Genomic DNA, 144179 nt, shown 5'->3' with positions numbered 1-144179 from the left:
GTACATTTTCACGCAAAAAGAGTTGAACATGAGGCAGCGAAGATGGTTGGAATTGATTAAAGACTACGACTGCACGATTAACTATCATCCCGGAAAGGCGAACGTAGTAGCAGATGCGTTAAGTCGCAAAGAAAGGTTGAATATGCTGACCATGGCTCAAGAGCTATCACAAGAATTTGAGAAGATGGGAATTGAAATTCGAGCTCCTAGTGCACCTACAGAAATGATTCATACTATGACCTTTCAGCCTGAATTGATGGAGAAGATAAAGAAGTGCCAAGAAGAAGTGATGAACGAAAAGATGAATGAGTTAACCGGAGAAGAAATCTGCACCCAGAAAGACAACCAAGGAATCTTGAGGTTTTCATCAAGAATTTGGATACCAAATGTGGAGGAATTGAAGAATGAGATTTTTAAGGATGCTCACAATTCAGAGTTTTCTATTCACCCCGGAAGCACAAAAATGTACCAAGATCTGAAGCAAAACTTTTGGTGGCCAGACATGAAGAAGGAAATTGCTCAATGGATCAGTAAATGCTACACTTGTCAAAGAGTAAAAGCTGAACATCAGAAGCCAAGTGGATTGATACAGCCGTTAGAGATACCAGAATGGAAGTGGGAGCACATTGCAATGGACTTTATAGTTGGATTGCCAAGGACGAAATCTAATCATGATGCTATTTGGGTAATAATTGATCGGTTGACCAAGTCGGCTCATTTTCTGCCAATTAACGAGAGATTCTCAATGGACAAGCTGATTCACATGTATTTGAAAGAGATTGTTACTCGTCATGGAGTTCCAGTATCTATTGTGTCAGATCGAGACCCTCGTTTTAATTCTAGATTTTGGAAGCAATTTCAAGAACATTTGGGAACCCGACTCAAGATGAGTACTGCCTATCATCCACAAACGGACGGACAAAGCGAGCGTACAATTCAAACTATCGAAGACATGTTGAGGTCTTGTGCTTTAGACTTCAAAGGAAATTGGGACGAGCATTTGCCTTTGGTTGAGTTTTCGTATAATAACAGTTATCATGCCAGCATTGGAATGCCCCCGTACGAAGCTCTTTATGGAAGGAAGTGTAGATCTCCGATATATTGGGATGAAGTTGGAGAAAGAAAAGTAATTGGTCCAGAATTGATCCAGCAAACAAAAGAAGCAGTAGATGTGATTCGAAGAAGATTGATTGCAGCTCAAGATAGACAACGAAAGTATGCTGACCCGCACAGAAAAGATGTAGAATATGAAGTAGGAGAAGCTGTTCTGTTGAAAGTGTCACCATGGAAAGGAATAGCAAGATTCGGAAAGAAAGGGAAACTGAGTCCAAGATTTATTGGTCCTTTTGAAATTCTAAGCAGAATTGGGAAAGTGGCGTATGAACTAGCCTTACCGCCTCAAATGCAACACGTTCACAATGTTTTCCATGTCTCATTGCTTAAGAAGTTCAACCCCGACACCAAGTGCACCATAGAGAATGAACCAGTTGAGATAGAACCCGATTTGTCTTATATCGAGCAACCGGTTAGCATTCTAGATAGGAAAGATAAGGTGTTAAGGAATAAGACAGTTCCTTTAGTTAAAGTTTTGTGGAGGAATCCCAAAGTTGAAGAATCAACGTGGGAATTAGAAAGTGATATGTTAGATAAGTATCCTCATTTGTTTACTTAGATTCTGGGGTCAGAATCCTTTTAAGGGGGGAAGGATGTAACGCCTGTAATATTTGACTTATATATATTACAGTATTTCATTTTGGTGATATATTAAATTTCGTGTTTTAATTGCCAAACTATGTGAATTTGATTCGTTTATTGTTATATGACTTTTGTATGTCGTTAAAATGTACTTATATGACTTTTGGTGAATAACTCTCGCTACGCGATTAAATAATATTACTAGTTGCGACGGTTTTGGCTTTATATTAATAAATGTGATCGTTGCCGTTACCCGATTAAATAATAGTTGAGATATATGCGATTTAGTGATATTTGATAAATTGCGAGTAGCCGATAAACTTTAACTTGTAAAATAGCGTTTCATTGTATATATTCTTCTCGAGATATTACGTGTATTATATTCGTGTTTTATATTTATGTGAAATGTGACTATTAGAGCTCTACTTGTAATATTTCTTTTAAAATTCATTTCTTGTCCAAAATTTGTGAAAACTATTTTATTAAACTTCTAAAATCTCATATTATTTGTGATATTAATTTCATGATTTATAGATTTGTACTTTATTTATTAAAACTCTTTCTTTTAATACTCTTTTAATCACACTTTTATTAATTATCAAAAGACTACATTACCCTTGCATGCATTTTACACTAACACTTGGAAGAAGGATAATCTAGTCATTCTACACCCCACTACCACTAGTTGGTCAAGTCAAAACACTAGAAAACAAACTAACACATGCTTCCACACTTCACATGATCATATACAACCACAACACACAAACTCACTTCTCTCACCTCTCTCTTTTCTCTCCCTCATTTCTCTCCCTCTCTTCATTCGGCCGAAGCTCACCCCTCCCCCATCTTCACCATTTCTTTCACTTCCTTTGAGATTTTTAAGCTTTGCAAGCCAAGTTCTTCACAACTCAAGCTTGATACTTCAAATTCTAGGTGAGATCTTACTTGCATGTGATGTTTGGAGCCGAAATGGGGCTTTGATCCTTATGGATTTAGAGTCACCATTTTGGAGGTTCCTAAATGATGATCTTGATGTGTTTTTGGTAAGGTTTCATACCTCATTTTGGCCAATACACACTTGAATCATCACATTCGGCAATGACTCCAATGAGGAGCCGAATGTATACATATATATATGTGAGATGATGATTTTGAAATTCATGATTTGAGGTTGGTTGCTTGTATATTCGAAAGGTGTGATGATTTGCTGAAGTTTTGGTGTGATTTCAGTCCTTGCATGTCTATTATTTTGATGATATAGCATGAATTAGAGCTTGTATAAATGTTTCTAGTGATGCATGTTGAAGCCGAATGAAATGCCATGACTTTGAGTTTTGGATGAGATTTTTGAGTAATGCATGCCATGTTCTAAGTGTTAAAATGATAGTTTATGGTGTGTATGATGATATCTAGTAATAATCAGTAGCTATTATGTGAACACCATGTTGATATATTCGAAATTTGCTCATATATGCTCCCTGAAAATTCTGCTCTGTTTTTGGTTCATTGTTTCACTTCGGCATTGAATTTTTCATGGTTATAAATTGTGGTATCTTGCTGGGTGAGGATAGACAGTAGATATATGTATATTGTAGAATAGGATTGTGGCTTGGTTTGTTGGTTTGAGGAGTTTTGAAGGGTGTTAAGGTGGAAGGAGACACACACACACCATGGCAGATTTTTGCACCTTAGAAACCATGAGAAATAGATGTGTCATGCTTAGGCCCTCATAGGCCCAAGTCTCCTGGAGTTGGGACTTGATGTATACAAGTCTCCAGTAGCCATAAAAGTCATAAAAACCATCATTTACATAGATGCACACACAAATTTTAGAGTACACCCCAGAACAGGGCACTTTAGGATTAATTGTATCCTTGAGTGGTTAACACCTTGTCAATGATGAGGCCCTCATGGGGCCTTGATTTATATGAGCTTAGGGAAGTATTAGGAATCTATTTGAGTCATTTTATTGGTGTAGTGAGTGAGTTTAGTGAGTCTCAAGTTGTTAAGTTCATGGCAGTCCCCACAGCAGGGCAGGGTGCTCTGTGCCAACTTTGTTTAGAGGCCCAAGGAGGCCTGAGCAAGGCCTTAGTGTCATTCCAAGTGCACAACTTAGATTTAAGTCTTAATTATCCAGTAGAGTCACAATTTCACCAAGGCACATAGTGGAAACACTTGTTTTTGCCAAAACCCCCAAGAGGTGCCAAACTGCCAAGGCAGAATGGTCATTTTGGTACACTAGTTTTTAAGGACCCATATAGGCAAGACCTTTGAGTCACACCACTTCATAATATTAGTTTAAGATTGTGTCAACCTTTAGAAATTGGTTTGGAGTCAATACCCTAAGTGGAGGTGCCTCATTTCCACTAAAGAGTACAAGTGTCACACATGGAGTCACATTCTAGTACCAACTTAGGGTGCATTGCATTTTAGTGTGTCATCAGTGAGGCCTTGACCTCATATTGAGTTCATGAGTTAGTGTTAAGTCATATTAGGGAGTGCAAGTTAGTTTAAGTCAATTCACTTAGTATAGATGCATTCTTTTACCAAGGCACCCAAGTGTTGCCAAGGTAAGCATACTAGTGGGTCACTTAGGTTGCACTTCACTTGTAAGTCTTGGGAGGTGGGGCACAAGTGTGCCTTACTATTAATTGATTAAGTTGAGGTCAGTAGAGTATAGTTAGGAGGTATTGATCTTAGACCTTATGTGTTACTTGATTAAATGCTTAATTGACTTAGGAATAATTAGAGATTATTAAGTGATATAAGTTAAGTAACAAAATGCCATGCTTTACTTGTTATGTGCATTACTTGATGATTATGTTACTTGTTTTAATTAAGTTTAAGTGTATATTTAATATATATGTATATATATTTATATATATGTATATATACATTTATACGCGAAAGGGTAGTTAGTGACGAGGATACTACTAATTATAGGTGCAAGTAGGAGGCCAGGCAAGGAACCCCTAGAAGCATCTATACAAGAGTGCAGTAAGCTTTATCCAGGCAAGTGAAACTCTTCCTTTATACTTGCTTTACAACTGTATATCCTGTGAACGTTGAATTACTGTTTATTTAGGATTGAATTACCTTGTCACCCCTTATGATCATGACTTTGGATTCCAATATTACCCTTAACACTTGAATTACCTTTTTCCTATGATATCACCTTACAACCACATGATTATACTCCAATAGTCCCTTGATGAATAAAGAGAACTTGATACCCCACATTAAACTGAATTATCTCATTTGGAACCCTGATCTTAATAACATCCTTTACTTTTGAAAGATCACTTGTATTTTGAAAACACCCTTGCTTACAACTTGTCTTTGATCAAGACCCCTTCTTTTGAAAATGATTTGATTTGAAATGACCTTAAAAGGAATTGGATAATAATTTATTAAGACTGAGGCGCCAGTCTATTATTGCAGCATCAGTAGCGGGGAGCCTGATGTCTGTTTATGGCCAATGTGTGCCGAGGATCCTCCCTGGTTGAATCACTTTATGTGGTTCGGAGCTTGGTGTGGGCTGATCACCCCCCAATGCTCGTAGCGCTGTGTGTTTCCAATTCCAATAAATTGATATCCCACATTGCACCTTTACTTGTGATTATACCTTGTGATATCTATTGTTGCTTTTGCACTTGATTATATTGCATATTGTGAACTGTGTTATTACTGCTGTCACTTGCTGAGCGTTATGCTCATATATATTGTTGTTGTTATAACCCTTCAGTGAAACCCGAGAATGGCCCGTTTCAAGCAGACCGCACGTAAATCCACCTCAGGCAACGGGATTGCTTTCCGCCGTATGATGGGACAGGTTGGGAACTCGTAGTTCCCTAGTTATTTTCTTTTGAACTTTTGGGATTTAAAACTTGTAGTAATGACTTAGTTTTAATTTGGATTTCTATTTGGGTTGTAATAACTTTAGTTGTTGTTCATACTCATTCCTGGTGATTCCGGGATTGTGGATTAGACTTGTAGATTAATCTTTATAACTCTGTAGTTTAATTATATTTATCGATATGCATGCTTTAGTCGATTATTTAAGTTGGGTCCGTCACAAGAATCCCATGTTTTATTCTCATAAGCAAATCTTTATTCTCTTAGTTTAATTATTCTTTGTTTCGTAATTCGAATTGAATTAGTTAATCAAACCCCAATTGTTATTTGTCCGAGCATTGAATAATAATCATACATTGTTGCATAAGCGCATATTCCTAAATACACCAGCCTCTGTGGGAACGAACTGAATTTGATTCTATATTACTTGTGACCACGTACGCTTGCGTGATTTTGTGCGAACAATCCCATCAAGAAACCTCTCTTCATGTTTGTGAAAGACAATTTGAGACTTCACAAATCTCATATGACTCAAATCAGACAAGAGATTTCTGATCTTCACAATGCTGTTTCTGATGTCAAGGAAGATAACAAGAAGAATCTTGAGGCCAGAATTTCTTATGACACCATGGCCAACATAAGATCTAAACTTCATCAAGAATCCCCCATCTCTGCCTCCATTGATGCTCTGGACAAGAGAGTTTCGACTATTGAAAATCAGCTCAATCATATTGTCCTCAATCAATTTCAACAACAGCAGTTGCTCATCACTCTACTCAAAGCCCAGAATATTCCGATTCCTGAGTTGCTTGATGCTCACTAAAAGGGGGAGAAGTCATCAAAAAGCTCAACTGATATAGCTACACCGTCCACAACAACCACATCTGCAATTGTCACCTCCACAGCTCCATCATCAAGCATTCCTGCAACTTCTACATCTCTTCCACCATTATCTACAGAACAAATGCCTACTTCTTAGGGGGAGCCACCAAGTAAGGGGGAGCAACCTGCTCAAGACTTAAAATCAAAAGCTCCTCCAGCTACAAAGAAGAGTAAGGTTGTCCCAGTAAAAAGCATTAGATGCCAGGGTGAGGCATCTTCTGTAAATGAATTCATGCCTATTCTTAATTCTCTTCCATCTCCTGTGAAACGTCATGGGAAGAACAAGTATATTGAAGATTTCCCAATGTCAAAATCTGATAAATCAAAGTTGCTTGGACTTGCCATTCACATGGGTAAATTTGGCAAGAAATGGGATGAAAGTGAAGAACAGAAAATTGAAAGGGAGAGGGCTGAGCAAGAAGCAAGAGATCTTGCAGAAGGGAAGGCTATAAAGCTAAAGCTGGTTGTTGGCAAACTAGATCAAGACTCTCTGTGGAGATCTGAGTTTGCCTACATTACAAGGAACAATGAAGTTATATGTGTGCCACCTGGACACCCCTTGTATGCTAAGGCTAAGGAAGAACAAGCAAGGAACAAGGGATTCTCTTTATCTGATGATGTTGAATTTGAGAGGTTTGCTTCTCAATTTCAAGATGAACTGGATGAAGAGCTAGTGGAAGAATCCAACATTGTTATTCAGCAACAAATTCTGGATGAAGCCAACAAAAACCTTGAGAAAAAGAAGAAAAAGCCTAGAAAGGCCAGAGCTGGTGTAAAGAACATACAGTCAAATCTGACTGTGGAACCCCAAGAGAAAATTGTGAAGGAACAGGCCCAAGATCATCATCCTCCTCCTGCTTCCACTAGTCAATCTGAAAACCTTGTCAATCTTGAGGAACTCAAAGAAGAACCAATAGAGTTTGACATGTCAACAATGAACTTTCCAAAAGTCTTCTTGACTAAGGAAGATTTTTTGGCTGACACTATAAGGTCAAAAAGAAGCAAGGGGGCTAGGAAAGTGAAGCACATGCCTGAGAACATCAAAAACAAAAGTGGAAATCCCAAGAGGTATGATCCAATTGGCCCAGTTCAAGTTAGATATCCAACAAGAGAAGTGGTAGTTCCTCTTGTGCTTGAAATTGTCAAGGTCCCCAAATCTACATATGCTTATGCATTTCATATTAGTGAACAACCTCCAATAGAGTTGTTCCTAGATGAATTAATATCTGTAAAGGCCTTGACAAGGACTAAAAGGTATCCAGAAAGGCTGGAGTTTCACTACACTTCACAAGCAAAGATTGCTTGGCCACTTGAAAAGATCTTGGATCAAGACTAAAAAATTCTGAAATATTTATACAGGAAGCTAGACACCAGGACATCATTTGCTCTTGGAATTAAAAGTGAAATTCTTAAAAAAAATTGAAGATATAAGGAAGAAATGGAATGAAACTTCTGATTTCCCATTAAGGTTGTCTCTTCCTGATACTGGTAGCTGCATTCACAATCAACCCTCATGATTAATGACCTTTAGAGATGATCAAGGCATTAAGAGATTTTTCAGACTAAAGGATCATGCTAGAAATGCATATGTGGATATCTTGAGGGCTATGCAGAAAAAGCTTGATACCAAGATCACAGAAGAAGCCAAGTTCATTGAAGATTTGCAAAGGGAGATAAACAGGAAACTAGCCAGGCAGAAGAAAAATTGATCATGAACATCTTCTCAGTCTAGAGGAGAAAAAATCCAATCTTTCACTACAAGAAACTGATCTATCAGCGACCAAAAGTATCAGCGACCGCAAGTTGCTTCGTCGCTAATAACCATTCAGCGACCGACGTTAGATACTTTTTCAGGCCTATTACCGATACCTAATCCGCTGAACAAAAATTTTCCTCCCCAAATATTTGGTGTGAAGATTGGCGCCAACTCTATTAGCTACCACTAATTTTTTGTGACCGATGTTGGTTGCTAACTGTGGTTGCTAAAAATTTCCGCCAAAAAACATTTTTTGACGCAACACATCTGCTACCAAAACTATTGGCGACCAAATGCCATAGCAGAAAGCTCCACGTCACTATTTAGCTACGGAAGTCGGTCGACAAATGTGGTTGCAGATGTAATTTTTAATTTTTTTAATTTATTTCGATTTAGATGTTTTTTTATAAATTATATGTTAATTAAATTCTTTTAAAATGATAAAAAATAATATTCTTTTTTTGCTATTACTAGTTAATTAATTTTTGAAATTCCATTTTTATAAATTGAATTAGGTATTGTGTATTATTTCAAATTAATTTATTTGATTATAAATCGAATATTTTTAGTAAATAAATTTTTTTATCAAAAAATAATTATTTTCTCGATATATCTCGCGTATGAATTTTTGGTAGTTATAGATGATTTATTATTTTCATTATACACTATAAATAGAAGATGCCCACGATTTAGGTTTTGCAAATTTAAGAATTTATAATATCTTTTTGATTAATTTTACCAAAATACTTTTATCAAATATATGTATACTTGTCCGTCTGTATTTGTGACAAAGATTCTACTACCCGTTATTATTTTTATTTTTGTGATATGAATTTATAAATGAAGCCTTGAATGTAAGAATTTTCCATATAACTAATAATATTTTAAGTTTTAACTAATAATATTTTATTTCATTCATTTTTACTTAAAATACATATTGAATAATATAAATTAATGATAATTTACCCAAAATTGTTATCTAATTGAATCGTCGTTATATAAGGAAGATGTTAATTCAAGAAAATCTTTCTGTTACTTCAAAATTGACTTTATGTGGTTCCGAAATATTAGAAATTATAGTTATTTTTAAAATTATATACCTTTCGAGTGTTAGTGATTAAATGAAAGAATATCATATGTCTTTAAAATTTATGTTATATCCATCATCTTACTTAATCCTCTTATTTTTTATTAACGTTATCATAATTTCAAAAATTAATTACTATTGGATATTTTATTCTAAACAAGTTATTTTGTAATTAGTTTTTTTTTTATTATTTAAGATATATCTATATAAGGAGTTGTATTATAAAATCCTCAGTATACTTTTAAAATATATGATTATATTTTTATAATAATACACAACAATCAAGCAAAACTGTTTCTAGTGGGTTACAACAGTAGTGCGGGGAATAAGCAGCGGGGGAATTAGTCGCGGGTGAAGTCCAGGGGTTCATCGTGCTTCAATTCGAGCGGTCAACAGGTATGTTCCTCTATCCCTGCTTGAAGCGACACTGTGTTGGATTTTGTGTGTATCGCGTGTTGTCTGATTGTTTGTGGGTTTGTGGGCGTCTGAAACTATCATCTACTTCAATTGTTGCTGTTGATTTCTTGCTGTTAGTATAATGTGGGGATTTTGTATACACACTTCAATTATGGTGTGTGTGATTGTGTTTATATCGGTTATATACTTGGTATGGACTGAGGACTGTTTTTGTGGGCTGTTGATTTCTTGGTATTATTACAATGTGGTGTTTGTGGGTTTGTGTTGATTTCTTATATTACTTGTTATTATAATACACTAATTATATGGCCATGTCCTTTCTTGGACACATATATATTTGGTAATTATGATCAAATTTAGGCAACAATATCTGTAGAATATCTAGTAACTGCAATTCAGAATTCAAAGAATTGAGCACAGTGCTGCTATAGTGCCATATTGCATTGTAGATTGTTAGGAAATATAGTTAATAGCTTGAACAGTGTCGAAAAAGTTGCACATGAACTAGACAGAGGATTAATAGTTGTAAATTTGTGATGGATTTTTGGCAGTACAGGTCATGGATGAGCTCCTGTGTATGGGCTTGGGCACAAACCAAGCCAGCATACTGGGTGATCTCAGGCCAATCGTGAGATGCAACCACCTAAAATTAAAGCAACATATCTCATAATCAACTTGTGGAGTAACATTCCTTTTAATATATTCAGGTTTATAGCTGTTATACTTGACCTCCGATTTTTTTTAGCTTTTTTTTAGCGTCTTATATTATTAATTTCTGGTATATATAAAAATTAAACTTACCTAAGAATTGCAGAGCCTGTGAATAATGGAACTTAATGGGAAGAGGAGATTTAAAAACAAGATTTTTAAGACAAAATCTAGAATAATATTAGATTGATGTATTTCCTATTTGTACTGTGATTGAAGTACAAAGCTAAATTCTATGTATAGAGGCAAATAAATTTTCCTTGTTGAACTCCAGAAGATAATTTCGATATCTCAAATCTAAATGATAATTATCTTAAAAACATAAACGGGATATCTCAACAATTTGAGAGGTTGAATAAAGTTTAGGTAGACATTCGAGAATGCGAATAAATCTCACGGAGATTCTTCACAAGGGGTCCTCTGTTACACTTTTGTAAGCAGGGCCGACTCAATAATTTAAGATGCCATGTGCAAAGTTAAATCATTAACCCTTTTTAGTATATAATTATTAATTTTAAATATATTAATATTATATAATATATATATATATATATAAAATAATTATAATATATAATCTGAAATAATAAATAAAATTTATATATTAATTATCTATTAAGAACACATAAAAAATTCTGTATTAAGTTTGTTTATGTGTCTCAATACTTGTATAGCTTATACAAAAAAGTGTCATCTAAGTAGTGTTTTTGAAGCTCAAATTTGTAGTAGTGATTTAAGTCTTGTGCTACATATGGATTATTTGTATATTTAGGCTTTTGCAATTAAGATGTATTTGTACATAGGTATATTGGTATCATGGACCTGTATTCGGACCGTAGTTGGATGGCACGACGAAAGTCAAGCACTCAGATAGGTGCTACGGCTGAATCTAGAGCCGGTTGCCTAGCATTTTTAGAGTATGCATACAGTCATCCAGAATGTGTGAATGATAGCAAGCAGATACGGTGTCCATGTTGGAAATGTGAGAATGCTAAATATCTGGATAGAGGCATGGTAAACTATCATTTACTAGTTTCTGGTTTCATGAGAAATTACGAAGAATGTTGGTGGGCACATGGGCAGAGAAGAGATGGTAGTTCTATAGCTCACACTCCAAGCGGTGGTAGTACTCCAAGGGTTGTGGTCGCTAAAGTTGGTCGCAAAAGTTAGCAACCGCTATCGGTCGCGGAATTAGTCGCGGACACGTGGCTTAGTGCAAGACGGTGCTGACTCAGCTTAGGGACCGATCTAGTCGCTGAAAGCCGTCGCTAAAAAGTCGGTCGCCAAAAGTCATCGCAAATATGCACATTTGCGACCAGATTATCTGCAACAACTATCAGCGACGGCAGTCGGTCGCAGATAACTTTTAGCGATTGGGTGCGGTCGCTGATATGCGGTCGCAGAAAGACCATTTTCTTGTAGTGTTTGTGAATTCTCTTGTCTTTCAGTATTTTAATTTCTTCTTTAATTGCAAGATTATTTATTTTATATCTTTTAATATTTTGTGATCATGAAGCACCCCAAATTTATATGTGGAATTCCTACAGATATAAATAGGGGGAGATTGTTAGGAATATGTGATGCTTGATGATACAAAATTATGTTATTTTTACTTCGAATAAATAAAATTGTAGCTGGGCAATTGGTAGCATGTCAAGACAGTATCGATTGATCAGATCCACCCATCAACGGCTGATGTGGTACTGTAACAAAGCTGGAGCATCTTAACGATTGATACAAATTAGGATAGGGTACTTTTAAATTAGCAATCGATATATCAATGGATGTATAGATAGGGTGACATAATTGTAAATATTTGAAGTCATGTAATCTATCCAAGTGAAGTGAAGATCGATCGCTAAGTTATGAAGTACCAATGGCTGATTTTTGAAGTTACCAATCGCTACATCAACTTGTCAACCGCTAATTTAAGAAGGCTGTCAATCGCTAATTCAAGAAGCCTATCAATCGCTAGTACTAATATCAGCAATATTAGCGATGGATGTTTAGCAATTGACAACTACAAGTCAAGTAAAGGACAAGAAGCTCATGGGCTGATGTGACAGATGCTGAGCCAGTTTTGGAAGCTAACTCAAAGCAGTTTAGTCAAATATTGAGAACCTTGAAGCTTATCATTTCTGGCAAAACAACAAGAATTTCAAGCTGCCAAATGCTGTATCAAGTCCAAGAAATTCTATATTTGTAATAACTACAAATTGAGTAGGACAATGCTTTTACAGACTAGTCTTGTTTGTAGGAGTATATATTCACTTTGTAATCTTTCATTTACAAGTATCCAAACATTGAGAATTGAAGAGCAAAGCAGTAGAGATAGTGAGCAAGAAAGTGTAAGCTTCTGCTCTTCATTCTTTTGTAAGCAGCCAAGTATTCTTACTTGGAAGGTTCTTGATATAAAAATCTCTCAGGTGGATCAAACAATCCACCTGAAATTTTTAAGATCCTTATTCTTTTAATTTCTGTTTAGATTTAATTTACTCTTGTTGCTTGAATATAATCTGTTAAAGCAAGAATTAGTTTAAATTTTTGTAGATTGTATTCAACCCCCCTTCTACAATCTAACTTATTGTTTGCATTGTCTGAATAACATATATTAATGTATATATTCCATCAGGAGGTCCAAATATGGCCGTCTAGGTTTTTTTTGAGGCCTTTGCTGACTTTAAAAATGAGGCCCTTCCAAATAACAAAAGAAAATTTTAATATATTTAAAATAACAAGATATCATAAACAAAATTAGACTACTACAACTGAATTTTTTTTTGTTTTCTGACTAGTTAGACTTAAATATGTAGGTGGCCATGTGAGATTTATTGCTTTTACAGTATACTAGTTTGTGGGGAGAGAGAAGGAATAAGAAGAGTCGTGCATGGCTGGGTGTTGGGAGTTGAGAATTGATTAGTGTTTAAACGAAATAATGATAAAAATGAAAAATATATTAATATTATATTATATTTATCATGAGTATACTAAAAGATAGAAAGAAGTAGTCATAAATTGGGGGCCCTAAATTTTCATGGGCCCTGTGCTGTTGCACTTGTTGCACTCCCTCAACACGGGCCCTGCGTCCCATTCCTATATCTATATCAAATATAGGATTCCTTCATCATCTTTCTGAATAGCATACATAATGCTATCTCTTGTTTCTGTAGTAAGATGCTTGCTCTAATAGTTCCAGTTAGGGGTGTACACGGGTTACCCAAACCGTTTAAACCGACCCAAACCGGCCCTATTTTCGGCCGAACCAAACCGAAAATTTTAAACCGTTCTTTAATTGGGTTGAATCACCTCCAACCCGGTTTTAATGGGTTGGGCATGGTTTTAGATTTAATTTGGCCAACCAAACCCAACCCGAGGGTATTTTAATAAAAATACATTATATATTTAATATATATACCTAACAAAACTTTATATATATAAACTATAGCTACCCAATTGAAATTATAACATTAGTGTGATAAAACTGAATTACAATATTGGTATCTTTCCTCTAGTTTCCTTTAAAATATCTTTCATGCACATTTGTCATTCGTTTGCTTTCCTTTTGAGAGTTTGATAGTGAAACTACTTTCCTTTAAAAGCCCGAGCTTGTTTTAATACTCTATAATTTGTAGGTTGTGTAGCAATTTTAAAACTGTAAAATATGTGATTTATTAGTTAGTAACCCGTCAAACCGACCCAAACCAACCCAACCCGAAGTATGACAATTGGGTTGGGTTATAAACTAATTTTAATGGGTTGGGTTCAAAAATTAGCAAACCGAATTTAATGGGTTGGGTCGTTAAAAAACTTAAACCGGGCCAACCCGGCCCGTGTACACCCCTAGTTCCGGTAAATCCTCCACCTAGGATCGCGATGATTTCTAGACGTCAAATAACTATTAGCTACCAGGAACATATGATTTTGTTTTATTAATAATTCGTGTTCGCTAAGGCCATCTATATTCCATTCGTAACTTTGACTAGATGAAACAGAAAATTGATTATATAAATTTCTTTCTTCAAACTGTAGATCGGGGGACTTGTTCTAGAGTACCAATATTTTGTTAAGCTAGTTGGATTAGGGTTCTTAAAACTTATTTTTTAAAATTGATTTTCAATATTACTGATAATAGACTCATCACTATCACTACTATCTTCTTTTCTTCCTAAAACCGCTATGGTTTTAGTTTCTGGTTTATCAAATTTTCTAATTAACCTGTCAATAGATTTTACCAGTTCTTGGTCCTTGTTGGGTAATCCCTTACCATATCTATTATTTGTTAAATTTAATAGAGTTTTTTCTAGTTTAATTTTTTGGTTTTGGATTAAAGTTTTATCTTCAAATATTTCTTCAATTTTATCTAATTGTTTTCCTATGATTACTAAATATTGATTAGTGTAATTATTTTGTTCAATGATTTTCTTTTCTTCACTATTATTCCCATTAGATATTTTAAAAGGGGAAGCAGTAACAAAGTCGTTTTTTACGAGAATAATTATGTTTTCTATTGGTGGATAGCTAGAAGTTACTTTTGATTTATCTTCTTTATTCCATTGAGTTTTAGTAATTACATTACACTTACCATAATATTTTTCATACCATATATAAAATGTAATATTTATTTTTTCTTTTCATATAAATTTTTTCCATTTATTAACTATTTTTTCTCTGTCTTTATGACTGTGGTTATTCCTAAATTGACTTCTTTTTTCTTTATTATTTTTTAAATTAAAATCTTCACCAAAATTTTTCCAATTAACTGTAAATTCTTTATACATATCAAGAACTTGGTGATTAGTTGGTTTTGGTTTAAAATCTGAATGTGTAGGAGATAAATTTTATTCATCTTCTTCTATTATTTGACTGTTGGTAGAATAAGAAGAACAAATTGTTTGACCTTCATTTATTATACCTTTTATTCTTATTTCTAGGATTAAAAATGGGGCGGGGAAAATGGGGAACCCGCCCCGAATGGGGCAGATCCGCCCTGCTAATATGGGGGATGGGGTAGTGACGCGGAATAATTTTCCGCCCCGCAAAAATATGGGGCAAGTATGGTATTTGTTGAATCCCCGCGTGAATTCCCCGCCCCGCCCCACATTTTTTAATTTAAATAAATAATTATATATAATATAATATATTTATATTGTATTATAATATATTTAATATAATTATAAATATTTATATTTAATATAATTATATTGCATGATTATATTGTTATTTTAATTTGACATGCATGCTGTTACATATTTGATGATGTCACAGGTATCTAACTTGTTTAGTGTGCAGAAGCAAATATCAGAGTTTAGCTGGAAATCAGAGTTTAACGACTGACAGCTGGATCAGAGTTTAAGCAATGATCAGAGTTTGCAGGCGGCTGATTTTCAGGAGCATATCTGACTAAGTAAGGAAGATAAAGATCAAGAGAGATTGTGCAGATCAGGACAGCAGAAGGATAGCTACTGATTAGATTATTTTAGAAAGCAGATAATTATAAATCAATCAGTAGATATCATGTAACTGTGTATATAAACACAGCTTAGGGTTTACTCTAGAGGAGTTATCAATTGAATATCATTCGTGTAACCTAGCAGCTCTTAGTGATAAGATATAAATCACTAAGAGATTATTTGTAAGCTACTGTGATTTGTGAATAAGAGTTTAGTTGAATTATTCTCTTATACTGGTGTTTTGTTTTTGATTGTGTTCACTATATTATCTTATATAGTGAGTTTATTCGGCCTAACAAGTGGTATCAGAGCCAGCTCTGTTGATATACCTACAGTGAGATCTTAATCACACAATCATGTCTGAGAAATCACAAAACAGTAGATATGAGTCTCTTAGGGTTCCGGTCCTCAGGGCATCTGAATATTCTGTCTGGAAAGTAAGAATGATCATGTTTCTGGAATCTACAGATCCAGAATATCTGGATAGAATTTATGATGGTCCACACATGCCAACAAAGCTCTCTGTTGCAGTGGGAGATGAACCCCAGAAGATGATCCCTAAAGAGAAGAAGGATTATACTCCAGAAGACATCTCATCTATCAGTAAGGATGCAAAGGTAAAGCATCTGTTGCATAGTGCTCTAGACAATGCTATGTCCAATAGAGTAATTGGGTGCAAAACTGCAAAGGAGATATGGGATGCTTTGGAAGTCAGATGTCAAGGAACCAAAGCCATCAAAAAGAACAGAAGAACCATACTCACTCAAGAGTATGAACACTTTGATTCAAAATCTGGTGAATCACTGACTGATCTTTATGACAGGTTTGTCAAGCTGCTGAATGACTTGTCTCTTGTGGACAAAGAATATGATTTGGAAGATTCAAATCTCAAATTTCTGCTTGCTCTTCCTGAAAAGTGGGATTTGAAAGTAACCACTATAAGAGACAATCATGATCTTGAAGAGATGTCTCTGGATGAAATCTTTGGAAGGTTGAAAACTCATGAACTTGAAATGGAGCAGAGGAGCAAACGACATGGTGGGAAACCCAAACCAGTTGCTCTAAAAGTTCAAGAAGAATCAACTGTGAAAAGCAAAGAAAAAGCTCATGTCAAAAAGTCTGATACTGAGTCATCAAACTCTGATGTTGACTCAGACTCTGATATGCCTTCAGACTCTGATGACAGTGATACTGAGATGATGCAGCTGGCAGCACTGATGGTAAAAAGCTTCAAGAAGATGGCTTACAAGAACTTCAACAAAGGGAAGAAGTTCTCAACCAAAGACAGAAACTCTGATAGAAAGGTCTTCAAAAAGAATGAAGGCAAAGAAGAAAAATCTGGAAAATCTGATAAGTCTAAGTACACCTGCTTCAATTGTGGAGAGAAAGGTCACTTTGCAACTGAGTGCAAGAAAGCTAAGAAAGAAAAGGAACAGGCCTTTATCACAAAGAAAGGAAGCTGGGCAGACACATCAGAATCAGAGGATGAAGTCAACTATGCCTTGATGGCAAACATGGACAACAGCACTGAGACTGTTGAAACTAAGGTACCTCATTCCACTCTTGCTTTTGATACTGAAGATATAACTGAGTTAAGACTATTCCTTAAAACTCTGCATGTTAGTTATAGAGATCAGACTCTAGAAAATGGAAGACTAAAATCTGAGATCTTAGATGTCAAGAAGAGAAATGATTATCTTGAAAAAGAACTAGTTCAGATGCTAGAGATTCAGAAGGAGAGAGATGACTGTATCTTTGTTAAAAATGAACTTTTAAAGAGAAATGCTTCTCTTGAATCAGAACTAATTAAGGAAAAAGAGATAATCAGAACTTGGACTAACTCAGGGAAGACTACTCAGAATATCTTGGAAAGTGGAAACTGGAAGAAAGGGTTAGGTTACTCTGATAAAAATGAAGCTGAGTCATATAAACAAGAAACCATTAAAATTGAAAAACCTAAGGCAGTTCCAGTAAGATTTGTTGCAGAATCAAAGACACAGAATAAATCAAATACTGATACTCCTAAACAGGTTAATATTGGTTTGATGACTCAGAAACAGCTTAAGCATAAACTCAAGGAGGTTAAGAAAGAAAACAGGATTAAGGAACCTAAGAAAAATAGGAATGGAAAGGTTGGAATAAACAAAAGCAACAATTACTTGCCTGTTCCAAATGCTCCTAGGAAAACTTGTCATAATTGTGGTAATCCTAATCATCTTGCTTCTTTTTGCAGGAAAAATAAGGACATAAATGCTATGTCTCCAAAATCAGAAGTTAAGACTAGGAATACTAGATTTAGACCAGAGAATCCTTGTTTTCATTGTGGTAGTTTATGGCATTCCATTTACACTTGTAAGGAATACCATAGTTTATATTATGATTATTATGAATTAAAACCTTCTTTGAGGAAAAAGATTGATTCTCCTAGTTCAGCATCTGTTAAAAAGTCTGTTAGCACAAACTCTGATATAAACTCTGATAAATCTTCCGCTGCTAGTGTTAACAAACTTAACAAGAACAAAGGATCCAAGCAAGTCTGGGTCCTTAAAACTAATCATTAATTGTGTATGTGATTGCAGGGCAACAGGAAAAACATCCTAGTTCTGGACAGTGGATGCTCAGGACATATGACAGGAAATAAAGCCCTGCTATCAGACTTTGTGGAGAAGGCTGGCCCAAATGTTTCTTATGAAGATGGCAACATAGGGAAAACTTTGGGATATGGCAATATCAATCTTGGAAATGTCATCATTCAATCTGTAGCTCTTGTCTCAGGACTTAAGCACAATCTGCTCAGCATAAGTCAAATCTGTGACAGAGGATATCATGTCAATTTCCTAGAAGAACACTGTGAGGTCATTAGCAAAAGAACTGGAAAAATTGTTCTGAAAGGATACAGACATGGAAACATCTATGAAGCTAAGCTATCTTTAAACTCTGAAAGCTCTGCAATCTGTCTACTTGGCAGAGCCAGTATTGAAGAAAGCTGGAACAGGCACAAGAAATTATCTCACCTGAACTTCAACAATATAAACGAGCTTGTGAAGAAAGATCTTGTGAAAGGACTTCCAAAAACAGTTTTTACTCCAGATGGACTCTGTGATTCCTGTCAGAAAGCAAAACAGAGGAAGTCTTCCTTCAAAAGTAAAACTGAGTCCTCAATTCTTGAGCCATATCATCTGCTGCATGTTGATCTTTTTGGACCAGTAAATATAATGTCCATAGCAAAGAAGAGATATACTCTGGTCATTGTTGATGAATTTACCAGATATACATGGGTATATTTTCTACACAGCAAGGATGAGACACCATCTTTATTGATTGAGCATGTCAGACAATTGAACAAAATCTCTAAAGATGCAGTAAAGATCATCAGAAGTGATAATGGAACTGAGTTCAAGAACTTTAAAATGGAGGAGTTCTGTAAAGAAAATGGCATTAAACAGGAATTTTCAGCACCTGGAACACCTCAACAAAATGGTGTTGTAGAAAGGAAGAACAGAACTCTGATTGAAGCTGCTAGAACCATGTTGGAAGAAGCAAAGTTACCAACCTACTTCTGGGCTGAGGCTGTGCAGTCTGCCTGTTTCACACAGAATGCAACTCTGATTAACAAACATGGGAAAACTCCATTTGAAATGGTTAAAGGCAGAAAACCAAATCTCAAATACTTCCATATTTTTGGATGTAAATGTTTTGTTCTGAAAAATCATCCTGAATAGCTAACCAAATTTGATTTAAAAGCTGATGAAGGAATTTTTGTTGGTTATCCTTTATCAACAAAAGCCTTCAGAGTTTACAATCTGAGAACAAGGGTAATCATGGAATCCATTCATGTGTCCTTTGATGATAAGAAAATTACTGGAATGGAAGATTTTGAAGATCATGAGCAACTAAGATTTGAAGATGAAGATGCATTCTCTGATTCCATAAACTCTGACTCTGAGACAATATCAGAGCATGTTACTTCTACTCACCAACCTCAAGCACATGTTGAGGGGGAGCACTTTCAAGATGAAAATCTGGATGAAAATGTTGCAGACTCGGCAGAAAACACAAACTCTGATTCTGACTCCTCAAACTCTGATCACTCTGCATCAGAAAATCAGGAGAACACATCTTCAGGGGGAGCATCAGAAACTCAGAATGCTCATGGAGATAGCATGAATAATGGGGGAGAGGCATCAGAGAACCACAATGATACTGGCATGGATTATGGGGGAGGATCTAGTTCCAGGAATCAACTGCCACATGAAAGAAAATGGACAAAGTCTCATACACCAGATCTGATTATTGGGGATCCAGATGCTGGAGTACAAACCAGAACTGCAACAGCAAATGAGTGTTTATTCCATTCATTTTTATCTCAGACAGAACCAAAGAAAGTGGAAGAAGCTTTAAAGGATGCAGACTGGGTAACAGCAATGCAAGAGGAGTTAAATGAATTTGAGAGAAATAAAGTCTGGACACTTGTACCAAGACCAAAGAACAGATCAATTGTTGGTACTAAGTGGGTTTTTAGGAACAAAACAGACAGTGATGGTGTAATTACAAGAAATAAAGCCAGACTGGTAGCTAAGGGATATTCTCAACAAGAAGGAATTGACTATGATGAGACCTTTGCCCCGGTTGCCAGATTGGAAGCAATCAGAATTTTCTTGGCTTATGCAGCACATAAGAAATTCAAAGTGTTTCAGATGGATGTAAAGAGTGCTTTTCTCAATGGGGAGCTGGAGGAAGAGGTATATGTTGAACAACCTCCAGGGTTTGTGGACACAAAATTTCCAGATCATGTCTACAGATTGGATAAAGCACTGTATGGACTAAAGCAAGCACCAAGAGCATGGTATGAAACTCTGGCTCAATTTCTTTTGGACAGTGATTTCAACAGAGGTACAATTGATAAAACTCTATTTTATCTCAACCATGGTAATGATCTGCTATTAGTTCAAGTCTATGTAGATGATATTATTTTTGGGTCTACTAATCCTAAACTCTGTGAGAGATTCTCAAAGCTTATGCAGTCTAGATATCAGATGAGCATGATGGGAGAAATGAGCTATTTTTTGGGACTTCAAGTTAAACAGACTGATGAGGGTATTTTCATTAATCAGTCTAAATATACCAGGAACCTGCTAAAGAAATTTGGCATGCAGGATAGCTCAGCTGCTACCACTCCAATGGCAACTGCCACTAAGTTAGATAAAGATACTGGTTCACCAGTAGAAATTACTAACTATAGAGGTATGATAGGCTCACTTCTATATCTAACTGCTAGTAGACCTGATATCATGTTTGCAACCTGTCTCTGTGCAAGATTTCAAGCAGATCCAAGAGAACCACACCTTGTAGCAGTCAAAAGGATTTTCAAATATCTCAAAGGAACAGTTGAGATGGGACTCTGGTATCCCAGAGAATCAGACTTTACACTGATTGGTTACTCTGATGCAGATTTTGCAGGATGCAAAATAGACAGAAAAAGTACAAGTGGGAGCTGTCAATTTCTAGGAGGAAGATTAGTTTCTTGGTTCAGTAAGAAACAAAAATCTATCTCCACATCCACTGCAGAAGCAGAGTATATTGCTGCAGGAAGCTGCTGTGCTCAGATTTTATGGATGAAGAATCAGCTACTGGACTATGGGTTAACTCTGACTCAAATTCCTATTTATTGTGATAACCAAAGTGCTATTGCTATGACAGGAAATCCAGTACAGCATTCTATGACCAAGCATATCAGCATAAGGTATCATTTCATCAGAGAACATGTGATGGAAGGAACAATAGAGCTTCACTTTGTTCCAACAGATCAGCAGTTGGCAGATATCTTCACCAAACCTCTGGCTGAAGCAATATTTACAAGGCTTGTAAACGAATTAGGGATGATCTCTGGTCCTCTCTAAACTCTGATACATTGCATGATATTTGTTCTTGTAAAACTGATCTACAACTGCATCTGTTATTCTCTAATCTAGACTCTGATGATTATACTCTGATTTGATAAACTCTGATATTTAAACTCTGACCCGACAAACTCTGATGACTTGAATTTTTCATGATGAAAGATATTCCTGTGAAGAATATGTTGCACTTAACTGAATTTAGTCATAAGCCTCTCTAAAGTCTGAATTTTGTGATATTACAGCTGTGGAAATCTTTAACACACAACACATGAGTTAATTTTGTTACCTAGATTGTCTTACTTCTTAAATATTAGATATGTACTCAGAAAAGAATCTGCTTTCCTCCTCTTATGAGCTAAGAGTTAATATATCTCAGTTATGGATCCTCAAGATATTTCTTCTCAGAAAAGAAAATCAAAAGAAAAGAAAAACAAAAGAAATTATCTCAGGTACTCCTTTGAGATCTTAGAAAATTTGTGAAAGGAAAGATCCAAGTGCACTGCTGGTATTAAGCAAATGCATCGAAAATTAAGTTAATTTTTGGGGACTTTTCACATTCTCTGATTACTGGAGAAATACTCTGAGCAAACAAAAGTCTGATAAAGGTTATGACTCACTTACCATGAGAAGTTCCCTTTCAAAAGACAAATGTTGTTCAAAAGAGAAGAAATGATATACTCTGATCCATTTGTGAGAAACTCGGCTTATGAGATGATTAAAACATTTTCTTATTATCTGATTCTTTCTAATATTATTTAAGAAATTTGACAATCTCTGTGACATTAGAATATTCATGTTAACACACACCTCACTCCACTTCTTTGATTAACAATTTTTCTTGGCTTCGAGTAATTTTTGACTAGAGTTCAATAAATATTTGCAAACTCTGAGGAGCAAGTGTCGTTTAGACCTTGAATATTTATCTCTCATCATTACAAGATTCTATGATCACTCCTTGATTTGTCAGATTATAAGTCATTTATTTAAACTCTGGTAAATGGTCAGCCTCTGATCGAAGTCCGAGTTAAAATAAATATTTTGGTCAAGATAATATTAGTTTTTATTATCAAACGGTAGAAAAACCATTTGAATTCCTGAGTGGAGAAAAACATGGTAAATAATTGTGTTTTATTGGTAAATGGTGCATGTTTGTTCAGATTCACACGCCACTCATTATTACTTCTCCACTACCAAGTTTTTTTACCGTTCAGTTTTTGCCACGTGCCCCACTAACGGAAAAATCAAAGTTTCGTATATACACTCGTATATATATCGATTTTGAATTTTTTCTCTTCGCTTTTCACACACGATTTTTACTCTCTCTCTCAAACCCTCTTCTCACTTTCTCTCAAACATTTTGTCAAACACCATACCTGCATAACCTCAAACTCTCATTTTCTTTTTAGAAATCATGTCGACAACTGCTTTCGAGTTCAATGGAGCAAAGTTTGTCACCAACAACTACTCAGCCATTCTAGATAACGATGAAGCACCCAAGGAGTTTCATCTTATTCAAGATTTCTTGGCTCACAGTGAGCTGATGTATGCTCTGACTCAGCCAGAGCTAATCTCTCCTTCTCAAGTCCTCACTCTCTGGAGATCAGCAAATTACGATGATGGAGGTGAAAATGGTTCTCCATCTCTTACCTGCAATTATGAAGGCCAAGAGTATGCTATCTCACCAGCAACCATCAGGAAGGCTCTTCATCTTCCTGAAGAAAAGAAATATGATGCTTCAGTACCAACTCAGACTTTGCGTGATATGATGATCTTTCTCGGGTATTCTGCAAGCACAGACAAAATGGGGGAACTTAAGCGTCCACACCTCTGCAAGGAGTGGAGCTTCTTCTATGACTGCATAACCAGAGCTTTTGGTAACAAATGCAGCAACTTTGATGCCATTCCCATCTTCAGCCAGCAAATTGGGTATTTTCTAATCCACAATCTCAAATTTGATATTGCCACATCTATCTTGAGATTTATTGGTGATAGGAGAAAAGAAAATATGAATATTGTCTATTATTCAAGATTTTGTCAGCTCATATTTTCTTACTGCTTCCCTGATGTGCCCCTTCCTGATGATGGAAATGAACTCCCATTTAAAATCACCAAAAGAGCTTTTACTGATCTGATTAAGAAGGATAGTAAAAAGAATACTGTACCTGTATTTGCTATTCCTGTGACTGTACAGGATAAACTGAAGATAGCTTTACCAGACAAGTATGAAGCCTTATTCTCTGATGAGAATATCCCACAGCCTCCATCTCCTGCTCATGACCCAATAGCAACTTCTGATCCCAAACCACCCTCTGGTTCTTCTCAACAAGGACCAGTTGAAAAATCTTCACCAAAAAGGATACTCAGATCCACCAAATCTCCAACTAAACCTTCTCCTCCTCCCAGAAAAAGAAGATTCCTTCAGAAAATTTCAGATTCTGAATCAGAAGAAGACATTCCTCCTCCTCCACCAGCAAAGAGGCTGAGAAAGAAAATACAGCCAACCTCTATTACTGATCTGACTGTGGAACCACCACAGTCAGAGGATCCTGAACAACCCTTGATTCCATTCTCTGATCACTCTGCAGAGCCACTTTTGATTGAACCCATTTCTGCAATGCCACTTGATATTGCTGCAGCTGACCAACAAATGTCAGAGTCAACCTCTGATCACAATGATCAGACTGAAGGGACAAAGTCTGTTGAAGAGAAAATTGCAGCTGATACTGAAATATCAGAAAAACCATCTGATGCACCTGGTAAATCAGAGGATGCACAAATAGAAATGGTCCTTCAGCTAATTCAAGATTCTTTAGTTCAACCTGATGATATTGTTGCAGCTCCTGCTCAGGAGATTCAAATGGCAGAAAACTCTGAGGCAGCTACTGAAGCTCTAGAGTCACATACTCTGAGTATTTTTCTTGCAGACATTGATGATGATGAAGGCACAGAAGTCACATCAACCCCTATAATCTCTGAGCCAGTCAGAGAAACTACACCAGAAAGGGTTGATTCCCCAGTTAAAACACTGTCACCAGTTAGGGAATCCACTCCCTTTATAGCTCCTGTAGTTCCAAGCTCTCCAATTCCGTTTTCTGAGCCTGCTAGAAGAACAATTTGTCACTTGTCCTATAATCACAGGATGTGCAGAACCACATCACCTTCTGTGGAAGATAGACTTATCTCTATTGAAGCTACTCAGGCTTCAATGAATTATATTCTGGCAGATTTGAGTGCTTCTGTGGCACAGCTGGTCCAGGTTCTCACCTCTGCTGATGTCAAAAAGGGGGAGAAAACATCCAAAGACAAATGCAAACCTGATCAGCAATTAAAAAGGAAAAAGCCAGATGATGATGAGGAAGAAAAAGGGGAAATGAACAAACAGCAAAAGCTGAAGCTGCTGCAGAGTAAAGAAACAAAGAAGAACAGTAGAGAAGCAGCAAGCTCTGAGAGACCACCCAGAGAAGCTCAAAAACACAAATCTATGGAATTGACTGTTGCTCAGAGCATAACCAAAGCAGTCAGAGATTCAGATGCTATATCTAAAGAGATAGATCTTGTGAACTCTGAAGTGGAGAAGAAGAAAGAAAAATTGGTTGCTGAAGCTGAAAAGCTGATTGAAGCTGGAGACCCTGAGTCTCAGAAATTTTGTCAAACTCTGAAGTTCAGAGGCAAAGAAACCACTCTCTTTTATAAATCTCCTTCCTTGCAAGCAATTGATGAAGCCATGGCAAGGAAAATCTTTGAAAAAGAAAATCCAGGAGTGGATATTGAGGCCATCAGACTTGAAGAAGAAAGATTGGCTGCTGAGAAGAAGAAGATCAGCAAAACAAAATCTGATGAGCAAAGACAGATTACTGATTCCTCTCAGAAACAGAAAATTCCAAAACAAAAGGGAATAGTAATCAGTGAAGTAAACTACACTGATATCAACAGACCAAGAACTAGATCTCAGACTCAATCTGAATCTGATATAGCAGATAAAGGAAAGAAACCTGTTGATGGAGTTCCTTCAGCTCCTCCTATGATAAAGAAGTCAATGATCAAGATAGCATCAGAGAATCCTTCTAAGAGGATGTTAGAGCTGAGCAGAAATGCAAATATAATCACTGATGTATCTGATCAAGCTATAGAAAGAGAAGCTGGGTTGATCAGAAGAAGAAAAGGTGAAAGCAAGCCAATATCTGATATAGCTTTAACCTCTGACAATGCTCAAGTTAAAGTTTCAGTTGAAGAAGAGAAAGTTGAAGACACTAAAGCCTCTTGGTTAAAGTTAAATTCTGAGAAGACTCAAGATCAGAAGAAGAAAAAGAGTTTATATGGGAGTCTTGGTACGAATTTATACAAGGAAAGCTCAATGCTCACCAGAGTAAGAACTCATGGTACCAGAGGGAAAGAAGCTTATGACACAACTGGTCTTGGTCACAGAAAAGAAAAGATTCAAACAGGCTCAGCAACTACTTTCAGAGATCCTTATCCTCTGACTGAAAAAGTAGGAGAAGCTGTTACACAGAAGGATCTTGACAAAGTTGAGTCAGTACAGATTCTGATGGACACTCATGATGGGCCAGAAGATAAAGAAAAGATTGCTATATTTCTAGAATCTGGCAGAGTGTATAGAATATCAGAAGCTGATTTATTGCTGAAATCTCTGAGAGAGCTGGAACATTTTCACTATATGTTGGAGATCAAGAATGAAGCAACTCAGAGGTGGTCAGATCTGATGAAGAAAACAATTAGTGAAAAGAGAAGATTCTATGGAATAAAGTCTGATGATGAATATATTCCACAAATAGCTCAAGATGATGGTTCTGAAATTAGCATGGAAAAGAATAGTTCTGTGATGGAGACTATTGCAAACACCAGAATCCTGGGTTATAATAATGAAGCAGACAGGCCTAGAGTCATTCAGTTGGGAGAAGCAATGAAGAGAAGCAAGACTAATGCTTTGAGATCAGCTATATACCAGACAGGAGATGAAGATGAAGAGTTAAAGACTGTCAAAGCTCAAATGATACAAACTCTGAAACAAATTGAAGAAGATCTGATTACCAAGTTTGTTAAGGAGAGCTATGGGTATAGACTGATTGGATAATTAGTTCTGCTATGATCTGTAAGTTGTAATTAGTTCTGCCTACTCTGTAAGTGTTAATTTATTTATGCAGATTAGTTACTTCATGCATTTGTCCTTGATTGTTTTTGACATCATCAGTAAATATATAGAACTTGTTCATTCTGTCTAATGTACAAGTTGGGGGAGATTGTTACATATTTGATGATGTCACAGGTATCTAACTTGTTTAGTGTGCAGAAGCAAATATCAGAGTTTAGCTGGAAATCAGAGTTTAACGACTGACAGCTGGATCAGAGTTTAAGCAATGATCAGAGTTTGCAGGCGGCTGATTTTCAGGAGCATATCTGACTAAGTAAGGAAGATAAAGATCAAGAGAGATTGTGCAGATCAGGACAGCAGAAGGATAGCTACTGATTAGATTATTTTAGGAAGCAGATAATTATAAATCAATCAGTAGATATCATGTAACTGTGTATATAAACACAGCTTAGGGTTTACTCTAGAGGAGTTATCAATTGAATATCATTCGTGTAACCTAGCAGCTCTTAGTGATAAGATATAAATCACTAAGAGATTATTTGTAAGCTACTGTGATTTGTGAATAAGAGTTTAGTTGAATTATTCTCTTATACTGGTGTTTTGTTTTTGATTGTGTTCACTATATTATCTTATATAGTGAGTTTATTCGGCCTAACACATGCATTATCTAGTTTTTTGCTTTTAATATACACGTCTCTTATATTTTTATTAAATTTCGAAGAAAAAAATACTAAATTTTTAAGTAAATATCTAAAATGTAATATTACATATAGTAGCGGGGCGGGGCGGGGCGGAGCGGGGCGGGGTGGAATTATATTAAATCCCGAGTGGGGCGGGGATGGGGATTGAAAATAAATCCCTGCGGGGAATAGGGCGAGGATGGGGCAAAAAAATATATATATGGGGTGGGGCTGGGAAATGAAGTCCCCGCACCGAATCCACCCCATTTTTAACCTTACTTATTTCTTTAAGTTTATGTTTACTTAATAGCTCTGAATCTTTCCTGGAAGCTGTTAATGGATCAACTAACTCTTCTAAGATTAGAGGTCTATTTGGATTATCAAAACTTATTCTAACTGTACCATCTAAATATTGTCTAACATTTTCTAAATTCATTATATCATTATTTATTGGTCTTTGGGGTGTTGCATTTTCTAAAATCCATTGACTGGGGAGATTAATATCTTTCCAAAGGATTGTTTTTAGAACTTCAATATTAGCTTCACTGGTACTTCCAACAGTTTTATCTTTAGGACTTTTGTTTAAAGAATAAATATTTAAATCTGTATACATAGTTTTGTAATGAATTCTATATATTAAAGCTAAATGTTGTGACCCTTCAATCATTTGGGTTATCTCTCCTGCAGTTTTAATATTTAGTGTTAAAGCTTTTAATAAATGAGGATCATTAAGACTTAAAGTAAAGCCACGAAAGCAATTAAAATGGATTGGTCCATTATGAAGGCTAGATTCCATTATTCCTAATATACTAGGAACATAGTTTAAAAATCTTGCATCTCTCAGGCATAATAATATACTAGAATTAATACCTTTTTATAGTTAATGGTTTTACTGCAACCTGAATTAATCCTATGTGAATATAATTGTAACCTTTTTTTCTATATTTTTTAATTACTTCTTTATCTAAAAGTGAACAGTTTTCCTGTTCTTTGTTAATAGCATAAATTCTTTCAACAGTTTTAACATTATAGTTTGTTTTAAATTTATCTGTAAACGTTGACTCATAAATTTGTTTTGGATTAACACTAGGAATATTCCAATTTCCTAATTCTTGACTAATGTTTTCATAACTGTGTTCTTCTTGATTAATAAAATCTAGGATAGGAGGGATCGAAGACATATAGATGACCTTGAGCTTACTGAAGAGCTAGATCTAAAAGTTTATTCATTAAAATCTAGACTAAACTTATTATCTTCTAATTTCAGTTTTTAAATAAATACCCTCTTAAATGCCCATCCCTAAACTGCTGACTCTCTTGAGACTTACAAAGGCTCCTGACTATGACAAACAATGTGGACTACAGCAAGAAAGGTGACTAAAAACTGGATTATAAATATAATTAGATAGATCTGAGAAATTCAACAAATAACTGGATAGATTACTAGATCAACAAAAGCACATCGTACATACATACGTACGTACGTACGTACGTACGTACATATATATGTAGGCTTTTGTTCTATGGAGAACCATCTTATATGGAGTCTCGTGGAGAACCCCCTCCATTAATCTGGACCATTAGATCACGAATACATCTGACGGTTAGCAATAACAAATAATAAAAATTAAAATATTATTAGTAACTATGCATCTGTCACGTCCGTACATACGAACATACGTACATACGTACATACGTACATACGTACGTACATACATACGTACGTACATACATATATATGTAGGCTTTAGTTCTATGGAGAACCATCTTATATGGAGTCTCGTGGAGAACCCCCTCCATTAATCTGGACCATTAGATCACGAATACATTTGATGGTTAGCAATAACAAATAATAAAAATTAAAATATTATAAGTAACTATGCATCTGTCACGTCTTTCTCTCTCCTCTTCCTCTTCTCTCTCGCCAGCGGCTCTCTCTCGTCTATTCCTCGAGTGTTAACCCTCTGGAAGCCATTGTTTTGATCTCTCCTTACTTTAAACCACTACGACATGGCGTCTTTAACTAATCAAGCTCATTTATCCACAAATCAAGCTCAGATCTGTGATAGTGTTGATTAACAAATTCATCAGGTTCATTATCTCCCTTGATTTTGATTTTGTTACACTTACAATCTCTCTATCTTTCTGTTGATTTTGATTTGTTATATGTTAAATTTTAAGTTTTATTATTCGTATGATATGTATTAATTTCAATTCATATTAATTTCGCCTCGCTCTGTTGTAGAATCAAATTAATTTGATTTACTTTTAAGTCTATAGCTATACAGTTCCTTATCTATCTCAGTTGATTTTGAATTGTTAAATGTTGAATTCATCAAATATGTTTTATTTTAATTTGTATCAATTTTTACTGGTCTTGTTCTTGAAACAAATCAGTTTGTTTTATTATTTAGTTTTTATCAGTAATGTTGCTTTGTTTCTAGTGTGGAATCTTTTTTTATATAAATAATGCAGTTTGAAATTTTTTGAACTATGGTTCTGTTGGAGAATCAAAACACTAAATTTATTAAAATTTTAAATTTTGCATAGTTCTGAATAATAGGTTTGGTTCTATAGTAGAATTTTTTGTAACAAAGTTTTAATTAGAACTAATATGTCTGGTTGGTAACTATTTATGCTTCTGTTGTAGAATCAAGACATTGTCCTTGATCATGATTTGGTAATTTAAGAAAGTAGGAATGGCCCGGAAATGAGGTTATTTATTATACGGGACTTCAAGGATGAGGAAATCAAGTTTGATAGCTTCCATGGCTGCTTATCTAAAGTTTGATATATACGACTTGCAGCTAATGAATGTGAAGCATGACACCAGGCTCAAGAAACTATTGCTGGGCCTGCAAATCGATCCATCCTTCTAATTAAAGATATTGATTGTAGTGTAGAGTTGCCAGATAGAAACACTTTGAATTTCTTTGGGTTAAATATCAAAGTGGTCACTGAACTGGAGGTCATATATCATTTCACTCACTGATCTTAACGGGGTCTCATTTCAATCATTAAAGTCACTATAAATATCAATCAAGCACCTGCAAATTTTAGTTTGAGGAGTAAAAGTATTATTTATAGAGTTTGACACATTATTTTTCAATACTACCACAACCAAGTAAAAAGTTATGACTTCTAGTATTTATGACAATATATTTAGAATTTATCAAATTTGTTTACTATTTATTTTTAATTAAAACAAAAATAATAATTATATAATAAAAAATAAATATTAAATAAACTTTATAAAATCTAAATATATTATCATAAATACTTGAAGTCATAACCTTTTACTTGGTTGTGGTAGTATTCAAAAATAATGTGTCAAACTCTATAAAAAATACTTTTACTCTTGAAACTAAAATTTGTAGGTACTTGATTGATATTTATAGTGACTTTAGTGATTGAAATGAGACCCCGTTAAGATCAGTGAGTGAAGTGATACATGACCTCCACTTCTGTGACCCTTTGATATTTAACCCGAATTTCTTTAGAGCTCTTTATTTACTCTGTTCTCTGTAGAGGATAATGGGGGCTTTTAAAAAAAGCATTTAGTTTGATATTATTAATTGAGGAGTGACCAAGTGATTTCATATGCACGATCCCTGTGCTTTGTCACTTGCATCACTGTTTTACACATATATTTCAATGTACATCTCCTTGCTGTGTTATTAATATGTGGTGATTTTTACCAATCTCACTTCATAACCTGTAGCCTACTTGTTGTAATCTGGACTTGCCATTAATTTTACATCGGGTGAATAGATGTAAATAGTTCCTTTAAAAATTAAAGCACTATTGAGTTTTTAATATAGGAACATGTTAAATTACTATTTCAGTTAATATGCTAATTTTGCCAGTATTGTCATGCTTGTGTTTCTGTATACTTGTTTAGGTACTAGTAGACTGATTTTAGTGTGGATTTTTATTAAAATATATATATATATATATGACAAATTAGCATGATGCTATTGCAGGGTCCTTTGCAGGTTTAGGGTTTCTATCTGCGTACTTGGCCGGAAAGATAAGAGCATTTGATCGCAGGGGACATGTGGCAAAACTTTGTATTGTCTTTCTTCCTCTCGTTGTTGCTGCCCTTGTTGGTGTATCTCGAGTGGATGACTATTGGCACCAATGGCAGGATGTGTTTGCACGGGGTCTCCTGGGTATGTTCACCATTTTTGCTTGCCATATTATTATATATACTTGCATTTTATTGTTAGGTAGTGTCTATCACTCAAACTCTTTGTTCTTAAACTCCAGGGCTCTTCATGGAAACAATCTGTCATCTTCAATTCTTCCAACCACCATATCACACTGATGGCAGGCCCTTTAGTTCCTTACTTTATTGTTCTTAAGCTTACATTCTGGCAATTGATTTTCAACAACATTTTTACCCTTCCCTCCAGGAGATTTTGAGCATTTGTTTTGAGATTTGGATGAGTCAAGTGTGATGATCTTTTGTGTGGCTTGGCAAGATGCTTCTTGTTAAGGTCCTTGCTTCGTCATTTCATATGAGCACATTTTTTGATCAAATTCAGTTTTTTGATCAGATTTAGGACTCTTTGTTTAATCAGTACTGTCAGGGCAGCCATTGATAGAGATCCAACAAGAGAAGAAAGAGGAGAAAGTCATGGTTGAGGAATTTTTGCTGGTCTTGTATTTTGAATCATATCAGCTTGTTTTAATTTTTAGTTTTTAGTTGTATCATTGCTTTGGTTGTATTGTGGAATCTTGTTTTGTAAAAATGCAGTTTGAAATTATTCCTTGAATTTTGGTTATGTTGTAGAATGAAGACATTGAATTTATTAAAATTAAAATTTTAATGTTTGCTTAGTTCTATATTGTAGATTTGGTTCTATAGTAGAATCTTTTGTAACAGAGATCTAATTGAAATCAGGACGTCTGGTTGATAACTATTTATGCTTCTATTACAGAATTAAGACATTGCCTTGATTAATATTTAAATTATAATTCTAATATATCATTAAAAAATGATTATTATGCTAATTTGTTATTTGTAGAATCAAGACATTCCTTTAAGTCTGCCTGATTTTTAATGATCAGGACGCTGGATGAGAAAATAATTTTGCTTTGTTCCTTTATTACGTGACGGTTAATTTTAAGGGTTATTTTTTAATCAATTCTAGTGTAGATACAAACTAGTATAGAACCATATTAGTTCTACAATCAGGGTTTAGGTTTGAGTTTTAGAATAATTAAATCGTACTGTATATTAGATTGGCCGACGGTTAGGGTTTAGGATTGAGGGTGTAGGGCCGTTAGGCCCTACTCCCTCGAGCCTAAACCCTAATTAAGGAGAGGCTGAAGGGCCGAAGGCCTTGAAGCCGAGACGTAGGCGGAATAAATAAACTTACAATCGTTAACATTTGGGGTTTATGGTTTGGGTTTTAGAATAATTAATTCGTACTGTATATTAAATTGGCCGACGGTTAGGGTTTAGGATCGACGGCGTAGGGCCGGTAGGCCCTACTCCTTCGAGCCTAAACCCTAATTAAGGCGAGGCTGAAGCCCTGAAGCCGTGACGTAGGTGGAATAAATAAACATACAATCATTAACATTTAGGGTTTAGGTTTGGGTTTTAGAATAATTAATTCGTACTGTATATTAAATTGGCCGACGGTTAGGGTTTAGGATTGAGCGTGTAGTGATAAGTGGATTTTATATCCACTTGGAATACCTTCGTTTCGACTTAAAGTGATGATTTGGCCTCAAGTATGTCGTGTTTTTGATGTATTTTCTTTGTGTGTTATGTAGGTGGCTTAGAAGGAGGATAAAGGGTGTTTTCGAAGCTAAAGGATGGAAGAAACGGTGTAGGAATCGGGCGAACGAGGAGGGAGAAAAAGAAAAAACAATGTCAGAAAATATCGGGCCTGCCCATATGGGGTCTAGACCCTGCTGACGGGGTCTAGACCCTGTTGACGGGGTCTCCACCCCACTGATGGGGTCTAGACCCCATTCTTTCGGAAATTTAAGCCCAAATTGTGTATTTGTGATCCGTTTGAAGGCCCGATTGCTGTGATATATAAAGAAAAGCCCAAGGGAGAAGTCAAGTACCCTAGAAACATTCGAAGGAGCATGTGACGGCTACGGAGAAGATCTAGATTCATTGTTTTCACTTTTGTAATTCTTCGAAGTAGGCGTAGCTTTGGATGCTCGTTGAGATTTGTTTCGCTACTCTTGTTTTATTACTTTGATATTGTTTAGACTTAATTCTACGATGTTTACTCTTATTCCCATGATGATGAGAAGTTCGATTATGAACTAATCATCATCGTGGGATTCTAGCGGATTTATATATGGATTTTAATAGTTGAATTGCCTTAAATAATTGTGTAATGGTTTGATTTCCTCGTATTGGATGTGCTTATTCGTCTTGGATGCGTAGCTAACATCTTAGATTATTTGTTAATCTTTATTGAAGCGACAGTGGATATAATGATTTAGAACTTGCCATGCGAGCATAGGTTTCATGTTCGATAACATGACTTGTGATGTGATTTTACCCATCTTGCATCGCCCTATGTAATCTTGATAGATAACTTGCTTTTCAACCGTTATGTTTTCAAATTCTATAGACATATAGGGTCTAAGCATAATTGGTGTCTGTTCTCCTTCTATCTTAATTGTGGATGTGAAACAGTATGGTGCACGTATAACGACAGTTAGCGTGTATCAGTCTCGTGTTATCTGATTACATATCGATAAGGCATAACTCTAAATGATGTATATGATGAAGTCAGAATCCCATGTTTTATTCTCATAAGTAATTCGATTTTAATTCTCTTAGTTATAACTCGGCTTTAATTAGTTAATTTAAATAAAACCCATCAAATTGTTAATTGTCCAAGCATTGAATAATAACCATACATTATTGCATAAGTACATATTCTTAAATACACCAGTCTCTGTTGGAACGAACTTAATTTTATTCTATATTACTTGTGACCACGTACGCTTGCGTGAATTTGTACGAACAAGTTTTTGGCGCCGCTGCTGGGAACTCGGTGTTATATTTAGTTTATGTGCTTGTCATCAGTGGTCGTTAAAGTTCACTGACTTGGATTCTTTTCTCACTTTTATTTCGTTTGTGTGTGTTTCAGGTACTTGAGTTACGTGTATGCGAACACGTTCTCAGGCCCGTAAAGAAGCATTGGCAAAAGCAGAAACGATAGTGAGTAATACTATGGATGAACAAGAAGCAGGTGTTGCTAAGGCTCTTAAGGCTTACTCTGAGCCGAAAATTAATGACATTCAGTCGAGCATTTTCAGGCCAGCACTTTCGAAATAAAACCGAGCACTATTCAGATGGTTCAGAACTCAGTGCAGTTTGGGGGTTCTCCGACAGAGGATCCTAATATGCATATCCGGGACTTCATTGAGATCTACGACACTTTCAAGTTCAATGGTGTGACTGAAGATGCCATCAAATTGAGGCTGTTCCCATTCTCTCTGAGGGATAAAGCTAAGGGATGGTTGCATTCTCTTCCTGCAGGATCTATTACAACATGGGAGGATCTGGCTCAGAAATTTCTTACCAAGTTCTTCCCTATGGCTAAAACTGCTGCAATCAGGAATGCGATCACTCAATTCTCTCAGCAATCTGGTGAAACTTTATGTGAAGCTTGGGAACGCTACAAAGAGATGCTTCGGAAGTGCCCACATCATGGGATGCCTGATTGGATGATTATTAATTGTTTCTATAATGGCTTGGGACCTCAATCGAGGCCGATGCTTGATGCAGCATCAGGTGGAGCTCTTTGGGCTAAGAGCTATGATGAGGCTTATGAGTTGATCGAAATGATGGCTGCGGATGAATATCATAATCCTACTCAGCGTCTTCATCAAGGCAAGGTAGCAGGAGTTCTTGATGTTGATGCTACTGCAGCCTTAACTGCTCAAATTAAATCTCTTACTTTGAAGATGGATTCCTTAGCTAACTTGGGAGTTCAACCACCACCTTCTGCTTGCGAGCTTTGTGCAGGTGCACATTCTTCTGACCAATGTGCCATATCTAGCGAGTCAGCTCAGTTTGTGAGCAATTTTCAGAGATCTCAGCAGCCAGCTCCGGCTACTTATCACCCGAATAATCGGAATCATCCGAATTTCAGCTGGAGCAACAATCAGAACTTCGTGCCACAACAGCAGCAACAGTTTCAGCAGCAAGGAGCTAGACCTTTCAACCCGTCTGGTTTTCAACAACAGTTTGCACCGAAGCAGCAATTCCATCCACCCGGATTCCAGCAACAAAATCATGGGGTGGCTGGACAGTCTTCCAACGAGAGATCTGAATGGGAAGAGATGAAATTAATGATTAAAAGCCAAGCGGTGTCAATCAAGACCTTGGAGAACCAGATTGGGCAGATTGCTAACGCGTTGATAAACAGACCACAAGGAAATCTTCCTAGTGATACCGAGGCCAATCCGGGAAAGAAAGAGGTGAAAGAACAGGTACAGGCAGTCATTTTAAGGTCCGGAAAGGTTACGAAGGATAAAGATTCAGCAACAGAGCATGATAAGGATGAGAGTGAACAACAGGATGAAACACCCGTACTCTCATCTAAGTCTGATGGTGGAAAAACTGTTGTTGACACTGACAAGAAAGAAATCAACGAAGAAGCAAGTAAGGAATCGGTTGAGAAATCTAGGCCGAAGTCTGATACTGGGGTCAAGCAAGTGTATCCACCTCCACCATTTCCGAAAAGACTTCAGAAGCATAAGCTCGACAAACAATTCGCTAAATTTCAAGAGGTTTTCAAGAAACTTCAAATCAACATACCTTTTGCGGAGGCTCTAGAACAAATGCCGAGTTATGCTAAATTCATGAAAGGTATCCTATCTCAGAAACTCAAACTTGACACTACTAGAAAAAGTGGATATAACATCGCGGCTTTAACATCGGTTGTAAAAACCACCGATGTTCAAAGCTTTTCTAACATCAAAAGTGAAAAAACCGATGTAAAAGAGTACTTTAGACATCGGTACTTAAAATAACCGATATCTTATATGCACTTTAAAAATGAAAAAACACGCGGTTTTTGTTCCCCCTATTATCAGACAACAAAACACTGCTTTTTGTACTTAACAAAAAAAAAGCCCAAATACTTCACGAACTCTCCCTCTCTTCAGACAGCCTCTCCCTCTCTCCCCGCTCTCGCGATTCTCTCGCCCAACAGCATCACCAACTCTCTCTCGCCGTCTCTCACTCTCACAACCTCACCACCTCAGCTCTCTGAACATCTCACCAACTCTCACATTTCACCTAGCTCTCTCATCATCTCTCGCCTTTCACTTCGCTGTCGAACTTGTAGATTCAAATTTGGAGCTTCAATTGAACACCTGGTTGTTACCCATCTTGGAGGAGCACAACTTGAAGACTCTTGCTGAAGAAATTAGGGTTTGCAGCTTCGTTCGTAACTCAGTTTGCATTTTGGAGTTTAGGGTTTTGAATCAAATTTGGGGATTTCATCTAAAACCTCATTTCTCAGTTGCTCTAAGGTATATATCCTCTTTTCTCACTTTTATTGTGGTGCAAATTGGGATTGTAGGTTATTATAATTTTTTTGGATTCGTATTACATTCAGTTTTTATTTATTTTTGATTTGAATTCGAATTTGTTGTATAACATAGTCTCATTGGTGTTACAAGTGTGATAATATTCTCTGTTATTTGCAAGCTTATACAGAGTTTATAAAGTTTATTGTGCTCTGTTATTGTTTTTGAGATTTGGGGATTTTATAAAGTTTAGTGTGCTCTGCTATTGTTTAGTGTGCTCTGTTACTGTTTTTGAGATTTGATAATTGCTATGTTTTATTAATGAACTGATGTTTAGTTATCTTTTAATTATGTAATATATGTGAATCTTATAATTAAGTAATATATGTGTAATAATCTATGTTACTATATATACTAATTATCTGTTATGTTACTTATGTATATGCTGTTATGTTTCTTATGTATATGCTGATGTTTGAAATGACAATTAGGTAGGTTGTACTTGGTCCATTGAATACATGGAACAACATATAGATAAAAACTGGATTTTGAAAGACAGGGATACATTGGATTATGAAATTAGGGTCGAAAAGTTTTTAATGTGTGCAGAGGAACATTGTGAAAACCCAAAGAGTATACCTTGCCCATGTGCACGTTGCGTGAATTTCAAAAAATTCTCTGTGAAAATAGTTAGGGGTCATATCTATGAAAATGGTTTTAGTCAAGGTTATGTTGAATGGATTTGGCATGGAGAGAATTCTTCTAGGACTAGCAGGCCATCTAGTAAATGACCCCAGTTCTGACCCCGAGTTCAAAGCTACATGTGAAACCTTAGGTGTTTGTGAAGCGGCATATAAGTCTGGGGATTACGATAATGATTCTGAGGATTTCAGGATGTTTGTGGCTGATGCTGAGAAACCATTATTCGAGGGCAGCGAATCGACCAAATTAGAAACAATTTTGAAATTACAAAATTGGAAATCTAGGTTTGGTATTAGTGATAGTGCCTTCACTGATCTGTTATCTTCAATTGGGTCATTTCTTCCTCAGGATCATGTATTGCCAGTCAATACATATGAGGCAAAAAAATCCTTATCTGATTTAGGGCTCGAGTACATCAAAATTCATTCTTGTCCGAATGATTGTGTGCTATATAGGGGTATAAATGCAGATGCCTCTAGATGCCCAAAATGTAAACTATCTCGTTGGAAGGTGGGGAAAGATGGTAAATGTAGGGTTAATATTCCTGCCAAAGTTATGTGGTATTTCCCGATAATTCCTAGATTTAAACGGATGTTTAAATCTCAGTCAGCTGCTGAGCAGATGACTTGGCATGCGAACCAACGAACAAAGGATGGCAAGATGCGTCATCCGGCAGATTCTCCTTCATGGAGAAATATCGATTATAGGTGGCCAGAATTCGGTACCGAAGCAAGAAACATTCGTTTGGATTTGGCGGCTGATGGTATAAACCCTCATAATAATGGCCTCACCAATAGGTATACTTGTTGGCCCGTAGTGTTAGTAACTTACAATTTACCTCCTTGGTTATGCATGAAGAGGAAATTTTTGATGTTAACAACTTTAGTTTCTGGTCCGCATGAGCCTGGTAACAACCTTGATGTATATTTACAACCAATGATTGAAGATTTGAAGAAGCTGTGGGAAGAAGGTGAACCAAATGTATATGACGCTGCCACCAAATCTTATTTTACATTAAAAGCAATTTTAATGTGGACGATAAACAACTTTCCTGCATACGGGAACTTGTCTGGGTGCGTCAACAAGGGTTATTTGGCTTGTCCTGTATGTGCTGATGATACTGTGGCTAAATATTTGCCTCATAGTAGGAAAATGTGCTACCAAGGTCATCGAAGGTATTTGGGTTTGTATCATCCTTATCGAAGGCAAAAGGCTGCTTTCAATGGAGAACAGGAGCTTGGGACAGCACGTCATCCGCTTTCTGGGGAAGAAGTGTTGGCTCAATAAGAACAAATTACGTTTTCTTTCGGAAAAGAATTGAAGAAGTTTAAAAAGGTGGAATGTCCATGGAAAAAGAAATCGATTTTTTTCGAGTTGGAATATTGGAAATTTCACCATGTTCGTCACTGTCTCGATGTTATGTACATTGAGAAAAATGTATGTGACAATCTGATTGGGACATTACTAAATATGCGATTTAAGTCAAAAGACAGCGTCGCGTCCCGTCTTGATATGATTGACATGGGTGTTAGGACTGATTTAGCTCCACAAGTTGGAGAAAAGAAAACTTACCTACCCCCATCTGCTTTTACCCTGTCCAAGGCAGAAAAGAAGAAAATGCTATCGTCTTTCTTGTTTATGAAACTTCCGTATGGACATGCAGCCAACATCAAAAACTGTGTATCCATGGCCGATTTGAAAATGTATGGGTTGAAGTCTCATGACTGCCATATTCTCCTCCAACAATTACTCCCGGTTGCAATTCGTGCGGTTCTTCCCAAAAATGTTCGGGTCACAATCATAAGATTGTGTTTCTTTTTCAACTCTCTGTGTAGCAAAGTTGTAGATATATCAAAATTAGATATATGAGAGACATTGTTATGGACAATGAAATGTCTTTCATGACCAAGGTGCATATTTATTTTAATAGCCTTGCCTGCAGGTTGATTTATTTAAAATGAAAATATATTATTAAACTTCTAATTAAAATTATATTATTTCTTTTCAGTGGGCAGTCAGGTCTCGAAACTGTTACACAGAGGACGAGCTGGATGAGGTCCGTATGGAGGCTCTCGAATTTATTGAGGACAAGATGTAGTTTGAATAATGGTAATTAATTAAACTGGTATATATAGGAGCTGTTTTGTGGATGTTGTCAACTCTAGCACTTTGTAGTTCTGGAATTGCTTTAACGTTGTTGGTTGGGGAGTTGGTATATATTTTGGATGCGTATGTGCTGCTGAATTTTACTTGTTGGTTGGGAAGTTAGTAATTGGCAATGAAAGTGAATTTCAGTACATTGGTTATATTTTTTGTGTCTGCAATTTTAGATTTATTGTTCTTCTGGTTAGTTTTGTTTGTTGTAGTATTGGCAAGATTGTGCTTTCAGTTTTGGCAAGAGTGTGCTTTTAGTTTTTGGCAAGAGTGTAGAAGCATGCATGCATGGTATAATTTTTGTTTCAAAAATGGATATGCAAATTACATAAGTAAGTTCACATATAACCGATGTCAAATGAGTTTATAGACATCACATTTTTCCTTGTATGTGATGTTGAAACGAACAAGTACATTACAATATCAAATTAAACCGATGTTTTTTAAACTAAAGGCATTATGTATATGTTACAAACCGATTTCAAAAAAATGTTTAATATTAAAAAAATTAAAAAATTCGATGTCTGAAAACTTTATTAAATCAGTTTTAATCTTTAAGACGATGTCTTATAAACCTTTAAAATCAAAGAGTTGTAACAAACCGATGTTAGAAAGTTCTTTTACATCATCTCTTAACTTGATGACGGTGTTCAAACTCTATTTTCTAGTACTAAAGATGCGATTTTACATCTATTTTTATATTAAAAACGGTGTTAAAGAGTACTTTTACATCGGTTAATATAAAAAAAAGCGAAATTGAATATACCATTTACATTGTCTCTTAAATAAGAAACGGTGTTAAAAAGTTCATTAAAATCGTCTAATATACAAAGGGCGGTGTTGAATATATGATTTACATCAGTCCTTAAACAAGAATCGATGTTAAAACGATCATTAACATCATCTACTATACAGAAGGCGGTGTTGAATAAATTATTTACATCAGTCCTTAAACAAGAATCGATGTTAAAAACCTCATTGACATCGATCCTATTTTCCGGATGATGTCTAATCTTGTTTTTACATCAATTTTTTTAAAAACAACGATGCATATGATTTATATTGCCCTGTGATGTATGTGTTGAAAGGGTTCCAAATCTCGTAATTAATCATTATTCATGTTGTAATCAAGCAATATATTGGTAATATTTCAGCAAAAGACATCAAATTTTTTGAGAAAACTGATGTCTAAACATGGTATTTACATCGGGTTAAGACTGATGTCTAAATACCATACATTTAACATCGCACGCGAAGACATCGGTCGGATTTTTAACAGACATCGGCGTTTGACCGGTGTCTAATGCATTATTTGTAGTAGTGTGAGGAATTGGAGACTGTGTCTTTGACCGAGGAGTGTAGTGAGGTGTTACAACAGAAATTGCCCCCGAAGCTGAAAGATCCGGGAAGCTTCACAATCCCGTGTACTATCGGGCAATTGTCATTCAACAGGTGTCTATGTGATTTGGGAGCCAGCATCAATCTGATGCCCTTGTCTATTTTCATGCAACTTGGTCTTCCGGAGCTGAAACCTACTAATATGTCTTTGCAACTGGCGGATCGTTCGATTACATACCCAAGGGGGATAGTTGAAGATGTGTTGGTAAAGGTGGATAAGCTAATCTTCCCTGTTGATTTTGTCATTCTCGACTTTGAGGAAGATAAGAAGATTCCCATCATCTTGGGAAGACCATTCCTTGCGACTGGGCGGACGTTGATTGATGTACAAAAGGGTGAACTCACAATGAGAGTTCAAGATCAAATGGTCACTTTCAACGTATTCAATGCCCTAAAACTTCCATCGGACGAGGAGGAATGCTTTAAAGTGGATGTGCTCGAAGCTGCCGCACATTCGGAAATTGACAACAGGCTGAAATCTGACATCTTGGAAAGGGTTTTATCAGGTGACTCTGAACTTGGAGATGAGGAGGAAGAAGAACATATTCAATATTTACACGCTTCTCTTTGGAGAAACCGGATGAATCCGCCAATTGAATCTCTTGGGTTGTCGGAGTTGAAAGATTCTCATGAACGGCTGAAACCATGTGTTACTGTATAATTCTCGTCTCAAATTATTTCCGGGGAAGTTGAAATCTCGATGGTCGGGTCCTTTCACAATAAAGACGGTGTTTCCACATGGTGCTATTGAAATTTATGAAACAACACCGGAGGAATCATTTAAAGTGAATGGACAAAGATTAAAGCCATATTTCGGGGGACTGGTGAATCGCGAGTGGGTAAGCACCATCCTCACTATTATATAATTCTTGGGACTTCACGTCAATCTAATGACGTTAAACAAGCGCTTCGTGGGAGGCAACCCACGCGCTTTTCAAGTTTTTACTTATGAAAAGAGAAAAAAAAATTAGAAAAATAGAAAAATTGAGAAAAAAAGAGGGAACAAAAATTCCTGGTGAAACGGGGTCTCCACCCCATCACTGGGGCGGCCGCCCCAAAACACCAGGAGAAAATGGCCAGAAAAAAAAATGAAGCAAAAATGCCACCTGTAGCCGCGGCGCGGCCGCGCCACGGGCGGGGCGCCCGCGCCATGGGCGGCGCGCCCGCCCCGTTCTCGCAGGTTTTAAAAAAAAACTGCTTACATAAAAAAAATTCTGCCATTTTTCTTGCAAACCCATATCACATTCTTCCTTCCCAGCCGAGTTCTAAACCCCTCAAACCCTAATTTCAGGCCCTTTTTAATTAAAAACACAAACTCCATCTCCTTTTTAATCCATTCTCTTCTATTTACATACAACGCACTCCCATATACACACAACTCCTAAATCTCTCAACCCTTCTACCAAGCTTCAAAACTTCAATTTCAATGGCACCCAAAAGAGCAAGGAGGGCCGATAGTAGTAGTGTGCAAGGTGGTTCTTCGGATACGTCGAGTATGGCATTCGGGGTCCCCAAATTCACAAGCCCGGAAGCTAATGCAGAATTCAACCGGCTTATGGGTAAGTCAATTGCGAAAGAGAGGGGGTTCTTACCTTCTCCTAATGATGGAGAGTTGGTGGAGATGATTCGAAGTAGGAGTTGGGAGTCCTTTTGTGAGGCACCGGAGGCAGTGCCGTTAAGCATTGTACGGGAGTTTTATGCCAATGCTGTGACGCCCTCCAAATCCAGGTCATAGACTTGGGGGTCACACCATAATATAAACCTGTAAACAATAATAAAATATGCATTGACCCTAAACATCCACGGATCGCTCCAGGTTATAGTATGAAACGAGCCACAACTTAACTTATATTACAATACGTCGAATCCCAATCAATACCTTACAACTTACAAACCTCAACGCAGTGCTTACACACAAAAGATACTCAAAAGTTCCTAATATCAGCAACTCCTAGCAAGGCTTCCCAACCCTTATCCTGATACCTTAGCTTGATGACTAGCCTGTGGGTCCTCGCTAACAGTAGTCTCTTTCTTCACTGGAAAAGAACATAAGAAATCGCAAGAGTGAGCTTACAAGCTCAGCAAGTAATATAAACAATAAACTGAAGTTCAACATTTATCAATAAGAATGAATCGGGATATCAAATCCCTTTTTAAGGCAGTGAGTAGAATTGGATATTCATATTTTTATTTAAAAACCAAGGTTAGGCCGCTGATCAGTCACGCACTAACCCCGAGCTAGGTCCATACCAAGCTCTATTACTGGATCCAAGGCACACATTGGCCTAATGACCACGAATCTGGTCTGACCACGAATCTGGTCCACATTTATAAAACTATCCAATTCTTTAACAACATAATAAAATCAACAACATCTCAATAATTCAGAATCAATACCGTTTGAACAAAAGCAATATTACCCAAAACAAAATCATAATCGTCAAATCAGAATCATTATAACGAGGGTTGCAATACTTATCAAGATTAAAAGACAATTCAGAATTAGGTTCAAGTATCATCACAATATGTTTGAAGAATGGCTTGAAGTTGAAAGAAAGATCAAGTGTATGGTGAAAATAATCTGGTGTTTGTAGAAGAAGCAATGCAAGTGAGAGTGGCTTGGGATTTCAAGTATGTTTACCTTATAGGAATTTCAAGTGTTAGGGTGTATATGTGTGAACATTCTTTAAAGATTCAATTTAGGTGTTTTGGTATCACATTGTATAACTTGGTGAAGTGTTGTAGCATATAGGCGAGTACTGTTTGGTTATTCAAGGATGAAAGAATATCAAAGTAAATGATTTGTGTTTCCAAGTCTCAAAGAAATGGGTACAAGTTCAATTGAACTCCAACTCAAGGTTCAGCTTGTAATTCAGGTGTTGAAAGGATTGAATAAGGTTTATCAATAATCAGGATCGATAGCACAATATATCAACAGGTGTACTTTCAAACTTATCCAGAACAACAATATCAATGCAGAAGAGTAACTCAAGGAGTACACAGAAGTATAAGTTGAGAATAGAACACTTGCCTTATTCTGAAGCTTTACTTCTCTCTATAGCTTTCACTAAACAGAATCACTCCAACACTACTTGCTTCCCTTTTCTAAGCCTGTCCTTCTCTGATAATCATAATATTCATCTATCAATATTCATTCTCATATCATCATATTTATTTCATAATCGAAACAAGTTTCTATCTACCCTTCGTTTCACTTAAATCCGATTTACGGTTCAAAAGATACGAATAAAACAGTCATACAATGTTCACATAAGCATTTCACATATCAATCAAGTAACACATAGCACATAACACATAAGAGAATCAATGAAATAGCTTTTCAGAAAAGGTTTGGGGTTAAAATGATTTTTCTGGTATTTATTGTGAATTTTTAAACATTTTTCGGAATAAAAATGGGTAAAAGAATCAATTTATAACTGAATAAACAAGTTCGAATACTCGAAACAAGGTTCGAAATCACTTGAAATGAATTAACGAACCTTCAACATATTTTTGAATAATTTTCCAAAGCTTGAATCTATTTTTCTGGATTTTTAAAACAATTAAAACAATTAAATCTAATTAATAAATCAATTAAAATCAATTAATAAATAATTAAAACAATTAATCAATTAATATTTGAATTAATTGACTAATTACAATAATTAATTACTAATTAAAATTAATTAACAAATTAAATTAGATTTATTTTTGAATAAAGAAATAATTAAAAACTATTTTTAAAAATACTTAAATGATTTTCGGGATAAAAGAAATTAAAATAAATCAGATTTGAAAGTTTTGAAACTTCAAGGTTTAAACTGCAAGTTTTCGAAACTTCAGGGTTTGAAACGCAACTTTCGAAACTTGAGGGACTAAATTGAAAAATCAGAAAGTTCAGTACTACAATTTCACCACCTCCAAAAGTCCAGGGGGCAAACTGCAATTTTGCAGCCGCCGCCCTTGGCTTCGCCGGAGGTGGCGTTTCCGGCAGCCAGAGGTGCCCAGGAGGTGCAGATCACCTCCCCTGGCAACCCTGAGTCTGTTCCAAGCATCAAAACGCCCGTGTAAGCCCTGAATCGACCGGAACAGCTCGAAGAACAGTCGCCGCCGGCGACTTACGTTCTCGGCTCCGACGACCGCGTTCCAGAGCTCCAACACTCAATTGCTATGCATCAATCGACTCCAAATCACACGTTCTACTTATTGGTGTGCTTGGTTTTTTGCCAAGAATCAATAACAAAGAAACGCCCAAATTCAATTGCAAACATTCATACGGGTTATAAACCCTAGTTTCTTAATTCGAACAATTAAACCCAATTTTGAACATGTTATTGAGCTCCAAATCATGCATATGATATACCAAAATGATCATGAGAAGATTATCTTCAACATGGAAGCATAAAATCACATAAATCATATCAAAATCAAAAAGCGCTAATTTAACCCTAATTAATACGAATTTTCAAACTCAAATTACTCCCTAACGGTGAATCTATACCTGTTTTTGAGACTTGATATGGATTCTACGCGTCGATATCTTCGATTGGACTACTTGTATGCTTGATTCTGAGTCCGATAACGCCTTCAAAACTTCGATTGAACTCCAAGAACGCGAAGAACGAATAACTAGTTTCTCTCGATTCTCGTGTATTGAAATGATAATTTTGAAAATTAAAATACTAATTAGTCTATTTATAATTACGAATAACTGGCCCCCATTTGGATCATATCGGATATAAAAATACACTTCTTAATCATTAAGTATTAATAAAACTGATCCATTTGGGACCGACTTTAAAGATAAATATCAAATACACACATTTCGAGAAACTTATGGGGCTCCGAGCTTTGTCTGGCACGAAGTACGAAAATATAATACTTAAGTCAAAATAATTTGGGGTCAAAATATTTTTAAAAATATAATAAAATATTCGTAAAATCGTTCTGAAATTCTTTCACGTAAATCCGTACACCAGATGAGAAAAGTTAAAACACGAAAGTGGTTCAAAATGTCTCAAATAATAAACCAGCGAAATTTTCCCGGGAGCCCCCCGGGGTTTATTTATCGAGTAAACGGTTTTTAAATTAATTAATCATAAGATTTATAATATACTGAATTAATCCTTAAATCAAATATCAAATCATATAATAATCCATAATTTATCAGGTAAGTGTCTAAATTCTCCATATTTTGATCTGATCATATAAAAAATATAATCTCACAAATCATAGCATGCAAAGACAGTCATTTAACAAGTCATTTAGCATATAATTTACAAATAATTCACACAACATTCACAAAATATTTACATACTGACATAAATAAATACATGTCGAAATCCCGGATATTACAAATGCTAAGGCTGAGCAGAACGGGTTCGGTGGTTCGGGGTATGACCGTGGACTATACATTGGATGCAATCCGCCGGGTTGTTGGGGGTAAAGCTAGGCAACCACATGAGGATGATTGGGTGTTGAAGAAGAGGGAGACTATAGATTTGGGGGACATTGTTCATGAGTTGTGTGTGCCGAATACTCAGTGGAAGCGCAATCCTTCTACTAATGAGCGACTTTCTTTTGCTGCTTCTACCATGAACAGGTATGCCCGAGCATGGCACCTGTTTATTTGTGCTAATATCATGCCTTCTACACACACACATGAGGTCACGGTCGACAGGGCTATTGTGCTGTATGGGATTTTGAGGGGTCGATATGTGGATATTGCCTATTTGATTCATCAGAACATTCTGCGATTTCTGAGAGGTAGCACTACTGGGGCCATTCCTCATGCCACGATAGTTACCAAGTTGTGTGCTGCAGTAGGTGTTCGTTGGGTAGCTGAGGAGCAGTTGCAGATGCCAAGCGCTGCCATTGATCACATGGCTATTGCACGATTACCTGAGTGGGATGGTGGCATACCCCATGCTGGGGGTTTGGGTTATATTATTGATGCTGCAGCAGGGGGACGTCCCCGGTCGCCTCCTCGAGATCCACCAGCTGTCGCCGGATCTTCTCGTCAGACAGGAGGGCCTTCGGGGTTTAGTGATTCCTAGTACCGCAGGCTTACCAGGCGTATGGACACGATGCATGATATACAGCGTCGCTTCGCTCAGGACTTGACACAAGCCTTAGGGACTGCATTCCGTGCCACCAGTGTCGACATTGTGTGGCCTGTGTTTGGAGCCGACATTCCTTATCCTCCCCCAGACTCTTCATCTTATTCGGGTGACGAGAGTGCTGGGTCTGACGCCTTCTAGGTACATTCGATCCTTTTTATCACCTTCAATGAGGACATTGAATATTTTAAGTTTGGGGGTGGTAATCTAAGGACTAGTAGTAGTATGTGTTTATATAGGGTGCATGTGCATATAGTTTAGCATATTATCTCATATCGTGTGCATATTAATTAGTTTTTTTTATTATATATGTTCTGTTTAGTTCTGTTTAGTATGTGTAGTAGTTCATATAGTTGCATGTGCATGAATCATGAGTTGTGTCCAAGTTGATTCCTATGATGAGTTTATGTGCATAATTTTTTGGCTAGTAGTCTTGATCGCATGTGATGCCTTGTTACATGAAAGCTACTTGTGTGAAAATTGTATTGCACTTATGCTCTAGAGATAAGATTTAAACTAACTTATTTCTTGAGTCCTCGCGTTGAGTCGGGTGTAGAATTTGGATTATTCCCTTTTTGAACTTAGAGTTTGTAAATCTTAAGTCTGGGGGAGTTAAGGGATGAATATGCCTTTCCAAAAAAAATAAAAAGAAAAAAAATAGAAAAAAAAGAAACAAAAACAAAAAGAATAAAAGAATCAGGTACTCCTTTGAGATCATTGGTTAATATGCAATGTCATGTGAAAGGGACGACCCATGTACTTGTGCTGGTATTAAGTGCAAATGTATAAGAATAAGCAAATTCTTGGTGACTTTTCACAACCCTTGATTACTGGAGATATACTTGATTTAAAAGAAAAAAAAAAGTAATAAGCGAAGTCGAGAGGCGGTCGTGACTCACTTACCCTGCGACGCGTCCCAACCTTAGACTTAGCAAGGAAAAAAAAAGAAAATTTTTTTTTAAGGAAAAATAGGAGAGGCATAGGATTTCTTTAGTGACCCTGAATTGTAGTTTACTCTTTAGTAAAAAAAAGTGTTTAATCCTTATTCTTACAAACAGCTCGTATTGAGGACTCTGTTGAAGTTTGATAGTCTTTGTCTTGTTTCACTAGAGAGCATGCTAGCACACACGAGGCACTTCGCACTTGTAGTGGAAGAGAACATGGCTAATATGTGAAAAAGATGAATGCCGAGAATGTTGCATATTCTAAGGATTTTATGTTAACAAGGAATACAATTCATGATTCGATAGATTAGGCATATAGTTGCATTCATGCATTGCATTAGTAGTTTGTGTGTGTGTGCCTTTGCTTGAGGACAAGCATCGGTTTAAGTTTGGGGGTGTGATAAGTGGATTTTATATCCACTTGGAATACCTTCGTTTCGACTTAAAGTGATGATTTGGCCTCAAGTATGTGGTGTTTTTGATGTGTTTTCTTTGTGTGTTATGTAGGTGGCTTAGAAGGAGGATAAAGTGTGTTTTCGGAGCTAAAGGATGGAAGAAACGGTGTAGGAATCGGGCGAACGAGGAGGGAGAGAAAGGGAAAACAATGTCAGAAAATGTCGGGCCTGCCCATATGGGGTCTAGACCCTGCTGACGGGGTCTCCACCCTACTGATGGAGTCTAGACCCCATTCTTTCGGAAATTTAAGCCCAAATTGCATATTTGTGATCCGTTTGAAGGCCCGATTGCTGTGATATATAAAGAAAAGCCCAAGGGAGAAGTCAAGTACCCTAGAAACATTCGAAGGAGCACGTGACGGCTACGGAGAAGATCTAGATTCATTGTTTTCACTTTTGTAATTCTTCGAAGTAGGCGTAGCTTTGGATGCTCGTTGAGATTTGTTTCGCTACTCTTGTTTTATTACTTTGATATTGTTTAGACTTAATTATACGATGTTTACTCTTATTCCCATGATGACGAGAAGTTCGATTATGAACTAATCATTATCGTGGGATTTTAGCGGATTTATATATGGATTTTAGTAGTTGAATTGCCTTAATTAATTGTGTAATGGTTTGATTTTCTCGTATTGGTTGTGCTTATTCGTCTTGGATGCGTAGCTAACATCTTAGATTGTTTGTTAATCTTTGTTGAAGCGACAGTGGATATAATGATTTAGAACTTGCCATGCGAGCATAGGTTTCGTGTTCGATAACATGACTTGTGATGTGATTTTACCCATCTTGCATCGCCCTATGTAATCTTGATAGATAACTTGCTCTTCAACCGTTATGTTTTCAAATTCTATAGACATATAGGGTCTAAGCATAATTGGTGTCTGTTCTCCTTCTATCTTAAATGTGGATGTGAAACAGTATGCTGCACGTATAACGACAGTTAGCGTGTATCAGGCTCGTGTTATCTGATTAGTTGTCAACCATTACATATCGATAAGGCATAACTCTGAATGAAGTTATGATGAAGTTAGAATCCCAAGTTTTATTCTCATAAGTAATTCGATTTTAATTCTCTTAGTTATAATTCGGCTTTAATTAGTTAATTTAGATAAAACCCATCAAATTGTTAATTGTCCAAGCATTGAATAATAACCATACATTGTTGCATAAGTACATATTCTTAAATACACCAGTCTCGGTGGGAACAAACTTAATTTTATTCTATATTACTTGTGATCACGTACGCTTGCGTGAATTTGTGCGAACATGTAGGGCCCGTATGCCCTACTCCCTCGAGCCTGAACCCTAATTAAGGCGAGGCTGAAGGGCCGAAGGCCCTGAAGCCGAGACGTAGGCGGAATAAATAAACTTACAATCGTTAACATTTTTGGGGTTTATGGTTTGAGTTTTAGAATAATTAATTCATACGGTATACTGTTAGGATTGAATTATTTTTATTATTTTAATAAAATATTATTACAATTGTTAATATTTATTTCGGTTTTTTTTGGTTTTAAGAAAGATAAGTTTTTAAACCTAAATAAAATCATACATGGTTTATTAAATTAGTTGTATTATTGGGTTTATTTTTTCTTTGTTTGAATTTTTATAATTTAAACGGTTGTTGGATGAAAATTAAAATCATAATTTTGCTTCTGTTACGGAATCATGATTACTTGAATCAGAATTCATACTACTACAAAATAATATAGGTACGTATTGATCACATTTGTATCGAAAATAACAAGATAAATTTAAAATATCTATGTAATCCCACTAGTAGCTTGTTAAGCAATAATGTGCCGCCTCCTTTAATATACTACTCCTTTAAAGTAACAAGATAAATTAAATGTCTCTTCAGTTCTTTAATATACTACTCTATAAAATCCATGCATGTAACACTAATGTAACACTTATATCAGAAACCCTTTCTTCTTTAAAACCATTCATCTTCTTCTTCTAAATGTAAAATCCTAACAGATTTGTTATTTTGATTCTACAAAAGAATCATCTTTGATGAGTAAAGTTAATATGTTTAAATTCAATTTACTTATGATGCTAAAAGTGAATTACTGACAGATGTGAAACACTCTCAGGATCCAAAATACTGATCATGTTAATTTAATTCTACAAGAGAATCATGTTTCTTGAATATACTGAATATAATGCTACGCTGTAGAATCATAATTTACGGTTGATATACATTATAACTTCAAGAAATGATTCTTGTTTAGAATTAAACTGGTCGATTTTATAATAGATTTTTTTTTAATTTGCAAGGAAATTTTATAAGGAATTTGGAAGGAACTATTAATGAGCTCCTGATTTGCTCATCAGGAGCTGATAGATATACTATCAGGAGCTGATATACTACCAATCTTCTCATGATGCTAAAATGCTAATCCATGTATCAAAAATATGCTAAATTTGCAAGAAAATTCTAAATGAAATTTGAAAGAAATTTTGGTCCTTATATTTACAAGAAAATTTGCTTTTACAGACTGTTACATATTTGATGATGTCACAGGTATCTAACTTGTTTAGTGTGCAGAATCGAATATCAGAGTTTAACTGCAAATCAGAGTTTGATGACTGCCAGCTGGATCAGAGTTTAACGTTGATCAGAGTTTGCAGGCGGCTGATCTCTAGGAGAAGATCTGGATAAACAAGGAAGGCGAATATCAAGGAGATTATGCAAATCAGAACAGAAAAAGGATAGCTACTGATTAGATTATTTTAGGAAGCAGATAATTGTAAATCAATCAGTAGATATCGTGAAACTGTGTATATAAACACAGCTTAGGATTTACTCTAGATGAGTTAAGCATTGAATATTATTCGTGTAACCTAGCAGCTCTTAGTGATAAAATATAAATCACTAAGAGATTATTTGTAAGCTACTGTGATTTGTGAATAAGAGATTAGTTCGATTGTTCTCTTATACAAGTGTTCAGTTATTGATTGTGATCACTATATTCATTGATATAGTGAATAAATTCGGCCTAACAAGTGGTATCAGAGTGAGGTTGTTAATATACTTACACTAAGATCTTAATCACACAATCATGTCTGAGAAATCACAAACCAGTAGATATGAGTCTCTTAGGGTTCCGATCCTCAGGGCATCTGAATACTCTGTCTGGAGAGTTAGAATGATCATGTGTCTGGAATCTACTGATCCAGAATATCTGGATAGGATTTATGATGGTCCACACATGCCAACAAAGCTTTCTGTTGCAGTGGGAGATGAACCCCAGAAGATGATTCCCAAGGAAAAGAAGGACTATACTCCATAGGATATCTCATCAATCAGTAAGGATGCAAAGGTGAAGCACTTGTTGCATAGTGCTCTGGACAATGCCATGTCCAACAGGGTAATTGGATACAAGACTGCAAAGGAGATATGGGATGCTTTGGAAATCAGATGTCAAGGAACTAAAGCCATCAAGAAGAACAGGAGAATCATACTTACTCAAGAGTATGAACACTTTGATTCCAAAGCTGTTGAATCATTGGCAGATATATATGACAGATTTGTGAAACTCCTGAATGATTTGTCTCTGGTGGATAAAGAATATGACTTAGAGGACTCAAATCTCAAATTCCTACTAGCTCTTCCTGAAAAGTGGGATTTGAAGGTGACCACCATAAGAGATAATCATAATCTGGAAGAGATGACTCTTGATGATATCTTTGGAAGACTGAAAACCTATGAACTTGAGATGGAACAAAGAAGCAAACGACATGGAGGCAAGTCGAAGCCAGTTGCTCTAAAAGTTCAAGAGGAAGCTGCTAAGAACAAAGGAAAAGCACATGTCACAAAGTCTGATACTGAGTCATTAAACTTTGATAATGATTCAAACTCTGATATTTCCTCAGACTCTGAGGATAGTGATGGTGAGATGATGCAGCTAGCAGCATTGATGGTTAAGAGTTTCAAAAAGATAGCTTACAAGAAGTTCAACAAAGGAAGGAGTTTCTCAAGAAAAGACAGAAACTCTGATAGAACCTCTGATAAGAGAAACTTCAGGAAGAATGAAGGCAAAGAAGAAAAATCTGGAAAAGTTGATAAGTCCAAATATACCTGCTTTAACTGTGGTGAAAAGGGTCATTTTGCAAATGAGTGCAAGAAACCTAAGAAAGAAAAAGAACAAGCCTTCTTCACCAAGAAAGAAAGCTGGGCAGACTCATCAGAATCAGAGGAAGAAGTCAACTATGCATTGATGGCAAACACTGATAACAGCTCTGAAGCTGTTGAGACTAAGGTACCTCAATCCACTCTTGCCTTTGATACTGAAGATATAACTGAGTTAAGACTGTTCCTTAAGACTTTGCATGTTAGTTATAGAGATCAGACTTTAGAAAATGATAGATTAAAATCTGAGATCCTAGATGTTAAGAAAAGGAATGATTATCTTGAGAAAGAATTAGTTCAGATGTTGGAAGTTCAGAAAGAAAGAGATGATTCTATCTTCATTAAAGATGAGTTATTAAAGAAAAATGCTTCTCTTGAATCAGAACTTGCTAAGGAAAGAGAACTAATCAAAACATGGACTAACTCAAGAAAAATCACTCAGAATATCTTAGAAAGTGGAAACTGGAAGAAAGGTCTAGGATACACTGATAAACCTGAAGCTGAGTCTGTTAAGCAAGGATCTATTAAATCTGAAACACCTAAGGTTGCATCAGTCAGATTTGTTGCTGAATCAAAGACCCATGACAAATCCAAAACTGATAAGCCTAAACAGGTTAATATAGGCTTAATGACTCAGAAACAGCTTAAGCAAAAGGTCAAAGAGGTAAAACAAGAATACAGGATTAAGGAACCTAGGAAGAACAGAAATGGGAAGGTAGGAATAAACAAAAGCAATAACTACATGCCTATTCCCAATGCTCCTAGGAAAACTTGCCATAATTGTGGAAATTCTAACCATCTTGCTTCTTTTTGCAGGAAGAATAAGGATATAAGCAACTTGTCTGCTAAATCAGAAGTTAGAAATAAGAATGTTAGATATAGACCTGATAATCCTTGTTTTCATTGTGGCAGTCTGTGGCATTCTATTTATACATGTAAAGAATACCACAGTTTATATTATGATTATTATTAGTTGAAACCCTCTTTGAAGAAAAAGATTGATTCTCCTGTTTTAAACTCTGATAAAAAGTCTGTTAGCATAAACTCTGATTTAAACTCTGATAAATCTTCCGCTGCCAGTGTTAACAAACTTAACAAGAACAAAGGATCCAAGCAAGTCTGGGTCCTTAAAACTAACCATTAGTGGTTCTGTGATTGCAGGGCAACAGGAAAAATATCCTAGTTCTGGACAGTGGATGCTCAGGACATATGACTGGAAATAAAGCCCTGCTATCAGATTTTGTGGAGAACGCTGGCCCAAATGTTTCTTATGGAGATGGCAACATGGGAAAAACTTTGGGATATGGAAACATCAATCTTGGAAATGTCATCATACAATCAGTAGCTCTGGTCTCAGGACTTAAGCATAATCTTCTAAGCATAAGTCAAATCTGTGACAGAGGATATCATGTCAATTTCTTTGAGGAACATTGTGAAGTGGTTAGCAAAAGCACTGGAAAGACTGTTCTGAAAGGGTATAGACATGGTAACATCTATGAAGCCAAGCTTACTTTAAACTCTGATAACTCTGCAATTTGTTTACTAAGCAGAGCTAGTGTTGAAGATAGCTGGAATTGGCACAAGAAACTTTCTTACCTGAACTTCAATAATATAAATGAGTTAGTGAAGAAAGATCTTGTAAGAGGACTGCCCAAATCAGTATTTACACCAGATGGTCTTTGTGATTCATGTCAGAAAGCAAAACAAAGGAAATCATCATTCAAAAGTAAAACTGAGTCCTCTATTCTTGAGCCTTATCATCTGCTACATGTTGATCTTTTTGGTCCAGTAAATATCATGTCCATTGCAAAGAAAAAATATACTCTGGTTATTGTTGATGAATTTACCAGATTTACCTGGGTATATTTTCTTTACAGTAAAGATGACACATCTTCTTTTCTGATTGAACATGTCAAGAAATTGGACAAAATTTCTAAAGATGCAGTAAAGATCATCAGGAGTGATAATGGCACTGAGTTCAAGAATTCTAAGATGGAAGAGTTCTGCAAAGCAAATGGAATCAAGCAAGAATTCTCAGCACCTGGAACCCCACATCAAAATGGTGTTGTAGAGAGAAAGAACAGAACTCTGATAGAAGCTGCTAGAACCATGCTGGAAGAAGCAAAGTTGCCAACTTACTTCTGGGCTGAGGTTGTGCAAACTGCTTGCTTCACACAAAATGCTACACTGATAAATAAGCATGGGAAAACACCATTTGAGATGGTTAAGGGCAGAAAACCAAATCTAAAATACTTCCACATATTTGGGTGCAAATGCTTTGTTCTCAAAAGTCATCCTGAACAGTTGACCAAATTTGAATTAAAGGCTGATGAAGGAATCTTTGTTGGGTATCCTCTGTCAACCAAAGCTTTCAGAGTTTGCAATCTGAGAACAAGAGTAGTCATGGAATCAATTCATGTCTCGTTTGATGACAAGAAAATAACTGGGATGGAAGATTTTGATGAACATGAGCAACTGAGATTTGAAGATGAAGAGGCATTCTCTGACTCCATAAACTCTGATTCTGAAATAATATCAGAGCTTGTAACTTCACATCAACAACCTCAAGCACATGTTAAGGGGGAGCATTTTCACAATGAAAATCTGAATGGAAATGATGAAGACACGGCAGAAATTCTGATTCCTCAAACTCTGATAACTCTACATCAGAAAATCATGAGACTACATCTTCAGGGGGAGCATCAGAAACTCAGAATGCTCATGAAGAGAGCATATATCATTGGGAAGGAGAATCAGAGAATCATAATAACACTGGAAATAGCATGGATTATGGGGGAGGATCTGATTCCAAGAGTCAACTGCCACATGAAAGGAAGTGGACAAAGTCTCATACACCAGATCTAATAATTGGAGATCTAGATGCTGGAGTACAGACAAGGTCTGCAACTGCTGTTAGGTCCAATCAGACGTAGAAGGGGGGGTTGAATACGTCGTACCAATTTCTTCGATTTAATTTAATTGCGGATAATCTTGTTTCAGTCCATGTTAAATCAATCGTAAATAAATAACTCCAGCAAGTCGGGGAATATTCTTGTATTAGAAATAATCCTCGGGTGCTACAAATTCCAACACAAGTGTCGGCTGCAGAGACTACAATCACTCTATTACAAACTCTCGATAAAAACGATATTCTAATTTAACTCTCGAAAATGTGTATAGTGTGTGCACTTACAAAGTGTGTAGTTAGTTTCAAATGAAACTACAAAGCTCTATTTATAGGCTTTCAAAATCTAACCATGGTTAACGAGTTCATCCTGGACGACTTGAGTTTGTCCTGGACGAATTAAATTGTCCAAAATAAATCTAACTCCAAATAAGCTTAAAGTTACGCCAGTCAACCTTGGTCAAAACCTGCGCCACCATTGTGTATCACTTGATCAATTACTTGGCATATTTTCCCAAGTAAAAGTTGCGCTTGACTGACTTCACTGTGTGTGGCGCCAACTTTGACTTTGAGTCAAAGTTTGCGCCACGATTCTTCAAGTAGAGAGGTTCCAGTACTTAGAAGAAAAGAGTTGTGGAGACTTGCGCCAAGAGGGGGAGAGGTCAGAGTCCCAACCTTTGACCAAACTGAAGTCAAAGGTTGCGCTTAACTGTATACACAGAGGGAGTACTTAGAAATATTTAAGTTCATCATGAACTTGTGTTTTCCTTCACAGTGAGGTCAAGGGCGCAACCATTGACTGAGTCAAAAAGTTTGCGCTTTGACCTTGGTTGCGCCTTCTCTCCACTGAGTATAGAGTAAGGTACTTAGAAGAAATTCTAAGTCCTAGACTTGCGCTTCCCATGCCTTTCACATATGTGTATATATATATATATATATAATTGTGTTTATTTGATTACTTGAATTTATTTTAATTCAAGTAATTCACAATTAATAATATATACATACATATATATATATATATATATATTTATATTGATTCTTCTTGAACAGATTAATTGACTTGACCAATTAATTCGTTGATCGAATTCACTGAATACTTTCGTACGTCCTGACGTCCTGTGCACTGGTCTGGTTCACGAACGACTCGAACTGAAATAATTCCTTGAATCCTTTCGCTTGATAATATACTTGATCAGTCATTCCGGGTTAGATGTTGCTTCGATAATTTTGATTATAAATAATCAAAATAAATATACTGGAATCTTCTGGTCTTTGATACTTGATCTTCAGGCAATCTTGATAGCAGAAACTGATTGTGTTTTATTCTTCACTGAGGCTTGAACATGTTAATGAACTTCTTCCAGTGGACGGATGCTCGTCTCAGATATCTTGATTGTCTTTGTCTGTTCGTATCGAATCTCCAACCTGTAGATTCCTGTATAATACTTACGTATTGTTTCCTGTCTTTTGTTGAGTTGAGTTATCGTAATTACATTTACGTTACATTATGCTTTACAATCTCCCCCTATTTGATTGTCAGAGTTCGACAAGCAAATCCTTTAAGAGGATAACTCAACTGACACAATGAAAAAGCATACTAATTTAAACAGGAAATAATACTAAGTACAGTCTGGATTATATCTTACATTTTCCAGAAATCAAAAGTAAATACAAGCAGCCATTGTTCCTCTAGCCTGAACTAATCTCTCCTTGGTTTCTTGGCTCTTGCATTAATCAGCTTTTGCTCTGCTCTTCTCTTTGCAGCTTCCTCCTCTTTCTTCTGAGTGAGCTTGTTTTCAATCTCTTCAATCCTTGCAGTTATAGTACTCAGTGCCACTTGCTCCAGTGTATTCTCAGGTGGAGGTTGCTCCAGATTTTTCTTCATCTTCTCTAGAGTTTGTAGATGGACCATCTTCTTTAGCTTCTTGAAAGTGATATTCAGCTCCATTCCTTCAATTTTCATGATGATTCTTGATGGATGAGCACGAACCCTTGAAGTGTTGTGGACAGTCTCTACAGCTTTCCTTATCTCCAGAAGATCAATCAAATCTTTGAGCACACTCTTGTCTTCTTTTACTACTGACCACTTAACAGCTGCAACTGCACGAATAATTCTTTTGGAAGAGAATTTTCCAATCTCTGTGAGTGGTATAGCAGTGGCCTCAGAGTCTTTCTTCTTTTTGAATATAACATATGTAGGATTGTAAGTGACAACAGGAGCATTTGGATTTTCAGGTACTTCAGGGTTGAGTGGAGGCAATGGATATGGAGGTTGACGATTGATTGCTGATAAGTCCAAGTCTCTTAGAGCAGCAAAGTTCAGACGATAAGCATATAGCAATTCAGCAGTTAGTCTTCCCTTGCTTGTCCTTGAGCACTTTTCCTTGACTTGAGCTTCCAGATATTTCAGTATACGAGGATTGTAAGTTGACAATGCTTCATCAGTGAGTCCAATACTCTGAATCATACCATCCTTGAAATACTTGATAACTGAAGGCTTGTCATGAATTTCTAGTCCAATATCAGTGATCCACTCTTCCACCATATCTCTGAAAACTTCATTGTGCTTCTTCCCTGTAGAGATGACCTTATTCCTTACTACAAACAACTCAGTCAGAGAGAGATCTCTGAGAAATTGACTTGAGACATGTTTGAGTCCATGGCCTTCTTTCTGTAGTTCAAATGATATGTTGACCATCCATCCTCTTCTTGGAAGAACAGCAACTGACACAGTAGAAATGATATCATTTAACACCTCGTGATAATCATGTAAATCCTTGTAGTTGTTCCTGAAGGAGTCAAAGATATCTTTTACTTCGTCATCATTATTTTCTTGAGTGACTTCTGGAAAATCAAACACAGATCTAGCAATATCCCATTCATCTCCATCTTTGTGCAAGTTGGCAAGTCTCCTTTCCCTTCGAATCCGTCTTTGGTTTTCTAACTTCTCCCTTGCTCTCCTTTGTTCAGCAAAATCCCTAGAGACATCAGCAATATCTTGACGATTTGCAATTTCACACTCTTCAGGAGGGAAGATGTCATTGTGATATGCAAGTTCATCAGCAAAGACTTCCTTGTCTGGGATTTCTCCTTCTTCCAGATCATCATCATCAGCACCAACCATCCTTATCACCTGTCATCAACAAACTCAGGGATGTATTCATCATGACTGTAACTGAATTGACTTTTAAGAGCAGAGTCAATCAGTTCTTCAGACACCCCTGTGATCACCCTTTTTCCTCTTGCTTTTTCTGCTGCTCTCTCCCCCTCAGTTGAGTAATCCTCTCTGGAAGGTTGAGATGCCAGCAACTTAGCTTCGAGAGCAGCCAAGCTTTGCTCCATTGTAGATTTAATCTCCACTAACTCCTCCCGTAGAACAAGATTCTCAGCTTCAAGATGTTGAACTTTGAATTTCAGTGCTTCAAATTCTGTCACAGATACAGTTGGAATAGTAGATTCAAGTGTAGGTTGGGCTGTTGGGTTCTCACTTGTTCGTTCTGCAGGTGTTTCTCTCATTTCACTCAAAACTAGAACACTCAGTGGGTCAGAGGGTTTCTGTATAACAGGTTCTGTAAGTGTTTCCCTCTCACTCAAAGAAGTTCCAGCATCTTTGGATGTACCTGCAAGTGAAATCTTCTGAGCCTCTTCTAGAGAGGTCACAGAAGGTGCAATGAAGGTTCGTGAGCCTTCGTCCTCAGTTTCCTCGTCAGATGAATCTGAGTCATAAGAAAAAAGTTGCCAATTACTCGAAGGTAGTGAGTCCTTTGTTGGATCCTGAGTTGGAATCTCAGGGTGGGTAGACATAGGGCTCGAAGGATGTGATCCTTGAATAGGCGAAGCACCCTGGTTTCCCACAACTACCTTTGACGGCGAATGACTTTGTGACAAGTCCTCTATAACTGGCACACCTCCTGATATGAAGGACTTAGAAACAGATTGCCGTTCACCTTCGAGAGGTGAAGAGTCCCTTAAGGGATCTGGGAATGTTCCTCCCAGGGGGGTAGACAAGGATGGAGAATTTGGCAAATCATCCAAGTTTCCCCCAGAAGCCTGTGAAGGCACTTGACCCTGAATAGGATCAGAAACAACAGTGTCTATCCCTGACATGGATGACAAAGTGTTAGCAACCGTCAATTCTTCCATTGTGTGTGCAACCTCACTGTGCATTGGAGTATCATGTGGCTGAGGTGGTGAAGAAATAGACATATCTGCAGTTGTCTCAGGTTCTATTCTCCTTTCCTGACTAGGAGACAGAGCTGCAGTTTCAGAAACGATCTCCTTGTGTGGTGCACTGAAGGCACTTTCTCCCTCTCTCTCAGAAATAACAAGTGGTTGGCTGAGGGGTTGAGAAGTTTCTGCTTCATGGATTTGTGAAGTGATGCCTTGGTTATGAATTTGGGGGATTTCAAATTCACTGGCATGTGTGATAGGTGGTGATAGCTGATTGGAATCCAAAAGATTCTGAACCCAATCAGGTGCACTAAATGACAAGTTGTCAGAGTCAGAAGGGATACCTGACTGAAGCAGTGGATTGTAGGTGTTGGTGAAAAGCTCATCAATATCCACCATGGCATCATCAGAAGGTGCAACTACAGTGGTTTGAACAGGACTATTCACTTCATCCTCAGAATCAGTGGAATTATCCTGTAATGAATCCTCTCCTTCAGATTGAGCATTGTTGTCTGAGGATGTTTCTGCATCTTCCACTATCACCTCTTCTTCAACTTGAGAAGTTTGAGCTTCAGGAATATTAGCTTGACTATATGGCTCAGTGACTTGCTCAGATTGTGTTTCAGGAACCTCCTCTTCAGGAACTACAGGAGCAGCAACATTCTGAACATGTGGTGGAGGCAAGTTCTGGTTGTTTAGAAATTCTTGCATTGCCTCTGGAAGGACCACATCCTCATTGTTGGTATAGTTCTGATGGTTCTCCAGCATAGAGATCACCCTTGTAGTCATGAAAGAGCATATGACATTGTCTATATTAGGATAGACAGCTCTTTCAGCAGGAGTCAGCAATTGATTCAGCACTATCTGGAAGAACCGAGGATAGAGAAGTACATTCCTGTTCTTCCTTAAGGAGTCCTGAAAAGCTCCCATGATTAGGTGTCCCAGATTTATCCTTGTATTCTGTGCAATGGCAATCCCAATTTCTTGGTTGAAAGTGGTGATTCCATGGAACCCTCCAGTCTTTGGTGCAAATACATGAGAGATGGAATTAAAGAAGAAATTCCATTCTCGAGGTAAATGCTTGACGTACATCTTTCCTGGAAGATCACCATGCTCCCTTTGACAGTGAATAACAAAGAAAAAGTTTATTCTTTCAGCCTTGTCTGGAACAGCTTCAAAGTTTTCAGTTGGCAGATGGAGTGCATTGTTCAGGGTGTGTTCAGTTATCATGAGTGTTCGTCCCTGAATGACACACTTGAGTCCAAATACCTGTTCTTCATTTACAACAGAGATAGAAGACAGAAAATCTCGAAGTAGAGATTTTTTAAGATAAACAGACTCTGTCATAGCAAATCGTGCAAATGAAAATTCAGACATGTATCGAACCCAGCATCGATAATTCGCTTGCGTAATTAAATTATTATTTTCAACAATAGTGAAATTTGTTTTCGGAATCTCAAAATTTGCAGCCATTTTTAATTAGAATTAAAAATGATTATAAATTTCGTTTCACGAATAATAACGAACAAATTTCAACTTATGTCACGAAAATAATTAATTAATAACGCTCCGTAAAACCCTAATTCCAAGAATTTTAGATTTCGATGAAATTCAAGTATGTTGTTCTTCTCGAAATTCTAAGAATTATGGGATCGGTTTGGCAAATTATTGATGCTAAAATCACGAACAAAACAGTCCTAGAAGGTCAAGAGTTTCGAAAAAGCCCTAACGAAAAATAACGATGGATCGTTGATTTTCTTATATGAAATTGAAGAACTCGTCAAGGGGACCACAAATATACTCTCAGATTTTCAAATGGACAAGGATTGGAGGTGATTTGTTCGATTAAAGAACGATAGTGGCGAGAGCTTTTGAGCAGTGTATGTATACGAGGTGTGTGTATAGCAGTTTGAAGTGATAAAAGAAAAGATAAAAACCCGAACTGTTATAAGCACTTGTAGAAAACGAAATTTCTAAGTGCCACACAGTGTAACACACTAGTAACCGAGGCGCAAATTGGTTAAAGACCAATTTGCCCTCCATACTATGCACAGTACTGAGTAGGAGGCGCAAGTTTCAAATGGACGAAACTACCCTCCATAGACATATGTCAAACTTACAGCGCAACTTGAGTTTATAAAAATAAACTCAAGTATCAGTAGTGCATAGAGAGGAACTCGGTGCAGGTTTGTAAAAGACAACTTTGCCCCTCATACACACTGTATGAGGCGCAAGTTTGTCTACTTAGAGAAATTTAGAATTTCTCACAAACTGGCGCACCTTTATCACATTATCAGATGTATTTTGATGAAAGCAAAATAATTCAATAAAGTGATAAAGAAATCACAACTAATTTAAATAATGTTAAACTAAATTAATTTCAGTTAAACAAAATTTAAATAATTATGCTGCAAGCATTTTAATTAAAATTTAATCAATGGACAACCTTTTTTTTTATAAAAAAATTGAATTGCTTCAAATCCATTAATCAAATATAATTAAAATATGAACTAAATAAACACTAATATTCATTAATTGAATATAAGCACTTAAATAATTCAAAAGAATTAATTCTAAATATCTACCACTTATCAATTAAACACATAATCACATAAAATCATGCAAATCATATAAATCATGGCAAATAATTAAAACTAATTATCAGATAGTTATGTAAAATACTGGATGCTCTTTGTAAATTCACAAGTCCTGAAAATATGTACATTTTAAAACTTGTGAACTTACGAACAAATTGCAGTTATTTCTTGTCTAATTAATTAGACATATTTAACATCCCAAGTTCACCAACCAGTCTAGAGAAAGTGGATTCGTCTAGTGGTTTAGTGAAGATGTCTGCAATTTGTTGATCAGTAGGTACGAAGTGTAACTCTACTGTTCCATTCATTACATGCTCGCGAAGGAAATGATACCTGATATCAATATGCTTTGTCCTGGTGTGTTGAACAGGATTGTTGGCAATGGCAATGGCACTCGTGTTATCACACAGAATCGGAATTTTATCCAACATGAGTCCATAATCTTGTAGTTGATTCCTCATCCACAAGATTTGAGCACAACAACTCCCAGCAGCTATGTATTCAGCTTCAGCTGTAGACGTAGACACGGAGTGTTGCTTCTTGCTATACCATGACACCAACCTTCGTCCAAGAAACTGACAGCTTCCTGAAGTACTTTTCCTATCAATCTTACATCCTGCAAAGTCAGAATCTGTATAGCCAATTAGATCAAAACCTGTATCTTTAGGGTACCAAATCCCTAGATTGGGGGTTCCCTTAAGATACCTAAAAATACGCTTAACAACTATAAGATGAGACTCTTTAGGATCAGCCTGGAATCTAGCACATAAACAAGTTGCGAACATGATATCTGGTCTACTAGCAGTTAAGTACAAGAGAGAGCCAATCATACCTCGATACTTCGTGATGTCAACTGACTTACCAGATTTGTCCTGATCAAGTTTGACAGCAGTTGGCATAGGGGTTTTGGCGGTAGATGCTTCTTCCATTCCATATTTCTTCAGAAGATCCTTGATGTATTCAGATTGGCAGATAAAAATACCGTCAGGCTTCTGAATAACTTGAAATCCTAGGAAGAAGGACAATTCTCCCATCATGCTCATCTCATACCTGCTCTGCATCAGCTTAGCAAATCTCTCGCATAAAAGATCATTAGTAGAACCAAATATAATGTCGTCGACATATACTTGTACAAGAATTATATCATCCTTATGCTTTTTATGGAAAAGAGTTTTATCGATGATACCTCTGGTGAAACCATTTTCAAGTAGGAACTTGGAAAGAGTGTCATACCAGGTTCGAGGGGCTTGCTTCAGACCATAGAGAGCTTTGAAGAGAAAGTATACGAAGTCTTCAAATTCTTTGTCTTCAAACCCAGGGGGTTGTTCAACATAGACTTCCTCTTCTAGATCACCATTCAGGAAAGCACTTTTCACATCCATCTGATATACTTTGAAGTTGGAGTGTGCAGCAAATGCTAAGAACATCCTGATTGCTTCAAGCCTAGCAACTGGAGCATAGGTTTTATCATAATCAATTCCTTCTTCTTGCGAATAACCCTTTGCAACCAGTCTTGCCTTATTCCTCGTAACAATACCATCTTCATCCAGTTTGTTTCTAAAAACCCATCTAGTGCCAACTATAGATTTTCCTTTAGGTCTTGGCACCAGCTTCCAAACTTTCTGCCTTTCAAATTGATTGAGTTCTTCCTGCATTGCAGATACCCAATCTGGATCACTTAGAGCCTCTTCAACTTTCTTTGGTTCTGTCTGAGACAAGAATCCAGCAAAGTTGCATTCATTCTGAGTTGCTCTTCTAGTCTGCACTCCTGTGTCTGGATCACCAATGATTTGTTCAACAGGATGGTCTCTGTCTTTACAACTAGATGGGGTGGCATCACAAATGAGAACTTTCTGTTAATCTCTTTCTGTGGATAAGTCTTTCCATGCAGGGTGAGTTCATTCAACAACAACATGAACCTTTCATAGATTTGAGAAATGTTCTCTCCAGGTATTGCCTGAAATGCTTCATATCTGGCAATTAGCATATCGTATCTGTTTTCCCTGACTTCTTCAGATCCCTCCATCAATGCCTCTATAGTGTCCCACATCTGCTTTGAAGTTTTCAGACTTAGTATCAGATGTGTCATAGTCTTGGTCATTGATTCAACAATTATGAGTTGCAGATTATGGTCATGTGCAATATACTCCTTATCAGTCTCAGTGTATTCGCTTTTCTCTTTGGGAACAGACTTCTGTGGAATACGAACACCATTTTCAACAGATTCAGGAATAATCTTCATAGGCAAAAACGGACCATTTTCCAAAATCCCAATGTACATGGGATTAGCAACTCTGATGTACAGCAACATCTTCATCTTCCAGTTGTTGTAGTCATCCTTGTCAAATGGAGGTACTTTGATTCCTAACTTGTGTGTCGACATTGTTATCAGATAAAATTACGATTGTACAGACAGCTAGCTTTTCAGATTGGTTACGGATCTCAGATCTGTATATCGATCAGCGTCGCTCTGATACCAATTGTTAGGTCCAATCAGACGTAGAAGGGGGGGTTGAATACGTCGTACCAATTTCTTCGATTTAATTTAATTGCGGATAATCTTGTTTCAGTCCATGTTAAATCAATCGTAAATAAATAACTCCAGCAAGTCGGGGAATATTCTTGTATTAGAAATAATCCTCGGGTGCTACAAATTCCAACACAAGTGTCGGCTGCAGAGACTACAATCACTCTATTACAAACTCTCGATAAAAATGATATTCTAATTTAACTCTCGAGAATGTGTATAGTGTGTGCACTTACAAAGTGTGTAGTTAGTTTCAAATGAAACTACAAAGCTCTATTTATAGGCTTTCAAAATCTAACCATGGTTAACGAGTTCGTCCTGGACGACTTGAGTTCGTCCTGGACGAATTAAATTGTCCAAAATAAATCTAACTCCAAATAAGCTTAAAGTTACGCCAGTCAACCTTGGTCAAAACCTGCGCCACCACTGTGTATCACTTGATCAATTACTTGGCATATTTTCCCAAGTGAAAGTTGCGCTTGACTGACTTCACTGTGTGTGGCGCCAACTTTGACTTTGAGTCAAAGTTTGCGCCACGATTCTTCAAGTAGAGAGGTTCCAGTACTTAGAAGAAAAGAGTTGTGGAGACTTGCGCCAAGAGGGGGAGAGGTCAGAGTCGCAACCTTTGACCAAACTGAAGTCAAAGGTTGCGCTTAACTGTATACACAGAGGGAGTACTTAGAAATATTTAAGTTCATCATGAACTTGTGTTTTCCTTCACAGTGAGGTCAAGGGCGCAACCATTGACTGAGTCAAAAAGTTTGCGCTTTGACCTTGGTTGCGCCTTCTCTCCACTGAGTATAGAGTAAGGTACTTAGAAGAAATTCTAAGTCCTAGACTTGCGCTTCCCATGTCTTTCACATATGTATATATATATATTGTGTTTATTTGATTACTTGAATTTATTTTAATTCAAGTAATTCACAATTAATAATATATACATATATATATATATATATATATATATATATATATATATATATATATATATATATCAATTAAACTCATTGATTCTTCTTGAACAGATTAATTGACTTGATCAATTAATTCGTTGATCGAATTCACCGAATACTTTCGTACGTCCTGACGTCCTGTGCACTGGTCTGGTTCACGAACGACTCGAACTGAAATAATTCCTTGAATCCTTTGGCTTGATAATATACTTGATCAGTCATTCCGGGTTAGATGTTGCTTCGATAATTTTGATTATAAATAATCAAAATAAATATACTGGAATCTTCTGGTCTTTGATACTTGATCTTCAGGCAATCTTGATAGCAGAAACTGATTGTGCTTTATTCTTCACTGAGGCTTGAACATGTTAATGAACTTCTTCCAGTGGACGGATGCTCGTCTCAGATATCTTGATTGTCTTTGTCTGTTCGTATCGAATCTCCAACCTGTAGATTCCTGTATAATACTTACGTATTGTTTCCTGTCTTTTGTTGAGTTGAGTTATCGTAATTACATTTACGTTACATTATGCTTTACAACTGCAAATGAGTGCCTATTTCATTCATTCCTATCTCAGACAGAACCTAAGAAAGTGGAGGAGGCTCTTAAAGATGCTGACTGGGTAACAGCAATGCAAGAAGAGCTTAATGAATTTGAGAGAAACAAAGTCTGGACATTAGTACCAAGACCAAAGAACAGATCAGTAGTTGGTACCAAATGGGTGTTCTGAAACAAAACAGATAGTGATGGTGTAATCACAAGAAATAAAGCCAGACTGGTAGCTAAGGGATATTCTCAACAAGAAGGAATTGATTATGATGAGACCTTTGCTCCAGTTGCCAGATTAGAAGCCATCAGAATCTTTTTGGCCTATGCAGCACACAAGAAATTCAAAGTTTTTCAGATGGATGTAAAGAGTGCTTTTCTCAATGGGGAGCTGGAGGAAGAGGTGTATGTTGAACAACCTCCAGGTTTTGTTGATTCTAAATTTCCAGATCATGTCTACAGACTTGATAAAGCACTCTATGGACTAAAGCAAGCACCGAGAGCATGGTATGAAACTCTGGCTCAATTTCTTTTGGACAGTGGTTTCAACAGAGGTACAATTGACAAAACTTTACTCTATCTCAATCGTGGTAATGATTTGCTTTTAGTTCAAGTTTATGTGGATGATATCATTTTTGGATCTACTAATCCTAAACTCTGTGAGAGATTCTCAAAGCTAATGCAGTCCAGATATCAAATGAGCATGATGGGAGAGTTGAGCTATTTTCTTGGACTTCAAGTCAAACAGACTGATGAGGGTATTTTCATTAATCAGTCTAAATATACTAGAAACTTGCTAAAGAAATTTGGCATGCTGCCACTCCTATGGCAACAGCCACTAAGTTAGATAAAGATACTGGGGCACCAGTAGAAATTACTAACTACAGAGGTATGATAGGCTCACTTTTATATCTAACTGCCAGTAGACCTGATATCATGTTTGCTACTTGTCTATGTGCAAGATTTCAAGCAGATCCCAGAGAACCACATTTAGTAGCAGTCAAAATGATATTCAAGTACCTTAAGGGTACAGTTGAAATGGGACTCTGGTACCCCAGAGAATCAGACTTTACACTTATTGGTTACTCTGATGCAGATTTTGCAGGATGCAAAATAGACAGGAAAAGTACAAGTGGGAGTTGTCAATTTCTTGGAGGAAGATTAGTTTCTTGGTTCAGTAAGAAACAAAAATCTATCTCCACATCCACTGCAGAGGCAGAGTATGTTGCTGCAGGCAGCTGTTGTGCTCAGATTTTATGGATGAAGAATCAGTTACTGGACTATGGGTTAACTCTGACTCAAATTCCTATTTACTGTGATAACCAAAGTGCTATTGCCATGACAGGAAATCCAGTACAGCATTCTATGACCAAGCACATCAGCATCAGATATCACTTCATCAGGGAACATGTGATGGAAGGAACAGTGGAACTACATTTTGTTCCTACAGATCAGCAATTGGCAGATATCTTCACCAAACCCTTGGCTGAAGCAACATTCACCAGATTAGTAAATGAACTAGGGATGATCTCTGGTCCTTTCTAAACTCTGCTTTAATTGTTTTCATAAACATTGTTTAAATCTGTCCATGTTATTCTCTGATATAAACTCTGATCGTTATGCTCTGATATGATAAACTCTGATACTGAAACTCTGATTTGATAAACTCTGATTACATGAATCTTGATCTAATTAGGAATTAATCCTGTGAAGAAACTGTTGCAAATTCTTGCATTTAATCTTAAATTACTCAACACTCTGATATTTGTTTAGTTGCATCTGTGGAACTCTACTTGCACAATCATGCTCTTAATCTGATACTAAGATTGTCTTATTTCTCAGACTATAGTACATTAGTCAACTATAGACTTTACTTTATTCTCTTTATAAGCACAGAGTCAGTAAATCTTAAGTGTGGATCCCTAAAAAAAAACTATGTTCTCTCTCGAAAAGAAAAGAAATATTTACTGCAAAGAAAAAGAAAAATAGCACACTCAGGTACTCCTTTGAGATCTTAGAAACTATGAAAGGAACGATCCAAGTGCACTGCTGGTATTAAGCACAATGCATTAGAAAAGCAAAATTTTTCTTGGTGACTTTTCATATTCTCTGATTACTGGAGAAATACTCTGAGAATACTAGCATAAATTCATTCCATAATGGTTATGACTCACTTACCCTGAGAAGTTTCCATTCGAATGTCTGGCTATCAATTACATTAAGAGGAGCATATGTTAAACTCTGATTCACACCATAGTAGACTCTGTTGCAAATTGAAGTGTTTAAATTAATCTCTGATATGTTGATTTAGTCTAAATTCTTGAGCATTACGACAATCTCTGTTGAAAATTTTGAGTCATGAATTCACACACTACACTTCATTTATGCAACTTACAAATTTTTCAGATATTGATAATTTTTGTTAAATTCAAAATATTTGTAAACTCTGAGGACACTTATAAATCTCCTTAAGATTTTTTTCTCTTATTAGATTCATTATTTGTGTAAATTCTGAGTCTGTCATAAAATCTGATATTTATTTAAATTCTGACTTTAGTCAATCTCTGACTAATCTCGAAATTTATTTAAACTCTTGTTTCGGTAATCAGATTTATTTATCAACGGAACAAAAACTGCTTGTATTCCTTAGTGGAGTAAAACACGTTCTATAATTGTGTTTTCTTGGAAATAGTCGCACAAACATAATCACGCGCACTATTCATAATTACTGCTCCACTATCTCTGTTTTTACCGCTCAGAGTCTGCCACGTGTCCCACTACCACTTTACTTTTTCACTGATCCGTGTGTGTGGATATATATACTCAGTACATATTTTTTTATCCACTTATTTCACACGCCTCTTTTACTCTCACTCTCACTCTGAAAATCTAAAACTCTCTCTTGCATATTTTATCAAACATCTCATCTACACTTCATATTTTCTTGATTTTTCAGAAGATGTCGACCAAAGCCTTCGAATTTGAATGTGCCAAGTTCGTTACCAACAACTATGCTGCAGTGTTAACCAATGATGAAGCCCCCAGCGAGTTTCATCTAATCCAGGATTATCTTGCCCACAGTGATCTTATGTATGCCCTCACTCAACCAGAGGTTATTTCTCCTGCTCAAGTTCTGACTCTCTGGCGTTCGGCGCGATACAATGATGGTGGTGAACATGGTTCACCATCCTTGACCTGTACTTATGAGGGACAGGAGTACCTTATAACTCCTGAGACGGTTCGAAAAGCTCTTCGTCTTCCAGAGCATTCTAAGTTTCATAGTTCTGTTTCTACTCAGACTCTGAAGGATATGATGCAGTTCTTTGGATACTCTGGTAGCACTGATAAAATGGGGGAACTCAAGCGTCCACATCTCTGCAAAGAGTGGAGCTTCTATTATGACTGCATCACCAGAGCATTTGGCAACAAATGCAGCAACTTTGATGCTATACCCATCTTCAGTCAACAAATTGGGTATTCTCTGATTCACAACCTCAAATTTGATATTGCTACTTCAATTTTAAGATTTATTGGTGATAGGAGAGAAAAGAATATGAATATTGTTTATTATGCTAGATTCTGTCAGCTAATATTCTCTTATTGCTTCCCAATTGTCCCAATCCCTGAGTCTGGTAATGAGTTGCCTTTTAAAATAACCAAGCGTGCATTCACTGATCTAATTAAAAAGGATAGCAAGAAACCAAATACTCATGTTTTTGCTATTCCTGTAACTGTACAGGATAAATTGAAGCTGGCAATGCCAGATAAGTATGGAGCCTTATTCTCTGATGAGAACATACCTTCCTCTTCCCACCAACCACAGGCAGATGAACCAACCTCTGGTCCTTCCCAACAAGGGCCAGCTGTAAAATCTGACCACCAACCAACCTCTGGTCCTTCCCAAAAAGGGCCAGTTGTAACATCTTCACCTACCATGGTGTTGAGATCTTCCAAATCACCATCCAAACCATCTCCTCCACCCAGGAAGAGAAGATTTTTGCAGAAGATCTCAGACTCTGACTCGGACAATGAGCCAGTACAACCTCCTCTTGTCTCCAGGCCCAGAAAGAAGGTTAAGCCCACAACGTACTGATCTCACTGTGGACCCACCTCAGGAATCAGTGGCTAATCCACTTGAGCTGGTCACAGTCTCTGATCCTGTGATGGTGGAACCTCTCTCTGCAGTTCCTCTGACCACTCCATCAACTAAAGCTGACATTCCTATGTTAGAGTACATTCCTGAGTCAGAGGACCCTTTGCCTACATCAACAGCAGCTGATATTCCAATATCAGAGGAAACTCCAGAAGGAAATGTACCTACAACTCCAAAGATTGATCAGGAATCTCTAATTCCAGCTGAGAATTTTGTTGCAGCTCCTGTTCAGGAGATCTTACATGCTGCAAACTCTGAGGAAGCTATAGCTCCTCTAGGTTCACATACAGTTAGCATTGCAGCCAATCTTGATGATGATGATGATGATGATGATACTGCAGAGGTTACCTCTGTTCCAATTGTTGACTCAGTCTCTCTGATAGCTGAAATCTCTGCTCAGATCAGAGAAACAATCTCTGTTAGGGAAGTTTCTCCACCTGCTTCCTCTCCAATCAGAGAATCTTCTCCTACTCAGAATCCACCACAAACTCCTGCATCTCCTGATCAAGTTCCTGCAAGGGCAAAGGTCTGTCCTATGACCTATGTTAGGAGAATGTCCAGACCTCCCACTCCAACTGTGGATGACAGACTGGCAACCATTGAAGCCAATCAGAGGTTAATGCAGAAAACTCTGCTTGACTTGAGCTCATCAGTAGCTCAGCTGGTCAACTTTCTGTCCTCTGCTGATGTCAAAAAGGGGGAGAAAATATCTAAAGACAAATGCAAGGATGATCAGCCTCTGAAACAGAAGCCAGATGATGATAAGAATGGAGATGGACAAGGAGGAGGAGGAGCTCATGAGAAACAAAAGAATTCTGAAAAACAAGCAATTGTTTTATCCACTCAGGCTGAGGGAAGTAGGAGTGATAAGGTTGGAAGCTCAACTAAGAAGATTGTGACTCCTCAAATTCAATCTCAAACTCTGATTCCAGCTGACAGTGGATCAAGAGCTCTTTCTGAGCAGTTGATTGAAATTGGAGATCCTGACTCTAAGATCTTGAGTCAAATTCTGAAGATCCAAGGAAAAGAAACTACTCTCTTCTACAAAGCTCCAACACAGCTAGCTTTTGATGAAGCAGTTGTTAAGAACTTGTTTGAAAAGGAGAATCCTGGAGTCTCAATTGAAGCTATCAGGCAAGAAGAAGAGAGGTTGGCTGCTGAGAAGAAGAAGATCAGCAAAGCAAAGTCTGATGACCAGAAGCAGATCACTGATCCCTCAAAGAAATTATCATCTTCAAAGAGAAAAGGAATAGTGATCAGTGAAGTCAATTATGCTGACATAAACAGACCAAGAGTTTATCAGACAAAGTCTGATTCAGGGGACAAAGGGAAGAAAGTCATTGATGGTATTCCATCTGAAAAGAAAACTGAATCAGAACATCCTCAAGCTCTTGTAACAATTCCTGAATCTGCTGATCAGGATTTAGCCTCTGACAATGCTCAAGCTAAAAACTTGAAAGAAAAGACAGCTGAAGAGAAAGCCACGTGGTTAAAATCAACCTCTGACAGTGCTCAAGTTGAACCAAAGAAGAAGAGCTTATTTGGAAGCCTTGGTACAGGACAGTACAAGGAAAGCTCTTTGCTCACCAGGATCAGAACTCAAGGAACCAGAGCAAAGGAAACATTTGATAAAGCTGGACTAGGTCATAGAAAAGAAAGAATCCAAGTAAGTGCAGCAACCACTTTCAGAGATCCATATCCTCTGACTTAGAAAGTGGGGGAAGCTGTCACTCAGAAGGACCTGGATAAGGTGGAATCAGTGCAGATCCTCATGGATACACATGATGGAACAGAAGACAAAGAGAAAATTGCTGTGTTTCTTGAGTCTGGCAGAGTTTACAGATTATCTCAAGCTGACTTGTTGCTGAAATCTCTGAGGGAGCTTGAACACTTTCACTTCATGCTGGAAATAAAGAATGAAGCTACCCAGAGATGGTCTCAACTGTTGAAAAGAACTATCCAAGAAAAAAGAAGATTTTATGGGATAAGTTCTGAGTTAGAATATGTTCCCAGGATTGTTCAAGAAGATGGTTCAGAGATTGAAATGCAGAAAAATAGCTCTGTCATGGAGACTATAGCTGGAACCAGAATTCTGGGGTACAACAATGAAGCTGATAGACCTAGAGTCATTCAGTTGGGAGAAGCTATGAGAAGAAGCAAGGCTAATGCCTTGAGATCAGCCATATACCAGACAGGAGAAGACAATGAAGAATTAAAGACTGTCAAAGCTCAGATGGTTCAAACTCTGAGACAAATTGAGGATGATCTGATAACTCAATTTGTCAAAGGGAGCTATGGGTATAGGTTTATTGAATAGTTAGCTTCTTCTGGTTCTGTAAGTTGTAATTAGTTCTGTGATTAATTATTTCATGCATTTGTCCTTGATTATTTTTGACATCATCAGTGAATATACAGAACTTGTTCATTTTGTCTAATGTACAAGTTGGGGGAGATTGTTACATATTTGATGATGTCACAGGTATCTAACTTGTTTAGTGTGCAGAATCGAATATCAGAGTTTAACTGGAAATCAGAGTTTGACGACTGCCAGCTGGATCAGAGTTTAACGTTGATCAGAGTTTGCAGGCGGCTTTCTAGGAGAAGATCTGGATAAACAAGGAAGGCGAATATCAAGGAGATTATGCAAATCAGAATAGAAAAAGGATAGCTACTGATTAGATTATTTTAGGAAGCAGATAATTGTAAATCAATCAGTAGATATCGTGAAACTGTGTATATAAACACAACTTAGGGTTTACTCTAGATGAGTTAAGCATTGAATACTATTCGTGTAACCTAGCAGCTCTTAGTGATAAAATATAAATCACTAAGAGATTATTTGTAAGCTACTGTGATTTGTGAATAAGAGATTAGTTCGATTGTTCTCTTATACAAGTGTTCTGTTATTGATTGTGATCACTATATTCATTGATATAGTGAATAAATTCGGCCTAACACAGACGAACTGAATATTAAATTTGGTTCTTAAATTGACAAATATATTTGGTTCTTCCTTCTCCTATGAGCTGTCAGGTGTGTACAAAACCAGTACGCAGAGAGCATCACTTGCTATTACTGAATCAGTTGCTATTACTGAATCCATAGCTACTGTAGTTGAGGAGAATTGTTCTCTACTGGCAACTGCTTAGAGGTTAGGATTTCATCTTGCACAGCAAGCGCCTACTTACCCGCCTCCAAATCCAGAAATAAGCTCAACTGGTAGTAATAAAATTTTGAAATATCATGCGATGCCACAGGAACATTCGCAGCCTCAAGTACAACAACAAATAATGTCCCAGAATAAAAGGACCAATGGTGATAAGGAACTACACATGTTTGTTTGGAGCTCAAGTGTGTCGCCTGTTTCTGAAGGCCGCGTCCTCCACGTTTATTGCAGTGATGGTGCTGCTAAAAAATCTGGACAGTCTGATAAGGTTGACAAGAAATCAAGCTGGCTACGGATCACTCATGCACAAATCGGGAATCAAAAGGTACCATCCAATTCATTTATTTATCGGTATAATTTATTTTAGTCATGCTATAAAATTAAAAACACAAACACACAAGCACTCTCTCCCTAGAATCTTCTATAATCACTACGCCATATCTGGCTTATGGCAATGGTTGGAGTGTGAGTGTTGCAAAATTATGTTGCATTAGAGGCACTGATCCATACCTACCGCAACGATAACCATTCATATCAATTATATGTTGCAATAGCAAACATTACGTGTTGCGCAAAGTATTAGTAAAATATTAATTGGGATAGCATAACAAAATTTACTTGAAATAAAACTAGAATAGTTTTAAATGATTAATTAATATAATATAATATACTAAGCATGAAAAGAATGAATTTGGAATAAATATTAATTTTTATATTAGCTCTCTTAAATATTTAATTATAATTAAAAATGAAATTAATTAATTATGTATAAAATAATAATACGACAATTGAATTATATTTTCTCAAAGTAAAATATATTAAAAAATTACCTTCAAATTAATTAATTATTTAAAATTAATCATTTTAAAATTAAATAATTTATTCATTACATCAATTTGAAAGTAAAAATACTTATATTTTGACCAATATTAATCAGAAAATACTAACAAACACATTTTATTAAGTTTTTTGAATATATATTTACATGTATTAAGATATTAATTTATATTTAAATATAAATCAAAATTTTAATTTTTGAAAACAAAATAGAAAACAAAAAATTGAAAAAATTCGACGGCAGATTACAACAAACGAGCGGCATTTCCTTATAGTAAATCCCGCCTAAAATTTTCACTCATACTCAAAACAACTCCATCTCTCTGTCTCATTCGGCGCACTCTCTCTCTCAGTCTCGCACCTCTCTCTCACCTCTCTCTTATTCCTTTCTAGCACCTCTCTCTTATTCTTCTTTGTGTCTCACACAAGGCACTTTTGTTAATCGCATACATTTGGGTTTCTGTTATATCTCAATTGCGAATTAGGGTTTGTCGAATTTGGGGGTTTTCAATTTCGAGTTCAAATTAGGACTTATTAACTCAAACTTCTTCGACTAATCGCTCTCATTCTTTGTTTGTAGGTATGATTTGAGTTACTCGGTTTCGATTTGTGTTAAGATAAATCCCCCCTCCCTATCTATCGCCTATTTGGGTTCTTGTTCATTCCTCTCTATGCTTATTTGAGTGTTCAGTGTGCTTATTTTGGGTTCAATTTTAAGGCTTGTCCTATAGTCAAGTTAGGGCTTATTTAAGTAAATTTTCGGGTCATTGCCTGGTCGTGGTTTCGGTTGCTGCTCACCCCCGTGGCACCACAACCCCCCCCTCTCTCTCTCTCTCTCTCTCTCTCTCTCTCTCTCTCTCTCTCTCTCTCTCTCTCTCTCTCTCTCTCTCTCTCTCTCTCTCTCTCTCTCTCTCTCTCTCTCTCTCTCTCTCTCTCTCCCCCCCCCCCCTCCTGCTTGCCTCGTCTCCCTCTCTCTCTCTCTCGATCGATTGAACATACATAATTTTACTGCTCCAAGACTAATGCTGAATTAGGCATGCTATTTGTACTTATATAGTGTTCCAACAATAATATTTTGTAATGTATATATAGTGCTGTCATTATACTTTTTAATTATTCCACATAATTACATAACCATGACTATTGTTTTGCGTATGCTAAGATCAATCAGATTGCTTTTGTAGCTATTTTCTATAAGACAAATAGGTCATGTTGTATCATCGTGTTCTGGAATAGATTCCCAGGTTCAATCAGGACTTACCAGATTAACTTTGTGCTTGCATGTTGTTGAATATCTTTATTATATAATTATTTGAATTACTTGTGACAATATCACTACGCCATATATGAGCTATGGCAATGGTTTGATCACTCGTGTTGCAATATTATGTTGCATTAGAGAGACTAATACATACCTAGTGCAACGATAATCGTTCATGTCCATTTAATGTTGCAATAGCCAAAATTACATGTTGCATAGAGTATGAGTAAAATAATTATTTTAATATGATAACAAAAAATACATAGAATAAAGTTAAAATACTTTTAAATGATTAATCAATATAATATAATATATTAAACATGAAAAAACTAAATATTGAAATACAATATTAATTTTTATACCATTTCTTTAAAATAATAAATTCGAAACTAATTGATTATGAATAAAAAAATAATTAATTAAATACGTAAATATTTGACTTTGAAAGTAATTAATAACAAAAAAATAATTTAAAAATTTAGAAAAGCATAAGCCAATCTATAAAATAAATAATTTTATCTTTAAAAAAGTACAAATGTAATTTTTAATGGTTAATTCGTAAAAAATAATATTCATGTGAAACCACTAAATTTTTCAAGTAATTTTGATTTCATCATTATAAAATTTTAAAGTAATTAATAATTACATTAATACCTTTAAAACTAATGAAATTGAAAAAAATAATGACATTGAAATCACTAATATTTTTTAAAAATAAAATAAATATTTTTTAAAATATCAAAGAAATTGAAAATGATATTTACGATGAATCATTCATTTCAGCAAAACAATCCACAAAATTTGAAAAAACCCCGTGTGTGAAAACTCAAAGAACGGCAAAACTCCCGCTTTAGTTTCACTCACCTTAGTACTCACATCACTTTTTTAACAAGCAGGCGGTATCTTTTCGGAGAGGGCGGGTTGAAATTTCAGATAAGTCAAGACTCTTTCTCAAAACTTAAAATGGCTACCTCTCTCAACATTGTTCTCTATCAGCTTTCCTCACTTCTCCATCTCTCTTATCTCACTTTCAATTGCAGGGTAAATTAAAGTCGCTTTCATTCAATCAACAGCAAACGGGGACTCACTGAACCGACTCGAGCTTCAAACAAAACTAGGGTTTATATTTGAATTGGGATTTTTTGATTCTTTTTTTGTTAAACTCTCTTAATTCCAGAACTAATTTGGTTTTTCCTCTTTGTTTCAGTGCTAATTTGGGGTTGAATTAGCTTTGGGGGCCAAATCTTGGGCTAGCTTGGATTCGTGTGGGTATGTTTTGTGATTTGTGTTTATGGTCAATGTGAAATTTCCTACCACATAAAAGGAACAAGTATCTGTGGTTTTATTGTTAATAATTACATGTCTTTGTTTTTGTTATATCACGTGTGTTGAATCTCTCTGTCTCTATCTTTTTACACTAGCTCACCTTGCTCCCATCTCTCTCTCTCTCTATTTACATTTTGTTCTCCTTGTGTGTTTGATTACAACACTCTTAATTATATGTTTTTCAAATTTAATTAAATTGTCCATTTAAGCAATTGAAATTTGTATCTTCAAATGTATATAAAGGTATGCACAGATCTGAGATGGGGAGGTGCCATGAGAGCTACAGTGTGCATCCAGAAGTTTGATGGTAAAGACAGTACAAAAACACAAGCTCTATGTTCATCTTAGAATTAGACCTTTTGTTTTGCTAAATAGAATTTCTAGTAAAGCAGTGTTTGATGGTGATATAAGATATCTAATGTCTCTAAATTACCTCATTTTCTGCAAATAGCAAATTATATTGTAAATGCTTAATTTAATTTTGGTTTGTGTATATAGTAATTCTGGTATGTTAAGTGGGTTTGTGGTATGCTAAATGGATTGGAATTGGTTGCTAAAATGGTTTCATCAGAAGCTTGTTCTGTCTTTGTACAATTGTTTCTCCTTTTCCTTTGTTTGGTAGTATAGTAGACTAGGAAAAAGAAGAGAAGAAAATATGAATGAGTTCAATAATAAAAGAACAACTAAAGGGCGCATTACTCTTTCATCTTTTTATACTATATATATATATATACATACACACACACACACACATATATATATATATATATATATATAGGGGGAGGTTCAAAAGAGACCGAGGCAAGGCGAGAGACTCGAGAGACCAGCTCTAGAACCGTTGGATCAGTTTTAAATATGTGGCTAGATTTACTATACGTTATATTAGTATAAAACCTGTATAATTCGTATAAGGGCAGTAGATGGAATGGTTTAATTGTTAAAAATAAAAATACGTACGTTTCAGTGTATCAATCACAGATTCATTACCAAACCTTCCTTTTAATTAAAAGATTATGCAGACAATCTACATCCCTGATTGATGCCTGTTCATATTTCTATTTTTTTCTACGTTCATGCTCAAGTCTATCAATGGAGAACAATCGATCTTATCAAGCTTGTTCTGGTATGTATATTTGAATCTATCATTTAAGTTACTGGCTTGTTTTAAACATACAATGGACAGAACAAGTTTTATTCTTATTGTTTTGCAGATGCTTCAAGCAACAGTTTACCCGAGGGTTCCAATCTTTTTGATGGTGTTGATCTTGAGAACCTTGGAAAGGACTGGATTCCCGAATGTCCCGACAGGTCAAAACCTAAAATGGGTCAACGTTTCAGTGATCTTGATCAGGGCTATATCTTTTATAAGGAATATGGCAGACAATCTGGATTCGATGTACGTCGTTCAACCGAAAAGAGTGATAGGTTTGGTAACACTATAACAAAGTATTACGTGTGTTCTAGGTCAGGTAGGCCGGAAGACAAAAATCTTGACGAGAACACAAAAAGAAGAAGAACTATATCAACAAAGTGCGAATGTCATGCAGAACTTGTGCTTGGGATTCACGACGGTGGAGGATTTTTTGTTAAAAAATTTACAGAGGCTCACAATCATCCGTTTGCAGGCAAGGGGGGAATGCAATTCTTGAGGTGCAGCAGGTCCCTCTTTGATTTCCATATGAGGTTCATTGTTGATGCTTCTAAATCAAACATTGGTGCCTCACGAGCCTTTACCATTCTAAAGTCCATGATTGGTTCATATGAGGATATAGGAGCTACTGTTGTTGATTTTAAAAACTTTTCTAGGGATATTAAAAAACATATTGGGAAGCACGATGCTGATATGATTATTTAGAAATTCAAGGATATACAAGATTCATCAGACCCCCATTTTAGATTTGAATACCGAACTGACTCACATAATCATCTAACTCAACTATTCTGGGCAGACGGTGATTGCAGAAAAAATTATGAAGTTTTTGGTGATGCGGTTTCATTTGATGCAACGTATAGGACAAACAGGTCAACTGGTTAATATTTTACGATATATAGTTCGGTATACAAGTTGCCAACTAATATTTTTTATTTTTTAAAGGTATGGAATGGTTTTTATTCCGCTAGTGGGGATAGATAACCATTGGAAGAGTGTAACTTTTGGTGCAATATTGCTTGAGAAGGAAGATAACGATAACTATATATGGGCCTGTGAATCCTTCAAGAAAGTTTTTGTCAAGAATCCTAAATGTATAATCACAGATCAGGACCTTGCAATGAAGGTTGCTCTCCAAACTTGCTTTCCGTTAGTTAAGCATCGTCTTTGCATGTGGTATATAATGAAAAAATTTCCCTCAAAGGTAGAATATTGTCTTTCCACAGTTTGTGTTCAATCATGTTTGATAGTATGTGTTTCTATAATCAAATCACCACGCAATTCTATATCTGTCTTTCTATACGCTATATTTTTTGTATTAAACAGATAAACTTGTTCTAACTTTTTCTATAATATGTTCTAACTTTTGTTCTAACCGTGATATATCTAGCTTGGTACTGTTTTCTGCGCCGAGTCAGGCTTCATGGAGAAACTTAACCAGTTTATCTGGTCAGATCATATTACTCCAGAAGAGTTTGAACAAGGATGGTCTGATGCTATTGAAGAATTTGACTTGAGTGACAATGTATGGCTCAGGGAAATGTTTGAACTGAGGAATTTTTGGATTCCAGCATACTTTAATGACGAGCCAATGGTTGGCCTTCTCCGAACAACATCTAGATCAGAGAGTTCTAATTTTTATTTTGGCAATTATGTTCAAAGAGGAGACACACTTTCAGAGTTTTATCTCTGTTATCAAAGTGCAATTGACAAACAGAGGAATAACTCGAAGAAATTGACCCACTATGATGATTTCACACCAAAGTTAATCACTGACAGAGAGATTGAGAAGGATGCACTGAGGCTTTACACCAGGGCTATGTTCTATAAAGTACAGGAGGAGATCAAAGCTGGTAGTATGGATATTGTCGTCTTGAGCATGAATTTTTCGGAGAATACAAGAACAATAATGATTCAAGACACATTCAAAAAGGGAATCACTTTCAAGGTTTGTAAGAATCAACATGTTCATTGTTATTTGCAAGAACTACAATGATGTATTTTTATATTTGGTAGGATTTCTATGATTATCCAGCTAAAATGTATCATTTTTCAGGTTGCAGTTAACATAGAAACAAACAATATTGAATGTTCGTGCAAACTTTTCACCAGAGCTGGTTACCTATGCTCTCATGCTTTTTTCTGCCTTGGCATATGTGGAATAAAATTAATACCAAGACAGAATGTATGCAACAGGTGGCTGAAGAATGCCATAGAGCGTTTCAGTACACTAGAGCTTGGAGAAATATCTGATACTGGTACAACACAATTATCTAGACGGGTTAAGTCGCAAGATTGTTGGTTTGAATTTCAGGGTTGTCTCAGTGATGCATCTGGGAATCCCGATATTTTGGAGTATATTAGAAGTGGCCTGAGTAGTATGCGTAAGCACATTACAGTGACAATGAAGAAGCCAAGGACACGATTGAATTCTGAACAAATTGAAGAATTAATAGATTCTCGTGTTGTTGAAGAGGTGACCATACAGAATCCTAACAAAAGCAACAACAAAGGCAGCAGAAAAAGGATTGTATCTGGAGCAGAAAAGTCTATTGGCTGTAACAAAAGAAAGAAGAGGAAGTGTGCAACATGCAAGGAATATGCTTTTCATGATTCAAGAACATGTCCTGAAAAAAACTGAATGATCGATTTTGTTTTGTTTTAATTTTTTATATGAATCTGGGTTTGTTAGTTGGAGATTAAACTTTTTTACATTTTTCAATTTTGAATGAATTTGTAGTTGGATCCTATACATTTCTGATTTTATAATTTTCTTTTAAAGATTCCTTAAACTTATTTACTTTTTTACAGTTCTGAATTTGTAGTTCTCATTTTTACATTTTTTCGTTTTGAATAAATTTTGTAATTCTTCCTTTTTTTAGTTATTCTTTCAATTTTTGTTAAACAATTGGTTTAGGAAACTACTTAATGTAGAATATTTAATGTAAAAAACGTAAAAGTTTACTATAAATATACAAAACTGCTAGAACAATATTTGGAATAGTTAATAGAATCGGTATTATTTGCACTATAGGATTAGTGTGGTTGGCAGAAACTTATTATAGGTAACGGATTAATTGGAAGAACATATGGTTAAAATAGAAGGTCTAACAAAATAATATGCCATGTTCAAAACAGAAACAAGTTACCGACATAATTCGTGTCTCACATACCAACAAAATACATAATTAGATAAAGACAACAGTTCAACATCATGATGAGTTTGCCTCTGCAATCATGTGCTTGATTTTCAGTCTAACACTGAATTTGCTCTTTCATTCATCTCTTTAAACGATTTCTTAATAGACTCCATCTTTTCGTCAGGTACATCGCTCTCCTTTGCATACAACATGTGAAGCAAGAAGGTCTGTTGTACTGACTGGTATGAAGCCAGGAGAGAATCCACCAATCTGTGTTTTTCCTGCCAAATAAAGTTGCAGAAGGGAAAATAATTTTTGATGAATAATTATAAAACACACATAACATACTTGGTCAAGTAATCAAATATAGAACAACATACATTAACAAAATTCTCAGAATCTACACTCACTTGATCCATCCACCCTGAGTGGTTCCCCTGTCAGCAAAAAATGAAAAAAATGAATCACTAAAACTATATTCAACGAACATGGTATTTTTAAAAAGATATATGTAACCTGTTCAAAGCATGGTCTTGGAATTTTTCCTTGATCTGGCTTATCACAATGCTCTTCAGACAATTTGGGAAAATCCTGGGCAAACATACATGATTTCTTCTCAAACACCATACAACTAGGGATGGCAGAAAAGACCGATCCGAATGGATATCCGACCGTTTCGACCCGAATGGATTTTACCGAACCCGATATTTTGGATTTGGATTTGGATTTGGATTTGATTTTTAGACCCGAACGAGTTTGGATTTGGATTTGGATATTAGGTATTCCGTATCGAAACCCGACCCGAAATCCAAATTCGATCCGAACCCGATCCAAACCCGAAACCCGAAAAAAAATCCGAATAATATATATTTTATAAATTATATATTATATATATTATTTATAATTTTTTAGTCCATGATATATATAAATACGTATAATTTCAATTTACAGTTAATATTTAATTTTATATATTATATATATTAGATTATATTAAATTACTAGATACGGTAGTACAGTATATACTAGTAAGTTAACCAAGAGTCAGGTCACGTGCACATACAGTCTCATTCACTAGGTCAATAGTCAATACTCTCACCTCCAGCCTCACGCATAAATCATCTTTCGCAAAAGGGGATTAGGGTTTGGGTCGCGAGGCTCGAGCGAATGCAGAGTCTGAATGATACACAACCCACGGATGAAAAGTCCTTCTTCTCACCTCTTATTTTCACAGAGATGATGGGTGGGGATTTCTCATCCTTTTCAATTCAATTAGCTTGAAGGTAAGAGTAAGTATGTGTGTATGTGTAAATCGTTCGTATGATCGATTGATTGTTGTTGTTGGTGCGAGGTCGAAATTAGAGGGGAGATTATGGGTTTGAGTCAGGCAGAACTGGTGGTTGTGATCGGTGATGGTGGCGGCTTTACACGGCAGCTTTAATTCGGGTTTAGATAAAACCCGAACCCGATCCGAAATCCGTTGGATCGGGTTCGGGTTTTGATTTTCAGATCCAAACGGGTTCGGTTCGGGTTCGGGTTTGGTGAAAATTTTCGGGTTCGGGTTTGGATATCACAGATATCCGACCCGACCCGACCCGTTGCCATCCCTACATACAACAGAATATCTATGATTTTTTAACTCCAATTTTCAATTTTGAGTTACACCAGAAAGTGTTCTGGTGAACTAAAAAATTTAACATGTACATTTAAGTAAAAAGTTAGCTTGTAGAACATTGTATTGAACTTTAAAAAATAAAATCAGAAACTTTTATGTAACAGACCGAATCAAGGGACGGTCTTGAGGTTCTTGTCCAGTCTCTTCTGCTACATGTCCATTCTTGACCTTTAGAAAACGACTTTACAACAGACAGAAATTACAATTATGTAGTTTTCGGAGAAGAATTCACAAAAAATTGATATGAAGTCATCATCTTTTATGAAAGTTTTTAACAAAACCTTTGGAATTAAATCCCAGTCGAGGTCTGCATCAGAGCTGTCCATCGTACGCCAAACGTCACCCCCCTTTGAGAATGTTATCAAAAATCAATTAAACAAGAATTTTTCAAATCATAATCACCATTGATATCATCTAAATAACAAAAACGTAAAAAAATATATATTCAGTTCTACAATAAAAAAAATATAATCTATCATAATACATAGTTTTAGGCTTGAATTGTCTTTGTAATATGCATAAAATTCGATCCTGAACTATATATATTGGTCAAGATAAATTACCATTTGTGTTTTTTCAACATCAGGATTCTGGGTAGATCTTCCAAATGCATCATCATCAACACTACCCTATAAAAGACATTACAATAGACATGATTTGTGTTGTTTAACCTGTCTAAAAAATCAATATGTGGAAGTATCAATTCAGTAAATGTTTTATTTTTAAATTCACCTTTATCCTGCAACTCTGAAGAGTTGTGTAGTCAATGTTTGGCGCTCGCAACTCCCCATCTACCAGGAAAGACCGTTGTATCAAGATCTGTTCCAGCTTGTTCAAACAGTAGTTGTTCCAAGGGAGAAACCTAGGCTTTTCTCTCTCTGAGAAAGTGTTCCTCCCAATGAAACTATCAAGAAACATGTACTGTAAAATCATGAAAAAAAATGTTGTTATGATATATATTAGAAAGCTCATCATCATGGTCAGGAAAAAAACAACCAAAAAAGGTCATACCAGCAGAAAAGGGAGCGAACCCGTGTAGTATCTGGTTTCTTTGTTCTGTAACCAGAACTTGGTAGACTTCTTCAAACATTTAATTACAAACTCACACCAATTATAATTATAACAAGAGTCCAAATCACAACAAAATCCTAACAATTTTTGTCTGATGTACGAATTCGAAGGAGCTTGGCAAAAAAAACCAATTAACAGAGATATGAAGTTTTGTTTGAAATTAAAATCCGCCAGCATGGAATTTTCTACAGCAATAGCCACATCCTTCACCGAAACTCTAAAAGCATTCTTAGAGGTTCCATATTGCTTCATCCACTCTTTGGCCGGAGTTTCACTTTTAACAAATGGTATTGTCTTCGATCCTAATGGTAACCCAAGAACACGATGAACATCAACATCAGAAATTTCAATAGACATACCGTCTATAACAAACCTGCATGATTCATAATCAAATTTGGTGACAATACCGTAAGACAAATATTTTGGATAGGTATGAAGTTCAAAATCCAAAATGCTCCCAAATCCAGTCTCAGAGATCCATTGTCTCTGTGCACTACTCAAATTTTTAATCATCTCAGAGAAAAGGGATGGACTGTGTTTCATAGACAATTTGTGTCGATCGTTGATGATATCTTCTTCGACTATTTCCAGAACAACTTCTTCTTGCTTTACCTCACGAGTCCTCCTTTTTTTCTCTCGTGCAACCTGAGTGGTTAAGTATTTATATATAATTAGTGTGTTTTTTGTTCTTTTCACATGTAAACATTTTTTATAAACCCCTTACCGATACAACATCCTCAGTTCTCTTCCTATCAACACACTGCCTTTTGGGGTTCTTTCTACCACTTCTTAACACATTGTTACCTAACACGATGGAAAAAAACAAAAATGCAACTAATTATTCTTTTCATGGATTTAAAATCATGGTAATGCATAATATATGTTACGTTTTTAATTAAATGCTAAGATCTTACCTGCAGATTTGCAAGCATCTATTAAGCGCATCATATCCATATCAGACCTCCTCTTCCGAGTTCCAGAAGCTGTTTTGTAATACTGTCAGAATAAAAAATCTATAGACATGTGGATCCTGGTTTTGTAAACTTTCTTACATTCTTTTTGGAACAGATCCAGCAAACCGGTTCTCAATTCCTCAACGTCTTCATCGCTAAACCAAGTTGTTGACATCTAGAAACGGAAATGAATCAACTAATTAGTTAAAAGAATGTTACGGTACAAACGAAGGGTAATTCTTCATTAAGTGTATAACATACAAACGAAGGGTAATCCTTCATTAAATTGAACGTGTGAGGACACATCTTCAAGAATTGAGTTGTATAAAACAACACATAAAATCCGCAGCTTTTGTCATCATCTTGATTTGGAACCTGTGATGTAATATAAAAAAGCCTCAGAAAACATAATTGTAAATGACTTCACCAAGTTTTTCTTCTGAAAAAAACCTCGGGGATTAGAAAAGGAATCGAGTCAATATTCCTCGGAGAACAGTCTCTGTTTGCATATTTGTAAAAAGACTTCAACAACCTAGATTGAAAAAAAAGAGTGACCATTATTGAAGTGTATCCTTACACAGGAACAGTACAATTAAGATAAAAAGTCGAGAGGTAGAGGGAAAAAAATACCCTCGAATGAATCCTTCTATCTTTCCTGATACCGAACCTTTTAAAGAATCCAGCAATAACATAGTTGGGCGTTCACCCCCACCCTTTAGATCATTACTTGGGTTGCATAATACTATCAACACCCAGTGATTCCTGAATTTTACCAAAAGTACCATAGGTAATTGTCAATTATTTTCCTTTTTTTTTAAATAAAAATTCACATTAAAAGTTATAAAAGGTTGAATACAGAAGTCCTAAAAACTTACCACAGACATAATGGGAAAAAAACATATTTCATGTGGAAGAATTTGTCCTTCATTAGGCGACTATATATTTTCTCTCTACCTTTCTTATTGTAATAATAAGATTTTGTTGCCAGTGGATCAACATATAAACATGTTTTGGCTTTCTCTTTGCCCAGTGAAGCCCATAAAAGTCTGGATAAGTTTAAAAAATTAAAGAACTTGAATTTGAGAATATCTTTTCAATTGAGAACATGCAGTCACAAGTAGGTTTTTATAAGTTATCATACCTGAAGTACCGATCTCCCTGATCATCATTCAGCTTGTTTGGATCAGCTAACAAGAAAGATACAAACAATCAATTAGAAAGAATCAATAAAACACACTGATTGTAGAAGTGTTTGAAGTTCTATTTTTCAGACCAAACCTTTTTTACCAGCTCCTGAGAAGCTAACCCTCTTTGCCATGGTGTGTGTGTTTAATTGATTTCTTCCGTGTTCTCTTTTGCAACAACAGGTGAGTAAAAGTGTAGTTGTGTTTTGTCCAAAAAAGAAAATGGATAAAGAACACCGGGAGTATTTGATTAATAGATTTTTTTTGTAATGATCAATAATTGCGGCAGTACAGCACATAATAAGGGTGATTTGGAACAGTAAAGACATTAGACTCTAAAAACCGGCATTCTTAAGACCATTTGACAGATTAAGTTTACTAAGTTATATTTAATGCTCTATTTAATCTTGTTCCAATTGTGGAATTTGGAATCTAATTACAATTTGTCAAACAAGTCAAATCATTTGCTGACTCTGCAAATTGGTTTCAAAGTGTGATATAATTAAATTAGACGTAATGTGAATACTCATTCAAAATTTAGCAAATGTCTAAGGAACACAAAAAAGATAAGCACCATGAATGTATAAAAATAATCAATTACAATCAGGACCAGAGGCATTTATAATACAAAACACGTTACAAAAAAGAACTTTAAAAAGTAGAGAGTAATAGTATGTATTAATTTTGTAAGAAATATAAACATTGAAAACATTGGATAAATAAAAAAACGGGGCATTTATTTTTTTATACAGGTGTTTTTAAATATAAACCTACTAAATATAACATTTTACGAAATCCATTTTGTTGCAACCTTTTACGCATTCATCACACAACTGTGTACACATAAGTATAATTTTTACATTAATAGATTTTTTCACTAGTATCTACCTATTGATACGGTTACACTTTTCATTATTTCTAATTTTTTTCCAAATTTATTTAATATATCACAGAATTTAAATTTTGTTAACTTTCACTTAGGATACTATTAGTTTAACATTTAATTTTTGTTAAACAATTGGTTAGGAAACTATTTAATGTAGAATATTTGTTTTCTCATAGGTTTTGTATAGCAGTTGCATACTGCCATATTTACTGCTGATATTATTTTTTTTAAAAACATAGAGGTGGAATTATTTTTCTTGGCCTTTTCCATTGTACTCGGCGTTCTTTCATGGTCTGGTAACACGTAGAACACTCTAAAGAATCGTATTATCAAGACACATGTTATTTAATACTTTACATCGAACTAAAATTTAAAAAATCGAAAAAGATTTTTGCCTTTTTTCCTGTGAGTTGTATATTGGTATGACATCTAGACCAAAAATACATCATAAAAAAACGTTTTTGCTTTGTAATTTATAACCGAGTCATGTAGTATTTGGAACACTTTGAAGAGATCCATTCTAGAACAGAACATGGATCAAAACCGTTCTTTTAGCTTATCTTTTAGCCTATCAGAATAATTCTCATAAAAAAATAAAATTTGTTCAGAGTGACACTGTATCTCTTAATTTTATAACCCATATAATAATTCATAAAAACGATTCCATAGGATGATCATTATAGAAATCCTATTTTTCATTCATTCCAATATATATCATATTTCGTTACGGAGATATTATGAAATTGAAATGTCCAAGAAAGTAAACATCATATGGAATAAAAATACAGAAAAACTATTAAAAGAACTAGCTGTAGAAAAGAGGAAGTACTCATTGTTTTTTTAGGACGAGAAATACCAATCTGCTGCAAGTTCTGGAAAAATATCCGATGGGCAACACCTTAGACGAGTAATTGGGACTCTTTTCTCGTAAGAATACGCTGACATTCTGATAGCCATTAGGTTCGATGATCTCTCCACATACCGAAGTACACAAGATTGGTGTGCCAAATCTTTTAACCTACGAATGTTTAATAAGATATCTGAATATTCGGAGTTTTGGTTAGGGTTATTCACAAGATAAACAGCTGATGCTGAATCTGACTCGACCTCAATGTATCTTGCATTTTCCTCGTCGGCCATCTTAAATCCATAGTATATTGCCAACAGATCTGTATAAATAGGCTCTGAATATTCTACTATCCCGTAATATCCACAGGAAAAATGACCCGACCTTGACCTCATGAGACATCCAATTGCAGATGAGCGAATTCCTTCATCACTATGACCACTTACATTGATCTTCCAAAAACCAGCGGGCGGTTTATTCCACGGGGCCATTCCTACTAGAAAAAAAAATATGAAATAAACAAATAGTTAAGATCTCTTTATATAGGTGGTCGAAAAAATTCTGTAAACACAGAATTTATGTCAAGTATAAAAACGTTGATATTCTTTCCATAAACTGTGATTTTTCATTGAAAAACTGTATCACATGCATTAATTCATTAAATACGTTTTTTTGCTTACGAAGAGTTTTTTTGGGGATAAGCATATATTCCACAACGATTTTTGTGTACGATGCTTCAATGAAAAGACAAAAAATCAAAAAAATAACCTGTTTTCTTGCCCTTATAATTTTTTTGTGTTATTTTATTTATATTATAACGGTTTGGCTAGTGTGTGCTCATGGGCACATTCTAAGCGCGAAAATTTTTGTATTTTTGGGAGATTTTGATTGGTTTTTGGTTGGTGTATTTGCAGGGGGGTCCACCATTATCATTAGATAGGAGCCAATCAAGATGATTCCATAGAAAAAAAGATATTATAAACATTTGATTCCAACGGAATACAAATGTTTGTGTCCTCTTAACGCTTCCAATTAAAAATGTTCTATAATGACACATTAAACATAGCTCTATTTAACAATTAATAGAAATCATGCAAAGCTTGGGGTGACATGAAAAACATTTAAGCTAACACTTCGATATGCACAGTAATCTGCTACAAGTTTCAAGGTTTCATTTAGCTAGGTTTTCTTTTTAGTGTTCTTCGTTTATCTTGAGCATAGTAACAAACACATTATACCAAAATTTTTACATGTTTTTAGTTATCGAACAACATTAAGCTTTATATTGGATTTCATTTTCAAAAAATAAATTAGTTTTTATATTTTTTTGAATTCACTTTTGTGGGATCCTCAAGTTTTTTTATTGAACAAATTAACGACCGTTTAAAAAATTCAAAAAAATTTAATATTAAATATATATTATTTAATATTCAGTTTTCTGGGAACACGTTAAAGAATTATAACTTTTATTATGATCTTTGATGTGGAACAAAGTGATAGTTGATCATTATCAAACATATGGTGAAACGATTCAATTAAACGATTCTAAAGTTTAAATTTTTTATCATTTTAAATATGGTTAACGTCAATTAACTCAGCATTTATTTCGACTCATCTGTTTTCTGATAAATTCAAAATTCTATTCATCTTTTTTACCGGATCTGTTCTACCTGGAAATCTTAACGAATATTAACGAATTCAAAAAGACTTCCCATTATTAATAAATTCCTTTTGTTAGTTGTTAAAAATTCCATATTTTGACTAGACTCAATCAATTAAAAACTGAAAAGGAATTTTTTTTTTCCAATAACATAACCCCGTTCTTTTTTTTTTTGTGTGTTAATATATAACTTGATTAATGGTTATTTTTAAAAATACAAAAAATATTAGTCATCTTACATGGATAACGCCATAAAAGATGCTCAAAACTCATTTTTTTTCTCTGTTCAAATGTTTTTTTAATATCATCGCATGTGTATTAACTGGAGAAGATTAAAAGATTAAGCCCCAAAAAAAAAATTAACTTGTTCAAGGATGTATATTAACAGGAGAAGATTAAAAAGATTGACAAAGAACACAAAATAAAATACATATAAAAAAACCTATTCTTTCTTCTGTTCTCCTTCATCCCTCGGAACTTGGCTTCCTTCACCGTGTTCCAACTTTCTTTTGTTACCGATTTGGGGTGGCGCGAACTTAGTTGGATCTATCATGTGAAGACCGAGGGCCTGTTGCTCGTCCCTGTGTCTCTTAAGTAAATCTATCATCCTTTCATTGTTTGAGTGGTGTATCTCAAGCAACTTAATCTTATCTTTCAGCCTTTTGTTTTCTTCCTCCAAAAGTGTGACGGTTTCTTTCATCTTGGTGTTCTCCTTGATAGTATCCAGAATGATCTTATCTGCTTCTGAAGACATTATGTAAAATAGAACTCTCGGTAGGATTTGTGGTTGTGACTTGATTTTTTTATGCGGTTACATAGTTCTGATTGTGGTTTTATATAGTAAGGAGCAAGTAACTTTTGGAATTCAGTCACGTCTCCCCTGATGGACCCTACGGCTTCACATACGACTTAATAATAATTTTTACATTTTAATACATTCATGTATCTGTTTACCATGGATTGTACTGTAGGTTAACCAGCATCTAATCATTTTTATCAATATTCAGTGTACATTTTTTACACCTAAAATCGAATTATTTATTTTGGGTTAGAAAATCGTTTTTTCTTACCACCCTGTTTATTCAAATTTAATATAAACTCGTAGTATTTGATATAAATAGGATGTTTCTGTTTTGAATAAGAATGTTTATAATTTTTAAAATTTTTAGTTTGCAACAATTAGGGATTAAAAAAACCATATTTTTCAATGAGGTTCTTTGTGTTGTTCATGTAGAGCATTAAAAAAATAAAAGTTAATCTATCAAGCAGAAACACACTAGTAACTTGACTTTAGGGGACTGTCCCATATCATCGCTTTTTAATTAAAGTTTGTTATGATAACTCACTAAAGAGAACACTAGTAAATGGTACTAGTACGCAAAACAGAATCTCTCATAGAACAGAAAACGGAGGGTTGCATGCGTCTTGAAAAAAACACCTACTCGATTACATAGACTTTTTTTAAGCTTCTCATAATGAACAAGATTTCACTTGGATCCCGAAAAAGCATTAATTTTATTTTCTTGGATCCCTTTTATAAACTGAAAAAATAAATTGACTTGGATTAAATGCATGTACTGTCAGCTTCAAATGAATAGCCGCATTAAAAAAATCAAACTCTTGAATTTTTTTGAAACTGACTCTAAGGTTAAATTTATTAAGTGCATAAATCTGTTAAAACGAAAATCCTTGTTTTCTATTTTTTAATGAGAGAAATCATTGTAGAATATAAAATGAGGTCGAAAGTGCTTATATTTTATTTTTGTGAAATAAAAAAATTTATAAAATTTATAAGTAAATCGTTCGATAAGGTATTATATCTCTTAACTTAATCTATCTGTTAAGGGTTTAATCCATCGCCTCTACATCCTCCTCATCTAAGTATACACATCGTTCTGTTGGGCATACAAATACTTCACCCAAGTGTTTTAAGAGATAGTTTAAATTTTTGGAAGTACTTAAAATAAATTATATTTCGAATTAATATAATTTACTGGAAGGGTGATTTGAGCATTAGATAATACATGAAGGTAATAAGGTTGTACAACAATTAATTTGCTGATTAATCAAACGGTGAAAAAACGTAATTTTGGTTAATCATGGCAATGATTTACAAGAGTTAAGTTCCATGTAGTCCACGTATTTACTGTAGTACCGTAGACCACGTATGTTCTGCAACTATAGAATGACATAAAAAACATTGCAAAATGTATGAAAATTGTTATTTTGTGAAATACATTCTATAAATATCACTATTTCATGAAAAAATATTGAAAATCATTTATGTTCGACAAGTAGAACACATATGTTGTGTAATATGTAAATATATTCTGCAAACTTAACATGTTTTGCAGAATAATGTGTTTTTCACTATTTAACTTGTAGAATGTTTAGGATTGTCAAAATTTTTAACAAAATAATGATGTTTATAGAACATGATTTGCAAAATAACACATTTTGCAATATCTTTATGTCATTCTATAGTTGCAGAACATACGTGGTCTACGGTACTACAGTAAATATGTGGACTACATGGAACTTTGTTCTGATTTACAAATACATATTTACATTCCGGTTTTGTTTGACGAATCATACGGTGGGAAAAAAAAAATACACGAAGATCATTGTAATGATTTACACACTCAGATTTAAAAAAAAAGACGAGGTTTATTTAACAACAAAGTTAAATTTAGAACCCATGATAGATCACCTAATACAATCATCTAAAAAAATGAATAATATAGCTATGCACATCTTGGGGGTAATATAATCTGGTTAATATCATTATCATCTAACTATGCACATCGTTCTGCTGCGGATCCCAATAGTTCACCTAAGTGTTTTGTTGGGTGTTTTCTTATTTACGATTATAGTAATTTTAAAAATATTTTAAATTTTTTAAATTACTTAAAAAAAATTATTTTTTGAATTACTGTAATTATTGAAAGGGTGATTTGAGAATTAGATTCTACCTGAAGGGTAATAAAATTTGTCCAGCACGAATATTGACTGGAAAATCAATAAATTTGAATTGTCTTAACACACATTTTGTTCAATGCGAGTCTGATTAACTCCATCGCCTCGATATCCTCCTCATCTCCTTGTGCACAAACGTTATGTTGCGCTTCCCTATAACTAAAATAGGTGTTCTGTTGGGTGTTCTTTTGTATCCGAATATGAAAATTTTAAAAGATATTTTAAATTATTTGAATTAGTTAACAAAAAAGTAATTTTTGAACTATTATAATTCATTGATGATTTTTGGTATGCATACACGACTTCACTAGACAACCCCACGACTTTTAGACACGTCTCTGAGTAAAAATTGTAACTTTTGTACTCCATTTTACTTGAATTAAATGTTTTATCCTATATAACCGCCAGTAATTTAAAGATTTGATATAATGACAACTGAGCATAACATTTTTTACTAGAACACATAAAAATAATGATGCATAGAACCATGTCAAAAGTTGCATGCTTCTGGTAAGAAACATCTACTCTATTAATTACATCCTTACAGGTCTTTTTCCATGGGACACTGCTTCGAACTACACCCCCGAGATATCAAAAAATTCCTTTTCCCAAAAGAGTTCTTTGCTGTGTTCCTCAAACTGAATGTATGATGTTACGTTTCCTTGTTATGTTTCACTATTTTATTGACCACGTATTTTTTACATAAAAAAACTAAAAACTTGATTTAAATAATAGAATATTTAAGAAATGTGCATCTTTCATTCATGTTCTGAATCGGAAAAAATGGTCGTAAAGCAAAAATAATAAAGAACAAAAAAATTTTAATAAAAAAAAACCATTTACACTAAAACACAAAATTAAAATAAACATTAACTTTTATTCATAGTTAGACAGTGGATTACAACAAAAAAAAACATATTTTTAATACTAAAAATTAATTTACTTCTTTCCTTGTTCATCCACGTTCGGTGAAACCTTTGCCCGTTTCTTGGCCTCGTGTTCGTTGATTATTTCTTCACGAATCTTTGCATGTCTCTCCATTTCCGATGGAGAAAAATTTGAATCATCCCTCAGTAACCGATTGAAGGCTCTTCGTTCTTCAATATGATCCTTAAGAACTGTTACCACCGCTTCATCATGCGTCTGCTGAATCTCCATCAACTTAATTTTGTGTTCGAGAATACTGTTTTCCGCTTGAAGCGTCTTGATTCTTTCCTCCATTGAAGCATTCTCATTAGTAAGTTGTAGGAGATTCATCTGTGTGTTTGAATCCATCTTTGTTTTTTTGAGAGAGAAGTGCTTGAGGATGTTTTTTAGATTGGTTTTTTGGAAAGTTGAATGGGGAGTTTTTGTTCTTACTCGGATGCCTTTTATAGACTTCAAAAAATAAACCGGCTATTGGATTACATTCAGGAACTCTCTTCAAACAATGTATAACCGCATTAAACAAAACTGACTCTTGATTTTTTACTTCACTAAGTGCAACCATCTGTTTTAATAAAAAAAATGATTATTTATTTTTTAATATCTAGTTTTCTTATCTCACATAACACGTTATCCTAATTGTTGGACTGTCGATTACAATTAAGATATTTTTGTGAAATACAATCATTTTAATAATTTTTAACATAAATTTCTTGCACGAAGAATCATATTTTTTGATGTAATCTCTATGTTAAATTTTGTTTCAAAAAATATATATGACTGCTCTGACAGGTGGTTCTATTTTTGTAGAAAATTGAATGCACGAGAAATAGCGAGCATAGTTTAGATCTCCATATCTTTTCTATAGAGTGTTCTATTGAAATCAATAAAAAGAATCTCAAAAATAAAAAAAAAAATATATGGAACTGCGTCTTTTAGTGATTCATCAATAAGAATCATTTCAAAAATAATTCATTTTTAAAATATATATTATTTAATATTCAATTTTCCAGACATAAGTTAAAGATTTTTAACTTTTTTATGATCTTTGATATGGAACAAAATGATAGTTGATTCGTAACAAAAAACATATGGTGAAACGATTCAATTAAACGATTCTGTAGTTTTAAATTTTATCATTTTTAGTATGCGTAACGTCAATTAACTCAGCATTTAATTCTACTAATCTGTTTTCCGTTAAATTCAAAATTCTTTTCATCTTTTTACTGGATCTGTTCAACTTGAACATCTTAACGAATCTTAAAGAATTCAGAAGACCTCCCAATAATAATAAATTCCTTTGTTAGTTGTTAAAAAATTCCATATTTTGATTAGACACAATCAATTAAAAACTGAAAAGGAATTTTTTTTTCCAATACGATAAACCCGCGCCTTTTTGTGTTAATATATTACTTGATTAATGCTTATTTTTTTTATAATAGAATAAAAATTAGTCATTTAAGATGGATAACGTCATAAAAGATGCTCAAACTCAATTTTTCCTCTGTTCTATGTTTTTTAATATCATCGCATGTGTTATCGAGCCACACAGAAAAAAAACCATTTATTTGTTCAAGCATATATATTTTTCATATATGAGAAGATTAAAAGATTCACAAAGAACACAAAATAAAATACATATAAATTAACCTATTCTTTCTTCTGTTCTCCTTCATCCCTGGGAACTTGGCTTCCTTCACCATGTTCCAACTTTCTCTTCTTACCGATATTTGGGGGCTCGAACTTAGTTGGATCTATGATGTGAAGACCGAGGGCCTGTTGCTCGTCCTTGTGTCTTTTAAGTAAATCTATCATCCTTTCATTGTTTGAGTGGTGTATCTCAAGCAATTTAATCTTATCTTTCAGCCTTTTGTTTTCTTCCTCCAGATGTGTGATGGTTTTTTTCATCCTTGTGTTTTCCTTGACAGAATCCAGAATCATCATATCTGCTTCTGAAGACATGATGTAAAATAGAACTCTGGGTAGTATTTGTTGTTGTGACTTGGTTTTTTATGCGGTTACATAGTGCTGTTTGTGGTTTTATATAGTAAGGAGGAAGTGACTTTTGGAATTCAGTCACGTCTCCCTTGATGGACCCTACGGCTTTACACACGACTTAATAATAATTTTAAAATTAATACATTCATATTTTTGTCTACGAAGGATTGTATTATAGGTTAACCCCTAGAGTCATTTTTATCAATATTCAATGTACATTTTTTACCCCTAAAAATTTGAATTTTTTTTTTTGGTCAGAAAATCGGGTTTTCTTACCACAATTTTTATCCTAAAATTGATATAATCTCATAGTATTTTTTAGCTTTTATTTAAGTTAATCCGAGTTTTGAGAATTCTCAATTATTCAAAGCAATATATCACGTTCATATTAGTAAAATTAAAGTTTAAACATTTCTACAAAAATTTTGAAAAAATAAATAAATAATTTTTTGTTAAATAAGTGTCCCGTTTCATTTTTCGTAGTGGATTTCAATATGTTTTAGAAATTTTAAAATTTTTATATGTTTATAATTTTTTAGATTGTTAGTTTGCAACAAGTAGGGATAAAAAAACCGAATTCTCCGTGAGGTTCTTTTGTGTTGTTCACGTAGAGCCTTAAAAAAAAACTTAAATGCAATATCGTGTCTAGCAAAGACATTTTTACACCGCCAAAAAAAAGTTCAGCTAGCAAGCAGAAACCCACTAATAATTTGACTTTAGGGTTTTGTCCCATCTAACCACTTTTAATTAAGTTTGTTATGATGACTGTCTAAAACAGAACACTAGTAAACGGTACAAGAACGCAAAACAGAATCTCTAATAGAACAGAAAACGGAGGGTTGCATGCGTCTTTAAAAAAACACCCACCAAGCTTCTCATTATGGAGAAAGATTTCACTTGGATCCATATTTAGAATCCGTGTTTGCTGACCAATCATATGGTGGAAAAAAAATATACACGATAATCATGGTAATGATTTAAACATTCGGATTTAGAAAAAAAGGACGAGGTATATTTAATAACAACGTTAATTTTGTTTATTTAGATTTCTTACTGGGGGAATTTATCAAGTTTTTATCGAGATTTTCGAAATTAAGAACATACCTTCATTAACTAATAAAAAACATTGTTAAAAAATTAATTTACGACACGTTACAATTAATTTTTTTTTTATCATGTGATGTATTTTGTTGAAAGAACTCCTCAACAAGTTACTCATGGTAAATGTCAGACAATATTTATATTTTTTCAATTTTATTTAGAATCCATGACAGAACACCTAATACAACCATCTAGAAGACTTGGGTAATATAGCTATGCACATCTTGGGTAATATAACTTGGGTAACATCCTCCTCATCTCACTATGCACATTTGTTCTGCTGCGCGTCCCAATAGTTCACCTAAGTGTTCTGTTGGGTGAATTTCTTAAAAAAATTATTTTTGAATTACTTAAAAAAAATTATTTTTGAATTACTATAATTTATTGAAAGGGTGATTTGATAATTAGATTCTACCTGAAGGTAATAAAAACTGTACAACAATTAATTTGGTGATTTATCAAATGGTGGAAAAAATATATGTCACGATAATCATGGCAATGCTCTACATCTCCATATTTAGAAAGGTAAGCGGTATATTTAATAATGACGTTAATGCATTTTATCTAGATTTCTTTCCGGGTTGATCATTTCGAAAGGAAAACAGACCTTTTCATTAACTGATAAACATTGTAAAAAAAAATTATTTACGATGCGTTAATTTTTTTTTCCCAAATATCATTTAGAACCCATGAAAGAACATCTAATACAACCTAACGAAAAAAAATGGCTGATATGGCAAAACATTAACTCCATCGCATCGATATCCTCCTCATCTCCTTATGCACAACGTTATGTTGCGCTTCCCTATAGCTAAGTTAGGTGTTCTTTTGGGTGTTCCTTGTACCCGAATATGAAAATTTTTAAAATATAGTTTAAATTATTTGAATTACTTAACAAGAAACATATTATAATATATTGATGATTTTTGGTATGCATACACGACTTCACTAGACAACCCCACAACTTTAGACACGTCTTTGAGGAATTCTGAATTTAAAAGTGTAACATTATTTGTTTCATTTCGATATTCGCAAGAATATTTTTAAAACATTTAAAAAATATATTTTGTATTAATTCTTTATGAGTTACTTACAATGTATTAAAACGACGTGTTTAAATTATGCTCATTTACTTGAATTAAATGTTTTGTCCTATATAACCGCCACTAATTTAAAGATTTTGATATAATGACAATCGAGCATAACATTTTTTTACTAGTACCCATAAAAATAATGATGCATAGAACCGTGTCAAGGTTTGAATGCTTCTGGTAAGAAAACATCTACTCTATTAATTACATCCTTACAGGTCTTCCCATGGAACACTGCTTCGAATTACACCCCGAGATGTCAAAAAATCCCTTTTCCCAAAAGAGTTCTTGGCTGTGTTCCTCAAACTGAATGTATGATGTTACGTTTCCTTGTTATGTTTCACTATTTTATTGACCACGTATTTTACATAAAAAAACTAAAAAACTTGATTTAAAATATAGAATATTAAGAAATGTGCATCTTTCATTCATGTTCTGAATCGGAAAAATGGTCGTAAAGCAAAAATATTACAGAACAAAAAATTTTTAATAAAAAAATACCATTTATACTAAAACACAAATTAAAATAAACATTAACTTTTATTCATAGTTAGACAGTGGATTACAACGAAATAAACATATTTTTAATGCTAAAAATTATTTTACTTCTTTTCTTGTTCATCCACTTTCGGTGACACCTTTGCACGTTTCTTGGCTTCGTGTTCGTTGATTATTTCTTCACGAATCTGTGCATGTCTCTCCATTTCCGATGGAGAAAAATTTGAATCATCCCTCAGTAACCGATTGAAGGCTCTTCGTTCTTCAATATGATTCTTAAGAACTGTTACCACCGCTTCATCATGCGTCTGCTGAATCTCCATCAGCTTAATCTTGTGTTCGAGAATACTGTTTTCCGCTTGAAGCATCTTGATTCTTTCCTCCATTGAAGCATTCTCATTAGTAAGTTGTAAGAGATTCATCTGTGTGTTTGAATCCATCTTTGTTTTTTTGAGAGAGAAGTGCTTGAGGATGTTTTTTAGATTGGTTTTTTGGAAAGTTGAATGGGAGTTTTTGTTGTTACTCGGATACCTTTTATAGACTTCAAAATATAAACAGGCTATTGGATTACATTCAGGAACTGTCTTCAAACATTGTATAACCGCATTAAACAAAACTGACTCTTGATTTTTTACTTCACTAAGTGCACCCATCTGTTTTAATAAAAAAATGACTATTTATTTTTTAATATTTAGTTTTCTTATCTCACATAACATGTTATCCTATTTGTTCGACTGTCAATTACAATTAAGATTTTTTTGTGAAATACAATCATTTTAATAATTTTTAACATAAATTTCTTGCATGAAGAATCATATTTTTTGACTTAAACTCTATGTTAAACCTTGTTTCAAAAAATTTATATAACTGCTCTGACAGGTGGTTCTATATTTGTAGAAAAATGAATGGACAAGAAATAGCGAGCATAGTTTAGATCTCCATATCTTTCTACAGAGTGTTCTATAGAAAACAATAAAAAGAATCTCAAAAATGTTACGGAGATAAGATTCAGAAAAAACTTGAAAGGAAAAAAGTAAACGATTCAGTCACTACAGTCATAATAAAAAAAAAGCAAACGTATATGATCAATATTGGTGAACAATATATGGAACTGCGTCTTAAAGTGATTCATCAACAAGAATCATTTCAAAAATTTAATAAATGTTTTTATATAATCCATTTTTATACATTTTAAAATGAATGTCAATTTAAACAAATTCAACACGGTCAAAAAAATAAAATTTTAGAAAACTACAATGTTACTACGGTTTATATTCCTAACGTTTCATTTGCATCACACGCACTGGAAACTTTGTTTTACAAACTACCTAATAGAACACATGTTGGAACCCGTATCTAATTCCCGATACATGTTCCTTTTTCATAGATTTCATTAGGTGTTCTTCGTTTAAATTCTATTTTTTATGTTCATTTTTATAATGCGTTTCCCGTGTCACATATATTGGTTTGTAAAAAAATATATTAAGAAACGTCATTTTAAACATCGTTTTTAATTTTAAACATTTTTACAACGTTGAAAAAATGTTTAATAATAAATCAAGAAAAATTACTTTAAATTAAACCTTGATTTTTCATTTTTCCCCCGCGGTGGCGTGGAATACACAGTACATCGACATGTAAAGAAAATTAATTAATATTATCTAGTTCTTATCTTCTTTGCGTTCAGCCTGAATAAGATTGGAGGCTTTCCGGCTTTCGACTTCACCTTGAATGAAAAGTCCCCTGGCACTTCGTTCCTCAATATGCTTCTTCAGCAAATCTATCACAGTTTGGTGGTGCGCGAGTTGATTTTCCATTAACCTTATGTTCTCTTGAAGATTGACATTATCCTCCTCCAAGTCTTTTATTTTTTCTTCCAAAATACTCTTATTGGCGATGATCTGATTGGGGTTTGACGGTGACTGTGAGCCCATTGGTAAAAAAAGGGTTAGGTTTTAGAAATTATAAAGTGGGTTAACTATTCAATGGTTTTGTAGACGAGGGTTTATAAAAGATAAATTTAGAACTGACTTTTGATCTTCTTTATTTATTATATGGTAAGTATTTAGTATTATAATGGACTATGACAAAATACATTTCAAATAAGAGAATAAAAACAGAGGCTGTAGGCATTGTAGCCATAATAACCCCTATATAGGAAAAAACCCAGAATGGTCTAAAAATATTGTCAGTTTGATTTACTCTAGTGTTCTTTTACGTATTCTGATGTAAATCTATTTCAAAGATACTCCTAATTTAAAAAAATAGATTTTTTGTTTTCATTATTTATGATAAAAATGAGTTATAATTAGTAAAAAAATTAAAATGAATAGTGCAACTTTTTTTTTTTAAAAAAAACCACCCAATACATGCATGTATTAAATGCGTGGAGAAAGTTGTGGGCAAATCCTGGGGGTAGTCCAATAGTCAGTTTTTTTTATCTCTATAAAAGCCTCGAAGAACATCTAACAAAAATCAATTATACAAAGATTCAAAAATCACTTATATCCAATACAAAAACACATTCAAAAATGTTAAAAAACAACATTATATCGTTTTTTTCCTTATACAAAGATTCTTCTGGGTGTTCAGTGAACTCATCAGCGTGTTGTTCTTGAACAAACTAAACTAAAAATAACAACATTTGACGAGTAAAATGACTTCAAAAAGGGGCAATCTGATTTTTGCCCGTCCCTGCAACACAGAACCATCTTGTAATTCGATTTGGTTAATAAAAAACCAAAACAAATAATGCCTATTCATATCGATAGGCCAGATTAATAACATCAATACACTCCTTCACATTCCACGCCAAATTTTGATGATAAGAGAAAAACTGATCTATTACAGTGACATATTTGCAGTGTCATTCATGTTGATGAAAGCTCTCCTTATACGTTCAACATTTTCGTCTTCTATCATTTCATTCTTTAGACATGACATCTGTAGCATGAACGTTTGTTGAATTCTCTTGTATGACTCTAACAGAGATTCCAACACAATTAGATTCCCCTGTATATAAAACAAATCAAATTTGAAAGTTGATTAATAATCCAAATAAAACATTGATTACCTATACTTACCATTTTTAATTATATCACATTCAATGTTATCTTTTAATAGTGTTTTAAAGATTATTTAGCAATACTACAAGTTGAAATAGGGTAGTGTTGAGAATTTTTTATTTGTACAGAAATAAGGCAGTGTTGAGAATTTTTCGGAAAGGACATAAGTGAATTATCTAGTAGGAACCTCATGATGATTATGTCTTTCAGAACTTGCTTCGCACTTGTTCTCAACAGTGTCCTTGACACTTGGGTCCTGAAAATTAGAGCAATGGAGTCATCTAAAAAAAGATGATAACCGTATTTGTGACAATAACAGTTTATGGACAAAAACCTTTGTGATATTGTCCATCTCTGGTTCACCCAAATGCTTCCTTGAAGAAGAATTAATTTCTTTGTCCTTCTTAAAAATAGAAAATAAAGACAGATGTTTGAAAAAAATAACATTCATATAAGTATAAGGCAAAAAAATATAAAAAAAAATATGCCCTTGAAATTATTTTGAGAGTACATGCGGTAGCAAACGTTTTTCACCTCTGGTATGATGCTACTGTCATCATCTTCATGCTCGATGAGATCAGTCAAGCACTGCAGAGATTCAGAAAAAGTGTTTTTCGTGATGAGTTTAAATATAACGTAAAAAAATTAAAGAGACGTCTATTAACCAATACAAAAACATTATATAATAATTTATTCTAAGACCTTTCTCTGGCAGCCTTGCAGTGCAGAATAGTCAATCTCAGGAATACTAAGCTTCCCATTTTGTATGCAATTTTTTTGGATCATGATTTCCTCAAGAACATCCAAATTGTAGCAGTTCCATGAAACATATCTGGGGCTTGGAATTGTTGGGAAAGCCCTTCTTCCAATGAAGGTATCCAGAAAAAAATACTGTGGAAATTTTTTGCATGTAAGAGAGTTCTTAACGAAAATTTTTTCAAAAACATAAAATGGTTTAAAATTAATACGGTAAAAAACATACCAGCAAGAAAGACAACGACCCTGTGTAGAACCTTGTTTCTGTGTTCCGTAGCCAAACTTTTGAGGATTCTTTCAAGTAGTTAACAACAAGCTGGCACCAATTATACTGAAAACACTTGTCAAGATCACAACAAATACCCAGGAAATTCTGCCTAATGTAAGAGTTTGATGATGGCTGGATTAAAAAACAGATAAGAACGAGGATGAAATTTTTCTTGAAATTCACATCAACCCTCGTAGAATCCTTTATGGCATCCACTACATCTTTCACGCCAACCCTGAAAGCTTTGTCAGTGTTTTTAAACTGCTTCCTCCATTCTTTAGAAAGTTGTTGGCTGTTAACAAAAGGTATAGCGATTGTCCCGAGTGGGAGGCCAAGAATACGATGAACATCTTTATCAGTGATTTTTATTGTCCTCTTGTCCAATACAATTGAACAATCATTAGAAACAAAACTGTTAACAAGGCTGTATCCTAGATGTTTTGGATAACTAGTAAGATTGAAATCAAGAATACATCCAAAACCTGTACTAATCACCCATTCTCTTTGAGATTCAGTTAAATTCTGAACCAAGTTGGTGAACAGCGAAGGACTTAGCTTAATCAAGATCTTATGTTCTTGATCTGCGTTTTTCTCTGCTTCTAGCTCGATCTCTTCTTTCTCAGGACCTTCGGTTGAAAATTTCTTTTTCTTCTTAACATCAGGAATCTGTTTCTGTTTTTTAATTGATGTCAGTATATAAACAATACAGGTAACTTCATTTTACACATATACAAAAATTGATGACAAACCTCAACGACTAAATCTTTACTTTTTTGCCCCAACTTCCGTTTTTTATTTGTTTCCTCAGTATTGTAATGAACAGAACAAGCTACATAAAAAAGATATTGTTAAAATATTTATACTAGAGTATAAACAATTAGGAAATATTTAACAATGAAAAATGAAACACTAAAATTAAAAAATATTATGAGACACTGACAATTGCTACGAAGTGACTCTATAACCATGTCTATTTCAACATCTGCTTTGGATTTCTTGATGGTATAGTCTTCAGTTGATGAGCAATCAAACATGGCTACAACAAGACAAAAACAGTCTGTGTATCAAAACAGTGAAACAAGTTTCCAAACAGAAAAAAGGAATGATTTTTGCTTATAGAGCAAAACCATACATATGTGTGAAAAGATGCCGAGAATTGATTTCCGGAAATCCTTGATTTGTTTGGTAGAAAACCAATTCTTTGTCATCTAAAAAAGAATAACATGAATAAGTTATGGAAACCGATGCTATAGGAAAAAACAAAAGTAAAATGCATAAAAGTCTTACAAAACTAGGATAGTGCTCTTTCGTGCAGAACACTGGTGGACACATCTTTAAGAACATGGTTGCATAAAACAGCACAAAGAAACCACAACTTTTAGCATCATTTTGTTTCGGAACCTGCATAACATTTTTTGGTACAATTAGTTTCTTTTTCATTTTAAATATAAAAATGACCTGATCTGTTAATTTAAGATACCTCTGGGATTAATACAGGAATGTTCTTCACAGTTGTCGGAGAAAAGTTTATATTTGCAAGTTTGTAAAGAGATACCAACATCCTAAATTGTAACAAACCAAAACACGATAAGAACATCACGACTGATTAAAACCATATATAAAAAAAACACCAAAAATCATAATGAAGCATTACCCATGGATGAACTCTATAACATCTTTTTTGACAGAATCCTTTAGTGAATCTAGGAGAATAAGAGCCGGTTTTTCGATCTCTACTTCAAAATCATTACACGGGTTGCAAAAAACCATTAAAACCCAGTGATTCCTGAAAATCCACACATTTTACGAATTTCTTATAAAATACAGAGTACTAAATAATCATTGTCAATTAGAATAGATATTTCAGCTTTACCACAAGCATATTGGGAAGAAAATGTATCTCTTCTCAAAAAACTTATTTTTTAGCATACACCTTAACACTTTATCCCTGCCCTTTCTGTTGTCATAGTAATCTTTGATGACAAGGGGATCTATATACAGACAGTGTTTTGCTTTCTCTTTCCCCATTAATATCCATAAACGCCTATAAATAATGAACAAATTTGAAGAATGTGAGAACTTTTGTTAGTGTAATGGATTGGTGGTGTAAACATTATAAGTTCGTTACCTTAAATATTGCTCAGCTTGATCATCATTAAGCTTCTCTGGGTCAAATGGACAAGCTGAAACAGATCGAAACTAGTAAGATATACAAAGAATAAACCCTAATCTAAGTAGAATATTAGATTCGGATGATATTATACCTATATCAATAGCCTTGGACGAACGCAAGTTCCTCGCCATTTTTTGCTCGCAACTCTGCTTTGGTCAGGTTTGGTAAAGTTCTTTTAGGGATTCTAAGAAAGACAACACAACTTGTAAGAAGTAAAGTAGAACACAAAACTGAATTCGTTTTTTTTTTCCAGTATTAACCGTACCGATGTATCCATTATTCAGCAATAAATGAGGAGTGTGAATGTCATCTGTTTGAACAACAGGTCTAATAAAGATCACTCTTGCAATGCATTGTAAAAACAATACAAGACTGTTATACGGTAAGGAAGATTACTAGAATGAGTCCTAAAATTTTTAATATTATGAAAACACTGTACAACATAAAAAAAAAATCGTTAACAATGCCTAAGTTCAATTTTGAGTAAAATTATTACGATTTTTAGTATTTATTAAAAAGTAATTAAAATATTATAGGAAATTATAAAGATATAAGATATTATGAAAATAAAAATTTTTGATTTGATTTGTTGTAGGGAAATAAAAATTGACTAAAACTTTTCCTTTTTCAAGATTTAATTTTCATTGAACATTTGCATATGTATTCGACTTGTGTGAAAAACTAAGTAGAACACAACACTAATTTCGGTTTGTTTTTTTTCCCCTTCGAGGAGTATTAATTTCATCTTTCTGAATTACAATCCTAATAAAAAAACAAGTTTGTAATGCATTGAAAAAAGTCTACAAGACTGTGATATGATAACGAAGATTACTAGTTTTTCTACCAAAATTTGAAATATTATGAAAAATACTATACAACGTAATAATATAATCATTCACAGTACATAATTTTAATCTCAATAATATGAAAAATTATTAGGATTTTGAATTTTTCTTAAAAATAAATAAAGAAATTATGGTTAAATTATAAAGATCTAACATATTTTATAAAAATCTAAGATATTATGTAAATAAAAAAGATTTGTTCTGATTAGTTGTAAGAAATAGTCCCATATTTTCAAAAAAGGAAAATGACTAATTATTTGTCTGTATCAATAATTTTTGATTAATTTAATTTTCAGTAGACTTTTGCATTTTTAATTTGATCTTGTACTCGACGTGTAATATGAATCTCTTTAGATTGGTGTTGTGAAATCTTTGATAAGTCGATTACATTAAAACGATCACAAAAGAATTCAGGTTCTATCCACAAGGAAGTCTTTTTACAGCATATTCCATGATAAAATCTATAACTAAATATATTCATTAATTTTTAAAAGTAATTCTCTCAAATTAAATATTTTTTATTAAATCTCGTTTATGTCCCATCATTTCCTTATATCATACCTCAAATACATATAGTGACGTTTTTGTGAAAAAAATAATTGCTTCGAAAATTTTTAATATTAAATTTCTGGGTAATTTACATTACATAACCGATATTCATTAGTGTTCTAACTCATAATAGTAAGATTTTTAAATTAAAGACAAAGCAAAAAACTTGCTTTTTTCCTCATACAAATAACATAAAAATTTATTTTTGAGTTCCAAACAGTGTTCAAAAAAAAGGATACATCTCTTTCCATTACTTTATCAATCAGAAAAATAATATTATTCTACATACAAGCTAATAACATGTTTCCTCTAATAGTTGTTCTGGTTTTATTAGAGAATCTTTTAACTGATTTCCCTTAGAATACTCCATTTTTGTTTTTGAAACATAAAATATATCAACAAGATATTGTCTATTAAACACAAGGTGTACGTTCTAAAATTTAAAAAATAGAACATGCTATAAATAAGGTTGCATGCAGAATAAATATGACACAAAAATTCAAACTAACCTTATGTCACTCCTTTAATCAAGGTTGTTAGTAATATTCAGAACGCTTAATTGATTTCATCCGTAACTCATATTTTGAAAAAAAAAAATTCATTCTCATTTCTTCATCGTTGTTCAGACAATCAAAGATACGTTTTCTCTAATACTTGGCCAAAACTCTGTTTGGTGGCGCTGATTAGGTCGTATTTGTTTACCTCGCATCAAAACTATTTTCCAGAATATATTATACGTGCTTTTACTATAATTTCTTCTTCTTCTTTTTTTCCAGTTTTTGAAGATGGTGAACGATGACAAAGAAAATGTACATAGGACACCGGTTTTTAGAGGAACTCCATACCCGGCAACTCGTGAAGTTCTATCAACTATAGTCGACAATGTTAATCGGGTACCAGCATTCACACCATCTAAAGGGAACAAACTTTCTCTCTTAGGTTCCATCTCTTTTTTTTTGTGGATATAACATCTATTCTTCCACAGTTCAAAATCAAAAAAAGTCTGATAAAAAGCCTTATTTTTGTGCTTCATTAGGTTCAATTCTAAAACGTACAAGAAACAACACAGAGAATAATGCGAATAATGAAACTTCTATTCCTGTCAACGTCAATATCAGTGTTACACCTTCGAAAAAGAGAGTTAGGATCGTAACACCTCTAGAAGAAGTCGCACAACTGAAATCCACTTCATTGGAAAAACAGTTGATTCCAGTATATTCGAACCAAAAAGAATTATTTAAAGATGGATTGGTTGGTGAACAGTTTCAGGAATACGTGATGAAAGAAAAAACATATGTTGAAGTGGGGAAAATTGTTGAGGTACTAGTTTCTATATATTAATTATTTGTTTTTGAGGAATATGATTCACATTTTAAATATATTTTTTTTGGTATTGTTCTCTAGGTTCCTAAACACCAAATAAAAAAATCTGCAATGATCACTGTTAGAACGAGGAAAAGGAGCAAAAAGGATTTTGAACACTGGTTACTAGTAAGGTATCAGCCTAAAGTTCTTGTTGATGCTGTCAGGTCTCTTTCTCCGATCCAAAAAAAATGGGTCAAGAACACAGGTTTTGCTTCTTTGCTTTCATTCAGAATGAACCAGTATCCACAAGCATTATGTTATGATTTGGCTTCTTGTTTTGATGTGAATTTAACATCTCTGGTGTTCGGTAACATTACTATACCAATAACACAAGAGGATGTAAATGAAGTACTTGGGTTACCTCTCGGTGGTGTCAACGTACAAATAATACGTAGTACACATATTGAGGACAGATGGAGAGATCAGTTTAAGGAACTTGTAAAGGATGGATGGAAAGTGACAGCGAACATGGTCTGTGATGCAATAAAAAATTCCAATGAAGCTGATAGATTGTTTAAGCTGAATTTTCTAGTGTTGATGTATAATGTTCTTATTGAAGGACCAACAAATCCTTATGTTAAGCAAAACATACTAGGTTTTTCCGGTAATCTAGATAATTGCAGCAGCTATAATTGGTGTGATTATTTGATTGAGAACCTAAGAAATGCAATTCTGGCATGGAGTGAAAAACCAGACAGCAAGTACTTCACTGGGTCTATCCCAATGCTTGTTGTAAGTTTTTCTCATAGATCTTTCAATCTTCTTTAATGATAAAAATTCTGATTCTGAAATATTTAATTATCCTTTTTATTCAAAACTGTGAACTTCGTGTAATTTGTTATTTTTTTGCAGTATCTTTATGTTGATCGAGTTGTAAATGGGAAACGTCAAGTCAGGCGTAAAAAACCAACTTTTGTAGGATGGTCAGATTCCCTCATACTTGATAGACAGATTTCAGAACTCGCAACAGGCAGCCTCAAGACATTTTTCAATGGACGTGTTGCATTACCACTGAGAAGCAAGCATTCGGATGATGAGAGCAGTTATGAGGTGTTTTTATTAGCACAACATTATTACTCATCTGAATATATTATAGGAATTAATATGTGTTATTATATAAAAAATGTTTAAATTTTATGAATAGGACAACACATGGAACATTGTTTCAGCAGCATCATCGGATGACGACGAGGTACAATGTGATAGGAATGATGAACATGGTTCTTTTAACAGTGTTCCAAACGTATCACAGGCTGGAAAAGATTTAAACCAGTTTGAAATATTAACTGATGGAAAACTTAGTGAAGCACATTACGAGGTAATCACACACTGTTATAATTTATTTTTTTTACATGATGATACAATGTGATATTAATTTTTTGTGTAAATATTTATACAGAAAGATGTTGGCGATATCCTGACAGGCAACTTTATTCAATCAATAGGAGAACAAAAAATTCTTGGGAAAAAGGTAAAATTCAAGCACAAGATAAAATTGAATATAACAATATTATAAATTTGTAAAAGGGTCAGGGAATAACTATGTAAAGTTTCTCTTTTTCTAGGTGCCTGAGTATGTCCTCAGTGAACTGGAAGATTCAATTGTTGGATACGAGAATATTCAAAGGAAGTGTATAATGTATCTCTTGTCTTCTAAAGAATTGTTCAGTAACAATAATCTTGTTGATGGGCTGCAGAAAAGATTTGTTGATCTAATAGTCAAAGCAAACGAGTTTGTTGAGAAGGAGCTGAATATACAGAACTATAAAACTCTGTTCAATAATTCAGTTCTCAACTATGTGAGTATGAGACGTGAAAATACTGGTTCATTGAATGAAAAGGTTAATGGTGGTGATGGTCTCATCAATTTTGCTACAAAGAAGTCTGTGTGTCCTGATAATTTGGTTACCACGAACGACATGGTCGAAGAAAACAAGTCAGAACTCTTCAGGAGTATGGAATCACAATCAAAGTTCCTAAGTATACAAGAGAAATGTTTGTCAAACGATCTAAAGACACCAGGTGATGGGCGTTTTTTTAAAGTTAATTTGGATGCAACAATCCCAACCTTTGACTTAGGAGAAGAGTTCAAAAATCAAGAGCCAAATCTAGATTCGAGTAGAGTTCCTGGCCTTGCAATGCAGAAACCAGAAAGAGACAGAAAGATTGCTAATATCTTTAGATCACCATACATAGACCGAATAACAAATATAAATGGAAAGAATTTCAGCAAAGAAGAAACAGAACTATGGGAATGGCTTCACAAAAATGAACAGTACCCAAAGTAAGTGTTCTTAGTGTTATTCATCAAAAGGTTCCAAGTATGAGTTAATATTTATTATTATTTTATCCATGCAGTCGAGTCTTGTTCAAGTGGCAGAACATCATGTGTTATAAAATTGACTTCCAGTCAATGAAAGAAGGTGAGATGATAACGACTTCAGCGTTGGATGTATGGTGCTGCTATTTGAATTATTATGAAGAACTAAGATCTCCAACGTCTCCAAGGCGACTATTCTGTTACACAGAGACAACTGTATGTTTACGCTTTTCCCTTCGGGTTCTTTTATTTATATTTCATCAACATGTAAAAATTTAACTAAAAAAACATGTTCAGGTTGGAACGCTGAATGGGTTCACTGACGAATCCATACAAAAAAAATTCACAACATTTGCAGAGAACATGGATCATATATTTGCAACATACAAGACCAAAATACATGATTATGATTTGGTAATATTTCATGTCTCTAACACTATCAAATTTTGTCTTCTATTATGAAAGATAAAAAAATCCTTGTTGTATAATTGACAGGTTTTCTTCCCAGTTCACCATGTAAATCATTACTATGTTGTCTGCTACAACATGAAGAATTCATCTATAGACATCCTTGATAATAGAGCCTCGGAGCGACCAATCAAGAATCTGTATGGTCAGCCACTAATTGTTCTGGTAAAATTTCCTAAAAACTGTTTTGTTCTTGTGTTTTTAGATGTTGTTTTACAAGAATCAGACACACACTGAAATCATGTCTTTAAAATTCTCAGCAAAAACACTTTGTGAAGTATCTACAAACCCAGAATCATTACAAGTTTGGTGATATATCGAAGCTTGTGCCTCAGCGCCTTAAGATGAGGTGGCAAACAAAAGAAAATGGGATAGACTGTGGTGTTTTTGCAATGCGTCACATGGAGACATACTTTGGAGGAGGATCACGGAATTGGGATGCAAAATTTGCACCTGAGAGTGTAATCTTCTGAATGACTTGTTAGTTTAAAAGAAAATTCGACTTGACATATCGAAAGCTAACGTCTTTCCATATTTTCATTTTGTAGTATACTCAAAAGGTTCAGATAAGGAGGTTTCGGATTCTGTACACATACAATATGATTTCGAGCCGAAACAATTATTGTTTTGGCATGATAATGGACGAGATGAAAGACCCATTATTGGTTCCCGATGAAGATGTTCTTCGTGCATCTATGCAGAAACCGAAGAAGATTTAGAAGCTTTCTGGATTTTAAAACATGTGTAATTTGTTCTTAGTGTTTTGATGGACATATTTCCCGGTTTGCCGTTTTTTTTTGTTTGTGTTCCTGTGTGCTCCTTATAAGAATTTCCTGAGTTTAATATAATAAAAAGATGTTTTACTTATATTTTGTTTTAAACATTTAATATAGTAAAAAATTTATTCGCAGGAATACAAACATAAACTTTTGTTCTGTTTAGTGATTTCTTTTAAACTGATGAAAGATACTGCTTTGACATGTATCAAATAAACTAAATGTTCCTATATAAGAGACAATTTAATCTTTTAATGAAAAACATATTGCTTTTTTTTTCAAGAACGAAAAACATGTGTGAGTATATTATTTCTGAATTCGTGATATAAACTTATAACTATTTGACAAAACGTTTTTTGTTTGTAAAATAATTGTACTAAATTAGAATTCAATGGAAAAGATTTATTAAAAATAGAAACATCAGTATCCAGAAAACATCAAAACTTAAAGCAATAAATCTTGCGAGTCTAATTCTTAACAGTAAGAAATGGTCTGCTAGATAATAGGCGTTTTAAATAATAGTACTACATTCCATTTTATCATCAAAAATTCCCTCCATGGAAAGTAACGCAGAGTTCGTGCAGTTCCTGAGACTTCTCATTGTTGTTCGAAGTCAGTATTGTGTGCAACATGTCCTGCCTTAGATCATTTAGCTGCATCACTTGTTCATACTGTGTGCATAACAAATTATTATAAATATCAGAAATTAGAAAAAAGTAATGCATAATAACGAATTCGGTAAAAAAAAAAACACAACACATACACTTTCTTTTTTGATCTTAGCATCCCAACTTGAAGTACCTCCACCAAAATACGTCCCCATATGATGCATAACGAAAACACCGCAATCGACATCATTGTAAACAGTCTGCCACTCCATCTCTAAACGTTCAGGCACTATGGAAAAGTAATCAATACTTTTCGAAGCTTTCTTCTTGTTCAGAAACATAGTGAAGTGTTTATGCTGAATATAAAAAGATAGAAGCATCAAATGGATGAAAAAATTAAATGTGGTGTTAAAATAGATTCACAAAATTTGAATTAATGTTTCAGTGTTTACCAAGACATCTATCTGATCACCATACAACTGAAGTAATGTTCTATCAGATCTTCTGTTGTCTAAAATTTCCATGCTAGGCGAACGTAAATCATACACAACAACATAATGATGGTTCGATGCAATCATTGGAAAAAAAATCTACATGAAACAAATTTCAACTAGTCAGTGAATTTAAAATTGCATTACAAAAAACAAATTTAAAGGCAGAGTTCCCAGTACCATGCTTAGATCCTCAAGACGGACATCATAAAGCCTCATTGTATCTTCTATGTTTTCCACGAAAACCTGATTCATCCTCTCAAATGGTATTTGTTTGGTTGCATTTATGATACCAAACTAAAATTAATTCAAGTCATCTTCTATTAGCCAATGACAAGTATAATAGGGTTATTATGACTGTTTTTCATTGTTTATGGGAAAAAAACTCACTGTGTTCTGTGTGAAACAAAAAAGCCTCCTTGCTGAAGAATTATCCGCAGTTGGGACAAGCAAATTCAATACACAGCTCCAGACATCTATTACTGACGACAGTACCATCTCTCAAAATTCAGGGACATGAAATCAATCTTGCAAGCAAAGACAGACTTCCATTTGAAGAAAACCATACTGAAACAGATGAAAGAAAAAATGAGGAGGCCACATAAAAATCCTGTGCTATCTAGAATTGACTGCATTTCAAATTTTTCTTACTTGTCGTCATGTTGTTCAGAATTTACGATATCCCATAGAATCGTGGACTGCTTTTTGAATTTTCCATTGAATGGCTCAAGATCTCCAGATGATGTTTTTGTTTCATTCAAAAGTCCACGAACTAAATTCTTATAAAGGAAACATGTAGCCTTCTCATTTATTTTAACGAATTTATTCTTCATTACATCAATAGAATCACTACCAGGGTACTGCTCGTAAATGTAAAGTAAGTTCCTCATGCATTTTTCTTGTTTTGAGTTGTAATCATCCAGTGCCTCTTTTAAATTTGAAATCATAATCTACATTCCTCAGTCAACCAAAAAAAAAAATTTATACAGGTAACAAACACTATTTCAAAAAAAAATACAAAACCTTAAAGAATTTAAAAGCACCTGAGGTGTTGCATCAAGATCATTATCAAATTCCTTCCTAATGTCATTACAAACACCGCGAATGATTGACGTAACCATATCATCAGTAGGATTTACCTAATAATGTGTAATAAAAAATAAATTTAAAAACTTAACAATTTTTCGAAAGAATTTAAGAATTCGAAATTTATTGCATACCTTATCATCAGTTGGAACATCATTTGTTGTTTGAGAGATGCCTTGAATTTTAAAACAATCTAATGTAATCACAGAGACTGTTTCACTTGGCCATCTTCTAAAAGATGGCTGAACCATTGGAAGCTTGTTAGAATGCAAAAGTACTCTCTCAAATGAAAAAAACTGCAAAGACATTGTTAAAAAAATTAATGATATTTTAACTAATAAAGAAAGGGAACTTTTAATGGAATAGTTGCAAGAAACTACTCACAAGCAGGAATACGAGGGATCCTTTGAAGAACCTTTTTTCCCTATTCTCATTCCAAACAACATATTGTTCCTGTAAGCATTGAATAAGATACTTACACCAATTATATTTCTTGCAGTTGTCAAAATCACCATTAAATTGAATCATTCGCGTATTAATATAAGGAGTGGATGACCCCTCAAAAAATACATTGCTCAGAAGCAATATGAAGTTTATTTTAAATTCCTCATTGACTGTGTCACATGCAGCAATTTTTTTGCAAATGTCAACTGGTGTAACCTTGTAGCAGTTTCCGACCTGACCATAACAGATTGCCCACCTTTTAATGGCATCGGTTGAAAGACCAAAATCAACATCTGTTTCACCAATAGGTAAACCAAGAATCTCACTAACATCTTGTTCGTTTACAGGAAAAGTACTTTCATCCAACCTCAACAAGGGGGGATTTGGTTCAAATGCCATTAATAAGAACCTGGATATCTCAAGGGGATACTCCTTCAGTTCAAAACTTAGTACAGAACCAAAACCCGTCGAGCAAATCCATGATTTTTGATCCTGGGTCAGAGAGGACAAAACGTCTGCAAGCAAACAAGGTCTAACTCTAACAATCGATCGATCATGCCTGTACATTGGAAAAAACGGAAAAGTAATATAAGCGATTCTAGTTAGGGTTCCATAAACAAGTCGTCATGAAAAGGAACAGTATGCAGAATTGTTTCATAAAAACGAACCTTTTTTCATCCATGCCTGTTTCAGTCGTCGTCTCTTCTAGGGTTCTATGGAGAGTTCTTCCGCGTCTGTAGTTTTTTTTCGTTTTGTTCTAATAATGTAGTTGTCAACTGAAATCAAACCTTCCAAATATTACAGTATCGCATGATTGACGCTGGTGTATAATCAATTCAGAAACTTCCCTTTTTAGAATTCGTATAAAATTCGTATTTGTTTTTAGCCCTGTATTTTGTCACGGTTTCTGACGAGCGTGCCCTTGAGTGTACTCACGTTCTACTGATGTAATCAACGGCTGTTAGAGGGTCTCTAGGGTCTCTCAAGATGTGAGGTCTCCCTGGAACTCGACCCTATATATATATATATTATAACGGTATATATACTAATATGATTATGAATGGGTGAATTATAATTATATATATATAGGCCAACATTTTAGAGAGGTACTCCTTATATGGAGTTACATAGTGCGCCACGATAAATCATCAATATTATTATAAATTCTGTTATAAAATACATATAAAACGTGATTCTAATATAGAATACTATAAAATATATCTATTTTAAGTAATTTAACACTTAAAATTTGATAAAAAAAAGTATATTTTCGAAACTGATTCTACAACAGAATAATTCTGGATGATTATTATTCTGTTATAGAATCATGTTGAGATATTGCATAATTTTAGATGATCTTTGGAATAAAAAAATTGTATAACTTCGTTTTCGGTTTAATAATCAAAATTTGCAATTATATTTCATAAAAAATATAATAGAATATATATTATGTGTATATTTATAATGGTGTGCTACGTAACTTCATATAAGAGGGTATGCCATGGAGTGCTACCCATATATATATTATTATCTTTAGAGTACAGTAATGTTAGACGCCATGGACAAAATGGAAGGTTAATCTTCTGGGCTAAAACTAGAGGAAAGGAAAATAGCAAATTCTATTTATGTTGTTGATTTACAAAGGTGGAGAGGGAAGAAAGTTTGCTATTTAAATTTTCAACTCTTTTCCGAATTGGTTGTTTTATAAACCACCTCATTTCTTATTGACTTTTTTTGTAAAGAATAAAACTTCTATGTTTCTCTTTACTTGTGTTACATAGTTTTTGTACTACTATATCTTTGATTGTGGGGTTTTCGTAATATTCCTAATCAATAAACACCAGCAATCAATTATAATAAGTAAATGAGCTATCAATTCCAGTCTTAAACATATGCATAAACTCGATAGCTATTTTATTAAGTAATTAGATGTTTGGTTGTTCTCAATGCCAAGAAATAAGGTAGGCAAGTTGAAATTGAAGGTAGATGTCAAAGAAGAAAATCAAAAATGTTCCTGGTCATGAGGTTGACTACTAGGAGGGTCAATTTACTAGGAAGGTGACTACTAGGAGCTTATCTCGTTTCCAACAAGATGCTGTTGTTAGAAAAGAATTAGCCAGAGCTTATAAGGTACATGATGTATTATGACAAGTTATTACCCTGTTCCTTTTCTTTATATCCTTGTCTAGTGTCTCCGCTTAGATTATTATTTTTGTTGTTTCGATTAAATGTAAGCATACTATTTACCATGTCATTCTTTGCAGTTAAAATGATGTAGTTACTTTTTAAGATGAATGTTTAGAAGTAAATGTTTTCCATAATTGTAGTAAGTTCTTGATAGTTCATTTACAAGCATTCATAGATCCAATTGGGGAAGGAATATCTTATTGCTAAATTGATGGCAACGAGATATTTCTTTTTTCCCACTGGTATCTAGGATGTTAGTGTCTTCCTGGTGACGCTTGCTTGGATTTTTGGTTCCAGGTGCCACATTGTGATATTACAGCATGTGTGGTGGTACAAATTTTGAGTAGACTTAGTGGACCAAATTACCAAGCAGTTGAATTCAGGACTTGTGGATATCGAGGTAGATCTATCATCTGCATTTCAGACATTTGGCAAGGCGTCTTTTCGTCATAATGATCAAGTATATTTATATTTGTCCTATAATATTGTGTTTATATTATTATATAGAATCTTTTTGTAATTAGGTCTCTATTGTTTAACAGGTGAAAGTTTGAAATTAAATCCAAGCTACAAGACTCCAGCTTGCTATAAACCCCTGCTGCGACAAACCAGAGTTCCGCTTCCTATATATGAGTCAATCATAGCCCATGAAATTATGTTTTCATTGCTTTTTGGTATCATATTGACATATTAAAATATTGGAGTTGGGAGCAAATTTACTTTGTAGCTAGTTGGATTTGGTTGGACTTGTGTAGCTAATTTGGTCTGTAGCTATGTAGAATTGGTTGGATTTGTTGAGATTTTTAATATTTAGACACTATATTTCCAATTTGTTTCATGAAATATTGTTGCCATTGATTGATAAAATGTTGCAGCTTGCACTAGCTCATGCATATGTTGCAGTTGTATAACAAAAATTTTGCAGTTGCCTAACAAAAATGTTGCAAATATCAGACCAACAGGTGTCCATACTGACACGTGTCTTCGTCTCGCAGAGACACGTGGAAACTAGTGGACCGACACATGGCACTTTGGGCCCACACGTGGGATCCACCTGGACCAAAAAAATGGGACCTGCAGGGGGACCCACAGGTGGGTCCCACTTTTTTTTCAAAACAAAAGGTCTAACGTAACATAATTTTTTTGTTGCTATAGGGTAGTCAGATGTTGCAATAGCACGTTTATTGTAACATAAAAGGCCGTGTTGCAGTAGGTTACCTACTGTTGCAATAGAAGCCTAAGGCAGCATGCAAAAGTGCAACTTAAATTTTATGTTGCAATAGCCCTTTTTCGGGCTATGGAAACATATTTTGGGGTTATGGCATCATTTTTTTGATGTTGTTGTAGGTCATATATGGCGTAGTGAATTAACTAAAACATATATGCTTCTACTCTAGAGTCACAAATTTTATACAATTTCTTCAAGATGCTGATTGGGTGACAGCAATGCAAGAAGAGCTAAATGAATTTAAAAGAAACAAATTCTGGACTCTAGTACCAAGACCAAAGAATAGATCTATTGTTGATACTAAATGGGTGTTCAGAAACAAAACTGATAGTGATGGAATAACTACTAGAAACAAAGCAAGGCTGGTTGGCAAGGGATATTCTCAACAGGAAGGAACTGACTATGATGAGACCTTTGCTCCAGTTGCAAGATTAGAAGCAATCAGAATTTTCCTAGCTTATGCAGCTCAAAAGAAATTCAATGTGTTTCAGATGGATGTGAAAAGTGCATATCTCAACGGAGAATCTGATATTGATGTATCAGAGTTTGATGAATTCGCATCAGAGTTTGTGTTTTCTGATAATTCCTCATCATTCAGATCCATATTTTCAATGTTAAAGTGCTCCCTCTCAACATGTGCTTGAGGTTGATGATTTGGAATTACAGACTCTGATATAATATTAGAATCAGAGTTTTTCGAATCAAAGTATGCTTCTTCATCTTCAAATCTCAGCTGGTCATGTTCAGTGAAGTCTTCCAGTCTAGTTATCTTCTTATCATCAAAAGATACATGAATGGATCCCATGACCACTCTTGTTCTCAGATTATAAACTCTAAAGGCCTTAGTTGACAGTGGATAACCAACAAAGATTCCTTCATCAGCTTTTAAGTCAAATTTGGTCAACTGTTCAGGATGACTTTTGAGAACAAAACATTTGCAACCAAATATATGAAAGTACTTCAGATTTGGCTTTCTGCCTTTAACCATCTCAAATGGTGTTTTCCCTTGCTTGTTTATTAAAGTTGCATTTTGTGTGAAGCAAGCAGTCTGCACAGCTTCAGCCCAGAAATAAGTTGGCAGTTTTGCTTCTTCCAGCATGGTTCTTGCAGCTTCTAATAGAGTTCTGTTCTTTCTTTTTATTACCCCATTTTGCTGAGGTGTTCCAGGTGCAGAGAATTCTTGCTTGATTCCATTTGATTCGCAGAACTCTTCCATTTTTGAATTCTTGAATTCAGTGCCATTATCACTTCTGATGATCTTAACTGAATCTTTAGAGATCTTGTCCAATTGCTTGACATGCTCAACTAGAAGAGAGAATGTTTCATCTTTACTGTGTAGAAAGTAAACCCATGTATATCTGGGGTATTCATCAACAATAACCAGAGTATATCTTTTCTTTGCAATGGACATAACATTTACTATTCCAAACAGATCAACATGTAGCAGATGATAAGGCTCTAAGAATTGAGGACTTAGTTTTACTTTTGAAAGAAGATTTTCTCTATTTTGGTTTTTGACAAGAATCACAGAGGCCATCTGGTGTACACACTGATTTGGGTAGTCCTTTTACAAGATCCTCCTTCACTAACTCATTTATACTGTTGAAGTTCAAGTGAGAAAGTTTCTTGTGCCAATTCCAACTGTCTTCACCACTAGCTCTGCAAAGTAGACAAATTGCAGAGTTATCAGAGTTTAAAGAGATCTTGGCTTCATAGATATTTTCATGTTTGTATCCCTTCAGAACAAATTTCCCAATGATTTTGCTAACAACTTCACAGTGTTCTTCAAAGAAATTAACATGATATCCTCTGTCACAGATTTGACTTATGCTGAGCAGATTATGCTTAAGTCCTGAGACCAGAGCTACAGATTCAATGATGACATTTTCAAGATTGATATTGCCATATCCCAAAGTTTTCCCTATGTTTCCATCTCCATAAGAAACATTTGGGCCAACCTTCTCCAAAATTCTGATAGAGGGGCTTTATTTTCTGTCATATGTCCTGAGCATCCACTGTCCAGAACTAGGATATTTTTCCTGTTGCCCTGCAATCACATAGACCACTAATGATAAGTTTTAAGGACCCAGACTTGCTTGGATCCTTTGGTCTTGTTAAGTTAGTTAACACTAGCAGCGGAAGATTTATCAGAGTTTAAATCAGAGTTTATGCTAACAGACTTGATATCAGAATTTGTATTTGAAGAAGAAATTTTAATTTTATTCAAGGAAGGTTTCAGTTCATAATACTCATAATAAAGACTATGGTATTCCTTACAAGTGTAAATGGAATGCCATAAACTACCACAATGAAAACAAGGATTCTCTGGTCTAAACCTAACATAACTAGTTTTAGCTTCTGATTTGGGAGACGTGGTGTTTATGTCTTTATTCTTCCTGAAAAAAGAGGCATGATGATTAGAATTTCCATAGTTATAACAAGTTTTCCTAGGAGCATTAGTAATAGGCATGTAGTTGTTGCTTTTGTTTATGCCTAATTTTCCATTTCTATTTTCCTAGGTTCCTTAACCCTGTTTTCTTGTTTTACCTCCTTGAGTTTGTGTTTAAGTTGTTTCTGAGTCATTAAACCTTTATTAACTTGTTTTTCCTGAATTAGTGAATGTTCTGATTATTTCTCTCTCTTTTGCAAGTTCTGATTCAAGAGTTGCATGTTTCTTCAACAGTTCATTTTTAATAATCACAGCATCATCTCTTTCTTTCTGAACTTCTAACATCTGAACTAATTCTTTCTCTAGATAGTCATTCCTTTTCTTTACATCTGAGACTTCAGACTTTAATCTTTCATTTTCTAAAGTCTGATCTCTGTAACTAATATGTAAGCTTTTAAGGAACAATCTTAACTCAGTTATATCTTCAATATTAAATGCAAGAGTAGAATGAGGTACCTTTGTTTCAACAGTCTCAGAGCTGTTATCAGTGTTTGCCATCAAAGCATAGTTGACTTCTTCCTCTGAGTCTGATGTGTCTGCCCAGTTTCCTTTCTGGGTGATGAAGGCTTGTCCTTTGTCATTCTTGGCTTTCTTGCACTCAGTTGCAAAATGACCCTTTTCACCACAGTTGAAGCAGGTAAACTTGGACTTGTCAACTTTTCCTGATTTTTCTTCCTTACCCTCATTCTTCTTGAAACCTTTTCTGTCAGAGCATCTTTCCATCCTTTTAAACTTCTTTCCCTCGTTGAAGTTCTTGTAAGCCATCTTCTTGAAGCTTTTGACCATCAAAGCTGCCAGCTGCATCATCTCAGTGTCACTGTCCTCAGAGTCTGAGGGAAAATCAGAGTTCGAGTCATTATCAGAGTTTGACGACTCAGTATCAGTTTTTGTAACATGAGCTTTCCCTTTGTTTTTCACAACAGCTTCTTCTTGAACTTTGAGAACAACAGGCTTGGGTTTCCCTCCATATCTTTTGTTTCTCTGCTCCATCTCAAGTTCATAGGTTTTCAGTCTTCCAAAAATATTATCAAGAGACATCTCTCCAAGATCATGATTGTCTCTTATGGTTGTTACTTTCAGATCCCATTTTTCAGGAAGAGCTAGTAGGAATTTGAGATTCGAATCTTCCAAATCATATTCTTTATCAACTACGGATAAGTCATTCAGCAGCTTGACAAATCTGTCATACAGATCTGTAAATGATTCACCAGATTTTGAATCAAAATGTTCATACTCTTGAATCAGTATGGTTCTTCTGTTCTTCTTGATGGCTTTGGTTCCTTGACATCTGATTTCCAAAGCATCCCATATTTTCTTTGCAGTTTTACATCCAAATCACCCTAATGGACATAGCATTGTCTAGAGCACTATGCAGTAAGTGCTTCACTTTTGCATTTGTTGCTGATTGATGAGATATCTTCAGGAGTATAATCCTTCTTTTCTTTAGGAATCATCTTCTGAGGTTCATCTCCAACTGCAACAGAGAGTTTGGTTGGCATGTGTGGCCCATCATAAATCCTATCTAGGTATTCTGGATCTGTGGCTTCCAGACACATAACCATCTTCGCCTTCCAAACATGATACTCAGATGCCCTAAGGATCGGAACCCTAATTGACTCATATCTACTGTTTGAGTTTTGATATTTTTCAGCATGATTGTGTGATAAAGATCTCACTGTAGGTATATCAACAGAGCTGGCTCTGATACCACTTGTTAGGCCGAATAAGAACATTATATAACGTTATATAGTGAAAACAATCAATAAAAGAAGACACAAAGAAGAGAATAAATTAACTAAACTCTTATTCACTCAATAACAGTAGCTTACAAATAATCTCTTAGTGATTAATAATTTATCACTAAGAACTGCTAGGTTACAAGAATATTATGCTTGATGCTTAACTCATCTAGAGTAAACCCTAAGCTGTGTTTATATACACAGTTACAGATATCTACTGATTGATTCTGTACTAATTTGCTTCCTAAAATAATCCAATCAATAGCTATCTTCTGCTATCATGATTTACACAATCTTCCTTAATCTTTATTTGCCTTGTTTATCAAGATCTTCTCCTAGAAATTTAGGCGCCTTTATCCTCTGATCAGCATAAACTCTGATATCGTGTGCAGGCTACAAACTCTGATTTCCAGTTAAACCCTGATATGCATTTCTGAAACTAAAAAAGTCAGTTAGCCATGACATCATGAAATATGTAACACAACCGGTAAATTTTAAGTTATTTTATCAGTGCGATATATATATTATATGTTATAATGTCGAATACGTTGAATCGTTATATGAGTATACATATATTCTTTTGTTATGTGTGTACGAACAATCGGACCTTGGCCTGCGTTTTATGATATTAATTAAAAGTTCGAAAAGAATATTAACCTTAATCGCTACGGCGCAAGAGATTCAAATCCACGTCTTCTACTGTATTCCCTGATTCTCCTTGGATGAAGTGTGGCCTTCGATCGCCCAAGGTCTACGTCTCCTTAAAGCTCCGAAAATCCAAAACCCTAGCTAGCTCCTTGAGAAAAACGTCTGCCTCTCTCAAACCCTAGGATGAATTTGTTTTGGTGTGTCTTTCAGCTTTAGGAGAACGAGAATACATATAGGCTATAGTAGGGATCATGGACCATTAGGTCAGGCCTTCCAATGACATTCCGGGCCAGACCTAATGTCATTAAATATTAATTCAATCCACTAAAGAATTAATATTTTCACTTCCTTTCCTAATTCCGTAAATTAATTATTTAATTCGGCTCCCATATTAATTGCTTATAAATTCCCCATGTTTAAGATATCGCATGTCCATTAATTAAATTAATTTCTAACAATTAATTTAATCAATATCTTTTATCTTTGATCATCCACTCAACCTTATAATTATGCAAGAACAAATCTGCCTGCGGGACTAAAGCATAATTAACTTTATGAGCTTTCAAGAGGACATCATCACCCGAATATATTTTTCGGACATGGTTTCCTTTTATAGTTAATATCCCACTCTGTATATAATGTCATTGCCCAATCATAAATTCGTTATTTAAAATAAATTACTTAACTTATGAGTCAAGGCATGTGCATTAAATACAAGTGTCAATCACTACATCCGAATTAAGAACTTAAGCAATAATAACATTATAAAATCTTAGTTCTTTATTGTCAGAATAAAAGAAACAATTATTCTACTAATTTGATCCCGTTCAACATAAACAAAGTATATAAGTATTATTCAATAGTCAAGATAAACTATTTCCAAATAATACTTCAGTCGTTCTAATGGTTTGTCTAACACCATTTAGACTGTGAACCGTTATTATATTATACAAGGAGTTCGGCAATCTAATCTTCTGCTATCACATTTGATACTAGATTGTCTACAATATATAATATACAGACAATGTGAAAACATGCATTTAAGATTTTCAAATAATTTTTATATACTTCAAACGAATATTTCAGTATAACCCTAACAATGTGGTATCCTAAGTGCCACTAGAATACTTTTAATCGTAGCATTTCTATAAACGAGTAATATTTTTGTTACGCGATTAAGTGGAATTGAAATTGTTATGTGGCTTGATGGCATAATTAGATTCTATATTGTGTATAGTAGCCGTATGCGAGAGATTTCGCTATGCGATTAAATATATTACTCGATTTGGCATTATTTGAATATGTGTAACTCTGCGATTATATAATATTAGAGATAATAAATGTGATTATGTGACGCATTATATGTGTATAATCGTATCGTATATCCGTCTATTCGTATTTTATTACGTGAAATATTGTATGTGAATTCTCTCTTTTATATAGATTATATATTGGAGTATTGCTCTTAAACATTCTTTAAAAATATTTCTTTGTCCAAAACTTTTGAAAATGATTTTATAAAATTTGTCAAATCTCATACTGTTTATAATATTAATCTGGTTATTTATGTAATTGTAGTTTATTTATTAAAATCCTTTCATTTTATTGATGCTTTTAATAATTAGAAGATTACATTAGTACCCTCATATAACAATCGGGAATTTTGTGAATTTATATAATTATGTGAATAATAATATGTCTGGTTATAATAATGTTTTTGAGCAATTATAATTTCATCCTGCATAAATTATATTATATGTGATTAACAGCACCTGCCTGATTACATGGATTGAAATAAATTGAGAATTGATAGATTTTATAATTATTTGAATCTTGTAAAAATTAAGATTTAATTTAGTTCATAATTAATCGAAAATATTCCTTGCAATATATGTGAACTCATGTAAATTATATGGTTTAATTGCTGAGCATATAAACGTGTTATTTTAATTGTTTAATTTTGTCCGAGCGGATAAGTTAAAACTTAGATTTATTATATTGTCTCTATTAAAATTGTTTTCAGTTTTAAAATTTAAAATCTGTATTTAGTTGCACCAATATTTTATTCAAATGAAAACTACCGAAATATTTCAGTTTTTGTATTCTAATATATTGATTGATTTAAAAATATTCAAAGATCTCGCAAATGATTATTTTAATTATTTGCAATTTAAAAATAAATTTCGGGCAATTAAATATAAAATTTTCAAATGCCTTAGAAATAAAACTTTTCATGTATTTAACCATTCGAGATTTTCAGTTTTTGTAGTATATTTTGTCTTAGTTTCGGATATGTTTTTGGGCACCAAATATTTATTTTATTGGTTTTTTTTAAATTGGGGTTGTTTCTTTAGTTCTATTTTAATTCTAAAACTCATTTAAATTTGCAGAAAAATAGTGCAGGGTACTAGTATACCAGTATCTGCGTCAGTTATACGTGGCCACTACGTGCAGCACCCATAGGATATATACACAACAGGACACATAGGTTAATTCGTTTGAACGAAAGAAGAGAGAAAGCAAGGGTTAGATTAATCAGCTAATTCAAGTGAGGATCTGTTTATTCTTTAAATCAAATAACCGAGCCCTGCTTTGTATTATATCACTGTGTTATGTGTTGTTGTGATGCTTGGTTCGAGTGGGGTTTGGGGGTTTGTTAAATCGGAGTTGAAAATTGGGGGTGTTCGGCAGTTGGTGGTGGTGGTGTTTAAGGAGCGGCGGCGATTAACGCCGTCGACGGAGTCGTAGCAGAGTGGTGAAGCGACGGTTGTAGTGGCGATGGGGCGTCGAAGCGAAGGAAAGAGGAGATGGTTTGTGTTCGGAGGCGGCGCGATTCACCGGAGTCGGGCGAGGGTCGGGGCGGCTCGCGACTGTTCCTCGCCGAGGCGGCGGCGACGCCGCGACTGTCCAGGCGAGGGAGGAGGTTCCGGCCCGAGAGAGAGAGAGAGAGAGAGAGAGAGAGAGAGAGAGGGGGGGAGGGAGAGAGGGAGAGAGGGAGAGAGGGAGAGAGGGAGGTGGGTCTGGTGGTGGTTTGAGTGAGGAGGCTGCCGGTGAGGCGGCAGCCACAGCGGCCGGTGGCCGGGAAAAGCTAGGGAGAATTTTCGAAAAGCGGAAACAAATGATATATCAAATTTTTTTATTATTTTTATTATTGTTGTTAATTAACAATATTAATAATATTAATAAAATGGATATATATATATATATATATATATATATATATATATATATATATTTGATTGTATATTAGATGTAAAAGTGTTACTATTACAATACAAAATGATTGTTAGTTCTAAACTGTTGTCTTCAAGTATTTTACTGAGTTAATAATGAATGACATGTTCAGTTATAATATTCCTGACTAGTTAGACGACAAAAATTTGATTGATCGGAATTGCTTTATTATAAAGGAGGTGTTGCCCGGATTTTTGGCTATTATTGAAAATTGAATTTGAGTATCAGATTAAGATCATGATGCGGATTCTGGTTAAGATTTGGACAGAGATTCTTGAATTATCGGGTATGATTAATTATAAATAATAAAGCATGTCAATCTCGTGATACGCGACAATGTGATTACGTGTTTAAATTATGAATATTATGTGTACATAATAATTGAAATAATTATATATCACGAAGGGTAGAATTAGAATTCGATTTGGATTTCTTAATTTAGACGACGATTTGGATTTCGTCATCTGAATTATTGTTTTATTGTAGAAGCAAGTATTTAGCAGAAAGCAAAGTTGTGAGTTTGAGAATTCTGTTCAGAGGCAAGTGTTCCTGTCCCGAGCTTATTTTATTGCAATTGATGCTGCTATTATCCTGATTAGTATAAATTTCAAAGTGTACAAACAGCCTGTTCACAATAAATTATTCTCACAAGTCACTATTTATTCTTAAATTGTTAACCAGAAACAATTGTATGTACCAACCTACCTTGACTTATACCTGGACTTTTGACAAGACACTAACCCTTTTTACACCACTAACCAGAATCAAATATTCATACCAATATTTTACCGTGACTTGTGAATTATCTGAACCTAAGTAGTCTGATCTCATTTTACCAATAATTGATTCATTATTTGGAATCAGTTATACACTTTAATTAATTGTATCCACCTTACCAATTTTTACTATTCAATTTTGTCGACTACCCGATATCTTTTCTTTAGTGGTTTAATTTAAATATTGTCGATTGTGTTTTCAATTACTGTTCTCTGAATAGTTCCTTTAGTCAAAATTTTCAAAGCAATTATTGGGAAAGAGATTTACAAATGACAACCAGTTTCTGGTGGTTGATTTATTATGGTAGTATGGGTTTGACTTGGATTTGCTTTCTATTGAAATGAAATTATTTTGTAATTGGAACGTATGCGTAAGAGACCGAGACGCCGGTCCAGCGAATAGGCCAATGTGTGCCTGGAACTCCTCAGATTTGGTGACATGCTTCTTGTATGATCCGGTGCTATCTCGCGACTGATCATCGGCTATAGCACAGCGTTAATAATTCCAATTATATACAAAGAGATTTATGAAAAAGATTTACGAGAAGTATTTTGAAATATTTCTGTGACGGTTTATGATTTAATGCTTTCTTTCCAGCGTTAAGTTATATTGATAAAGTAGAATTATTGATAATTCTTTTAGCAATGATAGTTTTATTTCCTGAACAAGGTTAGCCATGCATTATTATTATATTATTGTTGAGCATGCTTTGCTCATCCTTGCTTTCCGGTGTTCATTCTTTTAGTGAAAACTGAGGATGCCTCGTCTTCCCACCACACGTAAGAGTGTTCCAGCGCATCATCCTTTGGTCTTTAGGTTCCATCTACCTAACCAGGTGTGTTTTGGCATAGATAGTTCGGAGAAGGAGAGTAAATAAGTTTGTAATAAAATATTATTAGAGTGTAAAACTTATCTAGACATTTAGTATTGGCATAGCTTCTCGTCGAAGTTATCCTAATGACATCATGTGTGATGTAATAACTTTATATTCTGGTTTAGTTCTTGTTTCACACTATAACCTGTTTGGATCTCGGTTTGAGGGGTCGTTTGCATGCTTTTATTTATTTACAGGTTGTTTTACTTTCGTGGCACCAAATTCCTGACCCCTGAATTTTGGGCTGTCACAAGTTGGTATCAGAGCTACAGGTTATCAGTCACTGAAACAAGAATAGTTAGGATAGTTTAAGATAAGATCACTTGTTCAGACTCATATAGAGTTTGTCTCGAGGCTATCGGATATAGTCTTGATTAATGAGATAGGATAGCTTTAGTTATTCCATCAAGTATTTTGACGATAAATATATAATATTTCTTGCAGCATTCTAAGTCCGATACAGAGCCTGAGGGGCAGGGGTCACGTTCACCCCATAAAGATGTGGTTGCGCCTTCAGCGACCAGGAGTGTCTATGATTCAGACCCTGCGGAGGATAGTGAGTCGGTGAGGGTTCCAGAGATGCCACCAGTGGGTCCCTCGGCACGTGCTAGAGCTCCTACCGCCACGTCAGCGACATCAGCTACTCTGGTGGAAGCTGGCCAGTATGTACCTTTTCGTCAGTTTGTGCAGCTGAGACAGACGTGCGAGTTCATGCAAGGCCAAAACCAGGAGCTCAGGACTTTGGTTCAGTCTTTATCGGAGAGAGTTGGTTTAGGAGTCTAGGGTGCAGTTGTGGGCGAGCGCCCAGATAGGGATACAACGAGAGAGGTGAGGGTCGTCCTTGCTATTGCCGAGAAGTGGTTGAGGGTCCTTCCTTCTTCGAGTAGTGGGGTCCGCGATCCAGAGGGGGTAGATCGCGTGATGCGCTATGTGTTAAGCAGGCTCCACGAGGTTGGTGATCCAAAGGATGAGTGATGTGGTGGGATGAGCTTGTTGTACATAGAGAGTGTTGTGTGTATTAGATGCATACTATAGATAGTCACCTATTGCAGAGATGGCGCCACTGAGACAACCATAGTTTGTAGGGTTTTTGTGTACCATACCCCACCCTTTCTGCTGGTGACCCGATGCATTCCTTTTCTTGTACTTTCTTTTTCCGTATAGTACGTTTGTACGGTTTTAAAGCGATTATACGCTTGTAGCTTGATATTATATAGTGTCTTTTTTTCCATTACCCACATTGTCTTTACTAATCACTATATAAACTGCTTAATCCTTATTCAGTCATGATTCTTTCTTCATTATCATAGTTTATTCTTAATATGTGAAATCACAAGCAAATTATATAGTAAAATATTAGTATTATCGGGGATATCTAAACCATTTCAGATATCCTTCGATAACTTTATTTAGTAAGTTGCTTGTTTTATCACCAGAATCATGCCGCCAAAGAAAACCGTTCGTGTAGAGACCGCAAATGCAGGCCAGATAGATCCAACCATCGCTCGGATTTTGGAACTTTTGCTTCAGCAAGCTGCTAATCGGGAGAGGCAGCAACAACGCCAGCAAGTGCCTGTCGTTACTTTTAATACTTTCCAGTCAATTAAACCTCCAGAGTTCTTCGGATCTTCCGACCCGATTAAAGCCAGAGCTTGGCTGAAAGAGACTGAGAAGGCATTTTCCGTGGCAAAGGTAAGGGCGGATCAAAAGACCGAATTTGCCAGCTACTTTCTGAAGGAGGAAGCCAAATACTGGTGGGAGTCCATGCGAGCGCTTGAGATAGGAGAAGTTGTTCCATGGGAGAGGTTTACGGAATTGTTCTCGGAGAAGTACTTTCCCAGGTTTATGCAAAATCAGATGGAGCTAAAGTTCTTGGAACTGAAACATGAAAACCTGAGTGTTTCTGAATATGAGGCTAAGTTTACTGAGCTGGCAAGGTTTGTTCCTGAGTACATCAATACTGATGAGCATAGGGCTAAGAGGCTCCAACAAGTACTAAAGCCCTGGTTGCGGAGCAGGGTAGCTGCTTTTGAGTTAACTTTGTAGGCTGCTGTTGTTCAAAAGGCCATGATTATTGAGGGGGAAAGTGATATGTCCCAAAAGGAAAGGGACGGTAAGAAGAGAAAGGTGGAAACCCCAGAAGTTAGTCAGAGGCCGGTAAACTATCAGAACCGTTTTACCCAAAGGCCAGATTTTCGCCAGAGTAAGAATATGGGATTCCAGAGGCCAGAATAGGGTTTCGCAGGTCAAGCTAGTCGACCTCAGCAAGGTAACCGTCAGGGGCAATATAGACCTTCCATTCCTGAGTGCAGAATCTGGGGAAAGAAGCATCAGGGAATATGTTCCAGAACAAATGTAACATGTTTTAAGTGTTAGCAAAGGGGGCACTATGCTAGTGAGTACCAGGATAATAGACCTAGGGGAGCCTCATGCTTCAAGTGTGGAAAAGTGGACCATATTTCGAGAGATTGCAGAACACTAGTTCCTGCCAACAATGTGCCAAGACTTCCAGCACCACAGGCACAACCGCTAGCCATAGCACTACCACCTAAGGCCAGGACTTTCAACATGACCTTGAAAGATGCAGTCAAGGACTCGAGTGTTGTGGCAGGTACGCTTCCTATCAACTCCATACCTGCCAAAGTATTATTTGATTCTGGATCTACCAAGTCATTTGTTTCTGAAGATTTTGCTCATAAATTATCTTGCGAGATTCGTATGCTAAGTGAAGCTTTATCTATAGAAGTAGCTAATCAAGATAAAGTCTCAGTTACTCAAGTTTATCCCCGCTGTGAGATTGAGATTTTAGGTCATGTATTCCTTGCTGACTTGATCCCTATCAAGTTAGGCACGTTTGACGTTATTCTAGGAATGGATTGGTTGACTGATCATGATGCTCAGATCAACTGTAAGAGTAAGCGAGTTGTATTGCGAGCTTTAGACAAATCCAGAGTCGTATTCAAAGGTCAGAAACAGACGAAGGAATTTTTGAGTATTATGCAAGTTAAGAAGTTGCAAAGGTAAGGTTGTGAAGCCTATTTGGCTCACGTGTTAGACTTGAATGCCGAGTCACCCAGCATTGAAAGTATTCCTGTAGTGAATGAGTTCAAAGATGTATTCCCCAACGAACTTCCAGGTTTACCTCCAGACAGGGAAATTGAATTTGCCATTGACCTAGCTCCCAGTACTGAGCCAGTATAAAGAGCGCCTTATCGTATGGCTCTAGTGGAAATGAAGGAATTGGCCACCCAGCTACAAGATCTTCTTGATAAAGGAATAATTAGACCCAGTGTTTCACCATGGGGCGCTCCGGTTCTCTTTGTGAAAAAAAGGACGGTAGTATGAGATTATGTATTGACTACCATGAATTGAATAAGCTGACCATTAAAAACAAGCAGGGCCAGTTTTGAGGGAGTGCAACAAGTGCAACAGCACAGGGCCCATGAAAATTTAGGGCCCCCAATTTATGACTATCTCTTTCTATCTTTTAGTATACTCATGATAAATTTAATATAATATTAATATATCTTTAATTTTTACCATTATTTCATTTAAACACTAATCAATTCTCAACTCCCAACACTCAGCCATGCACGTCTCTTCTTATTCCTTTTCTCTCCCCACAAACTAGTATACTGTACAAGCAATAAATCCCACACGACCACCTACATATTTAAGTCTAACTAGTCAGAAAACAAAAAAATTTCAGTTGTAGTAGTCTAATTTTGTTTATGATATCTTGTTATTTTAAATATGTTAAAATTTTCTTCTGTTACTTGGAAGGGGCTCAATTTCAAAGCCTCGAAAAAGTCCTAGACGGCCCTAAAAACAAGTACCCACTACCCAGGATTGATGACCTATTCGACCAACTGAAGGGAGCGGTATGTTTTTCAAAGATCTATTAAGGTCAGGTGTGACATCCCTCAAATCCGGGGGTCTGGATTTGGTGCCACTTAAAGAAAAACTATTTAAAACCTGTACTTTTGGAAGAAGATAAAAACAAGTATTTCAAAACCTGAATATTTTAAAAAAATGATTTAAATCAAAATCACTTTGACCCCCTAAAAACTGGATCGCTAACAGGTTACAGCACTGAAATCAGAAACCAAACTTCAAATCCTATTACAACTTAAACTACCTTATCAGTTAAACCTCGATAAGAAGAGCAACTAATAACCAATAAATAATCTATTTTACAGCTAATATAAATTGTACCATTCTAATCACAACTAGTTTCCTTGGTATCTTCCAAAATACTCTACCTGATTATCAAGCTGAAACTTAGTCCCTTGTCATCTCGCCTAGCAATATTCTCACGCGCAGCTTAACAAGCAAATCATCTTAATTCCTAGCTGAAAGGGTTAAAAAGAATAGTAAGAGTGAGCCAAACATGCTCAGCAATTATATAAAGGAACAAATATAATAAATGAGATAAAATTTATATTATATAAGATATTGTATATAACCTGCCAGGTATTTTCAACAATACAGAACAACAGTCATATTTTAAAAGTATGGCAATCACAAGAGAATAAAATCATTTAAAACTATTCTGTGAAAAATCATTCGCTTACGGTGCGTTGTGCTAACACGGTGACCAGCCGAGCATCAAGAACCGGAACGGGGCGCTACCTGTCCCAAGAACTAAGGGGCCTAAGGCACACATTGGCCTTAAAATAATGTAACATGTAACCACGACCGGCACCACGGTCCAGCAAATGAATTCCGATTGGTTAACAGTTTATAAATAATACTTCTATATTAGAAGTCTTTTAACATCATTTTCATGTTACTAAAACCAAAAGGTATCCAACCCCTTTAAATCAAAACCTGCATAGTACTCCTCTGTATACAACATTTTACTGTTAACCAAGTTTGAAATCATATATAGTTGGCTATGCTCAACACTCTTAAAAAGAATAATATCAAGAGAATATTGAACAAAATAACCAATTGCCACTAGGAATACGTTTAGCAATAAAGAATTCTAATAGGTCTCAAAATCATTCTTGAATAAATAGAAGAAACTGGGAACTTGCTTTTAACCACAAGAGGAAAATACAAACACTTGCTTTTAAATATAGAAGTTGAATAGGAATACTTGTCTTAACTCTGGTGTCTAACTCAGATTTCTAATAGTATTATCTACTGAACTGTTCCCTTCTGCTTAGTTTCTGACAGACTTTAATAAAATATCCATAACACAGCTTCACTTCATTGGTTTATGTCAGCTTCGCTCCATGATACTATTCACTACTTCTGAACATCCCAGTCGACTCTGTACGGTAGTAAGACAATACTTCAATCTTCGGATCAAACGAAACTAATTACTAAATGCTATGAGAATCTGCAACTAACTACCCTTCGCATATCCATATATAGTAAACAAAAATGTATATAGATATCCACATAATAATATATATACACTGGATCAGTCAGAAAAATAACCACATAATCAAGAAACATAAATATTCCACTCAACTATAATATAATGCTATTAACTGTCAAATATCTATTTATACACAGAATAAACTTAATTTCTAAAAAAAAATTTGGCAGCATATCCTTTATTTGTCGGACTATCCACCTGTTTAAACTAATACCAACAACCAACTAATCAACTTTTAAATCACATAAACTAACAGTTCATGACTAACATCAACCAAGACACCATTATAATTCAATAAATCACCTCGCAACCAATATCCACATATCTCAAGTAGAACACTTATTGAAATTTTATTCTAAATGCAAGTCCCTAAAACAGAGTATACTATTCAATTTAAATATACAAGTTGAATTAAATAAGCATAGCATTATAACTATTTAAGATATCGTATATTTATATTATTAATATTATTATTAACTATTATTACTACTAGTGAAAGTAATAATAATAATAAAGAATAATACTAATATATATTAATATTCGACATCCTAAAATCACCAAGTAAACACAGTTTCACACATTAACAATAACATCAATAATAATGATATGTATTACTGCTATTACTACCAAATCAAAAAATATTATTTATAGATTTTATAAAATATTACGAATCAGTAATTATATAATTCGATTGATAGTCCGATAATTATAGGATACCCTCCCGTAAAATTTTAAAATCTAAATTTTATTTCAAAATCGGGCAGCACCTACTCTATTTATCGGACTACCAGTCGATATCATATCGACACAACAAATCCCAACAAACCTGTAATCAATCCGAATACTAACTTATACTTACCAAACAAAATCAATAATCAATCCCAATTAACTATTATACTAAAGTAAGAATTAAAATATTATAAAACTAAATCAAAATTTGTAGAAATAGTAAGAATCAATAGCTAAGCCAATATTTACTCTCGGCAAGTTCACAACCATCCACTGTAATAAAAAAATAGCCACACATAACCACCAAATTGAGATAATCAAACTCACAAGCACCTACACAATCGACGCACACATAGACATACAGTACACACACACCCACTCCACTGTATACACACGCACACCTCGCTGCACACACTCAACACACACCCAGAACACACACGCACGCACCCATCACACACGCTGATATATACACACAAAATGAATATACACACAGCATCTAATAAGTAGAAAAACGAACTGAAAAAGGGGAAGGAGCGGAGAGAAAACGGAGGAAGAGGGGCGGCGACAGCAGTGGCCGTTCGGGGAGAGAGGCGGCGCGGCGGCGCGGAGAGAGACAGATGCGGGGAGAGAGAAAACCGAGAGAGATAGGGGCGCAGGAGAGATTGTGAGCGAGAGAGGCGAGGGAGATGGTGTGCAGGGAGATTTCTGAGGGAGAGAAATTGAGAGAGACAGTGGAGAGTTTGAGAGTTGAGAGAGATTGTGGGATGAGAGAGATTGATGTTTAAACGAAATAATCAGTTTATATGAACTGATTAAGTAAAGCGTGACACGTATCAAAAAAAAGGACTGTCTCGGACTGCTTTTGACAAATTAACGAACAAACTCATAGTTAAAATGATCCGGATAAATACCGAAGTAGTTTTAAAATTCTTAAAATAATCAAAAACTAATAAAATATAATTTTCATGATTTTTGGATCTTTTTTGAAATAAATAGGGAGACCCCACTTTAATCTATACAGAAAATCATTTAGAGTTGAAACATTATCGAAATATCACTACATGAATTTTATAAATCTCTAAAAATATTTAATGAAATTATAAAGCTATAAAAATGATTTTACAGGCAATACACAATTTTATAAAATCCAGTCACTATAAAATCCATAACCAATGGAAATCGATAACACAGCTCAACAATCCAATAGAAATGAAATACACCGACTCTCGAGATTCGAGAATTTGAGAAGCTGGAGATAGAGATTTAATTATCGGAGCCAACCACTGAACTGATGTATGCCATGACATTTCAACAAGAATTACTAGAAAAGATTAAGAGATGTCAGGAAGAAATGATGAGTCGCAACAAGGTCGACTTAACGGGAGAAGAGATTTCCAGCCAAATGGACAATTAAGGGATTTTAATATTCTCATCAAGAATATGGGTTCCTAATGTGAATGAATTGAAGAATGAGATTCTGTATGACGCTCATAATTCTCGATATACTATTCACCCCGGTAGTACCAAGATGTACCACGATCTGAAGGAGACTTTTTGGTGGCCAGATATGAAAAATGAAATAGCTGAGTGGGCAAGCAAATGCTTCATGTGCCAAAGAGTTAAGGCAGAACATCAAAGACCCAGTGGACTACTACAACCATTAGACATTCCTGAATAGAATTGGGAACAACTGGCAATGGACTTTCTAGTAGGATTGCCAAAGACTAGAGCTAATCACGATGCTATTTGGGTAATTGTTGACAGACTTACTAAGTCGGCACATTTTCTTCCAATCAATGAGAGGTTTTCATTGGATAAGTTAGTCCATCTATATCTGAAGGAAATAGTTGTACGGCATGGGGTCCCAGTATCCACTATACCATAGATTGCCTTTAGCAACCACTCAAAAGAAATTTTCCTTAAAATCGTTGCTATTGAAAAATTAAAAACAGTCTATTGCAATGGGGGAAAAAAATGTCACAATAGAATCAAATTTTCGTTAAAAAATTTGAAAGGGCTGTAGAAACAAAGGTCTTTTGCAACGTCACAACCAGGCGTTGCAGTAGATGAGATTTTTGGGGCCAAAAATATTGGCGGGCCAAGGAAAGTAATAGTGGCGGGATAATGAAAAATTAGAATTGCCGGGGTTCATTAAAAAAACAAACAAAATAAAGGATTCACCTAAAACAGAACCCACTCGATTAACCTCATAAACACCAGACTAGAAGCTGGCCATGGAGAGAGAATACAAATGCGACAGAGAGAAACGATCGAAGAAGGCGAGAGAAGGATCGAAGAAGGCTGGTGACAGATGGATCAATCTTCTTTCCGTAATAACTTGAACTTGAGGTATGTAATGGTTTAGATGTGTTTTTAATTGAGTTTGCACATGTGTTTAATAGAATTTGTTCATGTGTTTAATCGATTATATGTTGTTAATTTGGTCTTACGTTTGTTGAATTAAGAGTTTACGTTCTTAATTAAGTCCTAGTTATGTTTAATTAAGAGTTCATATTTAGGGGTTTTGTTTTGTTTGTTAATTTAGGGGTTTAATTTATATCCCAAGTAATGGAATAATCACACACCCATGGTAATAATTATTTTTCGTCTTGTCATGGGGTTGCATAGTCTAAACATTCTGTTAACTCTGGTAGCAACATTGTTAGCTAAGTCATTAGTAGTTGTCCATGTAATAGAGCCAGAGCCAGTGATTACATAGGACTTCGGATCTTTGATCTGTAATGGAAACATGGAGCTGCTTTTTTCAGGTTAAAATGATTATCCCCAAACTTAACTTGAGGTTTGTTTTTGAATTACTATGTGCCTTAATTTAATTTCTGATACTATTTATATGTTGTTTGATATAATGTGTGGTTTATAATTTAATGTGTGGTTTATATTAATTAGTGTTTAAACTTTATATATATGGTCCCTAGTTAGTATAATATCGCAGCAGATGATAGATACTAGCCTCCATTTTTTCTGACTTTTTACCCCATGATTTATTGACGTATATTCTTGCTTTTAGGAATGAATGCTATATCTTGCCATTTAATATCTTGGTTTCAGGGTTTATTTGCAAAATAACCTGGAATGAATGCTATATCTTGCCATTTAATATCTTGGTTTCAGGGTTTATTTGCAAAAGAACCTGGACATCAGGAAGAAGCTCTTTAGATAATGAGGCTTTTATGTGGTGATGTAGCCTCAATGAGAATCTTAATAGGAAATTCTTTGTTTTTGAAGCAGCACCACAGGTTCGTGAAATAACATTAAGTGTTAAGTTTTATGTAAGGTCAAAGGTCGTAACAACAAATAATAAAAGATGCCATTATATTTATTGCTGACTAGATATTTTATTAGTTTTTCATACATGTTCCTACAATGCCCTAACTTAGTTTTTCACCAACACTTAGTTTTGTATAGATTATGTATATTGCCACTACTATATATTTTTCCTCAGTTTCCTGTTTTCCTTCAGGTATGAGATTTAATGAAATAACTTTCTACAGGCGGATGCTATATAGTATCTTTATTTGTCCACAGATCATTTTAGTTAATAAGGTTATATAACTAGAAGCCAATGGTAAATCAATTGTGTTTATCTATTGCCTGTTAATCTGAAAGATGCATGTGCAAGCTTGTTTTTTGTTTTTTGGCCATTTATTATATGCCGACTAATAGGCTATATATATTAGTCATTTTTAGGTGATGTGTGAAGCTGTCATATATAACAATCTGAAAAAAATTTCATTTTTTTGAAAAAATATAAGTATTCTTTTCTAACCTTATCGACTAACTTTTTTCTTTGTTTACTGTGTCATGCTTTTGAAGTCTCGACATATGCCAGAGTTTGACAAAGCTGTGACTTGTACCATGAAAAATTTTGAGGTATTAATCCCTCGTGTATCTAATAACCGACTTAATGACTGAGTTAACTTCTGAAGACAATTTCTTTCCAAAGGCTGCAGACGCATTCTACAGGTGGTGTGGTTCAGCTGCTTATAGAAGAGATGTGTCAGTCCCACTACTATCTATAAGTTCTTTGGACGATCTAGTTTGCACAGCTGAAGCAATTCTATGGCACGAATGCAGGTTAAGATGTTTTCAGTTCTGTGATTGATTGGTATTTATTTCCTCAACCTGCATTATCTGCAATTAATTTCAACACAGAGCTTATACTTCTCTGTCTTCACAGAGCAAATAAAAGCATCGTTTTTGCAACAACAAAGCACGATCTCACGTACAGTCTCACTATCCTCACCTTAGAGATACACAATGCTAGCTAGATTTATCCTGTGGTTAAGACGCTGCAAATCTAGTTGTAATGCGCTCTGTTTTCACTTTATCATCACTGTGTTATATAGAACTTTACATGTGTATATTGTTATTCTATTACTTTGACGATGCAATATTGCAGATGTGCTACCAGATTTGGTTGGAGCCTGGAAGCCTTTGTCTCAAAAGCAACAACTCTCTGTAGGATTATATGAATTTGTACGATCTACCAAATTGATGTTGAGGAACTTGCTCTGCGCCAGGCTTTCAACAATCTAATTGAGGGTGCTTTGCTGGTTTCCAACAGAATCCCAACAGATGTGCTCTTGCAAATAATCGATTATGATGGGCCTGATATGACAAGTCTTTTGTTACTGATTGATAAAAAAATTTAGTGTAATAATATGTTGGTGTATTTTATTAAAAATTCTAGATTGAGGATTGTTTGTACTAATGCCAGTAACAATGGTAATGCTCTTGGTTGTGGTTGTGTAGGCATGGATAGATTTGTGGTTGGTAACATTCTTAGTTGTTTTTAGGATGTTCTTGTAATGAACCTTCAATGGTGGATTAATATATATTGGAAATGGTCATATCAATTTTTTTTTATTCATATTGTTGCAATATATGATTATAATGTTGCTTTAGAGGTTACTTTTTCTATTGTAAATCATTTAAATAACAATGCATTCGGACCAAAATTGTTGCCATAGGTACTATATGGCAATGTTTGAACCAAAAAAAAGTGTTACAAATTTTGTTGCAATAAAAGAACAAACTACAGCAATGATTTAAATATCATTGCTAAAGAGGAAAAGTTGTTGCAATATGTGGTTCTGGCAATGATTTAAACTTGTTGCAATACATGTGTTATTTCATTGCATAAAGGGCCCTTTGGCAACGGGGGCAAACTTAACGGTCGATTTTTTAAAAATCATTGCAATAGACTCTATTGCAATGATTTTTTATATTATAGCAACTATTTTCAGGGGTTGCTAAATGCAATCTATGGTGTAGTGATCAATCGTATCCGACAGAGATCCCCGATTCAACTCAAGATTCTAGAGACAATTCAAGAATGCTTGGGAACTGAGTTACATATGAGTACCGCCTATCATCCCCAGACAGATGGTCAAAGTGAGAGAACCATCCAGACAATCGAAGACATGCTCAGAGTATGTGCTTTGGATTTTGAAGGTAGTTGGGATGAACATCTACCATTGGTTGAGTTTGCATATAACAATAATTATCACCCCAGTATTGGTATGCCACCTTATGAAGCCTTGTATGGTCGTAAGTGTAGATCACTAGTGTGTTAGGAAGAAGTTGGTGAACGCAAAATACTAGGCCTAGAGCTTATCCAGCAAACCAAGGAAACAATTGAACTCATCCAGAAAAGATTAATTGCAGCTCAGAATCGTCAGAGAAAGTACGCTAATCAATCCCGAAAGGACATGGAATTCCAAGTGGGAGAGCCAGTCCTGTTAAAAGTGTCACCGTGGAAGGGACTGATGAGATTTGGAGAGAAAGGGAAGCTTAGTCCCTGATATATTGGGCCGTTTGAAGTTTTGAGGCAAGTAGGGAAGGTTGCATATGAGTTAGCCTTACCTCCGCATCTACAACATGTGCACAATGTGTTTCATGTGTCTATACTTAAAAAGTATACTCCCAATTTGAAGCATGTTATAGAATATAGTCCTATAGAGATTCAGTCTGATCTGTCTTATATTGAGCAACTCGTAGAAATTTTAGACCGCAGAGAGAAAGCACTAAGAAATAAGACTGTAAGTCTAGTGCGAGTTTTGTGGAGAAATCCCATGGTTAAAGAATCAACTTGGGAACTTTAAAGTAAGATGTTAGAAAAATATCCACACTTGTTTTCTTAGACTGATTCTGAGGTCAGAATCCTGTTAAGGGGCAAGGATGTAACAGTCGGGAATTTTATGAATTTATATAATTATGTTAATAATAATATGTCTGGTTATAATAATGTTTTTGAGCAATTATAATTTCATCCGGCATAAATTTTTATTTATTTGATTAACAGCATGGATTGAAAGAAATTGAGAATTGATAGATTTTAGAATTATTTGAATCTTGTAAAAATTAAGATTTAATTTAGTTTATAATTAATCGAAAATATTCCTTGCAATATATGTGAACTCATGTAAATTATCTGGTTTAATTGTTGAGCATATAAACGTGTTATTTTAATTGTTTAATTTTGTCCGAGCGGATAAGTTAGAACTTAGATTTATTATATTGTCTCTATTAAAATTGTTTTCAGTTTTAAAATTTAAAATCTGTATTTAGTTGCACCAATATTTTATTCAAATGAAAACTACCGAAATATTTCAGTTTTGTTATTTTAATATTTTGAGAAATTTAAAAATATTCAAAGATCTCGCAAATTATTATTTTAATTATTTGCAATTTAAAAATAAATTACGGGTAATTAAATATAAAATTTTCAAATGCTTTAGAAATAAAACTTTTCATGTATTTAACCATTCGAGATTTTCAGGATTTGTAGTATATTTTGTCTTAGTTTCGGATATGTTTTTGGGCACCAAATATTTATTTTATTGTTATTTTTTAAATTTGGGTTGTTTCTTTAGTTCAGTTTAAATTCTAAAGCTCATTTAAATTAGCAGCAGAGTAGTGCACGGTAGTAGTATACCAGTACCTGCGTCAGTTATACGTGGCCACTACGTGAAGCACCCCTAGGATATATACACAACACGACACATAGGTTAATTCGTTTGAACGAAAGAAGAGAGAAAGCAAGAGTTAGATTAATCAGCTAATTCAGGTGAGGATCTGTTTATTCTTTAAATCAAATAACAGAGTCTTGCGAGAGAGAGAGAGAGAGAGAGAGAGAGAGAGAGAGAGAGAGAGAGAGAGAGAGAGAGAGAGAGAGAGAGAGAGAGAGAGAGAATTTTATTTTCGAAAAGCTAGGGAGAATTTTCGAAAAGCGGAAACAAATGATGTATCAATTTTATTTATATTATTTCTGTTAATTAACGTTGACAATAATATTAATAAAATGGATATATATATTTGATTGTATATTAGATGTAAAGGTGTATTATTTCTATTACAATACAAAATGATTGTTAGTTCTAAACTGTTGTCTTCAGTATTTTATTGAGTTGATAATGAATGACATGTTCAGTTATAATATTCCTGACTAGTTAGACGACAAAAATTTGATTGATTGGAATTGCTTTATTATAAAGGAGGTGTTGCCCGGATTTTTGGCTATTATTGAACAATGAATTTGAGTATCAGATTAAGATCATGATGCGGATTCTAGTTAAGATTTAGATAGAGATTCTTGAATTATCGGGTATGATTAATTATAAATAATAAAGCATGTCAATCTCGTGATACGTGACAATGTGATTACGTGTTTAAATTATGAATATTATGTGTACATAATAATTGAAATAATTATATATCACGAAGGGTAGAATTAGAATTCGATTTGGATTTCTTAATTTAGATGAAGATTTGGATTGTCAACTGAATTATTGTTTTATTGTAGAAGCAAGTATTTAGCGGAAAGCAAAGTTGTGAGTTTGAGAATTCTGTTCAGAGGCAAGTGTTCCTGTACGGAGCTTATTTTATTACAATTGATGCTGCTATTATCCTGATTAGTATAAATTTCAAAGTGTACAAACAGCTTGTTCAAAATAAATTATTCTCACAAGTCACTATTTATTCTTAAATTGTTAACCAGAAACAATTGTATGTACCAACCTGCCTTGACTTATACCTGGACTTTTGACAAGACACTAACCCTTTTTACACCACTATCCGGAATCAAATATTCATACCAATATTTTACCGTGACTTGTGAATTATCTGAACCTAAATAGTCTCATCTCATTTTAACAATAATTGATTCATTATTTGGAATCAGTTATACACTTTAATTAATTGTATCCACCTTACCAATTTTTACTATTCAATTTTGTCCACTACCCGTATCTTTTTTTTAGTGGTTTAATTTAAATATTTTCGATTGTGTTTTCAAATACTGTTCTCTGAATAGCTCCTTTATTCAAAATTTTCAAAGCAATTATTGAGAAAAAGATTTACAAATGACAACCACTTTCTGGTGGTTGATTTATTGTGATAGTATGGGTTTGACTTGGATTTGCTTTCTATTGAAATCAAATTGTTTTGTAATAGGAACGTATGCGTAAGAGACTGAGACGCCGGTCCAGCAAATAGGCCAATGTGTGCGTGGAATTCCTCAGATTTGGTGACATGCTTCTTGTATGATCCGGTGCTATCGCGCGACTGATCATCGGCTATAGCACAGCGTTATTAATTCCAATTATATACAAAGAGATTTATGAAAAAGATTTACGAGAAGGATTTTGAAATATTTATGAGATGGTTTATGATTGAATTATTGCTAATTCTTTCAGCAATGATTGTTTTATTTCCTGAACAAGGTTAGCGATGCATTATTATTATATTATTGTTAAGCATTCTTTGCTCATCCTTGCTTTCCGGTGTTCATTCTTTCAGTGAAAACTGAGGATGCCTCGTCTCCCCACCGCACGTAAGAGTGTTCTAGCGCATCATCCTTTGGTCTTTAGGTTCCATCTACCTAACCAGGTAGGTTTTAGCATAGATAGTTTGGAGAAAGAGAGTAAATAAGTTTGTAATAATATATTATTAGAGTGTAAAACTTATCTAGACATTTAGTCATTGGCATAGCTTCTCGTCGAAGTTATCCTAATGACATCAGGTGTGATGTAATAACTTTATATTCCAGTTTAGTTCTTGTTTCACACTATAACCTGTTTGGATCTCGGTTTAAAGGGTCGTTTGCATGCTTTTATTTATTTACAGGTTGTTTTACTTTCGTGGCACCAAATTCCTGACCCCAGAATTTTGGGCTGTCACGCCTCACATGCAATGTGGTGGAGAATAGAGTCCAAGGGCTTGACCGACTATTCACACCATTTACTCATGTAATTACAACAAAAACCTTGCATGCGAATCCACCCAAGCTTGCTAGAAGGATAGGAATGTAAATTCTCAAACCCACTAACTCTTTTAGTCAAGTCAAGTTGGTAAAAACAAGGGAGCACTCAACTTTCTCTGCTTCACAAGATCAAACCCACCAAATCTCTCTCCCCCCTCTCTCTCTCTCTCTCTGTGTATCTCTCTCTCTCTTTCAGCCGAATATAAACTCCCTCCCAAACCCTTGAATATTTCTTTTCATGACTTCATATACACACATATTTTGCAACTCACCCAAGAAGAAACTATCATCACCTAATCACAAGCTTCTATTTAAGGTTAGTTTGATACTTGCATGTCACAAAGCGAAGGGTTTCGGCTTTGATTTTCGAGAATCTAGAGTTGAACCCATTGTGGATTAAATCCTTGAACAAGAAATGGTCTTGAGGGAGTGTACCACTCCCATTTGTCAAGCCATAATCTTGATTCAAGCCCTCGGCAATGACTCCCAAGGAGCCGAAGGGAGTTCATCGATTTTGGATGATTTTTGTTGAAGTAATGGAATGATTTTTGCTGGGTTCTATGAATCTAATCTATACAAGATTGTTTTTCGAAGTTTTAAAAATTGCATGTCAAGATTTCTGCAAGAAAAGTTGGAGTTTATGAATGCATGTTATGATTTTCGAAGTGTGTAGAGTATGCTCATTTCTGGTGACTTTTACATTGGATTTTTAAGCAAATGCATGCCATGTTCTTGCTCTGAAATACAGATATTATGTGTGCTTCATAATGCTTGAGTAGAACTTGTAGATATCTCTTTGATACCATGTGATTTAATTCGAAAAATATGCTTGTAGTCGCCTATGTGAAATCTGCTATGTTTTGCCATTTGTTTTTGCCTCGAAATTGGATTAACAAAGCTATGTTTAGACTGATAATTATCATGCAAGGATAATCAGTAGGATTTTAGACAATGTAGGTTAGATTTGGTTGCTTGATGTTAGTTCTGGTGTTGAGATGGGCGATAAGGTGGAAGGAGGCACACACTAGCACCTTGGCAGATTTTTGCACTTAGGTAATAGGAAATCTGGTATTGATTGGGTTAGGTTTTGCTTGTCCTAAGTGTCCAGGAGTTGAGAGTTGAGTTTAGTATTGAGTCCAGTAGCCTTAAATCACCAAAACCCCTGCATTTAGATAGGTGCATGCACCCAAAATAGTAGATACCCCAGGATAGGGCAGTTTTGAGTAACCTGAGTTCTTGTGTGTTTTACCTTGTCATGAGTGAGGCCTTCATGGGGCCTTCGCTTAAAAAAGACCAATGAACCCTTAAGAAGCCTAGAAAGCCAATAGAACCCAAAATCTAGTGAGAAAACAGAGTTTAAAATCCGTAGAAACAGAGCAGGTGGGGAACATGGTAGATTTCAGCAGGGTCAACTTCAAACAGAAGCCTAGGGAGATTCATAAGGGGCCTTTGCATCAATCCAAGTCTGAGAGATAGCCTTAAGATTTTGGAATCCATGGGAATTGGATTGTTAAGATACACCTTGTATACATCAAGATATCCCAGTTAAGATACGTGTAGTGCAGAGAGGTTGTAGCTGGGACCTCACTGTATCCTTTGAACCTTTTAAGCCTATTAGGGCAAGACCATTGTGTTGTGTCAATTTTAGAAGTGAGTTTAGAGTATTAATAACCTTTCAGGAGTGGTTTAGAGTGAAGACCCTAGGTGGAAGTACCTTATTTCCACTAAGTACCCAAAAGCACCCTTAGAGAGTCTATTAGAGAGTTGAAGTGAAACTCTTGTCTAAGTACGAGGTATAGGATCTGAGTTTTTGCAATCACCTTTAGAGTTAAGAAAATATCAGTCTGGGGAGGTTATAACTTTAGT

At 35.0% G+C, this 144179-nt stretch overlaps 4 protein-coding genes, 4 long non-coding RNA genes and 1 other non-coding gene across 18 annotated transcripts; 3 read left to right on the top strand and 6 right to left on the bottom strand.

Moving 5' to 3' along the window:
• The first annotated feature begins 34872 nt into the window (after positions 1-34872).
• On the top strand, positions 34873-36558 carry LOC135152765 (uncharacterized). Its single transcript, XM_064093858.1, has 3 exons — positions 34873-35039; positions 35139-35717; positions 35952-36558. The coding sequence occupies exons 1-3, from the start codon at positions 34873-34875 to the stop codon at positions 36556-36558; spliced, it is 1353 nt and encodes a 450-aa protein (XP_063949928.1).
• On the bottom strand, positions 35131-35237 carry LOC135146921 (small nucleolar RNA R71). The gene has a single exon (XR_010284014.1). It is a non-coding gene; the product is annotated as a small nucleolar RNA R71 (small nucleolar RNA).
• Positions 36559-52193: 15635 nt separating the features above from the next.
• Positions 52194-53791, top strand: LOC135152764 (uncharacterized). Its single transcript, XM_064093857.1, has 2 exons — positions 52194-53681; positions 53783-53791. The coding sequence occupies exons 1-2, from the start codon at positions 52194-52196 to the stop codon at positions 53789-53791; spliced, it is 1497 nt and encodes a 498-aa protein (XP_063949927.1).
• A 23090-nt stretch (positions 53792-76881) lies between these two features.
• On the top strand, positions 76882-116806 carry LOC108220238 (protein FAR-RED IMPAIRED RESPONSE 1-like). Of its 9 annotated transcripts, XM_064092793.1 has the most exons (8): positions 76883-77204; positions 77293-77354; positions 77655-77718; positions 78494-78534; positions 78623-79433; positions 79507-79765; positions 79952-80509; positions 80618-81311. In XM_064092793.1, the coding sequence occupies exons 6-8, from the start codon at positions 79514-79516 to the stop codon at positions 81200-81202; spliced, it is 1395 nt and encodes a 464-aa protein (XP_063948863.1). In that variant the 5' UTR covers positions 76883-77204; positions 77293-77354; positions 77655-77718; positions 78494-78534; positions 78623-79433; positions 79507-79513; the 3' UTR covers positions 81203-81311. The 9 variants fall into 9 exon arrangements, 2 of the variants coding, with proteins under 2 accessions (XP_063948862.1, XP_063948863.1); XM_064092792.1 differs by having other exon boundaries at positions 76882-77204; positions 78623-79765; XR_010291740.1 differs by lacking the exons at positions 78494-78534; positions 78623-79433; positions 79507-79765; positions 79952-80509; positions 80618-81311 and adding exons at positions 115763-115906; positions 116261-116423; positions 116506-116806 and having other exon boundaries at positions 76904-77204.
• On the bottom strand, positions 85497-85929 carry LOC135152919 (uncharacterized). The gene is made up of 3 exons (XR_010292207.1): positions 85848-85929; positions 85659-85772; positions 85497-85572 (listed from the first exon to the last, which is right to left on the bottom strand). It is a non-coding gene; the product is annotated as an uncharacterized LOC135152919 (long non-coding RNA).
• LOC135152698 (uncharacterized) lies at positions 86278-86789 on the bottom strand. Its single transcript, XR_010292102.1, has 3 exons — positions 86676-86789; positions 86539-86584; positions 86278-86443 (listed from the first exon to the last, which is right to left on the bottom strand). It is a non-coding gene; the product is annotated as an uncharacterized LOC135152698 (long non-coding RNA).
• Positions 104580-104965, bottom strand: LOC135152911 (uncharacterized). Its single transcript, XR_010292191.1, has 3 exons — positions 104916-104965; positions 104780-104834; positions 104580-104695 (listed from the first exon to the last, which is right to left on the bottom strand). It is a non-coding gene; the product is annotated as an uncharacterized LOC135152911 (long non-coding RNA).
• Positions 116807-119784: 2978 nt separating the features above from the next.
• LOC135152763 (uncharacterized) lies at positions 119785-121202 on the bottom strand. The gene is made up of 2 exons (XM_064093855.1): positions 121028-121202; positions 119785-120788 (listed from the first exon to the last, which is right to left on the bottom strand). The coding sequence occupies exons 1-2, from the start codon at positions 121200-121202 to the stop codon at positions 119785-119787; spliced, it is 1179 nt and encodes a 392-aa protein (XP_063949925.1).
• Positions 121203-128336: 7134 nt separating this feature from the next.
• LOC108220818 (uncharacterized) lies at positions 128337-133894 on the bottom strand. 2 transcript variants are annotated; one of them, XR_001806808.2, is made up of 3 exons: positions 133548-133840; positions 131487-132190; positions 128337-131264 (listed from the first exon to the last, which is right to left on the bottom strand). It is a non-coding gene; the product is annotated as an uncharacterized LOC108220818 (long non-coding RNA). The 2 variants fall into 2 exon arrangements; XR_010291824.1 differs by lacking the exon at positions 128337-131264 and having other exon boundaries at positions 131883-132190; positions 133548-133894.
• Positions 133895-144179: the final 10285 nt, after the last annotated feature.

Source organism: Daucus carota, chromosome 5 (assembly GCF_001625215.2).
Source record: "Daucus carota subsp. sativus chromosome 5, DH1 v3.0, whole genome shotgun sequence".
NCBI classification, from domain to species: domain Eukaryota; kingdom Viridiplantae; phylum Streptophyta; class Magnoliopsida; order Apiales; family Apiaceae; genus Daucus; species Daucus carota.
The sequence above is the reverse complement of the archived record's forward strand: the minus strand, read 5'-3'. Positions and strand labels throughout refer to the sequence as shown.

Excerpts from the sequence above, each read along its gene's own strand:
- LOC135152765 (XM_064093858.1), top strand. The coding sequence starts at position 34,873 with ATGGTTCAGAACTCAGTGCAGTTTGGGGGTTCTCCGACAGAGGATCCT. Across the intron at positions 35,040-35,138 it reads AGGGATAAAGCTAAGGGATG|GAATGCGATCACTCAATTCT; the intron begins GTTGCATTCTCT and ends TGCTGCAATCAG. Across the intron at positions 35,718-35,951 it reads GTGCCACAACAGCAGCAACA|ACCACAAGGAAATCTTCCTA; the intron begins GTTTCAGCAGCA and ends GTTGATAAACAG.
- LOC135152764 (XM_064093857.1), top strand. The coding sequence starts at position 52,194 with ATGTCCAACAGGGTAATTGGATACAAGACTGCAAAGGAGATATGGGAT.
- LOC108220238 (XM_064092792.1), top strand. The coding sequence starts at position 79,514 with ATGGTTTTTATTCCGCTAGTGGGGATAGATAACCATTGGAAGAGTGTA. Across the intron at positions 79,766-79,951 it reads TGAAAAAATTTCCCTCAAAG|CTTGGTACTGTTTTCTGCGC; the intron begins GTAGAATATTGT and ends TGATATATCTAG. Across the intron at positions 80,510-80,617 it reads AAAAGGGAATCACTTTCAAG|GTTGCAGTTAACATAGAAAC; the intron begins GTTTGTAAGAAT and ends ATCATTTTTCAG.
- LOC135152763 (XM_064093855.1), bottom strand. The coding sequence starts at position 121,202 with ATGGTTATGTGTCTGGAAGCCACAGATCCAGAATACCTAGATAGGATT. Across the intron at positions 120,789-121,027 it reads AATCAGCAACAAATGCAAAA|TTGATAAAGAATATGATTTG; the intron begins GTGAAGCACTTA and ends ACTTATCCGTAG.